General features: G+C 39.1%; 1 protein-coding gene across 3 annotated transcripts; it reads right to left on the reverse strand.

The window, feature by feature from the left end:
• Positions 1-4192: 4192 nt before the first annotated feature.
• Positions 4193-66545, reverse strand: TNPO1 (transportin 1). 3 transcript variants are annotated; one of them, XR_012621768.1, is made up of 26 exons: positions 66390-66545; positions 66060-66173; positions 62512-62587; positions 54491-54640; positions 48398-48504; positions 47186-47319; positions 37498-37579; positions 36657-36779; positions 32941-33059; positions 30522-30582; positions 29698-29866; positions 27022-27174; positions 25647-25872; positions 22751-22922; positions 21457-21543; positions 20560-20667; positions 20199-20357; positions 20018-20105; positions 18899-18997; positions 18600-18695; positions 15683-15758; positions 14803-14902; positions 13268-13342; positions 11170-11312; positions 10924-10946; positions 4193-9659 (listed from the first exon to the last, which is right to left on the reverse strand). XR_012621768.1 is itself a non-coding variant. In XM_074813466.1 (25 exons), the coding sequence occupies exons 2-24, from the start codon at positions 66162-66164 to the stop codon at positions 11205-11207; spliced, it is 2673 nt and encodes an 890-aa protein (XP_074669567.1). In that variant the 5' UTR covers positions 66165-66173; positions 66390-66545; the 3' UTR covers positions 4193-9659; positions 11170-11204. The 3 variants fall into 3 exon arrangements, 1 of the variants encoding a protein (XP_074669567.1); XM_074813466.1 differs by lacking the exon at positions 10924-10946; XR_012621769.1 differs by lacking the exons at positions 4193-9659; positions 10924-10946; positions 15683-15758 and having other exon boundaries at positions 11203-11312.
• Between the last annotated feature and the right edge of the window lie 77634 nt (positions 66546-144179).

Here is a 144179-nt window from a genome sequence, read left to right on the forward strand (position 1 = left end):
TAATATATTCAGGAAGTGCATTACTACAGAAAAACCATACTGAGTTTTTTCATCTATATTCTATGTAATATGGGGAAATAACATAAATTATTATGCTGTAATAATGTCAAGAATACATCCAATGGTTAGCTGAATTTATATTGTGGATGTATCAATATATTTGACATTGCATACACGTTTTAGGCACCTACCTGCAAATATGTCAATCAATGAATTTGAAGCAGCTTATCTCTGCAGTCAGCTAGTAAAAATAACATAAATGAAAAAAGACTGAAGTATTTAAAGCATTTGAATTCAATGAAAAGCAAACAAACCTGAAGAGTTTAGAAGAGCAAGCTCTGATTGTGTATCTTCACGTAGTACCAGAGTGCTCCATAGTACCTACCACATAAGCAAGATGTCTAGATCACAAAGATCTTCTCTGCTCTGGTTATAATATACGACAGAAACAGAAAAGGTAACTAGTGGTAGGAGGGTCTGAAGCTAAGCTAGTAAGATTACATGGTATCTCAGAAAAGTATTCTTAGTACACATGGTGGAATAAACGGTGTTTGTGTTCTTAATTTAACCAAATAGAGTTTATAATTGTTACTGTACTAATAAAGAGGCAGTGCAAAGGCTTGGAAACAAGTTATGAAAGATAGTAAATAAAATAATGAAAGATATTAGTCTGGACAGATTTTTTTAGCTGTCTAGGTAAGAAGCAGCTATTTCAAATATTGTGAGCGGTAAAACAATTTGGTTATACAGGTACTTAATTAGGATTGCACATTAAAAATCAGAATGGCAGTATGAGCAGGATGGGGCAGTGAATGGTTTGCATTTGGGCAGCAGTCATGCTGTGTGAAAAAGAATTCTTACTTTTGATTCTTCACAACATTCATATATATATATATACACACACACACGCACACTAGTGCTTACTAATGGCAGCCACCAGCTTGAATGGCTGAAAGACAGACATGAACTTCACAGTGTCCTTACCACCTTGATAAAACTCTTAAAGCCTTGGTGCTTATGAAGATGTGCAGACTTGTATTAGTAATGATTTAGAGGGCCTCTTGTCTCCACACACATCAAGTAACATCCTGTTATTTCTGCCAAATTTGAAATTAAGATACTGAGGTTTGGGCTTTTTTGAAAGAAAAGTAGCCAAGATGCCTACGGTTCTTAATTAGACAAACTAAACTCTGAGTTACTACATTGGGCAATTATTTGCCCAACAACCACCTGTTAAACACTGCCATTTTATGGACTGAGAAAGTTGCACAGATGAGTGAATGCTTGCAACAAGTGAGACCTGTGGTCTAAGGTTCTAGTTTCCATCTGGTTTTGGCCCAAAGATGACAACAGTTTTGGTGTGTAAGGCCTTCAATAAGGAGGGTGGGCATAAGCAAAACTACATTAGCTACATCTTCCTATGGCAGAGTACTGGAGACAGCGATGCAACTATCTTACCCCCTTAAGCTAAGGTATGTAAATGAAGAAAATGAATACTTTAATTCTTACTTTGTCATGGGATTCACCTGTTCTTCCAAAGTATTTTGAAAGCTAGAAGGAAAAGGTGCACATACTTACACGCCGGGGGTTATTTTGGACATGGTTCCAAAATGTTTATTTGAACATGTACATTTCAAAATGAAAAATTTTATGCAAGACTATGACCATCAGTGTGTTAAGGAGAAAAAAAAAAACCCCAACCACATTAGATGACTCAATTTCTTTTTGAGATAAGGATTAAGTTAAAGGAATACACTGAAAGATGTCTTGTGTCAAGATGCGGTTCTGGGAAGAAAAATACCACCTTACAATTCAGTTGTAAAACAGTTTCCCCCTTTTTTTTTTTTTCTTAGCAGTTCTTAGTTTTAAAGCAAATCCCTTTTTTAATGCTCTCATTCACTATGTTTGAGTTTTTGAACTACAGACCCCTTCACAGTTTCTGCATCTGTAAGTCACAGAATCCCAACAAGACAACATGAATGTAAAGCTGAAAGATAGCTTGAGAAAACTGCAAATTAAATATGTCCTACATGTAAGGACATTCCTTAACATTTCAAGGTAAAAGGATTGGCAAATTAACATTGCTTCTCATTGTGTACAGTACTTAATCAGAAAACCAACACTCTATTTGGCATTTGTATTAAGCAGTGGGGGTGCAGAGAGAAATAATGGAAAATTTAAGAATATTTGTATCAGTTATAGTAATACTGCAGTAGTTACACATCCAAATTAACCTGTATGCTGTAAACACAAGGGAAGACTAAGTTCCCCTGTATATTTAATAGAGGAAATTTATGGGTATCAATTTTGCCAAGGGGCAATAAGGGAAAAATGGGTAAAGCTGCCAGCAAATCGGTTTGACATGTTTTATTTCTATATTTTAAATATAAATTAAGATTTGGCAAATATGATTTACACCTAAACCTACAAAATAAATACCTCAATTTCTACTTTTATGATTCAAATGAAAGTCTGGCAAAAAAGAATTGGTGTCACAAAAACTTCCTGAAAAACTGCAATTGAAAAATAATTCCTTATATGCCACTTAGACATATATGCATTAATGTATGTACAGCATAATTGTAAATATTTTCCTTAAAAAGCAGACTGATTATTGGAAACAACCTTTTTAAGTCTACGAGTATTCAGATTAATATTTGGGTGTGTTTTGGGACATTTCAGATATATACTGCTCATTTTATGCAAAACATGGGTAAATGCCTCCAAAAGAAATGCACTTTACATATTAATACTTTACATAAACAGTATGCTTCACTGTGAGTCATTCTGGGATAAGAAAAGCTACCAACATCTACTCTGTGAGCAATTAACATAAATTATTTTAGATGCACAATATACCTACTGAAATGCTTTTTCATTCAAGTACATCTTTAAATTAGATTTTTTTTTTTTAAAAGAAATAGCATGACCTATGGTGAAAGTAATCCTTCACACTGTTGAAATCTGTTCACAAACTTCATCGTAAGATTAATTTCACTTGTTCAAGGTGCTAGTACTTACTCTACTCATCTGGTTTGTATATAGGGGTACTAATTAACCTCAGACTCAAAATTAAGAGGTCACAGCTTAAGATCAGGCTCTAAGCTGATAGTAGGAGACTTGAACAAAACATCTGACAGCAGGATATTCTATCATAGGTACCCCACAAAGGAAGAGGATTGGTGGGGGCTATTTGGAAAAAACAAAACAAAACAAAACAAACTACCAGAACTTCTTCCCATCTCCTCCCGCACAGCCACTGGTGTGCTCAGCCAACAGGAACTGATCTCTCTGATAATCAACTTGGTTGCTACATACCTACACTGCTGTCAACTGCTGTTCCATAGCTTCTCCTCTTTCTGGAGGCAGAAATTGAAGTCCTTTGTTAGGCAGACTTTCAGCTGAGTATGCAGCAATTAATTTCTACTATAAATTTTATTATAGTAAGTAGTTACATCATAACAATGCATTTTATTGAATTTATTCATTACACTATTGAAACTATCCATGCTACATGTATGTAATTGTCTAAGTTGTCTACATGCTATTGACCAACTGTTAAATACTGGAAGTAAACATATAAAGTGTTCAAATCAGCATGGGTGGATTTTGTCTGGGGAGCTACTACTTTTAGTTTCCTATTTAAAGACTCCTATATCAGGACGTTATATAAATGGGAGGACAGACCTTTAAACAGTTTGTATTATCATGGTCCTATAAAAGCTACATAAAATTAGACTAAGACCACTGCAAGTTTTGTTCAAGGTCTTGAATAATTTTAATTTATTTCTAGTTTACTCCCTTTTTAAAATCATATCATTGATAGCACAAGCAATGAGAACAATTTTTTTCCCCCCCCACCTTTCCCATTTGGTCACACTTGGCAAGCATCAGCTGTTTCAAACAAAAATACAGTCAGTGTACCATTTCTCAGTTATCACCCAACAGGCATTAGTTTCATTCATGTAAACCTCCTATTTCTACACTGATCTGCCCTCAAGCAGCATGAAACATCTAAAGCTAACAGACCTTAACAGTTATCCGAAGAACATTTTCTTTCAGGTAAAATGAAAATCCTTATTCAAGAGACTCCAGAACTTACATGTGTGAACCAGAAGAGTGCACTACTGGGTCAGGAAAAACAAACTGACATGAAATTTTAATCTTTCATTAAAAATTGGAATGCAACATCTATATTTAAATGATTTTATTAACATAGTCAAGCAGTGATTAACATTCACATCTATTATGTCACATCATACAAATGTAAATACAAAATTACTACAGTACAATATATATTCTCTGCATGATCCAAAATATTTGGTGGCCCCAAAAACTCTTTAAAATTCAGCAGCTTATCAAAAATTAAACCATATTCTATTTAAAATGAAGTTCTGTTAGCACAGAGCAGACTTCAAGAAATATCACTCAATTTAGTACAGTTTGAGAGGTTGCAGGAGGATATGTTTTTGAAGGAAACATTCCAACATTGTGGCAGATATAGAAACTTCAGATTTAAAGCTTTCAAGCAAAACTCACACAACCTAAGTTGTCAGCAGAAAGATCCAGTCATCTTTCATTTTAAACTATTTTGTATACTGCATCCAATTTAAAATTTTAGAAGTGTTTAGTATTACTAAGTCAGACAATGTACAACATAACTACCTATCTCTTCCCATGAAAAAAGATACTACAGTGGATATTTCAACAGCCAAATGAACCTGCTTATACCAATCTTTTTTTCTAATCGCTGTCCTCGCAAAAAACACCCAGGCCTTCTCAATTTTGTTGCCCTCCCAAAGTAAGGAAATAGATATCTAAGGTGAAAGTAGCACAACAGAACCAGCTTACAGAAAAATGACACTATACTGTAAGTGCTGAATTTTTCAAGATGTGGATTTGGCTTACTTAACACCACACAGGAATTAATCTGAAAGAGCCATTTTAAATTTCCCTCATGTAAGTACATTCAAGTGAATAAGTATCCTTGTTATTTTACCAGAATATCCAAGGTAAGCAACAAGAGTGCTTGCCTCAGTTTCCCATTTAAAATAATAATCTAAAACTGGCTTGCTCCACGTATCAAGTGCATCCATCATCCAATGCATCCAACCATCAAGTACAACCACCAAGTGCAAAGTGGCAGACAAAAACCAGTTTCTATTGGAGAAGAATACCTAAAATATTGATGGATGCAAGTCATTCTGGAAAATGCATAGGTGAGTGAAATACACAGCTACTGATCAAGCTTTATTTATTCAAGATGAGGTTACTGGAAATACTTATGTAATATAAAAAAAGTATGCAAACTACATCAGCATCTATCTGATATTAACTGCAGGATGTTTTGCCATTTCACTGTAGAGCTTAACCTTTATCTAAGATAAAAAGTTACTCTTTAGACCCTATATAGAAGCTTTATGCATCTATCATCCTCATAAAAGAGATAGTATTGAAGCAGTTAGTGTTAAGTTGCAACTTCTTTCCTTGACAAAATCTGAAACAAACAATTTCCAATATAACGTTGCATTTAAAGCATTTTTCAATAAATATTTCAGTTGTTTGAATATGGATGCATTCTCCTCAAGGGAAGAATGTTTTTGCACCTTATCTGTTAATACATTCAATATGAATAAAACAGGTGAAGCAAAAGTCATTATTGTCCCACAGTAGAAGGTTAATTTAGAGTAAGCTTAAGACAGAAGAGCTGCCTAAATGAAATACATAAACTGATAGAACTAAGACACATTTGTATTAGCATCTGTTCTAAACAAAAAGGGTACAAGAGTATTCACCTGAGATAAAGCTAGTATTTGAGTATTTCTAAGTAGCAATGAGTTTCGCTTGAGGAAAGCCACTTGAAGTTTTAAAATATACTTTTTACTATTATACAATATATGCAGTTTAAGTAATTAAGATTGATGCTAGCACAAAAGTCCTAACAAAAAAAAAAATCACAGTGTGTATCAATATTGTTAATTACAAAATTTATGCTACTTCATAACTTTTAAAAATTATAATGATTATAAATTTTAAACCCATTCTTCTAAAAGTGATCTTTTGAGTATAAGCTTTAAGGAGCAATAAACTAAAGCATAAGAATTAGCTTATTACAATTTAAATATATACATATTTCACTGATTTAGAAAATAATCATGCTTTGGAAAAAATTTACAAAATTGATTATTTTTGCTTGCAGTGGTTAAAATAATGAATTACTCTAATCTTTTTGCCTAAATGAAACAAGCTGTTTCCCAAATGTGTAATGAAAAAAATTTAGTATTGAACTTCACTCAAGACTAATTTAACAGCAATTTAGAACTGCCAAAAAGATGCATTTATAAGGATTTTAAATACGCTTTCTGTTACCAACTTAGGTTGATCAGCAGCTTTTGTTCACTCTCAGAATCCTTCAAAAAGGGAAACTCAAAATGGGAAAAAGGCATATATAAAAACAGTAAACACCGACCTCCTGAGGTTCCTACAACAAAAATATTCAAGTAGAAAATCTACACCATTACTTAGCAGCGGCTATTTCTGTAGTTTAGCACACTAACAGCACTTTATTCAGTGTGTAAGGAGCAAATGAAGTAAGCCGTGCTTTTAGCATGCCAAGAGGCAGAAACACTGGAATGTAACAAAGACAAACTCACAATTCTACCAGTATAAACATTCAGTCAACATTCAAGAACTGTCAAGACTACACCACAAGAATTAAGATGCTTTTTATATATCCCATGATGCAATAATGGAATTATAGATGTTAATGGTGATTCAGAACTTTTCTTACCTCACATTATACCCTAATTGGCTTCTGCAAATCTCTGCACTACATTATGCATCAAGAATATGGTTTATTTGCTTTAAAATATACCATGAGAAAACTTACTGACAGAAAGACTGTTTTGTCAATACTGTTTATTTCTGCCTTATTTTATTTATTTTCCTTGCTGTTATACCAGATCAGTTCACATCTGTACAAATACCTATTAAAATACGTATGTACAAAAGTGGCATCCTAAGCTAATCCAAGGTGAGGTGGAATGGTTTTATTTGGATAAAGGGGCTTTCTGAAATTTAAGTTAATAGTTAAACTCAGATTCTAGCTGCTATGCTACAGTATTATTTGGGTAGGTTTTCTATTCTACAAATCTTTTAATGTTGTTTCTCTGAAACTCTCCCCTAATGTTTAAACATTCTCAAAATTAAAGCAAGTTTGGGTCTAAAGTAGTATCCCACCTTGCAAAATTTTAAAGGTTTAGGTTTTTTTCCCCTTCCAGAATTTGGTTTTAAAGTGTTTTTAGTTATTATTACTAATTTACCCCAGAGTTATTAGTTAAGGAGGAATTTTGTATTTGCTACCAAAGCAATGTAATTTGAAAGTAAGTTATCGCATGCAATTTTGACCGAATTGAATAAACGCTATGTACTAGCATTACTGAATGTATTTCATCCAGTACACGTCCAAACTGTTTTTCAGGCATAATCCATTAAAATTTGCAAAGCCAAAAAAAAGGGGGTGGAGGGCATGTAAAACATGCATTCTACCATGCATAAGAAAAATCAAAACTCTTTAAACAGCATTTATAAGTTCACACTCACACAGCTCAAACTTCAGTGCAATGGCTAAATCATTCAACAGTCAGAGAACAGAACCATGCAGAGAAGAGCAAGTTCTTAAAAAGAACTCAACCAAACAAAAATCCCCAAAACTGTTATCCAGTATCCATTCTGCAATGCAAAGGTGAGAAACTAAATCTACAAAAAGGCTGTTATGGCTTAATTTTGTTTTGCAGATTAATTATGCAGCACTTGAAAAATGGAAAGGTGTGGCTTCTCCTCTGACCAGCAGAGTTAAAAATCTCTCCATTTTCCTTTATCATCATGGGATACTCTTTAGGCAATCTAAATTATTAAAGACTTGCCACTTTCAGATGGACACAAGATCAAGTGTACCAGTTAGGATTTCACATTCACAGTACATAAGAAAATACACATGAAAGGAAAAGTAAAGGGTTAACTTAACAAGGATTTATTCACAGGAATACATGTAAGTAGAGAAAAAAAACACAACAGAAAAGCTAAACAAATGAAATGAAGAGGATCCAAACCAACTTTCAGTCTGTAGCTTTAAACTTGCACCCTTGTGCATTTAACTACATCACAAAGGGCCACCAACATGCGCCGATACAGTGTAGATACCCTGCATTACATCCATTAACTTAAACATCTCTTTAAGATCATGCTTTGAACAAAAAGAAAGCGTAGAAGGTAATATGTTGAGTGGGAATAAACACAAATATAGCAATCATGTCATCAACTTCTACAATTGTCTTTACGTGCCAACTAACATTTATGCAGCCTTTAACGGGTCTTACCATGTAACTCATTTTTAGAGATTCTGATAAAATCACTAGTATATAACCATGCAGAAAGCACATCACACTGACAGCACAGAGGCAAATATTTTGCACAGCTATATCAGCTTTCCACATTGTGCAGGTTACACACAATACAATATCAATCTTATTCTTAACAGATCCTAGAAAGGTATTTCAAGGCCTAATTGTTTACTACAGTACTTTATATCTATATTATTAATAAAAATAAGTTCCACAGAATCTTAAAAAGGAATTTTAAATGCAGGGCTATATTGAATTGGTAAACTGCAACACAAAACTGGCGCAACATAGGTAAATGTATACCAATTTCACTCTATGTGATGCAAGCATGCTACTTTCCCACTAATTTAAATGACTTCCGATCACTACGAGCCAGAACGCATGCCTGAAACCTTAAACTGCACGTTAAGAATAATGCCTTACTCTAGAAATTAAATCTAATTAAGTACAATAATCAAATCATATCCACTACTTTAACTCTTTTTTTTAATGTAGAAATTAAGATGTCAATCTTTCCTTTAAAATGTCCCTCCCCTCGCCCCAAAAATGAAAGGAGTGACTCGTTTGGCAGCTTGCAGGTTGCTTCATTTTGTCCAAGTTAACCTTTATTAATTTATGATAGGGTTTCTATATTGTGCACTGCAAGTGCCTGCTCCTAGACACAAGCTTCATTTTAACTGTACTAACTTCATTTGTGTAGTTCTTCATTAACATGCAAATACTCAGGAATCCCATCAAGCAGGATGAAATAATGTAGAAAACCCTTACTTAAAAAAACATAAAAGAAAAAAGAAAGCCTTTTACTGTTTGTGACCCCCATTCTTAGGTTTCCTTTATTGTGCGCAAAGTAGTTTTCCTCTTTACGTATCCCTATGGTTCAATTAAATGGTTCTTATTTTGGTACAATTCCCCACAATATTCCAGAATGTGCTGTTTTGTGACTAGATTCTTTTGATTCTTTTTTGGTTTTTGTTTTGGTTTTTTTGTGTTTTGTTTTTTTTTTTTTCCTTTTTTTTTTTTCTTCTTCACATCCAGTGCAGAGTTGTAATAGGAGACAGATTTCCACCCACAAAGGCTCCAGATGTTAAAACATTTCCCAACATCGACTTAATACAGTGACGGCAACACCTCCCTCCCGCCCCTCCCAGTAGGGTTGGGATTGTACTGTATTCCCTACTGGTTTACCCTTCCCCCCAGTAAAGGGTAACATTTTCCCTGGGTGCAGAGGCTCCCTCATAGTCTCCCAGACTGAAGGACCTGTAAAAGAAAAAGATAAGGGTATAATTAAATCTTACCTTGAACCTTAACTGACAGATCTGTGCATAAACAAAGAGGGTTTTTTTGCCTTTTTTAAGCAGTAGGTGCCAGTCTTTAACTTAAAAACTAATTTATGCCTAGATTTTCCCTTTAAAGTCTGTAAAGAAAAGAGCTCGTTTATATCAGGTAAATTATTATTCATGAAACAACTATGTATGCTTTAAACATACTGACAGTTCCACTAGAGTGGCTAAGCTTAGATTTAAGATAAAGGCAGTCCTATCTATTCTAACAAGCTTTTCTATTTTTAGCATAAAATTATGATACAGTTATGACATTGAGAAAGAATACTAAACTTACTGCTGCTGACCTAACAACTTCACTTTTAGGTGGATTAAATAAGATAGCCATAGTGTCTTCTCAGTTCAAATTGAGAATAATGGTGAATTTTATCACTTTATATTCCTCTTCATTAGAAGCAGAAAACACCCTTCCGTCAGAACTAAAAGGCCCTCATTGATAAACATGTAAATGTTTGAAACTGGTTTCTTTTTAATCCACTGTTCAGTTCAAACATGTAATTCAAACAGGATTTTGAAAAAGCTTAGACTGACTTTTTAAGTAGTTGTCCATTCAACAATAAAACAGAATGGCATAATTCACTCCCATAGTTTTGGTACAAAAATTCTACAGCAAGTATCAAATTTATATAAAGACTCAATGAATAGGGTAGTATAATAATCTCTTCACAGTGACACATTACTTCACACATGGGAAATTTGCTTTATACAGTGTGGACAGGTGGCAGACGAAGCAAGGTGGTATAACAATGTTTATATAACAAATTCTAGAATGCGCTATCACTGTTCTTTGCTTAAGTTGAATCATTCTCCACACAGAACTGCAACAATTCTGAATGGGTGCACAAAATGCAACATGGCAATAATAAACATATTGGCCTCCCCAAAACATCACATCTACAGTTACAGTAGAGTTACGTATTAGCATAACATCCTTTATTCAGTGCAAAGATGTGGTTAGGAGTATATTGGACTTATGGCTAAAGTGTGTTAACAAACTTACTTTTTTAACCTAGAGAAATATTCCTGCTTAGACCACATCTGCCATCTACAAGCCTGTGTCTTTAGTATGATGGCTTGAGGATCATATTTATCACGTTGCTTATTAAACTTGAATCGGCACTTTGTTATCCCTACACTTCCAACCTTATCTTGACACACTACTGTGCATATTAAACACTCACTTTTTCCTTCTTTCTCTCTCTCTCTGTAAAAATAAAATAACAGAGTCAGACAACTGCTTTTGCTACAGCTACCATCATTTAGATATACTATCATACCTTTTTTTTCCCTTTCTTATAGGAAGGAAAGATACCTCATCCAGCATACATAAAAAGTTCTAGTCTGATGAATGAATTGTTTCATATAATGCAAACAGGGAGGAAGTCTGTTATACAGCTCTGTTTAGCAAGGAAGATTTGTGTGCTTACCTCTAATTATGGGATTGCAGCTACAGTGCACGAGGTTAAACTCCATAGTAAGCTGCAAGGCGCTCTTTTAAGGGAAGGGGAAACTGGTCAGAGAAACGCCTCCAATTCTCATCCCCAACTTGATTTTTAAATCCATGAAGAATCTGCAAACGAGAGGGGGGAAGTCAAGATAATCACTAAACACAGGATACATTATTTACTACCAACATTTGCAGTAAGCCACAAACTGCTGGACTGTACCATCTGTCCATTTGAATTCTCCAATACTGAAATGCTACTAAGAAACAAAGGAAGTCTAGTAACGTCTTTCTCAACTGAAATTTTTTTCTTTTAAGGGTGACGTACAGAATATACACAAATTAGTGTGTGTATACGTATCTATTTTTAATGAGTAAGGTGACTTACAACCTAGAGTTAGTCCATTTCAGAATGCTAAACGTTTTATCAATTGACACAGTTTATATATGTTAAGATTACCATATTCACATTTCTTTTTAAAAATGCATTAATATGCTGTGAGAAGGATGAGCCAAAGCTGCAGCCAGCATTTGACAGAATGAATACCTGTCAGTTTCTAGCACAAATAACTCTAGTGCTAAAAACCAAACCAAAAAAAAAGAAAGTAACACTGGGCAATCCATTTTTTTCCCATTGTTCCTGAAAGGCATAGTTATTGTTGGAAAAAACATCTGACTGGACTACAGCAATCATGTATTCATGAGGAACTAATCTAAAAACCATGCATGACATCACTTGAAGAAAGCTTTGTCTCCTTTCTTGTGTGGCAAAGAGCACAAAAGAATAAGTTTTAAAAGGCAAGGATGTCCTTATGCCAAGTGACCAAGAACCATTTGTCCAGTTTGAATGCATTAGATTCCACATGGATAACTTGGAAATAATCTGAAAAAGAGGAGCCTAACTTACTGAAGCAAGTATTCAAATGCTGAAGGACCAGTGCAGAAACATGCACTGAGACTGCCCTGGACAATCATCAGACAGCATCCTGGACTTTCTTTTAAGCTTGAAAGTATTTGCTGTTTCCTTCTGCTGATGCAAGACTAATCACAGCCGTGCATTTTCTGGATGTGATGTTCCTTTGAAGGAGACCGGTTATCTGAGAAGCTAACGAGGACAGTAAGATTTCTGTCTTTGCTCTTAAAGATGGGATAATAAAGTTCTAGCTTCTGTTCTGATGCTCACTCATGGCATTACTTGAAGAAAAAGTGCCAATACTGATCCATGATCGTAGTAAGTACTTAGGAATATGCTCAATTTTTACTTTGAGAGGAGTTATCACGAACTTTTGACACACATCCTTCCTAAAAACAGAGACTTCACTTTACAACTTATGAGGGGAGCCACACTACTGAACAGTATAACAGCATCTGTTCATGAAACTGAAACGTTTTATTTTCTTTTTTTTTAATCTAACACACTAGTGCCAAACAATACATCCCATTCTGGGTGGGTTTTCCGTGCTTATTTTACACAAGGCAAACAGTCCTTTCCCTTAAATTCTATTGACCCTTTGTCTAGGGATGTATTATTTGGTATAACTGTATGTTAGTTTCTTGCTCATCCAAGAGGGATTTTGAGGAAGATTAAGCAATCCCGAAAATTTATTTTCAGCAGGAGTCAGAGAAAAAGATCAGGATACCACTGGAATATTTTTCATTTGCAATTTTCTAGATACTTCTCCAAAATAAAGTAGGCATCTTTGTGGAAAAACAGCTAGAATTTTTTTTCTAGAAAAACAGCTTAAAATGTGGTATAAAGACCCTGTTCTTCCAAATGCAGGCCACACATAGTAGGCTGGACATTATGGAAAGCTCTTTGAGGATGATCATCCCTTCAAATAAGATCTCAAGTGAATTTTTCAACACTGTTAAAAGAGTTTGGAATAACACAAATGCATATAAGAAAATGTAAGTTTAAAAATGTCAGGATTTTTATGTTGTTTTGTCTGAAAATTTATGACCCTGCAAAGAAGCCTCCACGACCACAAATACATTAAGTGCTAACAGTGGAAATAGAAAGCAAGGAAAAAAACCCAGAGGGTGCAAAGCAACCATCATTAGTGTTATATTAGAAACCTTACCTTACAGAACATGTCTCGGAGATCATCTTTTGGGCTAATCCACGATGCAACGGCATCACAAAAAAAAATAAAGTCCTATAAGATTAAACAATCACACAGGTTAGAAACCTCAATTTATAGGTCTGAAAACAATGCCTGATGTTCATTCTATGAAATGATCCTATTTCGCAACTGCTCTTATTTTTATGTATTTATTTGCCAGTTAATTCAGACAGTAATGTTAAGTTATTGTATGCCTAAGTGTCCAGAAATAGAAATAGCTGAGTGTAGGAATAGCTTTGTTTCATCAGGTTTTTGATTAAATAAAACCAGAGTTTAAAAGTAACCAACTCTCTCCTCCCACACCACACTTGCCTAACGTTAATTCTTCTAGTACACATGCCAAGCTCAAGGACCAATCACCTTAATAACAACCAACAAACTCAAGACCACAGTTGCAACACTCACTCTCTCATGCATTTCCAGCTAGGGAAAAAAAAGCTCTTGTATTTCTTTAAGCAGAGCCAGAATTTTTTTCTGAGACACACAGAAGGCTTATCATACAGGTTCAAAACTAAAGGCACCCCAAAACCCCCATATTTTGTCCATCTGCTGTGATGCATACCTTCTACTACACCATTAAAACACCAGTCTTTAATCATTAAGTTGATATTGCATGTGTTTTTGGGTAGGAACAGAGGATAACAACTACAGCAAAGGTGAGCTGGAATAATGAAAAGCATCCTTAATTATCCCCTCCCCTTAAACTATGTGAAAGAACAAATAGACAGCAGAAGAGGGAAATGCTAAGTATAGAATAAGGCATAAGTGAAATGATCTGACAATTTCAAAACAAGGTCAAGGCTCAATTCTTGTGTTTCAGGAAGAGTAATTCCAGACAGAGGAGAAGGAAAAAATCACCTTCATTTTTCTCTCAGAAAATATTACATTGGTACAGCTTCACTTTGGAGGTGTGGAGACTAAAGAGCAAATCCTACTCTATTCTTCAGATATACCATTTATTTTAAAGAGATGCATGGTCCTTGTCACATTGACTATTTAAGCAATATACCCAAAGTTGAAACAGAATTTTCCCTACCCAAGTTTTAAGAATGAAGGGGTGGTTACTGTTTTTGTTCTGTTTCTTGTTTTAAAAGCCTAGGTTACATTTGGAAAACAGGTTTAAGTATGTCAGCTTTTGCCTTATACCTTCATACAGATCCTGACCACAATCTGACAGAAGTATCAAAATAGTTATTTTAATCAAAGTTCATTATTTACACATACTTTGCAAGTAAAAGACAAAACCTGAATTTATCAATACTTTTCTCCTTTCCTTCACTAGGTGATAATTATTGAAGCATCATGATACACATCATTTGCAATGTAAACATTTTGGCCTCCTTGACCTCAAAGTAAAGCTACATGATGTAATGTAGGGAATCATGTTAAGCTAAACTTTTTCATATACATATACATAAACTTTTTCATATACAGCTTTCACTAAATTTCACATGAGTAAACAAAAGAAGTTAAAATCTATTCACATATCTTACTTGGACTACTCCACTGGGGTTGACCGAGATCATGGTACATATCCCACGGAACGCTGAATCCTTTTCCTCATTGTCTCTTATGTTTCGCAGAGAGGTGCACCTAGCAAGTTGGGAGAGCAAAACTTAGCTATTACTTTTTCTTCAATCAAGTCAGAACTAGATGGCAGTATTTGATGGAATAAGTCACACTGATAAGATCATTTGAAACACTATTTTGAACACTTAGAAAAATGCTTGTCTTTACTAGCATATTCCCATTAGGCATCATCTCCAGAATCTTGTTCTCCTGTTGCACTATATACACTCAGAAAGTGTGACCTGTATTCCATTAAATACAAAAGAAACATATCTGAAATATTTATAGAAACTATCATTATTAGAAGCAGAACATGTAATACTATCACAGTATGAATTATGTCAGATACCACTTACAGAACAGTTATTTAACTTTTACAGCAGCAAGCAAGCTATTTTATACATAACAAATCTATAAACATATATTCCTTACAGCAATTCAAGCCTCAGACTGAATTTTAAGTAAAGTAATGCACGGTTTAAATTTTACAGTATTTGCATGCATTGTATTATCATTCTGGTGGATTTTAAAATGCTCTTTCATAGTCAAGCTTTAACACAGCAAGCATGTGACAATCTTATCCCATGCATAAATTAGTCGTTAGCCACAACATAAAGAATACATGACGGTGCTACTAAAAACTCACAAACCTGATAGGACAAGATTAGTCACATGGTTGGCAATGATTAAGGATTGAGATTTTGTAACCAACTGAAAATATATCTAAAAGTGAGATAGAGAGAAGAAAGAAAGAAAGAGAGTGAAGAAAAATGAATTAAAAAAAAAAGATTGAATAATACACACCAGGGTCTTATAAACTGCTGTAGCATGGGGGCCACCTCTTGAGGACAAACGTAACCAAGACGACCAATTGTTATTGCTAAGGTAACGCAATCACGGTTATACACCACCAAACGCCAACCAAGACATGAGCAAATGAGGGGGGAGGAGAAAAAATAAAGAAAAAACAACAAATAACTCAGAAACAGAAACCAACAGAATCCGTGTATGATAATAAACATAAGATTTCACCAGTGCTGTTTATTACCACCCCCTAAATAAGAGGCAGCAACATATATGGTATACTCTCCAGGGTAAAAGAAAAATTAAAGTAAATGAGAGAACACCAAAAACACGATTTAAGATCCAAAGGCTTTCTGATATAAGCAGTCATTCTGCCCTCTTCAGAGGAATCTCTTACAGTAAATTTACCTACCATACATTCTGAAGTTTTTATTCAAATGTACTATTATGGATACTCTTGATAAAAAGTAATTAATCATTTTCAGTTTTAGTACGAAGTATTCTAAAAAATTTTTTTCAATATTTAGAATTCAAGATTTTAATAGACCTACTCTATCAGTAAAAATGCATTTATAAATACTTTTACATGGAAAATATTGTAGTCTATCTAAATGCGCTAAGCTGATGAAACACTTCTCAAAGAGCACCAAATATCTGTCATCTTCATAATCTCAGAGAGAATTTAAAGTGGTTCCTAAATCACAGCAACTGACTGCAGAAAATCAATTCTTTAATCCCAATATTTCTCCTGTTCACAAAAAGCTTCCTCATAGAAGTCATGTAAAAATCTGACTTCTGATACCAAGGCATAAGGACACATGAAAAGCAAATTGCTTCATCACATGATTAGGTAGTTTGGTCCTTTGTTCCGAGGGACAGACTGAAGAAAATATCATCATGCAAATGTGTTTTAATGGTGTTTGCTCAACTCACAAAAGATTAATCTTTAGAAAAAGGAGAGGGTGGGGAATAATGTATCAGGATTACTTGAAGCAAAATACATGAATAATACTAAAATCCAGCAGATTTATATGAAGCAGAGAAAGGAAACCTATGTTCAAGGGACATACTATGCAACACTCTAATTAACAGGCATTTGTGAACAGTTTCATGAAACATGCAATAAAGCAGATGATGCTTTTTCCAATGAAAGTTTGGTGTAGGATATGCTAGCAGTTTAAAACATACTCATTCCATGAAAGCTGAAGCTCACTATTAATGTACTGTTTCATCCTGATGTTATTCAACTGCAGTATCTAAAATTTTCAGCCGTCTAACTTTTAAAACTGCATTGGAAGTGCTACTTTCAAATGAAAATACACTTTTGAGTTTTATCTGCAAATTCTCACAGCTACAGTCTGTACAAGGAATAGTAATCTCTGTCAAACCTCAACTTTCTGGCATGTACTGGTTATTTTTTATGCAATTACTTTTACTTAGGGTGGTCTCATGTTTCCATAGAAGTGTTTTCATAGCTCATTGCATAGCAAGCTAAAGCAGAAAACAGTAATATTCTTGCACATACTAGTGGCATGCAGCACAATATCCTACAACAAACTTATTATAAGTACACCACACTCAACATTTATTTGCAGTTATGCATCCACATTTAAAGTAACTATTAAGAGAATAAAAAAAAAAGTCAGTGTTTGGATGCTTCCAAAAGTTCTCTAACAATGATGGAAGCAAACATTTATGTACTGGATGCCTCTCAGTTACAGGTATTACACATCCATCAGTGCAGAGGAAGGGGATCAGGGCAGGGGTGGAGGGAAAGAAAATTTATATTGCTGTACTATTATATGGTATGTTTCACAAGAAGGTATTTGCTCCAAAATTCTCTTTTCAAAAAGTAGTACCTATAATATGCCAGACAACCTAATTTTTCCTTCAAGTTCACCTTCCATACTAAACGTAGGTAGGGGGAGGGGAGCAATGAAAGTGCAGCTTTTAAGTTTAGAGAATACCGGAGTGAAAATATGCATTGATAATCGCTCTCCAATTTATCTCTTGCTTAGCTCAAAAATGTAACTGTATCACTGAATTTGCATCATTTTCAATCATGTCAGGTATAAAGACTAAACTGTCATTTTCTTAGAAGACAGTTTTCAAACAGAAAAAAAAAGATTCTCAATTAGTAAAATAGTAAACCAGAAACCTGTCAAATTATTAATAAAGTTTTGCTGAAGTATGGAAGGTGCTCTTCATACCAGAACGTGCCCTCTATAAATGCAAAAGAAACAAGCCTCAGAAATTCTGATTCAGTAAGGCATTTGGGGATTGCTCCTAATTTGGAAGGCAAAGCTGTAGGCCAGAACATAAAACATGCATGCCGCTATTTGAATTCTTTTCAGAAATCTGTTATTAAGTACTTATATTAAGGTGACATAAGTTATACATAATTTCAGTTATGTGGTGGTAAAACTGCCATCACAGATCTAGATTTTTGTGCATGATAGTACAAGTTTATCTTAGTGTTTTTTGTAAATTCAGATAGTTCATTATTTGTTTTATAAATGCCAATCACATTTGTTTCAAACACTAGACATATATATACAGTACACGTGTAAGGACATGCATTTATTAAAATCAGTCTGAACTAAGTCTTTTAAGTGTTACTGCATACATTTGTCATATTCAATACATAAATAAAATCAGAATATTTAATCAAACAGACGATAATAAATGTTATAAAAGTGAGAAAGCAATAACTTTAAGAATCTAGATATATGATAGATGGTTTGCTGCAAGACTGAGACTTGTAAGAGCTTCTGCAAAACAGAGTTGCTTTTGCTTATAAAAGCCAAATACATAGCAATAAAATCAGTTCTGGTGTGGTTCCCCTATTCAATTTTCAAAATAATTATAAAAAGATTCTCTAATTCCCTTCACCATGTATGGTTCAGTTTTTGGGTACCTGTGTTCTCTAACAACGTCTTTGGTGTGTTGGGTCTGTTAATTATTTCTACAAGCTGGTGCAACACCATTGGAATATAAGGCTGCATCTCTATACCTGGAACAGCCAAAAAAAAAGATTCAGAAGAAAATGACCATTAATATACATAAATAGATTGGGTACATTGAACTTACTACCAAGGACAAGAATCTCAAATTTAATTTAATTTTTAACATGAAAGTATCACTAAAAAAACCCCCAAACCACACAGACAAACCATGCTAAATGTGCAGAGATTCAAAGAAAAAATTAAATCTTACCCATCTGGATGGAGATTTCTCCAATTGCCCAGGTGGCATTGTTACACACAGAAATGAATTCAGGGTTTAGGTTGGTTCCCAAAATTGGCATGAAATCAGCTAGAAAGAACAACATTTTAAAATCTCATCACAAAATACAACCATCTTGTACCATTATTATAAGATCATGGGAAAAAAAGTGTCTTTAAAAAAAATCACATCAGCCTATCGAAATGCTTGGAAAGTGTTACACATAAATTAACAAGAGCTATATTTCCGCTATATATCAGACTAATCTGCATTTTAGAAACTAAGCAGATCAGTGCAAATCTTCTCAAATTATGATTTTAAAATGTTTCTAATAGGCTTTATCTTTATGTAACTCTAGACACCCTTTTTCTCCCCTTTCCTTGCTGGGATGGGGGGAGAGGGTAAGAAAGGAGAAGAAAAAAAACCACAGCAACAAGTACTTGTAGTTTTATAATATAGTTGAACAACCCTGAAATCACCTGGACAGCTATGTATTCAGCTATGCTTCAAAAAACAATGGAAGCCTAGAAGGCAATCACATCTTGGATTAAAATTTAAGAAAAAATTAGTCACAAAGATAATTATAACATCTGCCAAATTTTAAATTCCAAGCCCGCCGAAGCGCTCATTTAGCAAGTGTATCTCTGTAGAAAGAGACAGCAAATATGGAAGTGTATAACTGATGCTACTTTCCTACTGAAATTAAAAACAAAGCAAAAAACTAAACCAAATCCTACCTTCTAGCCAAGTTTTCTGATTTCAATATACATATATGTAATTTTATGTAACAATAAATTCAAGAATTCATCAAAGCAAGCGACTGAAGTCTAAGCACATCTGTTTTGCTGTATTTCACCACACAGGTAGTTTGTTACATTATAAAATCAAGGTAAAAAATGAACTTTTGCACTGTCCACAAAAATAAGAACATGTCTTTTAAACACAGAATTCAAAGGAGAAAAGACTACAGGCCCTTGCTGATAAAGAAGAACAAAAACTCACAACACCATGAAAAGGCAACCCACAGAATAGGGAGCTTAACAATGGCTAAATGAGCCTCTTGCCAGTTTGTAAAACAAGTTAATTGTTTAATCTGTAAAAGAAACATACCGATGCAAGGCTTAACATGCTGAAAACACGCCTTTGTCAGATCACCTAACAATGCAAAAGAACTCTGCCGTACCTCAGGCATTTTATCCTAAAGAGAGGAAGAAAAATATTACAATTCTACAAGTGTTTCTGATTCTTTGAAGAAAGAAAATCCTTGGATCAAACAGGTTACTCATCTCACCTGCATACATTGGTACATTAGTGTCAGGATATTGCTGCGAGCCACTAGCTGTTCAATGTTGCCTCCAAGTCCTTCAGCTAAACCACTGAGTAAATCAAGAGCCACAATCATGAAATCTTTATCTGGAGCCTCATATTGGTCTGGCTGAGCATTATGCAACTGCAACAAACAAGTACAAATTTTCAAAATGAGTATTAGATTTTCTCAAGGGTATGCATTAAAAAAAAGTTTCAGAACGGCAGCTTCATTTAGATATTCAATGGTTATACTACAAATCTCCCTGCAAACCCATAATTTTACATAGTTAATACACTGGTTTACAGAGATACTCTGAAAACACTGGAATAAAGTAGAAAAATACCATGGCTTGTGCAAGGGTCTTCTGCACCAGATTTACACAACGCTGGTACACAGGTTCACAGTATGGAAGAAAGCCAGATTGCAAGGCAGTAGCAACTGACGACAGGCACTAGAATTAAAAAAAAACCCAACAAACAAGCAACAGAGAGAAAACAGTCACTACCTGCCCTCACATCTCTCAATTGGCTTTTGGTTGTGAGAGGCAAGTTAAAAGGTAACAGCATTTTAAATATACCAACATGTAACTGATTAAGTAAACACGACCTAGAAAGGCAGTACCAATTAGCTGAGCCAAGGCAACTATCAGCAAGTTGCTACTCTCTCTTACATATGCCAGTTGAGAAAATTTCTCAGCAGCAGTATCTTCTTAGAGATAGCCAAGAAAGCACATACAAAAACAGTTATGATAATTCAGCCAGCACTTACAGTAAGCTTCAGTATCTTGACCATGTACAAGCCCTAACATTACTTAAGAGTTACAAAACTAATTTTTCTAGAGATGCTTTTCTGCTTCACACTTGGAAAGTACAGAGAATAGACTACATTATCTGGTTCATATCTTCATCTTATCTGACAACAGTTTTAATGAAGGGATGAAGGGAGAGCAACGGGAGAGAAGATAAGAATAGAAGAAGGATGGAATTTTTTTTTTTCCTCCTAAAAGAATCCCATCAAAGAAAACACTCTGGAATGGCAGAAAAAAATCTAAAATATTTCTGTTAAAACTAATGACATTTCCTCAGTCACAACATTTTCTTACTAGAGACAGAGTATTTTCTCCATAATGGGAAATATCTAACACTGACAGCTTTTATAGTCATACTTTCTAGTAGGAGCATCTTTAGTAAAGTGTAATTCCTAAAATAAGTTGTTAAATCTGGATTCTTTTATCATTTACCTCTAATAAAGGGAAGAGATCTTTATCTTCATCCTTCAACATGTTCCACTTCTGGATTAATGGAGGCATTAGCATCTGAATATACTCCTGTTTAGGACGAAAATGCATCAGCTGCTGAAACACTTCACTGCATACTATTTTATTTCAAAGCTAGAAAATGGATGTATTAAGAACGGATACATATTCTACTTTTTCAGCAAAAAAATCTTGGATGTACTGTTATTCAATCATTGTTGCAATATGTAGAAGTAGTTTAATATTTACAATTTGCATCTTAAGATTTTTTGCTGAAGCACTTAAGTACCTCTGCAGAATGAATCTTTTCCTCTAGGTTTGGTATCAGTCTAGCTGCCTGGGCTGTTATCAATCTAGTCACAAGGACACTGAGCAAGGCACCCCTATAATGCTGTTCTCCCAGAAAGTATCTAAACACCCAACAGGTGCTGCCAGCTAATGCTGTGTCCAAAGATATAAAACTTTAAGTGACTGAAGAAAGTCACCATGAGCTCCCATTTAGCTTCCTCCTGGTACTGTCAAATGTCAAGGTGGCCAGGGCCAGAGAGAGACTGAAAAAGTGGTCCTTTGATGGTGTGGAGTCTCAGATTGCAAGTAAAATGCCATGGAAACAACTCAAATTGAAATTTGGCTTATTTATAGTGCTTCACATGACATAGACACACTAGAATAAAACAATAACCATCATAAGAAGATGGACACGTGACATGTATGCATATTCTATTAATTAATATATGTACACTAAAAACACCCCACTATATTTGCCTGTGTTATCTGTACTTAGTCCAAAGGATTCTGTGCTTTAATATATAAAATGAATGCCTGTCTCAATTTCTGATAAAGCAATTTCTAGTGATGATGTGCTCCAATACATTGGAAAGAGACACACACAGCAGCTTAGCTATACTTAAAGTGGTTATTAAAAAAAGCGTTATTAGAAATTAAAACACACATTCCACCAATTTCTCTGAAGTCCCATTTCATGTCTATACTGATATATGCATCTCCTCTGAGCTGAAAAATTCCGAGAAAAAAATCACAATGAGAAGCACATTTCACAAGCCAGAACACACACAATCATTTATTCAAGATAGCAAATATTCATGTAGTGGGAAAATTACATGCAGTCTATGTATGTTACCTGTAAATATTTAGTATTATCAAAACTTGCACAGAAATATCAGCATTTCTGTTTTATAACATACAAAGCACACTACAAAACGGTGAACCAGTTTTTCAATTATGATGAGTGCTTCTACAGAACATAAGGTATACTCACTGGTTTATTTAGATGATGTCCTACAGAATCTGCTAGAGTTCCTATAGCATCATAAAGAATGAGCAGGTTTTTATGCTGGTATTTACTAAATGCAAAGACCAAAGTGTCAAGTATATATGCAAGATAAGGAACAAGCTCTGTACAAGCCTCCTCTTCCAGAGTAGCAAAGGCACTGATGGACAAAAAAACAGGTCAGTTAGTGTCTTGGAAAAAACAAAACAAGACAACCCCAAAATGCCCCACACTATGCATTTCTGCTTAAACATAAAACTCTAATTAATCCTCAAATTCATCCAAGATACATTTTCAAAATGGCATTACTGAGAACCTCGATCTATTTTGATTGAGCACAGAAGGATTCAGCTCCTACATTGTGATGAACAAAACTTAAAAATATTGTCATAAACTCCTTTACGTATATGCAGGAAGCCCCCACTGAGAAAAGCATTACTGTACACAAGTTACAATATACTAACTGAAGTAGTAGGAATCTTAACAAAAGCTGTTTACTTAACGTAAAAACGGCCCACTATCTTTAATGTATGCTGTAGCAGCACCTAGAAGCCATAGAGCTGTTGTGCTAGTACAACACCAAACTCAGCCTGTATGCTCAGCAGTTCACTACATTGAAAAATAGATACAGAAAGATAGAAAACTAAAAGCAAAGACAGGGCATGAACAACTTTAGCCAGCCTTGGTCAAATCACATATCACAGCATTGTGGAAACTGTTCAGGTTGTCTGTCAGCAAGGTGCTGACACACAGTTTGAACAACAGCATTAAAACCCACCCACAGCAAAGAAAAAAACCCCCATGCACCAGACATGCTGCTTCAGAGAAACATTAAGGAAAGGAAAAAATTATGAGCTATTGAGGATTTACTGGTCTAGCTTATGCCAACAAGATTATTATTAGCCTGTCCCTGCACTAAAAATACATGCATCACAGCATGAGATGGATAATCTCCTACTAGCATGCTACCAAATACAGAAATGCCTTTTTAACACAATACAATTGTGACCACTAAGTGGCTAGCATTCTTATTTTATTCATTTATTACTTTATTATATTATTCTGAAGTATTCTTTCAGAAAGGCATATGATGTGAGCAGGAAAACACGTTTCAGTAAAGTACCTTTTTGGGTGTCACGAACTAAAGGAGCAGTTTCTCAACAGTACTGAAATGAACGTTAGACATCTGCTATGATACAGAATTTAGTGATAAAAACATACAGTTCCTATGACCAGTTTTCAATTTGGTAGACTTAAATGACATGTGCAACTATTCATTGTAGGGATGCAGCTTTTTGCTCCTCTCCAAGAAGGATCATTGCATTTCCTTACAATTCAGAAAGCTATGAAGTATGTTTTGAGTTGTAACAGCTCTACATTTCCCTTGGAGTTTCCTAGACAGTTTATTTTTCAGCTGCAACAATAATTTTAATGAATGTCTGCCCTAAAGAAAGCATTTCAAAACACACTATAAATTTGATATTGAACTTTAAATAAAAATCAGGTGTATTTTTTTAGTATTTCCATTTTATCTCTTTCTTATTACTTCAACAGTTTCCACTGCTCACTGCACTTCCTTCATAAGCCCCACATGAGGTTATTTAACAATTGCAACACAGCTGTGTTGAACTACATGCACATTTTAACCATGTTTTGGACAGGAAAGTATGAACAGAAGTGTGGGGTTTTTGTTGTTGTGGTTTTTTTGTTTTGGGTTTTTTTTGTGTGTGTGGGTGGGTTTTTTTTGGTTGTTGTTTTTAATACAATTTGCACATAATCTGATTCCTTGGATCTAAAAATGTGGGAAACAATAGTCTTATATCACCATTTTCCTGCTCATTCAGGAAGGAACAGAAGACTATCACTATGAAAAGACAGAATGGAACAGATGTTAAAGCCCAACAAATTTGCAAGCCCAATGTCTGAAAAGGTTTAGAGACAAAGAGGAAACAGTGTTTAATACTCAAATCTTACCAAGTACATTTCATTAAATTCATTGTATCTGTTCTCAGGCAAGGATACATCTACCTCTTTTGTGCAAAGCTTAGCACAAGATCTTTGACCTCAGCCCTGTCCTTAGACACTACTGGTATTTGTGGGTGGGGTGTTATAATAATAGTAGTAGTAGTGGTGTTGTTGTTCCTACTATTTCAAAAAACTGCATGTTTCAACTGTTAAGAATACAACCAGATACATCTAACTCTACTTTATGAAGAAACCTTCTTGGCAGTCTGCTGTGTACACTCCTGCCCCACACAAACTGACATGTAAAAGCTTTATTTGATGAGTTTCCTGCACAAGAGTGCACTCATTCCATTAATGCTCTGTCCATTAATGGAGCCATTAATTTATATATTTTTTAAAAATATTAGCAGACAAGTGGGAGAAGGGAATCTTATCTCCCAGGATCTCCCTTCAAGAGAAAGGGAATATCCCTTGAAATAATCATAACCCAAATGTTTGGGTAACCCTGAGCTAAATATAAACAATAAAGTAATCCAATGTTAGTACAACTTTCCATTGCAATCAGTACCGACCTTATTAAAAAAAGCCAGATTTCTGGTCAATGAAATATCACATTGAAAATAAACAAGTTTCACAAACAGGTAATTTACTTTTACTACAATAAATTATTTAGTTTGGTGACTCATATACTCTGAGTCAAACTGGACAGGAGAAATACAAATTGACTTTTTTCATATTATTACAACTTGGAGTAATTTGTAACTACTCTAGAAGAAGCTGCATCTACACCAATTTAAAAGAGAAAAATACATTAAGAGCTAGAAATGGACTCACACATTCATTGATAAAGGCATTAAAATAGCTTCCCATGAAAAAAGCAGTGTCACAAATAGTGTTTTTTGCCTAAGTTTTGGCTTACCTGCAGGCAGCTTCTTGTACTCTCTTGTTGCTATCCAGGATACGCTTTAGCAACTCAGTCATTAATGGCTTCAAGTATGTGTCTGGGGGTTGACTAACTACCCAGTGTGCATAGCGACTAAGAGTCCAGCATGTAATGGAGCGCACAAGAGCCTTTTTGTCGGAGAGGCACTGAATAAGGTGAGGGATCAGCTCAGGAAGATATGGAATCATACCCTGCATGCAGCCTAGAAGGCAAAAAATAGCTATTGCAGTACCAGAATTAACAAAAAGTTCTATTTTTTTCTCTTTCCTAGAAGGGACATTTTCATTCTCTACCACACAGGAATACATTTCAACAATACACAAAGCAAGTGTACCTAATTAATATAAAGTCCTAAAAAGAAACCTTACATAAACAATAATTAAAATCCCCAACTAAACTTACATTAATTTCAACTACACTTCTACTTCAGTGTTTCCCCAATCTCAGAAATTCTGTTTTACTAAATGGAGTACGGCCAGTACATCCAAATAATGTGAATTTATAAAGCTTGGAGATCCTACATCAGTGTCCCCAGAGTAACCAAGACAACAAATAGAGAAAGACTTGGTCTTGACAACAAATCATCACACTATTAGAAAGGATTCCTTAAGAAATTAAATTTCTTCTTGTTTTCTCCTAATATCATAGAAATACTGACCAGCTATAAAAACTAGACATTTCAAGTCAGCAAGGGCAATAATACAGAGATCTGTGAGAAGTACTAACTTTTATCTGTCTTGACTTGAAATCAAAAACAACAAAATTTTTCTATTAACAAAGAAAAAAGTATGTTCACTAGGCACTGTGGGAAAAGGAAAGTAATCCAGGCATAAACCAAGATGTATTCCTTCAGCTTGCAAAAGGGACAGACACGCTGGAAATGCAGGCAAAAAGCCAAGCAAGACTGTAAGTACAAAGTAATAAAATTATCATATTTAAATTGGAGAACCATCCACAAAAAGCAGCGCAGAGCACTGAAGTCACTGAAATGGTCTTCTCCATTTCTGAAAACTCTTCAATGAAATATAAGGCCCAAATTTATTAAATATTCCTCTTCCATGAAATCAGTGTAGTATTTAATGAGACACCAATAAATATATGCTGCAGAGTTAAGAAAGGGAGAAGTAAAAGAAATTATCTAAGACATTTAGCCTCCCAAACATGGATAGATTTGAAAATGAAAACTTAAATAAACTGAAGTCACCAATTAGTAGATGCAGACATTAACCACCAAAACCAAGCCAGCTAATGACATTACTTGTTTGTGTAAGTAAATTCACCAGGAAGAAATCACAGAGACACTTTGGAACCAATCAAAAATTCAACAACCTAATATGCAGTGTTGTCTTACCTTCAGCAATTGCTCCAAGAACAAGGATACCAGATTCTTTAACTACCCATTCCGGATGGAAAAGCAATTCCTTCAAAAGAGGCAAGATGTGTGGCAGAAGTTCATCACGAAATACATTGGCTAGGACATCTAGAGCAGCAGCAGAACATTTCCCTGAGGGGAATTAACAGTGTTAATCTCTGGTTTATTATACGAGTAGTTGTAGTTAGGCAATATAACTTTGAGCTGCCAGTGGAGTCTCAAGGCATTAGGAGGAAACATACTTCCATTTCATTGCAATACACAGTGATCCACAGTGCTCTGGTGCAAAGCCACAGCTCTCAAAGCCAGTTTTGCAGCTCTTAAATAGCCACTAAAAGGACATATACATTGAGGGTGTAGAAGAAGTTATAAAGAAATTCTGCTACACAGACATATTCTAAAATGTAGTCATGGAAAAAGCTGCTTATTCAATCTACAATGAACATACATTCACTGACAGGAACGACACCATTATATTGCAACATTATATACACTACATGCTTTCAGGATGGTGTGATACTAAGGGAGAGGGAACAGGGAGAGGGAACGTCTGTGACACAGATGTAACAGAGAAACTAAGGAGAATGGAGAAATGGCCTAAAAATACTAGCATTTGATTCAAAAGGAAATACTCAAACATGATCCATGTCTCAAAGTGAAAAAAAGACAAAATCATCCAACTCTAGAGACTGGAAGAAACTTGCTGGCCTCTGCTCTGATTCTGTGACGCACCAATATGATACACCTCAAAATTTGTTTGAAAGTGTCAATCCCATGTTTTTAGCAAACAGAAGCTCATGAAAGAAAAAATCAGGAACAACTTCAAAACAGGATTCAGAATCCTTACTCTGATTTTCTGCTGTGGTGTTGTCATGTCAAGAAAAAATAACACTAAGGTGATTTTATAAAGAATGATTGTATTACAGAATTTATACTGCACTTTTTGCTTATTATGATCTCAGTTCCTTCTTAATCTGTCATAAACGATCCAACTGCTCTCATTAGTAAGCAATGCTGCTAATTGTCAAGCTGCGCTGATGCTTCCTCTCTTTTCAAATGGGAAGTCAAATATAGAACACTGGATAGGCACACAGTTCTGATTTTCAGATAGTCCAAATTCTCTCAAATCCAGATAACATATGTCAATACAGATTTCTTAACTGTTCTGCTCTTTCTCTTTCAGGCTACCATTCTTGGGCAACTTTAGCTTCCTCACCATCTTAAAACTGTGGACTACAGAGCACCCTCTGTCATTTCAGCTATCTTTTTCAGAAAATATGTATTTAATTCTGCCATCTCTACACACAGCAGTGACAAGAACAGCATTATGAATCTAACACTATACCTTTTTAAAAAAAAGAGGTTTTATGGAAACAAACATATACACACTTTCATTTTCTTGTAAAAGGAAAACAACACCACCAATAATAATAATTAAAAAAAAATTCAGATATGTCTCAAAATTGTTTGACCATAAGCTTCAAGGTACATTCACCTGTTGTGAAAACTTGGGGCCTTGGAAAAAAAATCCCACAGTATATGGATGTGTCCAAATCTCAAAACATTATTCCACAATGAGGCTGCTTGCAAAGTACATTTAAGTCTGATTTGTCAGAATTTCAATAGCTATTTTCTATCACTGAGCTTAAAAACCAGTTTGTGGTGTTTTCTTTCCTTACCACATGGTCTATTGGCTTAAAGGTCCTTTGACCCATTGTGCTGGTTCAGCTAGGATAAGGTTAAGTCTCCCCAGCAGTGGGGAGGGAGCTCTAGCCAGGTTATTCAATACCATGCTGACGTCACATCCTGGCGCCCAAGTGCGGGAAGGTTGGTAAATGCGTGGTGTGCGGTCATTTTCCCTCACTGCTGTATCAGTATATCCCTTGTTCTGTTCATTGTTATTACTGTTATTGTTATTATTGTTGTTTGGTTTGTTGTTGTTACACTGTTGTATTAAAACTCTCCTTATCTCAACCCCGGGGTTTGTATTTCACTCCCTGCCCCGTCCGGTCCGAGGGTGGGGGAGGGGCAGCGGCAGTGTGGTCTCGAGTCCTGGCAGGGCCTAAACCACCACGCCCATACACTGGTCATCAGAACTGTGGTTTCCTCATAGCTATCTTCTCTCTTTATAACTAAGGTACTATACTCTAGTCAGAAGTAAATTCCTCACACAGAAAAAAACTACCAGTAATGGCTGTCAGTAGTGGCATGTTCACATAGGAAAAAAACCAATCCACAAACTAATTTTAGAGGGAAGGCTGAAGTAAAACAAAGCATTATTAAGCTTCCTCCAGAGATCAGTGTGTAAGAATTTTTTTTAAACTGAAGTTAAACAGGTGATACATGACTTCTTATCTTGTAGAATGAAAATCCTAAAGTTCTGTTGAACTGCATCCAGTAAACATTTGTAGCTCAATCTGTTGTATTTGAAATAAGAAACAGGCTTACAGATGGCCATCTTTTGCCAACACAGTTACATAGTCTAAGTGTCACCTGAAAGACTCCCCCTCTACCCCATCCACCAATTATTTATCAGATAGTTCTTTTTGTATTCAAAAGCAAGGCCTCAGCATTCCTAGAAGTCCTCTTTTACTGAGGTCCTTGTATTACACAAGTAGCTCTGTTATAAAATATTTTAACGTTACTCTGACATACTTAAATTCCAGTCAGAAATAGTATCATCATCATCAAGTTCATCATCATCATCGTCATCATCTTCAATACCATCTTCCTCATGTTGCTGAGCCACCGTCCGTGAACGATGAAAACGAGGTCTTATGTCCTGTTCACTATCTGGAATAGCTTCGTCTTCTTCAACATCCCCCTGTCATCAAAATGTTTAATCAGATATACTAGTCCAACCATACTGCTCAAGAAAGTTAAGAATGTAGTTTTAGTTCAAGATTTTACAAGCATATAGAAGATTCAGATCCCACTTGCACTTCCCAGCTAACTAAAAATGCCATTGTTCCTGCATTCTGCTGCCTCATTTACCAGAAAAATGACAGGAAGATAGAAGTAAGAGACGTAAACTCACACACAAAATATACTTCTTGTTAAGAAATTACTCCTGATGGGAATGAAATAGAAAGAAGAAGTTACAAAGAAATTCTGCTACACAGACATATTCTAAAATGTAGTCATGGAAAAAGCTGCTTATTCAATCTACAAGGCATTAGAACTAATTCTGAAGATTTTTTTAAGGCTGCATTTTGCAGTAGTTCATGAGTAATAGTATCACAGCTCTGCTAAGCTGGGTGGGCGGGGGCAGGGGCAAAGCAGGAAAGCCTGCAGATTATTTTCAACGAATATGCCAGCAGTTGCATTTAGTATCTGGAACAGCACACCTTGATCCAGAAAACTAATTCTCCATTGAACAGATGGTAGGCCAGATCTACCCATTCTGATCTGAATCATTCTGGTTTACAGATCAGAAGCTAATCAGGTGTTCTTACAGACTAAAAGAAACTGATGCTCACCTTCAACAGAATAATATCAATCTCTGAATATTTCATACCATTTACCAGCACAGGTATCAACCTACAAAGAAATATTGGTACATGTCAAAATAACACATAAAAAAGCAAGCCAGTTTCGGTTACCTGGGCCATAATTTTGGTTGTAACCCTCATCCCCACCAACCCAAAATAAAAAAAAAAAAACAAAACACCTTAGCCTGATAACAAAAACTAGTACTCAAACCAAGCTCCATATCATAAGGTTCATCAATACTTTGTAATGTGAAAAAGCATTAATTTCAAACAACAAACTTTTAACGAGGGGTAGCCAGATGGCACAACTGAATTTTAAACTTAAGAATTCAAACTCCCATAATATGCATGATAAACAAATTGGCTCTCATCAATAGCACTTGTCACTATTTACCTGTGGCTGAAGACTCTGCCTTACTACTCTTAAAGACGGAAGCCTAACTACATTAAGTCCTCCTATCCTTTTGTGATTACTTCAGTAAAACAAGCCCTCAACATTGTAGAGATCTTGACTAATTTATATTAGGATTTATTTTGTTGTTAAACTGGTTATGACTATGGGACTCGCTCCCAACTGTACAGATGTAGAGCTAAAAAAAATGTATGAAGGGAAAAAAGTCAAATACATCACATAACACACACACCCACAAAAAAATTCCATAAAAATATATATTACAAGCCAAATCAAGCTAATAATGACCATGGACAGACCCAGCACCAGTGACAGGCTCAATCTCCCTTTATTCTGGAGCTAAGAATTATTGTTTTTGAAGGTATCAGGCCATCAGTAATATTCATGCACTGCAATGGCACATAACCTTCTGAACTTTGAATGAAGGAATAGTAAGTATACACATTATAATAATTCACTGGCTTTTTTGCAGCATACTTCATGAAGCATGCAGGAGCTATGTATTGTGTAAGAGAGCCTACAGGAGCAAAACAGAACAAGATGTTAAGATACCACATGAACAGGTTTTTAGATCTTGTCCCACTTAATTTAAATTTAATTTAATACGAATCTTAAGATTATCATCAAGTGCTGACAAACTTACATAGCTCCCTAGTCAAACAAATAAGCTGCTTTCAACAAACATGATATTGAAAGACCATGAGAGAAATGCAATGTTACTCTTGTTTTTCTAGAAATTTGAAACTTTTTTTTTAAAAAATAGAAAGCCTGAGTATGATACTGTTGCACTTTGAATGTTCATGTAGGCCAGAAGAGGATTAATGCTACTAGTTAACTTGTATTCTCAGTATAAACACATCAGTGTTAGGAAGGGGATGGGTAGACTCAAGAATTGTGCTATCATTCTTTTGTCTTGAGCTACAAGAGCAGGAATTAAATAAAACTATTTTAAAAGTTTAAAACTATTTCTCATAACATTGGATCTCCCATTTTCAACTCCTATTTCTCCACTGCTACAGTGGATGTTTTAATCTCAATTTTCTACTTTCTAATTGCTTATAAAAACTAAAATTTTGCTCTTCTTTTGAATTGCTTCACATCTATAACGCTTATTTTTGCAGAGAATGTGCCTCTTCTGTCTGTGATTCTGTTATTCCTCTCAAGATCTTGAGGGAACTGTCCTAGTAATTTCAAAAACCTTCCATGTATATATAAAAACAAAGAGTATCCATTCACTGAGAACACTGAAGAATTCATTTCCTATTGCAAAGGACTTCAGATTAGTCTGGAAAAAAAGTTACAAGCACTGTTGCAGACATGCAGATGTTTAAGTTGCAAACATGGATAGTCATTCCCAACCAAAGGCCTATCTTTTGAGTTAGAGGATAACTTTTGGAAACTTACAAAACAGTTTTTGAAACTTAAACTACTATCAGACTGCAGAAGTATGAAGGAACACATTGTACATGCTTTCAAGTTTAAATTGCAATAGCACTTGATATAAAATGGATTCCTGAATCCAAGTGATGTCATGCTGTTTTGCTATGTTGTTTATAAAACAGGGAACCCTTTGCATGGCTATGCACATAGAAGCATTGAACGGAGATGCCTATATCACCAGTAGTCAAGACAACATGTTCATGATACACCAGGTATTACAGGTAACATCATGTGGATATGTTTGTTTGAGCTTAAGTACACATTCGCACATCTTCATCTACGTGAAGCCTAACAGCCTGTTAAGCTTAAGGTAAAGCATCACGGTGACAGTTTAGGTTGCTTCTGGAGGTCACTGGGTCTGAAAACCTCAGAAGTCTTGTCAGTGAATTCTGCACTATAGCCATTTTTACTATGCACAAGAACTAGCTACAGGAAAATTCTTCTAAGCACACTGCACGCTACAAACAGTCTCTATAAGAATAACCACATAAAGTCAGCTAAAATTTAAAGATGACTATTTCAAAATAAACAGGAGTTGTAATTTTTGATACTTACTTAGTAAGATGCCGACATAATACATCTTTACAAATTGGCTGTTCAGCCAAAGTCAGCCAAAACTCACACGCCTCCAAAGCCACATTTTCATCTTGGTCCTGGGTCCTCTGAAGCATGTACTACACAATATAAAAATAAATTAAATGTGTAAGATAGAAGTTTTAAGTGTCCAGAAGAAGCTACCAACATTGCAAAGTGTGTTCGCAAAACCAGACTATGCTACCAGGGGACAAACAGACATAAGAGACTACTTAAGGCTATCCTGAGAATAAGCTAAGAGACTTCTTTCTTAATGCTTAATGATTAAGGTTCTAAATCCCTTCATTGTTTAAGTGAGAACATTATTACCAAGAAACTGCAGAGACCCAGGATAATAAATGACAGTTTCCTCTGAATAGATTGTTTTAAATTTTTTTTTTACCCCCCCTTTGCACTTTTGAACAAAAAGGTACAACTTAATAAGATGGAAAAGCTTCCCTTCCAAATCTTGATTACGTGACAGGATGTAATTAAGTAGAACCCATAACAGAAAAAAAAAAAAACCTTCACATTTTTCTAGCATGAATGGTAATTCAGAGATTCAGTATACAATCTTTAAGCTTGCTATTAAAATTTAATTCTCCTTCAACCAAAAATAATCAAATACCTGCATAAAGTCCAAGTAGACTACTGCTACATCAGTTTCTTAGACATAACTGTCAAACCAGTTTAGGGAAGTGTCCTGGTTTAACCAGGATAGGGTTAAGTTTCCCCAGCAGTGAGGGGGGAGCTCTAGCCGGGTTATTCAGATACCATGCAGCCGTCACATCCTGGCAGGTCACATTTTTCCTGGCGCGGGAGCGCGGTGCACTAGTGGTTTTGTACCTACATCGTGCTTCTCACTGTTGTATGTGGTAGCTGTTTTGCTCTGTTCATTGCTATCACTATTACTGTTATTGTTATTGTTGTTGCTTGTTGTGTTGCTATTGCATTGTTGTATTAAACCTTTCCTTATTTCAGTCTTGGGGCTTTGTATTTCACTCCCTTTGTGGGGGAGGGGTAGCGGCCACGTGGTCTCAGACCCCGGCAGGGGCTAAACTACCACAGGAAGACTCTTGCAACTTCCAAATTAGTAATTTCTGCATTCTTCCATGCCAGCCCTTATTTCTGAACAGTTGGTTCTTCCATTTGTTTTAGAAAGCCTCATGGAAGTCCATGCAGCTACCTTTCCTCATACATGGATTTAGAGCAAAAAAATCCCTCTTCAGTTGCTTCAGAATACCATTTTATTCTCAAAATTATAAACAGAATGGGGGGACCTTTATTATCCTTATGTATTTCAGGAACGCAAGACTTGCCATGAGCAGCACCCTTTCCTACAGAATTACACTGGATCTCAATATTTTCCTAAAGGTTCGCTAATGTGATTAAGAACTCACAGTAACAGAAATACGGCTCTATTCCAAGTTGTCAACAGATTGCAGCTCAGAAAAGTTGAAGACAAAAATAGAATGACAAAAAGCATTCTGACTGAAGATGCCCCTCACACTGTCATTTCCTCTTTAAGTATCTATTATAAGTACTATACTGTATGATCTATGAAGACAGATAGCAGTAGATTGAAAAGGTGGTGTAAGATAGCCATATACGCAGTCTGGTAATCATAGCAATAACACTGAGCCTAGTAACAAAGTAAAATGTGGGAAGGGTATTTGAAGGCCTTTTAAAAAAATATTATCATGCTAAATTTTAATAGGTACTTTTAATGATAAGCTATAAAGTTCCACTGTCTTTAGGCAATGCATATAGTTGCTTTGTCACAATAGATTACAAAATAGCATAGGAAGATTATTCAGTACAGTTTTGTGTACTCTGTAACGTATACAATGTTGTGTTAGTCTTGTTAAATCAACCATCAAGAAAAGGGATACGCCGAGCACTGAGAAGAACACATCCTTTGAGCAGTAACAGACATGTCTATCTGAAGAAAGCAACAGGATGCAAAAGTCAGGATTTCTACTGAGAAAGATCTTAGGAGCCATGTGTTTGGATAAATATGCTCTGTGAGCATACAAGTGCAATCTAGTAAGTGAAATGTTAGGTTGGTCTAGTCCTGACACATACTGTTATCAAGTTCTCAGACAAAAAAAAAGAAAAACCATCCACTTCTGGTCACCTGGAAGTGCATGCTCAAAAAACCCAATGAAATTCAAACTCAGCCATTCCTGTACTCTAGGGATTTGGCAACAAAGTTTAAACCTGTCTGCTTCAAAAGCATGATGTTCACCAAGACCTTCTTAGAATCACTAGTGTATCGTTAATATTCGTTTCTTTAGTAGTGTTTCTTCATAAGCATAAAGAACATAATGTAGATTAAGGTTTCTCTCCTTTAATATTTTCTTCCCTTAGAGCAACCATCATCAGCAGCATTCAGCTTGGAAGCATTAAAGCCTCAAAGGTGCAAAACCTGTCTCATCTGAATGCTGAACAGTCAGTTCTGGGATATTACATTTGCACATACCAGGATGTACACAGAACTGGGGAAGTCAGTAACAGTACACAGTAGTCCCAAAACTGGAAAAAAAGAAAGACCTCAACTACTGCCTTATGTAGAAAGGAAGCCTAGCAGTTTTCCCAACAGCAAAATACTAGAAACAATGAGAATACAATCTCAGATCTTTTTCTGGTAGGTGACATAATTTCTACCTATGAAGTCCAGAAGTTCCTTACTGATTTCAGGAGGGTAAAGAGCCAGAGAGGTTATCACTTCTTGACAATATCATCTCCAAAGCTTTATTCTGTCTCAAAAAAAAATATCTCTCAACCAACCAAACACCAGCAATCCTTGCTTGTCCTATGTTACATGAGAGCACATCTGCCAACACTGTGTCATGGAATTCCAGACAACATATAGGAAGACTAGACAGCAGGCCAAGGCTGTCAAGGGTCACCTCAGTTTTATGTATCTCTAATGCCTGTGTACAGGAGCAAAAAAACCCTCAACACCTTTTTTTGTCTTGTCTGTACACAGTCCTTGTGGAACTTGACACTGGGTTATGACCCACTTGTCCACATGAAATCTGCATGAGAAACATCATAATCTTAGCTATATTTCCAGTCTGGCAAGTAGCATATGTAAATGCTACCTAGAAACTGCCAATATATCCCAGAAATGCAGAAATTACTCACAGCTCAAACAGTTAAGCAGACAAAAAAACCCCCAGAGCTTTTTGGTCCTCTGGTAGACAAGTCTGTACTGATACAGAATGGTAATGGAACTACTGAATGACATTAACCTCTACAACTGAATTCAGTGGGAGGCAACGTTGTTAGTAGCTCAAAGAGCATCTCAGCTATATAAAATAACATGCTTTATCCTTGTTATGGTCAACACATCAGAAAAAAGTAACAGCTTCTATATGCAAAGTGTAGCAGTATGAGGACTAGCACTAAATTTTTAACATGATCTTGGGGTCAAGCAATGCCTAGCTGTTCCACTTCAGGATCAATTAACTTAATGAAGAATAAAAAACTGCCACATGCATTGCCTGTCAAACACAATGTCAAGCTGACAAATAGCTAAGAAGAAAGTTTTGCAAATTCTGTCTTGAAGGAAAATGAAGAATAGGCAAGTGCAAGGGTAATTAATCTACCTGTTCTGATGAATCCTTTTTATTTGTTATTATTTCTGCAACTGCAGACAGGTTTTTCAGCATACAGTCTGGGAAATGACTCACCTCAACTATACTAATCATATGAGGAAGCAGGCGATCCATCCGAACTTCCAGCAACATTACCAGAGCACGGCAAACATTTTTGCGTACTTCAGGCTCCTCATCACCAGCCAGTGCAAAGAGATTCTGTTGGAAAATAGTACCCGTTGAAAACCTCAGTTCATCTAGTTCAGCGTGTATTTAAATTGACATTACTGGCAAACTAAAGTATGCAAATATGTACTTCTGTACTCTCCTATTCCACACCTTGGAACATCATTTTATTTCTTAAAGATGCATGGTTTAGCAAATGAGATCCTTAGACTCTCAATGTATATGGTACACATAACCAAAACACTGACACAGGAATGGTATTTCCTGGATATTTTCTCCTAAACATAAACAAAGTTCTGAAGCCAGAAAACTCCATCAGTTCATAACAGCAGCAAATCAAATACTGTAGATAACACACAATGCCACCCTTCTAATTCATGTTCAGTAGCAGTATACAGAGAGACCCAGATGGATTTAGTGACATGGTGATCCTAGTACTGCACTTTCCACCACAGGTAAGAGACTGCTGCCATTACTTTTACACCTTTATGTAACAGAAGTTTCCACTACTTATGAAGAGGAAGCATCTTTCAAAGTACTATTTTGTGGGCTTGGAGAGTGCTTAGACTAATCAACTCTGAGCACAAGCGTAAAGAATGAACTTCAATCCAGGGGGACTGAAACTAAGAACAGGCAACCAGAAATGGGGAGTTTGAGGGTAGAGGTGGTTGTAAAACATAATTCAAAACTCTTGACAAATCAGATACATAATTTGACTTAACCCCACCCCCAACCAAGAATGCACACTCACCTCAATAAAAGAATCTATGTGCAACATAAGAGCTTGAGTTCTGCTGATGATAAACTGATTGACACAGGCAACAGCATGAGACCTACAAATGGAACAGTTAAAATACATATTTTTCATGTGTTAAAAACATTTTCTAAATTATACGTAGGCATAAACAACATTATGAAGCAACTAACATTGTCCAAACATCTAGAGGCAAGAGGGAACAAACCTGCACATCTATAGTATTGCCAAGCAAAATTACTATACCACATTTTAAGAATCACCTTATACTCTGATATGTGGGAGACATCGGCCTGTCAGCCTTGCACAGCCTCTGAGAAGCAGCTAGGCTTTGGCGAGAAACAGGCCTTGGGAGAAAGATAAGAAATTGCTGAGTTGTGCCAAGGTGGCAGGGAAAAACAATGGACAGCTGCAACACTGAACTGTGGAAAGGTACTGAACTGCGAGAAGTTACTGCCACGTGAACAGCACGTGAATAAGAAGTTGATTGGTCTGCACAGTGGATGCTAGAGTGGTCTTATGCTGATAGGAGAAAAGGTTGATAGCTGTCTAATTGCTGATTTGCTAATTATGAAGTAAGAGCTTTGGTGAGAACATAAGTATGTACTATTAGAAAAATAAAACGGCTTTGCTTGATATAACTCTCAAAAAGTTGTGCAAGTCCGATATTCTCTCACAACACTGATATATCTAATAAGTATTTTAAAATAAAAGTATTCAGTGAATAAAAACCAGAGCAGGATGACTACACCTGGCACATTTGTTCTGAACAGTATGTAAGGACATTCTTTTTTGAGCAATTATGATTATTGATCTCGGATATTAACAATTCCACACAAGTCAACACGGTGAAATTTTAGCACACTCTTCTTCATTGTTAAGTATCCGATTGCCTTTACAATGTTTTTAGTATTTAGAGACCAATATGTGTCAACAGTATAGCTATAGCTTAGAACAAAACACACACTTGTAGGAGGATACATACCAAAACATTTGTGGTAGAAATATACTAAAAAATTAAGACCCGTTTTTTCTATTCCATTTCATGCAAAACCATTACTTACAGGCCTTTTTCATTCTCAGAGATACAAAAGTCAAATTCTGTAAGTAAAGGTACAAGGCAAAGCTACCTGTGAAAGCCTTTCAAGATCCACTAAAGTATTTTTACTAATGTAACTCCAAACTTCTATGTTGTTCCGACATTTCTTGGAAGAGTGTCTCATAAAAATGTAGTTCAGAAGTTGTCTCTTGACAGATTTAAATACAAAGTATTTTACTGACACCACTAAGAGTTTTCATACTTCAGCACTTGTAATGAAACCAGGCTGCAGGTCAGTGTCCTGGTTTAACCAGGATAGGGTTAAGTTTCCCCAGCAGTGGGGGGGAGCTCTAGCCGGGTTATTCAGATACCATGTGGACGTCACATCCTGGCAGGTCACATTCTTCCTGGCGCAGGAGCGCGGTGCACTCGTGGTTTTGTACATCGTGCTTCAAACTGCTGTATTTGGTAGCTATTTTGCTCTGTTCATTGCTATCACTATTACTGTTATTGTTGTTGTTGGTTGTGTTGCTATTGCATTATTGTATTAAACCTTTCCTTATTTCAGTCTTGGGGCTTTGTATTTCACTCCCTTTGTGGGGGGAGGGGCAGTGGCCGCGTGGTCTCAGACCCCGGCAGGGGCTAAACCACCACAACTTTGGCGCCCAACGTGGGGCTGGAGAAGACTGAAATAAGGACAAAAGGAGAAGTGTGTTAGAGCAATCTGTTAGGTGTAATTTTTTCTGGTTTTACTTGTATTGTTTGATAAGCGTTTACAATGCTGGCCAATTTGCTTGCGTGGTGGGGCTGGATTAATCCTTATATCCCCTGTGTGTTCCCAGTGCTGGTGTTTGTTCTCGGTGGAAAATGTATCAAGGGACTTGTTTTGCTCTACTGGTTACTGTCTGCTTATAATGGGCTCATTTCGCTGCTTGTGGGGGTGAACCGATACCTGTTTGCTGCCTGGTCTTTTGTTTGGGGTCTCAGCCCCTCTATGGGTGAGCCAGAGGAAGAGATTCTCTCGGTTTCTGAGAGTTTCAGCTATCCCTGGAGCCTCCTGGCCAGTGTGTTTGCGGCACAATGCTTTCTAAATGCCTGCCAGATCTTGTTTTGGGCCATGCGGTGTTTCTCCAACAATAGCACCACCCGGAATCCTGCCCTGAGGACAGATAGTTATAAATGGCTAGGTATGTGGGAGAAGATGGGCAAGTACCTGAGTGAGTGGTCACCCCCAACGTTCTGGGATTTTACTCCCGAACAAATGCAGAGTCCTGATAAACTGGTGGAGTGTTTGGAAAAGGTGTGCTGCCAATCTGACAAACCCCGGGAGATGCAGCTCGCTGCGATGTGCTGAGGGCTTGCCCATGCTTACCGCATCGCCCTTAACACTGATCACTGCCCTCAAGGGGGCGAAAGAGCTGCAGGGTCTGAAAGTGAACCTGCTGGTACAGCAGCTGAGCCAGGGGGATAGGCAGCGCCAGTACCGGTCGCCTCCACCAGCACAGCAGCTGAGCCGGAGAGACAAGCAGTGCCAGTATCAGTTGCCCTGATACGGAAAGCCAAATATACCAAAAAATCCCCTCGCAGTGCACAGGGTGATAATGAACCAGGCCCATCACGAGAGCAGGAGGAAGAGACGGAGGTAACCATCCGATCTCTATCCCTCAGTGAGTTGCGAGATATGCGGAAGGATTACAGCCACATTGCAGGCGAGCAAATTTGCACCTGGTTGCTCCGGTGCTGGGATACTGGAGCTGCTGTTTTGGAATTGGAAGGGAGAGAGGCCAAGCAGCTGGGACCTTTAGCCAAGCAGGCTGGTATTGACAAGGCAATAGGGAAACAGGCTCAAACCCTCAGCCTTTGGAAGCGACTCCTGCTCCATGTGAGGGAGACGTACCCCTACAAGGATGATGCTCTATGTCGGTTAGGCAAGTGGACCAACATGGAGAAAGGCATTCAGAACCTCAGGGAAATGGCTGTGTTTGATATGATCTATGGTGATCTGAATGATGAGCGGTCACCATTGGATCCAGATCTGGTCCCTTGCACACAGCTGATGTGGCGGAAGTTCCTGCAAAGTGGACCAGAGGGACATTCCAAAGCATTAGCAGCAGCAGCCTGGTGGCGAGACAATCAGACAGTGGATGAAGTGACTATGCAGCTCCGGCACTATGAGGGAAGTCTCCCTTCCTCCCAACATGCCTGGGTTTCAGCCGTAGAGGAACTGTCTCAGAGGCTCCAAAAAATGGAACAGGACATGTCCTATGTTTCACCTGCACAGGCCGATGTCTCAGCTATTAGAAGCAGGCGTTTCCCCACCCAAGAGAAGGGCGGTAGAAGGTACACACCACGGGGCACCCTGTGGTTCTTCCTCCGCGACAATGGGGAGAACATGAGAAGGTGGCATGGGCAGCCCACTTCCACCCTAGCTGCACGAGTACAGCAACTGAAAGGGAAGACCACCATGAAAGGGGAGTCTTCCAAGAGAGATGCAGCTCCAGTGTCTAGTCAGAAATCCTCCAGACAGAATAGAATGGCCAACAGTATGCTTGACCCTCTTGAGGGGACCAGGAAGTCATTCTTGCAGGAGTCACTCTTAGATCAAGTGAGTGATGGTGAGCAGGATTAGAGGGGCCCTGCCTCCAGCCAGGTGGATGAAGTGCTAAGGCTTGGACAATAAGCCCAAGCCAGAGTTGACCTATAGATGAATCCTGTACATTTTATAACTGATAACCATTGTGCTAATAGGTATTATACTAAGTTATAGCAAACCAACTATTCTGATGTAAAAGGTGGGAATACTGAAGCCTGAGCAACAGGCCCTGAACTGAAACTGCTAACTCTGTATGTAGTCATTAGTGAAATATGCATAGAAGATATAACTTAAACATCATAAAAACACATCTATGTTGAATGTATCTTTATCTTTCTTTATGTGTGAGCAAGATAACGGAGCCACAGAAACAGTTGTCTGACCTTGTGACCTTGCTCATAAATTAACTAGAAAAGCAGGGAAACTCCCTTAGCTTCTCCCTTAAGCCCTGGCCAGGCTCTGAGGGGAACCTAACGTGAGATGAAAACCAGATATTTCCGCTTAAAACAAAGGTGTCAGCTATTCTGGCTTACTGATTTTTAGGTATATAAGGCTGGGCCCGCTCACAGCGACTTTGGAAGCCTCACCTACGGGTGGACGCACCGCGTAGGATTTCCCACTTGCAGGGAAAGGTTCTCCAAATCCTCGCTGTAACCGGGGCTGCCCAGCCACTGCGGATCTGGATGATGGTAAAGTATGCAAGTGGTGATGTATCTTTCTTAATCACTATTCTCTCTCTCAGGCAGTAATGATTTGATGCATTACCCTGTATTTTCCTATTTGTTTAAGCGCGCTACTTTGTCTTTTCTTACTGTATGTTTTCTATATTATTCTGTTATATTATTTAGTTATTTCTAGTAAATACACCTGCTCTTTTCACTCTGGTGTCTGAGTTTAATTGATATCCCTGATCAGCAAAACAGTGGAGGAAAGGGATAATCGGATTTACTGGAAGGTGTGGATCCGATGGCCTGGCACATCAGAACCACAAGAATATAAGGCCTTGGTAGACACTGGCGCACAGTGCACCCTGATGCCATCAAGCCACAGTGGGGTCGAACCCATCTGCATCTCCGGAGTGACAGGGGGGTCCCAACAGCTGACCCTATTAGATGCTGAAGTAAGCTTAACTGGGAAGGACTGGCATAAGCACCCCATTGTGACTGGCCCAGATGCCCCGTGCATCCTAGGTATAGACTACCTCAGGAGAGGGTACTTTAAAGACCCAAAAGGGTACCGGTGGGCCTTTGGTATAGCTGCCCTGGGGGAGATTGAGCAATTGTCCACCTTAGCCGGCCTCTCAGAGGATCCCTCGGTGGTGGGGGTCGCTTAAGGTTGAAGAGCAGCGAGTGCCAATTGCTACCAAGACGGTGCACCAGCGGCAGTACCGTACTAACCGAGATTCCCTGGTCCCCATCCATCAGCTGATCCGTCGACTAGAAAGCCAGGAGATGATCAGCAAGACTCACTCACCTTTCAACAGCCCTATATGGCCAGTGAGAAAACCTAATGGCGAATGGAGACTGACCGTGGACTACTGTGGCCTGAATGAAGTTACGCCAGCGATGAGTGCTGCGGTGCCGGACATGCTAGAGCTCCAGTATGAGCTGGAGTCGAAGGCAGCCAAGTGGTACGCCACGATTGACATCGCTAACGCGTTTTTCTCCATTCCAATAGCACCAGAGTGCAGGCCACAGTTTGCGTTCACTTGGAAGGGTATCCAGTACACCTGGAATCGATTGCCCCAGGGGTGGAAACACAGCTCCACCATTTGCCATAGACTGGTCCATACTGCACTGGAGAAAGGTGGGGCTCCAGAACACCTGCAGTTCATTGATGATATCATTGTATGGGGGGACACAGCTGAGGAAGTCTTTGAGAAAGGAAAGAAGGTAATTGAAATCCTCCTGAAGGCCGGTTTTGCCATCAAGCAACAGAAGGTTAAGGGGCCTGGAAGGGAGATTCAGTTCCTAGGAATAAAATGGCAAGATGGGCGTCGCCACATCCCAATGGAGGTGATAAACAAGATAACAGCCATGGCCCCACCAACCACCAAAAAGGAGACTCAGTCTTTCCTGGGCGCTGTAGGGTTCTGGAGGATGCACATCCCAAACTACAGCCTGATTGTGAGCCCTCTCTACCACGTAACCCGCAAGAAGAACGATTTTAAATGGGGCCCTGAGCAACAACAAGCCTTTGAACAAATTAAGCAGGAGATTACCCAGGCAGTGGCCCTCGGGCCAGTCCGGACAGGGCAGGAGATTAAGAACATGCTCTACACCGCAGCTGGGGAGAATGGCCCTTCCTGGAGCCTTTGGCAGAGAGCAGATGGGGAATCCCGAGGCCGACCTCTAGGCTTTTGGAGCCGGCGATACAAAGGCTCTGAAGCTAACTATACCCTGACTGAGAAGGAGATACTGGCAGTGTATGAAGGAATTCGAGCTGCCTCAGAAGTGGTCAGCACTGAGACACAGCTCCTCCTGGCACCCCGACTGCCGGTGCTGGGATGGATGTTCAAAGGAAAGGCTCCCTCCACACATCATGCAACAGATGCCACGTGGAGTAAATGGGTTGCGTTGATAACACAACGGGCTCGAATAGGGAACCGCGACCCCCCAGGATTAGTGGAAATGATCATAAACTGACCAGAGAGCAAAGATGCTGGGATGTCACCAGAACAAGAGGTGAAACGTGCTGAGGAGGCCCCACCATATAACGAGCTGCCAGAGGAAGAAAAGCAATATGCCCTGTTCACTGATGGGTCTTGTCGCATTGTGGGAAAACATCGACGATGGAAGGCTGCGGTGTGGAATCCCGCACGAGAAACCACTGAAGCTGTTGAGGGACAAGGTGAATCGAGCCAGTTCGCAGAGGTGAAAGCCATCCAATTGGCTTTGGATATTGCTGAGCGAGAAAAGTGGCCGAGACTCTATCTCTACACTGACTCATGGGTGGTGGCAAGTGCCCTGTGGATGTGGTTGCAGCAATGGAAACAGAACAACTGGCAACGCAAGGGCAGACCTATCTGGGCCGCTGAAGTATGGCAGGACATTGCAGCCCGGGTGGAGAACCTCGTTGTGAAGGTGCGCCGTGGGGACGCCCATATACCCAAGAGTCGAGCCACTGATGAACATCAGCATAACCAGCAGGCAGACCAAGCTGCTAAGATCGAGGTGGCTCAGGTGGACTTGGACTGGCAGCGTAAAGGTGAACTGTTCATAGCCCGGTGGGCCCATGAGACCTCGGGCCACCAAGGCAGAGATGCAACATATAGGTGGGCTCGAGATCGAGGGGTGGACCTCACCATTGACACCATCCCGGAGATCATCCACGGATGTGAGACGTGTGCTGCAATCAAACAAGCCAAACGGGTGAAGCCCCAGCAGAATGAAGATCGATGGATGAAATATAAATATGGAGAGGCCTGGCAGATCGACTACATCACACTGCCACAGACCCGCCGAGGCAAGCGCCACGTGCTCACAATGGTGGAAGCAACCACTGGGTGGCTCGAAACTTATCCAGTGTCCCACGCCACCGCCCGAAACACCATCCTGGGCCTTGAAGAGCAAGTCCTGTGGCGACACGGCACCCCAGAGAGGATTGAGTCGGACAACGGGACTCACTTCCGAAATAACCTCATAGATGCCTGGGCAGAAGAACACGGCATCGAGTGGGTCTACCACATCCCCTACCACGCACCAGCCTCTGGGAAGATCGAGCGCTACAATGGACTGTTAAAAACTACATTGAGAGCAATGGGGGGTGGAACCTTCAAACACCGGGACACATATCTGACAAAGGCCACTTGGTTAGTGAACACAAGAGGATCTGCCAATCGAGCTGGCCCGGCTCAGTCAAAACTTCCACGTGTTGTAGATGGGGATAAAGTCCCTGTGGTGCGCATGAGGGATCTGCTGGGAAAAATGGTCTGGGTTAGTCCTGCACCAGGCAAAGGCAAACCGATCCACGGGATTGTTTTTGCTCAAGGACCTGGGTGCACCTGGTGGGTGATGCAGAAGGATGGAGAGGTCCGATGCGTGCCACAAGGGGATTTGATTGTGGGTGAAAACACACCGTGAGTTATACTGTGCTTTTGTTAATTTTTCTTTGTCAATGCTAATTGCTAAGTGGCAGCTGGATGTGACGCACATGGTATAGAATAAAGGGGTGGATTATGTCCTGGTTTAACCAGGATAGGGTTAAGTTTCCCCAGCAGTGGGGGGGAGCTCTAGCCGGGTTATTCAGATACCACGTGGACGTCACATCCTGGCAGGTCACATTCTTCCTGGCGCGGGAGCACGGTGCACTCATGGTTTTGTACATCGTGCTTCAAACTGCTGTATTTGGTAGCTATTTTGCTATGTTCATTGCTATCACTATTACTGTTATTGTTGTTGTTTGTTGTGTTGCTATTGCATTATTGTATTAAACCTTTCCTTATTTCAGTCTTGGGGCTTTGTATTTCACTGCCTTTGTGGGGGAGGGGCAGCGGCCGCGTGGTCTCAGACCCCGGCAGGGGCTAAACCATCACAGTCAGCAAGTGGCCTGCTTTAAACCTGAAACTGGTTTAACAGTCTCAAAGCCACAAATATTGCAGCACAGGAAAAAAGTGAAAGACTGTGTAAGTAAAAAAGCATGTTTTTTCTTCATCTTTCAACAAGAATAAGATCACGTTTTGTTACATATTTTTGTTCATATACGTCTATTCAAGTTGAGTCTCTAAGTCTTACTTGAATCCTACCATGACATATTCCAAGTTATACTCTTCCTCTTAGTTTTCACCATCTACTACTGTTGGCAATAAAGAATTGCCACGTCCAAGTTGTACAATCTTTCAATATAATTTTCAAAAAGGAGTTAAAAAACACATTTCACAGAATCGCAGAATGGTTGAGGTTGGAAGAGACCTCTTGAGATCATCTGGTCCAACCCCTCTGCTCAATCAGGGCCACCTACAGCCAGTTGCCGAGGACCATGTCTGGATGGCTTTTGATTATCTCCAAGGATCTCTACCACCTCTCTGGGCAAACTGTGCCAGCGCTTGGTCACTCTCACAGTAAAAAAAGTATTTCCTGATGTTCAGAGAGAACCTCCTGTGTTTCAGTTTGCATCGATTGCCTCTGGTTCTGTCACTGGGCACCACTGGAAAAAGCCTGACCATGTCTTTTTTCCTCCCTTTCTTCAGGTGTTTATATACACTGATGAGCTCCCCCATTCCAGCTCTCTGAACCTTTCCTCATAAGAGAGATGCTCTAGTCCCTTCATCATCTTCATGGCCCTTTGCTGGGCTCTCTCCAGTATGTCCATGTCCCTATTGCAATGTACAGCCCAGAAGTGGACACAGTACTCCAGGTGTGGCCTCACCTGGAATATGAGGAAGGATCACCCTCCTTAACCAGCTGGCAACACTCCAGCACAGGATACCATTAGCCTTATTTGTGGCAGGGCCACACTGTTGGCTCATTTCAGGGTAAAAGCTACTGTTCTTTGTAATGAATATTAGCCATAACAATTAAAATCTGGGATTCTTCTTCTATTCTATACTTCTGTTACTTTGGAGAGATTAATACAGTTTTACAGTGAAAAGATGATGAACCCATTTAATTTGATTCTGCTGAAAGATAAAGAACTTCATAAATTTTGGTGCAGAAAAATTTTTTGCAAGAACTCAGAACTATTGTCAGCAAAAGAATTTTGACTCTCCTATTGCTGAAGTCATTACAAAATGAAAGCAAAATTGTTCTTTCTCATAAGAATATTAAGTTCTAACCACAGCACTGAATTTTTCGTAATATGCAGAAGCTTAAACAGTTTGATTTTCAAAATCATAGGCTGATTGTACATTTGGAGGATGTATAAAGAGGTGAGATTGTTGTATTAACTTAGCAGATAAACATGGAAATAACTGATGCATGGAATTTCTCTGGATCTCTGAATCTGGTCATTTAAACAAAACTACACATGTTTTGAACAGATCTACAAAACAGCAACCTTGCTGCTCACGTAAATAAAATTTTAACAGGCAACTGTAGTACAACACCTAAACCTACCTTATTTTTGGACTGCTGTGCTTGAAGAACTGCAAGAACTTAGGTATCATAATATTGAGTGGTCGGTCCAATACATCACTATCTAAAATTTCAGCAGAATCTTCACAGATCTTCTGAAGAGCACCAAAAGCACCCTGTTTTTTAAAAAAAAATAAATTTAAAAGATATCATCTTTCACATTCTGAAGAAAGCAAAGTTTCAGGTTTTGTACAGAACAGGTCATTTCAGCACAACACAGTAAATGTAGCTAGTTAACACAGTAAATGCATCTAAATATGGAGTTAAACTGAAACATCCTTAAAGGCTTTTTATTTAAGCACTTTATACCCGCATCTGTAAGATCTCAAGCTGGGTGAGTCAGTAATGGCTAAGTGGTAATTTTAAGATGAGCACTGAATGCTAAAATATTTAATCATATTTTTAAAAATGCCTGAAAGCTAGTTCTTATTTGAGAAATAAATGTTGAGGTGCACAAGTATCCAATTTAATTACACATATAATTGTATTTCCTTTCATGATTTGTTACTGGGCAAGAGAGAACTCTGGATATGACAGTCAATTTGAGTTTCATTTTCAAGTGCTTTTTTTCTTGAGAAAGCAGCACTAAAACACTACATAACAGCATGGCATCTTGGACCATTATACTATCTCAGAGGATTATTTTATACAAAATGCTTCACACACTTTCATGGAGACAGTATCACTTAATTAAAATTGTGTGATCACAGATTTTTATTTTTTTTAATTAGACAAAGCTTTTTCTCTCGTCACAGCTTAAAACAGTTAAGTTGGTATTTATTTATTTTACTTCATACACACTGAACAGAACAGTTCATTTCACCATGATATAGCAATGACAGATTGCTTTTCCAGATTAAGTTACATGAACACTATTTTTAAGTAAAAGAAAATTCAGGGTCAACTTGATGATGCTGATGATGTCTAAAAGATAGGCACCAGCAGCTGAGATGCTACGACTACTCATCTGCAGTCTTACTCTACTTTTATGTAAAGAAAACAAATTTATCTGAATGAACAGTAAGAACATGCCACACAGGTAGAAGAAAAAGCAGCAAATTTGAGCCCCTGTTCCAAGAAGAACATATGTACATGTATATACACACACAATACTATACATATACATAGTGTCTATGAAGAGAGATAAAAATAATCAAATTCAGATGACAGTCTATTTTCTCTAAGTCTCCTTACCTCACAGGTATTGTAATCTTCAGAATCCAACAGGCTGCAAAGCTTTGGTAAGAGTTCAGGCCAATTCTGTAATTCTCCTTTTGAGGCAATGGTTGTTATCAGAATGCCTAAAGGAATCAGAAGGATGAAGGAAATGAGATCTCACATACCTTCACATATTTCATACCAAATTTTCTCCCCTCAAAGATCTAAGGAGTTAAGAAATTTCTTGTTTTATTAAGAACTGGCAAGCATAAAAAGAGGAAGTACATTTAATTACAAATGGTATTTGAAAGGCTTTGAAATGTAAAGGGTTGTTCCTTCCTGACACCATGAAGGGCTCAGATGTAAGAAATGAAGGACGAAGTAATTCTAGTTAAGGAAATAATCATGCCCAAAGACTGTAGGGCAGCTTTGGCTCTAAATTTACTAAACACTGTACAAAACCTGACCTCCAGCAAATATACAGTATCCACCTCAAGTCAACTCTTCTTTATTATGATACAAAATAAAGCTGGAGCGAGTGCAGAGGAGGGCAACAAAGCTGGTGAAGGACCTGGAGAATAAATCTTATGAGGAGTGATTGAAGGAGCTGGGACTGTTCAGTTTGAGGAAGAGAAGGCTGAGGGGAGACCTCATCACTCTCTACAGCTACCTGAAAGGACATTGTAGAGAGGTTGGTGCTGGTCTCTTCTTACAGGTGATGAGTGACAGAACAAGGGGGAATGGCTTTAAACTGCAACAGGGGAGGTTTAGACTGGACTTTAGGAAAAAATTTTCCACAGAAAGAGTGGTTAGACGGTGGAATAGGCTGCCCAGGGAGGTGGTGGAGTCACCATCCCTGGATGTGTTTAAGGGTCGTTTAGATGAGATGTTGGGGGATACGGTGTAGGGGAGAACTTTGTAGAGTAGGGCTGATGGTTGGACTCAATCCCAACGGTTGTTTCCTGAACGATTCTGTGAAAAGCATGAATGTGAGAATCTGCCATTCAATACAAGCCAGTGGTAAGTTATGTGTTCACAACTTTACTGTGTTTACACAAAACATTAAGGACACATTGTAAGGCCAAGATACCTACTAAGAGTTTACACACTACGGCAGGTCATCTAGGGGTTGGATGATTGAGATCCAGCAAACAGATAGGTCAGCCCAAAGAGTCACTAATTCTGTTTCCAGCACATACTGAAATCTGAGGAAAAACTAATTAGGTGACAGGAACAGGGAAGGCTGCTTATAAACCAGGACTGACTTTGTGTAAATCCATTTTGCCTCATGACAAAATGAAGCAGCAGCACAATCCGTTATGCTACAGTTACTTCTAATGAGTATGAACACAGAAGAACTTGATACTACTACAACTAGTCATCCCTCAAGTGACAAGTGATGAAAAAAGCTCTCCTAAGGTTTTTCATTGTTTTTCTTTGGAATAAATGTTAAGATTTTTGTTAAATACACAAGAATACAGGACAACATTACAGAGCAAAGGACATTTTGGACAACACACACAATAACTAAAAGATTATTTTGCATGATGCTTCCTTTGATGCAATAGGCTGGAGAAGCCACAAAGGGGACAAAAATTAAGACAGATGTAAACCACAATGCTACTGCTCCTGAAGTAGTTTGCATCCAGTTCTGTTCAGAACTGCAACTGAATAGAAAAGATTCCCGAAAGCCTATGGAGATCTATGGAGTCTTAAAGACTGCATTTCTCCTGAATATTATGGTCCTACAAAGGATATCAGATGCATGAATAGAAAATACTTATTTTACTGTTGCTAGATCTTAATGATCCACATTTTTCATCAAATTGAACTTCACAAAAGGAACAAGCTAAACAAATTTTCTTGCCTCCTAGTCAAAGTACTTAAATTGCAAAATTGTCTCCCTAATTTATATCTGAAACAGGTTTGTATGTAGACTTAACATGGGTTCTGAAACAAACATAAGAACAAAATTCCTGGAACTCTTCTGCACTAGCATGTGACAGAAGTTATACAGAAGTTAAGTTTCAAAGGGGTAGTTAGTTTTGGAAAAGAGTTCGTTGAAGATCTTTTCAAGGTCCTAGAAGTGGTTTCAGAGGATGACACACAGTCTGGCTATACTTGTAATATGTGCAAGCTTTCACAGCTGAAGGAAAGACTATGTGAAAACCACTTTAAGTGTTCTCCCAAAAGGCTTATCCCAGACAGCAACAGGATAACCTAGGAGGAAATATTTCCAGGAAATTCTTCTAGCCAAGAAGTGACCTGAGGCCACTGCCCCTTGCAACAGAGACATATGCAGTTCAGACTATACATGTTATTACGAACTTTCTGTACAGGTCTGCAGAGAAGCCATTTAACATTATGGTGGTGTTCTGGAAATGATAAAGAGACACTTTGGTGAGGATTAAAAAAAAAAATAAGTATCAGACTATCAAGAACTTGAGAGGTGTTGTGGTTTAGACCCAGCCCTCAGTCAAACACCACACAGCTGGTCACTCACCCTCCCCTGCCTGAGGAATGGGGGAGCGAATGGGAGGAGTAAAGGTAAGGAAACTTGTAGGTTGAGATAAAAACAGTTTAACAACTGAAATAAAATAAAACAATAACAACAATAATAGAAAATACAAACTGGTAATGCACAATTCGATTGCTCACCACCTGCTGACTAATATCCAGCCTGTTCCCAGCTAGCGATCCCAAAAAAACCAAGATCCCAAAACCACAATCCCAGCAAGCAAGAGAGAACCCCTTCCTTCCCGTCCAACCCTGCTCTATATACTAAGCATGACATTGCACAATATGGAATATTACACTGGCCAATTTGGGTCTGTTGCTCTGGCTGTGCCCACTCCCAGCTTCTTGTACACCTGCGCACAGGCAGGACATGGGCAGCTGGAGACTCCTTGATCTCTTAGCAACAACTGAAAACATCAGTGTATTATCAACATTCTTCTCATACCAAATCCCATACTGAATCCAAAGCACAGCACTATTCTAGCTACTATGAAGAAAAATTAACCATCCAGCTGAAACCAGGACAAGAGGCAACAGCTATAGCATTTGAAGCTTTCCAAAACGTTTTAAGAACAATGAGAAAACAGCCACATAAAATTAAGTTTTAGGCAATTATGTTCATGTTAAAAGGAATCTTCATGGGCTTCTAAGGAGCTTCATCTTCTTTCAAATGTGAAATTTTTCCCACCCACCTGCTGCTTTATTTGGCCAGCAGAGAACAGAAGACACCAGAAATTAGCCTTTGTGGCTTTCCCTGCAACACTTCAGACACCAAAAGATGGACATCAGAAGAATAATCAAAGTAAAGAAATAGTCAATTTAGTAGCTTGCAGCTTTTTGGCAGGTTTGGGCTAGAGCTGACAGTTAAAACAGGCCTTTCCTTCTGACCTAAGCTACAAGGTTAGAAATCTGAAATTGAAAGTCTTTATAAAGATGGTCTTGATTTGTAATGAACTTCAAAGCAGTATTACAGAATCTGTTGATATTTCATTTGACAAATGTGATATCTAATGAATATAGCAGCTAGGCTAATTGAGCAGTAAACATACAAGAGAACAAACTCCAGAGGGATGTCAGAAATTGTTAAAAACATAAGCGTAATTGCATGACAGCATCTTTTATGTCACTGTTTCAATTAAATGCAACCCCAGTTTACAGCATCAATTCTACAATAAAAAAATTAAACAAAGAAAAAACAGCTATGCTTCAGTACTTACATGCTAATAACAGGATGGGGGAAGGTTGGGGTTTTTGGGGCGGTATTTTGCCTCTGTAGCCCCTGAAGTTGATTTCTGAACTCCTTCATTCTAAAAAGCTGAATTTCATAACAAAATTCCCCCTCACAGTGCAATGAGCTTTCACTTTCCTTCTGTAGTGAAGCTCTCCAGTTCCGCCACTGCTCTTAAACACTCAAACTATTTCCACTGCTTCCTTTTAAGCAGTAGCTACGCTAAGGTCCTGCCCAGACTAGAATCTCCAGAAAGTTTTAGGAACAGTTACAGACACTTCCTAAAAAGATGCATGCATTTCCTGGTAAGTTTTGTGTGTCCTCAACACATGCAGCAATCTTTTTTTGAAATTTGAATCCGTATTTCAACATTAGCACATGGGGTTTTAAAACCTGTACCACACAGCACAGAAAAATTTCATACTCTTACTCATTTGGGGATTAAAATAGGGAAAAGGTAAGTAAGGATACAACAACATGTAGTTACTATTTGGTCTCAAGTCACAGTTCTAAAATCAACTCTATTGCCATGCTCATTTTTCTCAGTGAAGTGTCTTCTGACGATGGGATTAATCAGCTTGCCTCCATCTTGGCCAAAAGGTATCAGCTTTTGTCTGGTCAGCACTAGATGCTAGAGACCACAAAGGAGAGTGAATGCCGCATTAAATCTCCTCTGATGCTGTATTGATGTACTTGCTCATCTTCCTCTCAGAATTCCAGAGATCCTATTTGCAGTTAGCAAATGAAATTGATAGTCCTTGAACTGCAAAAACCGTTAAGTATCTCAAAGAGCAGCTCAAACTAGCATGTGCCAACTCATATGCTAACAAGGCAGCCTAGGTAGGTAGTAATATATCTACCCCTAGCTAATACCATAAGACCAGTGGGTACTGGACCAACTTCACTATTAAGACAGAAGGCTACAAGGATCTAATTTTTAATTACTTCAAAGGGCAGGGTGCAACGCATGTGCTAAACAGCAATTTTTATGCAAGTATACAGTTCATCAGTTGCTACTCATCTTCAGAGTTCATACATGCTTGAATAATCCCTGCAAGTATCACTTAAAGCTGAACAGTAACTGAGCTAGTAATCCACAAACCTTTAGTACTAGGAGAAATCAAAGAATAAGTCCTTGAAAACAAACAACTCCCCCCCCAAAAAAAAAACCACAACCCACCCAACAACCCTAAAACAGCAATCCAAAGGGAGCTGGAATATACTCTTTAGTCAACTCCATTGTACTCCACTGACAACTCCTATGAACAAAGAGGCAAGCATAACTCTTCTACAACGTGAAATCACAAAAGTACCTGCCGCTCAAAGACTTGTTTCTACTCTCATCAAGAAAAGGGGAGATTAATAAAATTCATAGCAAAGCAGCATCACAAGTGACAAGACAGGAGGAAAAAGCCAAGATGAGCATTTTTTTCTAGTTCATAGTCTATAACACAGATGTCTGAAGAAGGAATCCTATAGAAAAAGCAAAGCATTCTAAAGAAGCAGTAACTGGTAGGTTATTTTATAAGAGGAGTCAGCTGATACAAGCTGAACTTCTTTCTGAACTGACACCCACACACCCATTTTCTCTACTATACTCACTTATGTATTTATTTTACTTTTTTCTATTCTTTTGAGTGGACACGGAAAACTAGTACAATGATTGTAGCAGTTGGAGGAAATCATATTCTTAAAGAACAGACAGAAAAGCAACTTTACAGAGAAATAGGTAAAAATAACACAAATATGCATATTTTATGGAAGAGGTGTACTAAAGTAAAGTATCTACAAAATCAGAAATCCATGTAATAAAGATCATCTAGTTCAATGAGAGGTTTTTTAAGGTCCCTTCCAACCCAAACCATTCTGTGATTCTATGACGTTCTGTACACATTTTATTTACTGTTTTCTTGACAGAAGGTATTTAAAACCAGAAGCTTATTATGTAAATGTGTTATACATAGTATGATGATTCCCTGAAGGGATATCGATGTCTGTGCATACGGTGGCAGGGCACAGGAAACCAGCTAACATGTAAGCAGAGTACTGAAATAGTTCTCAAGTCAGACCTTTACCTTGTTCCTGGTTTTAGGTATAGAAATCAGCTGCAAGCTCAATTTTAGTGGTATCAAATAAACTTACGTTCAGTTACATTTCAAGAGATATGAACTGAATTGCTAAATCACTAAAGAGAACAGGAAGAAAAGTATGACTTCGGTATATTCACACTAAAGATAAATATCAGCGTTAAAGCACGGCGAGTTGTGACAATTATCAAAAGCAAACGGTTTTAGAGGTTTAATAACTCTTTATGCCACTAGTGCAGCTCACGCATATCAGTAACATTTTCAGTATGCAGAAGACAGCAAAAAGAGCAAACTTACCTACAGTAGCTCTAATTAAGGGGGAGGAATCACCAATGTTGTTCAGACATTCACTTTTAATGAAGTCAGTTACCCCACTGGGAAAGTTGTGAAAATGTGCTTTTACATTGTTCTTCAAGATGAGACCACTCAAGGAACGTGTTGGTTCATCTGCAACAGAAAATAATTACAGTCAACCTCCAAGCAGCTCATAGGAATAAGGCAGATTTCCAGAACAATGCAGCAAGAGCAAAGCTTATATAGATATTAATCTTAATTTCCTTATCTCTTCCTCCAGCTACACCCATCAATTCACATACTAAAGATTTTCAGATTCAGAGTTCACTATTTCTCTTTATTCAAAATTAGAATATCAGTATTACAAAACTTTCTCTTAAAATATAGAATTTGTATGGAGATACAGGCAAGGAATAGATCTGAAGTCATAGGATATAGGAGTCTCATGAAAGAAATTGGTCAAAGACATTTAGACATTCTGATTATACTGACTGTCTTGCTGCAACACTGATACTGTAGGAACTCGCTCACTCCTTCCCCCTCCCAGTGGGATGGGGAAGAGAACCTGAAAAAAAGTAAAACTCGTAGGTAGAGATAAGAACAGTTTAAGCATAAAATAAAATAATAATAATAATAATAATAATGAAAAGCAGTATAATAAAAAAGAGATAGAGAAATAAAACCCAGGAAAAGACAAATGATGCACAATGCAATTGCTCACCACCCGCTGACCGATGCTGCAGCAGCGATTCCCCCCCAGCCAACTCCCCCCAGTTTATGTACTGAGTATGACTTCCTATGGTATGGAATAGCCCTTTGGCTAGTTGAGGTCACCTGTCCTGGCCACGCTCCCTCCCAGCTTCTTGTGCACCTGCTCGCTGGCAGAGCGTGGGAAACTGAAATATCCTTAACATAGGATAAGCTCAGCTCAGCAACACCTAAAAGATCAGTGTGTTACCAACATTATTCTCACACTGAATCCGAAAGACAGCACTGTACCAGCTACTGGGAAGAAAATTAACTCTATCCCAGCCAAAACCAGGACACAGGCCTTCAAAACTATTAACATCCCAACAGAAATAAGGATAAGCAAAATAAGAGATACAACTTTCAAATATAAAGTATTTTCAAACAAAAGTTACTGCGTCACAACATCAAGCCTTTCAGAACACCCACAATGTTATGATATGAACAGTGGCACTGAGTGCACCCTCAGCAAGTTTGCTGATGACACCAAGTGTGGTGAGGTCGACACACTGGAGGGAAAGGATGGCATCCAGAGGGACCTGGACAGGCTTGAGAGGTGGGCCAGAGTGAACATCATGAAGTTTAACAAAACCAAGCACAAGGTCCTGAACATGGGTCGGGGCAATCCCAAGCACAAACACAGGCTGGGCAATGATGAGTGGATTGAGAGCAGCCCTGCAGAGAAGGGCTTGGGGGTATCAGTGGATGGAAAACTGACTGTGAGCCAGCAATGTGCGCTCATAGCCCAGAAAGCCAACCATGTCCTGGGCTGCATCAAGAGAAGTGTGGCCAGCAGGTTGAGGGAGGGGATTCTCCCCCTCTAATCCACTCTCATGAGACCCCACCTGCAGTGCTGTGTCCATCTCTGGGGCCCCCAACATAGGAAGGACACGGACCTGTTTGAGTGGGTCCAGAGGAGGCCATGAAGATGATCAGGGGGCTGGAGCACCTCCCCTGTGAGGACAGGCTGAGAGAGTTGGGGTTGTTCAGCCTGGAGAAGAGAGGGCTCCAAAGAGACCTTACAGCAGCCTTCCAGTACTTAAAGGGAGCTACAGGAAAGATGGGGAGTATAGTGATAGGATGAGAGGTAATGGTTTTAAATTGAAAGAGGGTAGATTTAGATGAGATATAAGGAAGAAATTCTTTACTGTGAGCATAGCAAGACTGGAAGAGGCTGTCCAGAGAAGTTGTGGCTGCCCATGGCAGCGGGGTTGGAACTAAATGATATTTAAAGTCCCTTCCAACCCAAACCATCCTATGATATGATGATTCTATGATATGCAGACATTTAAAAAAAAAAAACCACACAGAAAACCCCACACCATAATCAAAATCTTAATTTGAGAAAAAGATTTTATGATATGACTGCACAAGGATATTTATGGAATCCAGGGTGTTCAGCAACTTCACAGCTATGTTGTCAGAAGACAGTAATATAGGTCTAGATGGAGTTCTTGCTGTAACACTGAGATTACAGGCAGATGGCCTAAGAGCTGAGTAAGACACTCTTTAGTCTTCATAGATTCTACAGTAAGTTCTGCCAGCCATATGCTGCAGCCATGAAAAAGATCACAGACTTGCCTCCTTCTATCTCAGTCAACCTGGAAGCATAGAGAGTTGACAAGAACATGTAGTACAAGAAAAAGAAGGAAAGCGAAGCAGACCTCTGGCATTTAATATCATCATTGGTGCCAAATCATTTCATCAGTGGAAGATTCCCCTCTCACATTGCCTCACTTTATTATAAAGCCATATCACATAATCATCATTCAGTTCTCAGTAAATTTTCAATTCTGTTGCAAGACTTAATACTAGTTCCAGATTTCAATGATTTACAGACAGAACAAATGGATGCATACCCACATTACACATTTCAATTATTTTAGGGCTATTGCAGTGCTTTTAAGAACTATAATGTGCCCTCAGCCGTATTTTCGCTAATGAGGGTTTGGATGACACAAGGTGCATGTGTGAAAGCAACTAGGTTTTTGTAGCTCACCTGCAAGTCCAGGTGAGCATTTGTTTCACCATGCCTTTTCATCCTCTCTTCCTTAGAGCACAACTCCCTAGCTTACTAAATGAACTGAGCAACTGGGATGAGGGTAGCATTTATCCACTCACAGACTGTGATATAATGATTATAAGCATAGCTATATTTTGACCTATTATTCTTGTGATACTGGCAACTTTAAATGTCAGGGTGAGACTTTTTCTAAAGCAAAACTGCTCTGCTGAGTTCAGTCTTAAAGCTGTTAAGCCTTTTTCAGAAATAAGCTATCATTCTGTGTGCTTTAACAAGATTTAATATGTACAAATACAAAGTGTGACAAAAATCATGATTAGTGTCACTGTTGTGCATGAAGATTTCTGATCCATTAATGAGAGACTATCTCAAAAGAACTAAACCAAAAATAATGATCCCACCAGAGCAGTGTCATACGGAAGTAGAAGAGGAGTAATTTCTTCTGTCCTAATGCATAAGAATACAGTACAGAGACCTCTTAATGAGCTTCCTAGCAGAAAAAGATCCTACTTTTTTTTTTGGATGCTGAACTTTTAAGTAACCTTAAGTATAACACTTTTGGCTTAAACTGGTATGTTTTACTATCATGTCAGAAGCAGGATTAACAATGTTTCAAAATACTCAGTGAATCTGAATACATAAATGACCTTGAAATGTAGTGGTTAGTCTGAAATTAATCAGTGCTCAATTGACTCATGTGAGTCATGGAAAATAATTTGACACAACTGCCTAAGTTTAGGAATGTCTGTAAGACACCAAAACAAAGTTGGAAATGTTCCCCTGATGCTGAGTGTTACATAGTCATTGAACAATAAGTAGAAACCGCTATATTTCTGAAGATGGTGTTGTAAATAGTTAACTAAGACATGTACAATACAGGAAGGTGTTGAACTGCTGACCAACAATTAGCTTGTTGGTTAGTTATGGAAGTTTCAGTATTCTAACTAATAATGACCACACGTCAATTAGAATGCAAAATCTGTACATCTCTACAGGCTTGCAAAAACATTAAAAGTTTTAAGAACTAATCGTCTGGTTTCACTGCTACTTTCAGCTTCTCTATCATACCACCCCAAACTGGTTGTCTCAGCACCTTTCCTCTCTAATGCCATTTTATGGATCAACTCCTGATCCTGTAGTTAAATCAGTGCTAGAACTCTTATTATAGAGAGCAAAAGAATCCTTAAGAAATGGAAATTCAGTGTGATGAGAGTATGATTCACTACAAGATCCCAAACTACGTAACAATCGCACAATACTGTTGCGGTTTGAGAACATCTAAAAAGTAGTGTCATCTCTCTTTGGCGTTTCTTTGTTGTGGGGGGTAGATGACAAGTACCTTTGCACTAAGTGCATAGGGAAAATAAACAATGAGGTTCCCAACAGAAGTTCCTTAGACAGCATTTGGCAGTGAATGAATTAGGATTTAGAGTCATTAATCTATCTGAAGAAGTGACTTGGTCAGATGAATAGATGTTTTGTCACTCTCCGAATACATCAAAAGTGAATGTTATTTATTAGAACATGACAATGTCACAAGCCGTTCAAACACAAGAATTAATCAGATGAGTAAAGTAAGACTGTTATCAAATTAAATAATTCAGCATACTGTTTAGATTACTGAATGAGTACTGGGAAGCATAAAATACAAGATACTCACCAACACTGGTGTTGTATAGGGTACCGTGCTTTGGAAGTTTTGACTATTTCTCCATCTGTCTATATCGTATAGGTACAGCTTAACAGAAGGTTATGTGGTGGCATGCATGTATAGGTTGCCTTTACACAGCACCATCTTTTATTACTTTAGAAACTTAAGTGTTTTCTACTATTTGGCTATACAACAGTTCTTACTAGGAACTGATTCTCTGCTAGTTAGAGTACCATCTAAGGAACTCTGATGTGTGACCATGCTGCTCTGTTTTAATCTGGGGCATCTGTTTTAATTAAACAGTTAAAGCTGCTGAAACACCTTTATGGATTAATCCTGCTCATCAGAGATACCTTCGTGAAACTGGTAGCCGGCGAATTAGAACCTGACCTCACACAATGGTCTTTTTCTTGCTCAGCTTCAAAGATCTTTCAATACCAACATGCCAAGAAAGTTCACAATGGAATGGACTCATGAAAACTGCTGTCCAGATCAAGTTTAAATTCCAACACTCATCAGAAAACATTCACATCAAACCCACAAGACCACTTCGCATCCCAGTAACAGTTTATAAAAAGCCATTTCAAATTCTGCTCACAGAGCTATACGAGTTATTAGTCTCATTATTACCAGAAAACAAATAACCATCTCTGCAGATTTCTGTTGAAACAAGAACCTGGGGGAGGTGGGGACAGGACCTTCCTCCATGGTACTGTTCCATGTCAAAGTAAGGTACTATGAACGGCTGAGTCATGACACGAACAAGATCAAGAGCTGCAGACACTGCTCTATCTTCAACTGGTTTATAGAATTCCAAAGCTTTTAGCTTAAAAGACCTCCTTAAAGCCTATGACAAAGGCAGTGTACTAAAGCAGTGTTGTCAATCCCAGCTCATTCACCTTCAGACTAAAAGTTCATCTCAAGAATTCTGATCCTTGACTGCGATAGCCTTACATCAGGCCATGATCAATCCACTGAGACAACACTGTTGAGACCAAAGACTATAGAGTTCCCACATTAGGACGGAGTGAAGAGTCAGCCACTAAAACACAATCCAAGATCAGAACCATAAAGGCTTTGTATAGCTATAACAAAATATATATTTACAGCTATACAGGCCAACAGAAAGCTGCTAGGACCATCATGCATTTGTCTCAATATCTTCCGATTAGCCTAGGTCCAAAAGCAAAACGTTACAAAACTGCACACAAATTAATCATGCCCTTTGTCTCTTGTCTAAGAAGGATAAAAGGTAGATCTGAGAAAGGACGTGTGTTTTGGCAATAAGGATGGACAGTCTGAATCTTAACTAGAATAGATATCACATCAGTAGTTCTGTTGTTTTTTCACCACATTGAGTGGCATTAGGTATGTCAAATCTTACCTAAGAGGTGGTAAACTCTGACACCACTGTTGTTCTTGCAATTTTTATATAAAATATCCACCATCATGAAGGCCATATTAAGCCAAGTAGAACACCACAATAATTCTGACCCCATATAAAGACAGCTTCCCTTTTTTCGCTGAGGCCTGAATATCATAGTCAAAGAATGGATACATGCAGAAACATAGTAGGAATAGTCTAGAGAGATTACAAAGTCTCAACATAGTTTCTCCTTAGAGTTGAATAGAGAAATGTTACCAGAAGGCAACACAGTAGTCTCTGCTGATGCAAGCAGGCTAGATCATCTCATAGTACCCAGATACAACAAAATACTATGGCAGGAGTAGGACAGAGTCACCACACACAATACTCCCCAACTGTCAAACTGAATTTATGAAGATTAGAATAGTCTTGGTGAGTGACAATGGACATAATCTTTTGATATTTTAGATAGGGATATTCATTTACAGAAGGTATAAACAAAGTAAGGCTTTGATACAGACAATTTTGGGAATTTTGTCATTATGGTCAACAAGATCCTAAAAATCAGAACTTCCACTTACAGTATGAATTGTCCATTCATGCAGAGGCGTAAGAGTGAGGCCAAAGACAATTTGGTACAACCTCTACTGCAGTAAAATGAGGCTATTTAACACACATATCAATCAACCAGTACAGAATTCCCACATTCAGGAGCTGTCACCTAAACGTATCCTTAAGCACGGTTTTTTCAGCAGTGGTTTCAACAGCAGCAAAAACTGGACCAAAGATTAGTCCCATCTACTATCAAACCAAGCTCTTCTTCTCATGCACTATCAAAACACCTCAATTTTTACTGAATAAGTTGTCAGTGATGTTTGAAACTTATTTCTATGGCTCCTTCTGCCAAGATGGTATGGCCATAACAAAAGCATGAACTTCCAACGGTATGCTTTGATCCATGGTGTAAAGCACTCTAGTTGTTTCCCCTAGTCAACAAACTTGGCAAGGCTGTAGGACAGATCGCCAACAGAACCCTCTTCAGGAGGGGAAAGGAAAGAAGTCTTTCCCAGTTGTACCCATCCATCACTGGTCCAAAAGAGGATGCAAAAGTCCTGTAGCTACTGAACAGCAGTTCTGACAGACTCTTTACTTTGCTTGAGCAGGACTAATGAGGGATGACAGAAGACTATTGGTTGGATTAGCTTCAAGGTAACAGGATAGTTAGAATCTGGCAAATAGTACGAAAAGCACCAACACGAGACTCAGTTACGGCACCCTCAACATTCTGCAAGTTTCCAAACCAAGGAATACTAACTTAAAAAATAGTTGTTTTGGACAAAAGATGATGACTGAAAATGTCACTAATGCATGACAACAGCACCCCTGAAGTAACAGCTGCTTCTCAGCAGTCTCACAAGAGACTTCATTGTAGTGGTTTAACCTCAGCTGGCGATTAAACACCACACAGCTGCTTGCTCACTCTTCCCTCCACAGTGGGAGATAATCAGTAAAAAAACCTGAAACTCGTGGGTTGAGATAAAGACCACTTAACAGGACAGAAAAGGGAAAATAGTAATAAGAATATACAAAACAAGCGATGCACAACACAATTGCTCACCACCCACTGTAGTACACTGGAAAGACAATCTTTCACACACCCTCATCATTACTAAGGAATTGCCTGAATTTACCAACTAGTATAGGTTACACAGTATGTCATATGCAGTTTGTAGTGAAGTCCATGAGAATAAAACTGAAAGTAGTCAGCTGATTTCTGCATTTTACTATAAATAAGACTTCAAAATTAAGATTCTGACAGACATCATCTTCGGACAACTCTAGTATGTGATCTTCAAAACATTTAACAGTCTCATTACTAGGGAGATCATTATCATAACTGAATTTAGCAGCATGTTTTATAATCTGTATAGTCATGATTCATCAAAGTTATTCCACAATTTCACTGCAGTCTGATAAAGGTATGATGCTCCAACGTTTCTGGGAATATTCCATAGGACATTTAGAATGGAATCTATTCCAAGACTGAAACTACACACCAATAATTTATCAGATTTTTCTTCCACAAAGACTCCCAAGAGGATAAATGAGTTCTACATGACTATGGAGCTCAACCAACCAGCAAACTGACTACAGGCATAAGCTTCCTATTTCTTTCAAGCTAAATAATTTTTTTTAAAAAAAGGGAGAATAAAACAGTCAATATCTCAAGAACTTACCTTCAGACTTCAGCTTCGTAAGAACAAAAATCAGGTAGTTGTTGAAATCTGGATACTGATTGAGTTGTTCTAGTTTCTGAAGAAAGAAACTGTTAAGGAAAGTTGAATCTTCACACACAGCATTTATAGCTTTCTGGATACAAAGATTATTAAATGAGTTATGTACTGCTGCATCATTTCAACCAGCTGTTACTATAAGCTCATAATATACAGAGTATGAACAATCTAAAAACAGTTTCTATGATTTCCTTACTGAAGCAATAACTTTTAATTATGGGGACATCTGACAAGAAAATAATCCAGGGACAGACACAGAAATTAACAGATCCTTAAAAATATTTGTAAAGCCGTTAAAAAAAAGCTTCCTCTGTACCATTTCAGATTTCAACACCTACACTGAGAAGCCCACCAAACCCAAGGAATACACTGAGACACAATCCCATAATACATCTTTTTTTCCCCCTCCAAAATACATAAGAGCATTTCAGCATTATAATGCAAGAGCTATGATTTTGATAAGCTACTTATTTTAATATTAGACATATACTTCTTTATGATGTTAACTAGGCACAGCCTGAGCTTTCATCAATGAAAACCTCTTTTAAGTCAGTGTAGTATCACCTCTAAGTTACTACACCTACTAGATACCATCAGTATGCCAAACAAGACATTTAACAAAGAATGATTTTTAGAAGAAGTAAGATTATTTGCTCCTCAGGCATTTACTTTACTTGACATTTAGCTAAATCTCTAACCATTTGAAGTAGCTAAACATCAGGCAAACACATGTACGTTAGGACTTGATGGCCCAGTAAAGTTATAAAGGATCCATTTCCTTCCAGTGACCAACTTAAACTCCATGTTTAGGTATATAGGTTGTTTATCTCAAGTAGTAACTTCTACAGAAAAGCCTGCCCTTTTTCCACTTAGCAAAACAGTAAAGCATACTTATCACAGCCACAAGCTCCTTTGCTGTGAAACACACAGAAGGTGGAACGTAAACAGGAGGATGGTCAGGGCAAGCGAAAATAATGGCCTCTACATAGCCTCTAGAAATGAAAAACCACACACCCAAAGACTGTTGTCAAAGGTGCCAAGCCAAACAGCTCTTTCAGGAACAGCCAAGAAGAGGGTAGCATGTTTCAGAATTTTTTTCTTCTCCAAGCTTCAACACCATAATCACCAAAATAGTCAGCTGAACATTACTAAGATCTCTGAATTTCAATGGATCAAATAGGTAGGTGCAGGCAGTGAGCAGAAAGAACTGAACAGCAGTATTTAATAGAAACTTAATGAGAAAACACTTATCAAAGAATAGCTTATAGGCCATATTTTCTTAACAACTTCACCCACTTTTTTTTTTTTTTTTTTACTCCAAGAAACATCTAACACCTCCATTTGAAAAATATCTGAAGCCTTACCAATTCATAACTGTTAACAAAGGGTTTTGGCTAACCTACACTCCCCACTTTGTTACATCTGAGTTCTAAGCACCCAAATGTGCCAAAACAGTGTCATAAAGAAAGAGCATGACAGAATCAACACACTGATAATCTTACAAAAAATTATGGACTGACAGTACTTTAAATTTGAAATCACTAACGACCACTCTGCTTGGACATGCTACTAAGTCGCATTCTACAATACAATAGCCATCAGAAATTTTTTGTGGAAACAGTCTCAAAGGACATATATACATATACATGTATTTTAATTTTTTTTTTAATTATAGGACATGTCCTGTCAAGTTGTATTAGAACATTTTCCCAAGCTGATGTATAATACAATGGTAAAAGTGTGCCACTTCTCTAAACTTCACAGGCTAACATATGAGGACCTCCTTGAAAGCACGGTATGGTATCTCAGGTATCTCAGCAGAGCAGTGAGTCACCACTACCATTTAAAAAGAATTTCAAACATCAGTTAACAGCACTTTTGTTCAGTCTATTTCTACTCATCTTCAAGACAGACAGCATCACCGATATTGCTCATCCTACTTCTACACTGTTATTTTTCAATAAACAAACTAGATGCTGTTATCTGAAGCAGAGCTTTAAAATGTAATTTTACATTAAAGCTACACTGTAAATACTGTTGCTATAAACACTTTTGTATGTTAAATACTAAAGAACATCAGTTTACATCTGCGGCATTATCATAACACTTTACTTGGTCAGACACTGCTCGATTTTTCAAAGGAAGAAATAGCATCTTAAAAATCTGAAACATAGCTGCAAGAACAGGATGATCAAGATGAAAACTACCTTCACCTTTCAGATAAAGGGCAGAAGCCTTCCTAAGGTTGACCGCATCTGTTCTGAAAGCCTAGAAATAGAGCAAATTTGGCTTCAAGCTAAACTCTTAAAATAATGTAAATATATATACACATATGTATGTTCTCAACAACTTAAATTGTTGCCTTCTGTGAAGACCTTCAAGCAAATGCCTTTAATAAAAAGGGATCAAGATGATAAAATATTATTCATAGAATTTCTAGATATTTTAAAGCACTTATATGGCTAGCTCAAGGAGCAGGGGACAGTAGAGGAGAGTTTTATTTTTCAAGAGCTATGCTTCTGCTAGCCTTAATTTACAATTTTACTCTCTTGATCTTTGTTCCTTAAAACCTGGCTATTTCATCATTTCTACAATCAAGAGAGACTTAGGGGAGTAAAAAACCCAACAATCCACAAGACAAACACCAAATGCACTGCAGAGCAGCACAAGAAGCCACACACAGTAGATTTCCCCCTTCCCGTAAATTTTAACGAGTGCAACAAGCAGTATTTCAGGCTCGGGCTTCTAGGCAAGCAGAAATATCCTCACAACACAGCAGAATGCGTAGTGTCAGAGCCAGCAGGCCAACGAGGGCGCGCAGGCAGCGGCTCCACCAGGGGCACTCCCCCCCCCAGATACGGCTTTCGCCTCGAATCCCGGTGCCGGATTACCTCAGGAGGCCCCTGCTCGCCCCGGCTTTGCCGCAGGGGCGACGGGCACCCCTTGCGGCGCCGCCCGCTCTGCCCAGCGGGCCGCGGGGCACCCCGGCCCCCTCGGCGGGATCCGCCGGGGCGAGGGCCGCGCGCCGGCCCAACGTGGGGGAACCCGGGAAAGCGGCAGAGGAACCGGCGGAGCCGCGCCAGAGCCCGGGCTTTAAAAAGGAAAAAAAAAAACCCCAAACCACCCAAAAAACAAAACCGAAAAAAACCCCACCCAAAAAACCCAAACCCGGCCCCTGGCTCCGGGCTCGCGACAGGTGCCCGGGCCCCCGCCGGGGGGGAGGCGGCCCCCGGACCGCCTCGGCGGTTCAAACGCCGCGCCACAGCCACCCGCTCCGGCGGAGGCTCGGCCCACCGCTCTGTGCCGGCTCCCCGGGCAGCGCAGAGAAGGCCCGGCCCGGCCCGGCCCGGCCGCCGCCGCCTGCCGCAGCGCCGGCCTGCTGCCGCGCAGGCCGCGCTCCCCGCGCCCGCCGCCCCCGGCCTCCCCAGCGCCCGCCCGGGCCCGTCGCGGTCCCGCTCTGCCCGCCCCACCCAGGCCTCGGCCAAGGATACTTGTTGCACGGCTCTCTGCGTGGTGGTGTCCGGGGACTGGGACTCCTTGAGCAGCTGCAGGATCTGCTGGAGCCCCTGCTCGTCGGGCTTCCACTCGTACTCCATCTTGGCTCGCTGGAAAACACCAGACAACAGGCGGCCGCGGTTAGGTCCAACGCGGCGCGGCAGGGCCCAGGCCGGCGGAGGGCGGAAAGGAAGGCAGGCCGGAGGGAGCGAGGGGGGGATCGCGGCGCCCAGCCCGCTCCGGCTCTCACCCCCACGGCGCGCACCCCGCCAGGCACCCCCCACCAACCGCCCGGGCCCGCCGCCGGACGCACGACCGACACCGACCTGCTCCCGCCGCCACCGCCCGCTGTGCTCCGCGCCGAGCAGACTGAGTCACGGCGAACGTAATGCGGCCCGAAGACCCGCCCCTCGTCCTCCGAGCGCCGGACACGCCCCCGGCCGCCGTCAGCCTTCCCCCGGTGCGTCCCACACCGTCAGGAGCCTGGGGACGACAAAACGCGAGCTCCTCAGTACCGGCCGGCGGCACGCCGGCCGCCGCCGCCAGCCACCCGGGAACAGAGAGAAGCCTGCGGCAGCCGCGGGGCAAAGCGGCGCCCCGGCCCGGCCTCCTGGGACAGCTGCGGCCGCGCACGCCCAGCGCCCGGCAGGCAGCGGGGAGGCTGCTGCCCACGGAGGAGAGGCGTGGGTGCGAAAGCAGACCCAGGAGTCATGAACGTATACCTGCGTTGCTGTCTGCTGTACTTCTACCTGATTTGGCGGAGTGCTGAGCACATCTCAGAAGTCTCCCATTCCACGTGTAAAGAGGGAACAGGACCAACTACGCAAGAAGGACGGGGAGAGGAACTCAAAAGAAACTGCTTGGAATACCTAGTGTATCTTATCCTTAGCCTCAAAATACGTCAGGGGAGATCTCAGGTTAAAATTAGCAATTTAGATACATATATACATATGTATATATATGTAAAATGCATACACATTACATACATATTTTTATATAGCTATTTTTTTTATATTTACATATGCTAATAGGCAAAATAAGAACACATGCTGCTTAAAACTGGTCTAAAATATGAAAATGAAAACCAGTAATTCCTTGGCTTTTTACGATCTTACTTTTAGTCAGTGTGTTTGTAAGCATCTTGCTTGACTACATGAAAAGTAGTTTCACTTTCTGCTGCTTCTGCTGCAGTACAGAACTCAGTATGAGTGCCACACATCACAGCCCTAGCAACTGTTCAGAGGCATTAAGGACAGGGAACATCAGCAATTCCTAACGGTGCATCCCAGGTATTTGCTGTGTGGCTCTTGTCTCACCTCCCCAACACTTGACAGTCAGCTGTCCAGTCTCAGGTACTAACTTTGCTTCTATCACTATGAACCACTATTCTTGAAGGAGGAGACAAAGTTAGTACTGCACAGTCTCCAGCAAAACACCAAAAGGAACCATCACAGGCAACAAGTAAGAGGTAGTATACTCATAATATAGAATCAGACTCATTCAGGTTGGAAAAGACCCTTGGGATCATCAAGTCCAACCATCAGCCCTACTCTACAAAGTTCTCCCCTACACCATATCCCCCCAGCATCTCATCTAAATGACCCTTAAACACATCCAGGGATGGTGACTCCATCACCTCCCTGGGCAGCCTATTCCACTGTCTGACCACTCTTTTTGTGAAAAATTTTTTCCTAAAGTCCAGTCTAAACCTTCCCTGTTGCAGTTTAAAGCCATTCCCCCTTGTTCTGTCACTAATCACCTGTGAGAAGAGACCAGCACCAACCTCTCTACAATGTCCTTTCAGGTAGCTGTAGAGAGTGATGAGGTCTCCCCTCAGCCTTCTCCTCCTCAAACTAAACAGTCCCAGCTCCATCAATCTCTCCTCACAGGATCTGTTCTCCAGGCCCTTCACCAGCTTTGTTGCCCTCCTCTGCACTCGCTCCAGCACCTCGAGATCTCTCTCGTATTGAGGTGCCCAAAACTGGACACAATACTCCAGGTGTGGCCTCACCAGGGCAGAGTACAGGGGGACTATCACCTCCCTACTTCTGCTGGTCACACTATTTCTAATACAAGCCAGGATGCTGTTGGCTTTCTTGGCCACCTGGGCACACTGCTGGCTCATGTTCAGCTGCTTGTCAATGAGAACCCCCAGATCCTTCTGCTCCAGACAGCTCTCCAGCCACACCTCCCCAAGCCTGTAGCGATGCAGGGGGTTGTTGTGGCCCAAGTGCAGGACCCGAGTAGTTTCATTGCATCCTAAGGAATAGTTTTCATGAAGTCATAGTGTAAATAATTAGCTTCTTCCTAGTCCATATAATGCAACTGTAATGTTGCTGTGTTAGGGACACAGATTTGTTTATCTGAACATTCCCTTTTGGCTTCTCTTCTGTCTCCCTGCAGATACCTTTTCTGTTTCTTTACTCATTTTGATACGTGTTTTCTGATACTGTTTCTGTAACTTCTTGTTCCAGATAATTTCTCTGGATGATGAGAACAGTGAAAGAGGGTACTTGAATCAGGAAAGCATGCACACTGGCATAAGAAGCAGGGAGCAGCTGAACAGCAGAGAAGTATGCAGCAAAGCACAGCACACAAGAGGACAAAACCAATGGGAACAAAAACAGCTTATAAAAAAAGCAAGAAATGGGACATGTTTCTTAAGCTCTTCTATTTAAGCAACTACCGTAGTTATCACAGGGTTGTTTGGGAGCCACACTACTGAAGCAGCGCTTTATCTCTTGAGAGCTTATCACACTGAAATGTCTACAAGATGGAGTCAGTACGGTAGGTGCATAAAGGCGTGCCGCCAGTTACTAGGAAAGGATGGGCACAAGGTTTATACAAGATTTTTGTGACCACAGTGAATCTCCACTAGTTTCCCTCTAGTACAAGAAATGTCAAAATGAAGGATGTGAACCCAGGCCATTAGAACCGACGTTCATGGCTCACACTGTATGGGCAGGAAAGCTCTCTATAGTGATGCTTGCACAGCTGGAGCAGATGAAAGCTGAGGTCCAACAAATCAAGGAAGTGCTAATTTGGGCCTCATTCCCCTAACTGCTGCCTTACCAGCAAGGTTATAGAAGCTTGATTATCTTTGAGACTTCTGGCCCAGTGTCAAGTTTATTTGAAATTAATTAAAGCTTCAGAAGCTACTATTCAGAAGTTACCACACAAGGATTACATTTGTCTAATTTTATCAGGAAACCAAGTGCGCTAGACAAAAAGAACATTAAATGTGGGAAACGAGGGAAGAGACCAGAAAGGAAGGTTACAAGACAGAACAGGAAAAAGCAGGAAAAGAAGAATGCCATGGATCCATAACTATGAAAAACATAGGTTCCCTTTCCATGAATGTGACCAGAATTAAATCCTGGTAAGATCTTCCTGCAGTGAAAATGAGAGAAAAAGGCCTACAAATCAGAGTATAAATGGGAGCCTCTGCAATTAGTAGGGGCGTCTCCAATGCTTTAGATGACCATCTTCCAAGATAGGTTCCATCTTCCTCCTTAGGTTCCATACAGGATCCTTTGCCACTGGGAACTACTCAGCATACACAGAAATCAAAGCAGATACCTCACCTTGATGGATACTTTCTCTTTCAGATCATTCCCTCTAAGTTATTCTTACCTATCTCTAATCTTTTAAATTCTGTAAGGAAGAAGGAGAGGAGAAAATAATTTAACTGAGTCAAGAAAAAAACTTCATATTGAAAGCAAAGAGCATCACAGAAAAAAAAAAGAGAAAATTGTTTCTTTCTCTATCCTTTGCTTCTTTGTTTTCTACTACTTGTTTCCCTCAAGCAAGAATCTTCTCATGTAGAAAGGAATTCAGAATCGATGTTAAATGAAGTATGAGGCAGAGGCATGAAAGCTACCATTCAAAACATAACATGGCCTGGTTCATCCCACTCCTATCAGTAGAATGCACCAGAAATAAATTTGAAACACTTCACCTATATATATTAAGAAGACAAAAGTTCACTGAAGATAGGAGCCTGGCACAAATGCTGAAACTACACTAGCCAGAATACACTGGTATCACAACAACGTGTAATACTAAAGAAAAAACCAACCAACAAACCAACAAACACTAATGTATATCTTTAATTCATTTCTGTCTCTACAAACCTTGCCATGTTCTACTCGAGTATCCACAAAAAGCCCAGAGTAAATTTATCTTCAGTTTTGTTGCCAATACTCTCTCCCCTTTTTCTCTCAGAATGCCCCATTAGGTCAGGCTAAAATGAGACATATCTGGTATTTGTCATACAAGGAAACAAAAGGAATGGCTACAATATGTAGCGGTGCCAACTCATTCAAAATCCAGTAGCTAGAGTAGTAGCTCTGAATGCATGAGGCAGACTTCAATTCTTGCTTCTTCCTAGGGTGATAAACTCAAATCTTTCTTCTGGGAAGTGTCCTTACCATCACATTAGAGTGTACTTGATGCTAGGTCTTTTAATCTCTCCTGTTACTTTCCATTATGCCATAAACAGATATTAACAGTAACTTGGCTTAGGAACTGATTTCTATTCAGCAACCCATATATTAATTGGCAGTTAATACTTAAGAGACAAATGTAGACAGCACAAATAGGAGATTCATAACAGAATACCCTCCCCACCCCTCCAGTATTCTCAGTGCACTGAAAAGAGAAAGAGGAGACTGGTGCAAATCCCTCCTGGCAATTAGTCAGAAAAAGATGTGCACTACTAGGAAGATGTCCCTCAAATGCCCTGGCCTCCAAGCTGTACTTTTGGGAAGTACAACTTCTCATTGCTAGTGGTTTTGAAACTAGTTTCAAATAATTATTCTCTTATCAAAATTAATTATAAAAACTGTCCTAAATTCAGAATTGTTAGCCTGTTTCAGCCCCTTGACCATTCAGAAAATTTTTCCCAGTCTTTAGTTTTACTACATTGGCATTATTGGATTTCTTTTTTTGGTTTTGTTTTGTTTTAGAAAGAATTCTAATGAGCTACCTTCTTCTCACAAAATTCGGGTAATGCTACCTGTAAAATTGGTATTTAATAATGGGACTCAATCATTCAATCCGTTGCTAAAACCCAGGCTTCCAAGCTTCCATGCAGACTGCTTATAGTGTCTCTCTGTATATAGAGGGTTTGTACGGACAGAGGAAATAACTAATATTCCATAACAGCTTCCTGTGTAAACCCTCTTATTTCAGGCTAAGAGCGATGTGGATTAAGCTAAACAGAAAAAAAGCTCTCATAACACAGAATAAATGTGTCTATGAAAAAGAACTCATGCAGAATAGCTACTCCTACATTATTTTACAATGCCTTCTGCCTGGAGACATGCCCTAAGCTTTCAGTTAAAAAAATACTGGCAGTCCTCACATCCAGCATATCAAAGGAAAATGCATTCTAAAACATTTAGTGCAGTCTTCCTGAGTTCAGCCATATGACACAAGATTAATATTTATTACACAATGATTTATTTGAATAGTCCTTAGAAGAAGGTAGTTTGACCCTGTGAAGCACCAGAGAGGTTACTGAGGGGACAGATGGAAAGACAGTCTGAAAGGATTTTCTGTCCATGATGGAAATGTCTATGAAATTAATTTTCTACTTTTCCAGAGCTGATTGGTTATTATGATAGAAGGATTGTTTTAAACGGAAGTTTGAAGAAACTTTAGAAAAGTAGTTTTAAGACGGGATCTCAACATTACTCTATTTGTGGAGAGTCTCAGAAAAACATTAGCCAGAGGAGGCTATAAAATCACTACTTTCTGGCTAATGCAATAGTAACTAATTTCACTGTTACAAGTGCAATTATGTTGAACACAGGACTTCACGGTAAGATCTGCACAAATGGTATTAAGTTCCCAGATGCAGGAGTAGAATCTCTTTCTGGTAACTAAGGATACAAAAAAACATTTTTTAAGAGTTCATAAATGTCAGAGGATGACAAAGGGCTGACTAAGACAGTACCAACAGGAAATCCACCTAACAGAAGGTAAGACAAATCCAACATGATCCAACGTACAATGGTAAGCCTTGGACTAAAGGGAAAAGTTTTGTGGGATGTACCAAACTAATTTGCTTCATTGGTAGCGTTAAGATTATCTTGAACTTTTTTTCTTCTATCTAGGCATAGAATTTCTTCTATGTAAGGAGCAATTTGATAGCAGCATTCAAAGCAGCAAACTTATAGGCTTTCAGATAATATAACTTCAGATTTGGGTACAGTTAACTTACCTTCATTTCCTACTGTCATTCATTCCCTGTGGCTGGTAGGTCTAGGAGCAGAACAGGAAGCTGAAGAAACTAAGAGAAATTATGCTAGCTTCCTACTCTCTTGAAACAATTCTAGCTATAATTGGTTTTGTCTTATGTTGCATATCATACTAGAAATTGTGCATGTGTACAGTTGATCCCATAGTACGACACCTCGTAATGACGCTGAACTCAAATTTCCTGGAACACTGGACATTTCAATATTGGAGGCAAATAAAGCTGTAATGCTATTTGCTCTCCATGGAATATAAGCTTGATGATGGACTTTTTCCAAGAGTTCCTACAATTGTAATAATGTACCTGCTCTGGAAGTCAGCTACACTTGCCTGTGAATAAGGGAGAGCCGTTCTGGCTCATCATTGTTGTGGCATCACTTTTCACAGTTTCATGGTTTCTTTTCCCAAAGGTGAAGAGCAGTATTTCTTTTTGCAGATAATGTCTGTAAAAGCCTGCACTGTGGAATCCCATTGAGCAGATTTGAAATAGTACGTGTGATAACCTGGCAGCCTGTAATTCCACTCTTCTGACAGAAGTATGTTCCTTCTTTATGTAATGAATACCTCTGCTCCTCATGCATCCAATGAGCACAGAGGAAAGGAGTACAGCAATATAGTTTCCATATATACAAAGGTGCAAAACCACCACACCATTGCAGATAAAATGGATGACAGGCCAGAGCAGGCACTAACATTTGATGTTTTGTAGAACAATTAAAACCTAATGCAAATTAGGTTTACAAACATCAACACATACCGCAGGCTTACATACATGCCAGAACTAAAAACCAAGTCTATTGCTGTTGTTGGGTTCAATCAGGTACCTGACATTGTCAGCTGCAGAGACAAAAACCCATTAAGCTTTCACCAATTTCGAAATCAGAAGTGCTTTGAATTCTGCTTTGACAGGATGAAACACCATTCTCATAATTCATTAAAGTCCAGACGACTGAAAAAGTGGTAGACATAGGGCAAAACCACAAAGATCTCTGGATTTAAAATGCCTTTGATCAACTAATCTTCTGGACAAGGATATATTTGGAAGCATCATCTCTTCAAACGTGCTGTTATTTCATTTCCACAGCTAGAGATACCAACTGGTAAAATATTGTGTTGCTAATGATCTGCCCCAGTGTAATCACACATGCTGGATATTAAAATGGCAGTACATGTTCTTAATGCTGGCAAGTCATAAAACAAACGGAAACTGAATGGAGGACTGTTTGAGAAAATCATCACCTCCTGAATTTGTGACAGAAGATATCAGATCTATCAGCTGAAGTCTAAAATAGTAAAACCTCCCCCCTCCAGGATACAAGCTTCTTTCTCCAAATTCTAGAGCACTTTACTTAGCTCTCCTACATGAAACATACAAAACTCTGTAATTGCCTAAGGAGAGTGATTTTTGAAGGCATGGAAAATAAAGATTAACTATGGATTGCAAGGTGAAAGTGGAATGCTCTGCCCTGGGTAAAAAGCCCCACTCATTAATGCAACAGGCTAAATCTGTTCTGAGGGGGTAAGTGGGTATGCAAAGGCAGGAGTCATTCTTGAGGGTCTAGAGTCTTATTTAAAACTCTACTGTCAAATTTCATGTCTGTAATTCAGCATGTGTCTTTTGCAAGATTAAAAATCTTTAAAGCAAGATTAGCATCAGATGCATATGAATCCTATTCAACTTCCTATTTAAGTATATAGTAAGGTTTCTTTCTCTTAGCTGTAGGATGCAAAGCAGATGCGTCTGCTGCAGGATTTTGGTTGAACTTAAGTTTCTGTAACTGATGATTCAAGGCTGCTCCAAGACAGAGATAAAACCAAAATGATGCACAGGTTTTGAACCTGTTCTTCATTAACAGATCTGAACTGAGACTTTTGAAAATACCTGAGAACAGTTGCAGATATAATTTAAAAATGAAGTTATGGGTGAAAAAAGCCACTTCTATGGATGAGAATGATATCAGACTGCAAGAAAAGAGATGCAGTCCCTGAAATTATAGGATTTACTTTTGTTCAGTTATGCGCTCATCCTTAACAACTAAAAGAGATTAGTAAAAACAAAGAAACAAACAGAAGTGAGATTCCTATCTCCACTTACTGCATGTTTGAGAAAGTGGTTCTAGCCCCTGCAAACCTTGGAAGGAAAGTCGTAGAATGAGAGACTCCATGGTGCCCGTTCCATCTCTCTCTTTTTCAAAAATGTTCAGAGAGGAAGCCATCTCCTGCTCTGACAACAAGAAGTACACCACAGCAAATGCAAAGGGAAGCACCTCATCATGGAGTAGTGCCAAATTTGGAGAAGTTCTTGGCCCTGAAAAGAGTGCATTGCTTCTTTAAAATTAAGTTATTCATGGTTATTAAAAAAACTTAATCTAAATAAGTAGCGATCTGTTTTTAAACTAATTTTGAAAAATCTGCACCATGATGAACAAAAATACATCATCATTTCTCTAACTTAGTCAATACATATTTAATAAACCAATTTTAGTGCAAAATAGGTATAAATCACTTATTTATACCCCACAAAACAGTACACCAGTTTAAATGCTTTTGTGAACAACACCATCTTAAAAATCATAAATAATTATGCAATAGAAACATCTTTGGTATATTTTACATTAAAATGTAAAAATTAGGAATCTCATTAAATAAGAAATGTAAAGGTACTAAGGCCCTTTTGCTAGTAGAAAGAAGTAACAAATACAGGGCAAACGGTATACTTATTTGCAAGTATGTTTTGATGCATAAATGTGAATGATCTATTGAGGAAAAAAAAAGCTACAAATGTAAAGCAAAATTAAAACCAAATACACAAAATTAAACTTTTTGGCCTTCTGAGTTAAATTATTTAAATTAGTTACTTTACACTGTTTAAATCAGACCACTGTCTTTCCACAGTATGCGCCAGCACCAGCTGTAAAGAAATGAGTACAAAAAAACTGAGGAGTCTCCTCTGGTCAAAACTCACCAGGCATTATTAGGAATTCAGTATAGGGGTCAAGACAAAAATGATACTGGGAGCACTAAGAACTGATTAATCAGGACTAGGTTTTATTTTTACTTCTTGGCAAAGTATCTTGCACCCAGGATGCACAGAATTCAGAATCACACACTCATCTACTTTCCTCCCTGTTTTTTTCTGAATTCTGAATACTGCCCTGGAACTTTTGAATGAAGATGAGGAGGAAAAAAATGAGACAAACAAGGAGGAAGACCAAGGTCCACCAAGGCCAGGTCGTTCTGGACCAGGTATTAAAACCAGTTCTAAAAAGAACCCCAGAAGAGTCATTGTAGTGGGTGACTCCATTCTGAGGGGTGTCGAAGGCCCAATATGCAGACCGGACCCGCTTCATAGGGAAGTCTGCTGCCTCGCTGGGGCGCAGGTGAAGGACCTCACAGCAAAACTCCCCGCTCTGGTGAGACCTAAGGACTACTACCCTCTCTTGGTTTTTCAGGTAGGTAGCGACGATATTACCAGGAGAAGGCCTAAAGCAATGAAGAGAGATTTCAGGTCCTTAGGGAAACTGATTAAGGGGTCGGGGGCACAAATTGTGTTCTCCTCCATCCCTTCAGTTGGGGGATGGATGAAGAAGAACACAGGAGAACTCAACAGATGAACTTGTGGCTTCAAGACTGGTGTTACCAGCAGGGCTTCAGATTTTTCAATCATGGGTTGGTATATAGGACGCCTTTTGGCATTAGATGGGAAGCACCTGTCCCAGAGGGGGAAGAGGATCTTGGGGCAGGAGTTAGTTGGGCTCATTGAGAGAGCTTTAAACTAGATTTGAAGGGGGAAGGGGGAAAAACATCAGCCCATCTGAAGTGCATGTATACCAATGCACACAGCATGGGTAACAAACAGGAGGAGCTTGAAGCCATGATGCAACAGGAAAATTATGATGTAGTGGCTATTAGAGAAACATGGTGGGATGTCTCCCATGACTGGAGTGCGCCAGTTGATGGCTACAAGCTCTTTAGGAGGGATAGACAAGGAAGGAGAGGTGGTGGGGTGGCGCTGTATGTTAGGGACTGTTATGATTGCTTTGAGCACAAGTGTAGTGAAAACAGGGTGGCGTGTCCTTGCATGAGAATCAGGGGGAAGGCCAACAGGGCAGATCTTGTAGTAGGTGTCTACTATAGACCACCCACCCAGGACAGAGAGGTGGATGAAATATTCTAGAGGCATTTAGGAGAAATCTCACGATCACTTGCCCTTGTTCTTGTGGGACACTTTAACTTCCCAGACATCTGCTGGGAATACAACACAGCAGAGCAGGACCAGTCCCAGAGATTCCTGGAATGTGTGGCAGATAACTTCCTGATGCAGCTGGTGAGTGAACCGACCAGAGAAGGTGCCCTGCTGGATCTCCTCTTTGTGAACAGAGAAGGACTGGTAGAAGATGTGGCAGTTGGAGGCCGACTAGGGCACAGCGATCATGAAATAATAGAGTTCTCTATTCTTAGGGAGGCCAGGAGAGGGGGCAGCAGAACTGACATCCTGGACTTCCAAAGGGCTGACTTTGTCTTGTTTGGGCACCTGCTTGACAGGATCCATTGGGCAACAGTCCTGAAGGGTATAGGGGTCCAGGAAGGCTGGGCACTCTTCAAGAAGGAAGTCTTAATGGCTCAGGAGCAGGCTGTCCCCAGGTGCTGTAAGAGAAGCTGGCGACAAAGAAGACCACCCTGGCTGAACAGGGAGCTTTGGCTGCAACTCAGGGAGAAAAGGAGAGTTTACAGCCTTTGGAAGAAGGGGCTAGCCACTCACAATGATTACAAAGATGCTGTAAGACTGTGCAGGGTGGAAATCAGGAGGTCTAAAGCCCAGCTAGAAATTAATCTGGCTTCAGCAGTCATGGATAACAAGAAATGTTTCTATAAGTATTTCAACAGCAAAAGAAAAACCAGGGAGACTATCCATCCCCTGCTAGATGCAGGAGGAAACATGGTAACAAGTGATGAGGAAAAGGCTGAGGTGTTTAATGCCTTCTTTGCCTCAGTCTTTAATAACAAGACAAGTTGTACTGAGGGAATCCAACCTCCTCAGCCAGAAGACGGAGACTGGGAGAACAACCCCCCCGCATTCCAGGAGGAGATAGTCAGTGACCTACTGCATCACATAGACGTACACCAGTCTAGGGGACCGGATGGGATACACCCGAGGGTGCTGAAGGAGCTGGCTGGGGTGCTCGCCAAGCCGCTTTCCATCATTTACCAGCAGTCCTGGCTGACCAGGGAGGTCCTGACAGATTGGAAATTGGCCAATGTGACATCCATATATAAGAAGGGTCGGAAGGATGATCCGGGAAATCATAGGCCTGTCAGCTTGACTTCGGTGCCCGGGAAGCCGATGGAGCAGCTCATCCTGAGTGCCATCATACAACACGTGCGGAACAACCAGATGATCAGGCCCAGTCAGCATGGGTTTATGAAAGGCAGGTCCTGCTTGACAAACCTGATCTCCTTCTACGACAGTGTGACCCGCTTATTGGATGAGGGAAAGGCTGTGGATGTTGTCTACCTTGACTTTAGTAAGGCCTTTGACACCGTTTCCCACAGCATTCTCCTGGTGAAACTGGTCACTCGTGGCTTGGATGGGCACACGCTTCGCTGGGTAAAAAACTGTCTGGATGGCCAGGCCCAAAGAGTTGTGGTGAACAGAGATAAATCCAGTTGGCAGCCGGACACGAGTGGTGTCCCTCAGGGCTCGGTTTTGGGGCCACTCCTGTTTAACATCTTCATTGATGATCTAGACGAGGGGATTGAGTGCACCCTCAGTAAGTTTGCAGATGACACCAAGTTGGGTGGGAGTGTGGATCTGCTCGAGGGTAGGGAGGCTCTGCAGAGAGACCTGGACAGGCTGGAGCGATGGGCTAAGGCCAACTGTATGAGCTTCAGTAAGGCCAAATGCCGGGTGCTGCACTTCGATCACAACAACCCCCAGCAGCACTACAGGCTTGGGGAGGAGTGGCTGGAGAGCTGCCAGTCAGAGAGGGACCTGGGGGTGTTGATTGACAGCCAGCTGAACAGGAGCCAGCAGTGTGCCCAGGTGGCCAAGAAGGCCAATGACATCCTGGCTTGTGTCAGAAATAGTGTGGCCAGCAGGGACAGGGAAGTGATCTTACCCCTCTACTCAGCACTGGTGAGGCCGCACCTCGATTACTGTGTTCAGTTTTGGGCCCCTCACTACAAAAAGGACATTGAATTACTCGAGCGTGTCCAGAGAAGGGCAACAAAGCTGGTGCAGGGTCTGGAGCACATGTCGTACGAGGAGCGGCTGAGGGAACTGGGGTTGTTTAGTCTGGAGAAGAGGAGGCTGAGGGGAGACCTCATCGCCCTCTACAGCTACCTGAAAGGAGGTTGCAGAGAACTGGGGATGAGTCTCTTTAACCAAGTAACAAGCGATAGGACAAGAGGGAATGGCCTCAAGTTGCACCAGGGAAGGTTTAGACTAGATATGAGGAAGTATTTCTTTACAGAAGGGGTTGTTAGGCATTGGAATGGGCTGCCCAGGGAGGTGGTGGAGTCCCCATCCCTGGAGGTGTTTAAGAGTAGGGTCGACATAGCGCTGAGGGATATGGTGTAGTTGGGAACTGTTAATGTTGGGTTGATGGTTGGACTGGATGATCTTCAAGGTCTTTTCTAACGTAGATGATTCTGTGAATGTGTATTAAAACATTCACACACAGAATATGCATTAAGACATGCAACTGTCAGTGACTACCACCATCAGATCTGTCTGTGGTGGCAACACTGGTGCTTTTGTGGTACTTGCAATACTGTAGGCTAAACCATTACCACTGGTCATCATAACAGGAGGTTAGTCTATTGTTCCCTAGATGGCTTATGAATTTCCTTACTGCACTAAGTGGCTTATCTAAGGTCCTTAAGATGTTGCCTCAAGGAACTGACAGTATTTGGGTTTATATTAGTCCCTGCGTCACTCCAGCAAGCTGGTATCTGCCCTGCATAGGGACTAATGGAAGTCATATATGAATTGGTATATGAATGGAAGACTTAAAAAGCTTCAGACAGAAACTGGAACTCAATCTTTTATCCTGTGAGCCTGAGTACAGTTGTTTGGCCTTCTCTAAACCCTAATGTCAGATAAATTTTCTGAAATTTAATTTTCTGAAAATCTTCTGACATCACAGAAGAAAGCCTATATAGTTGTCCTACGCAGACCTTCACGGCCCTTTCCAGCAACGAGTATTAAGAGATCGCTGAATAATTCCAGGTAGACAGGTGGACTTACACTGTGTGGTTAAAAGAAGGCACAAATACAGGAAGTAATTAAAAAAGTAATGTATAATGGTCTAATTCTTACTGTATGGTCTCGTTTCTACCCTTGTTTTTTGACAAAGCATTCTCACAACTGTATCTGTAAGACCGGCTTTGAAGCATTATTGAACCAGTGTAAAAGAAATTGCAAGCAAGTCTGAATGCAAGCAATGCACCTAAGCTAAAGCTTGTGCACTGAAGTGGCTACATTACTGTTTCTACACAGATGGAGATTGTTGTTGTGTAGATGAATGATCAGGTAAAACTCCTTAGGGAGTTAATGCAGCCTTAGCCAAAAATGATAGATATTAAAAGTGCTACCAGTTCCTTTAGTAATTATTTTACCTCTTTCTAGTTCAAACACAGCATTTCATGCCAAAAGAAGAAACATTAGAAATGAAAAATTAAATTAAAAGTAAATTAAACATTCAGATTAGAAAAGCCAAATAGACTAAAGGAATCTGAACATGTAAAAATGTAATTTGATGAAGAGTTTCATTGTCATTCTTACTTGAGTTTTAAGTTTTCAATATTTTAGGCATTTAAATAATTTAATGTTGGTTTGTGAAGGGTATCAGAATGGTGTTTGAATCAGAGATTGACTGCTGTGATTAGTTGTTAGTCTAAATAGCTACATATATAAAGTAATTCTCTTAAAATGCTGTTAATAATACAACCAATACAAAACAAGTATTTCAAGGTTTTTAAAGGTTTGTTTTTCTTTTTCCCTTGTCTAAAGGTAAAGGAAATTTTTTTAGTGGAGAAACTGTGATCTAGAATAATTCAATTTACCTTACATGCACAGGTCATTTAATAACTTTAAGGCCATCTTAATACATTTTTAATAAAAACCTGTTGCAAATAGCTTCACCAACTCCACTACATAAATTTGCTGGCATTCTACATACCACCTGTGTCTTAAAATAATAATGTAATCACTACATGAAATGTAAAGTTATGAAGAGTTGAAGCCACAGTCAGAGGTTAAACTGTCTACAGACAAGAGAATAAGTTAATGTCTCAGTCCTATATATCAGTTCTTATTTATTATCATGATGCAGAATCTGGGCCTTTTTTCCTGCTAGTGATTTTATGGTCTTCATCTTGAGGCTCAACTTACTGACCTGCTGCATGCTTTCTCATGACTTCTGCATGCCCTTAAAAAAATTAAATGCAAAAGGTGTTACAAGATACATTCTGCCCTTTCTCACATTTTATATGGAAATTCTCCTTTGGTGCAGTGTTCACAGATGTCTTAAGCCTCTCTCATACTTCTCACTCTCCCTGTATCTGCCTATTGTAGAACATTTATCTTTCATAATGCAGTTGTAAGCCATATGCAGAAAAGACCATCATTTTGTTACACTTGTTTAACATGTTAGAGCCTTAATTCATATGTAGAGCTCCTGGGTAACTCAAATACTAACTACAAAATATTATATTCAATCGCAAAAAGATTTGGGCTATTTTCTGCATTACATGGCAGCCATTTTTTTCTTTTAGTTTTTGTTTCTTTTTTTAAAATACCTTTCTTTCAAATTATCTTCAATAACAAAACCAAGTATTTGACAATGTATCAACTTTAAAATGGTGTTTCACATAAAATTAAAAAATACATCTGTAAAACTTGGTCCTACCATCACAGCATATCAATGACAATAGTGTTAAAGTTGCTCAGCATGGGTAAGACCAACATCAAATTTAAGTATCTTTTAAGGATATCAAAATTGAACTTAAAAGTCTGAGGAATGCAGAGTTCAGTCCCAAACACAATTATGACTAAATTAGCATAATCTTAAAGGACATCTGTATAATAAACAGTCTTCTCTCACATACACTTATGGAAAGTGTTGACAGGACAGCTAAACTTCACTCAAGTAAAAAGATAAGTTTGCTTGCCTCCATTCAGGTCTTCCTAGATGCAAGGCTAAAGTAATTAATCCATACAATACTGTCACAACAGTGTCAAGAATTTTGTTATCTTAAATCGACATCATCTTCTGGAGGACCTAAGGATTAAATTGCAATGAAAACATGACACTCCATGTGACCACTTTGCTGAATTTCCTTTGAACTTGAGGTACCTCTTCTAAACTCTACAGAAGATGCTGTAAAGGACGTTGCAAAGCTCAAAAGCACATACTATAGCACTTTTTCTAGAATTCCTACTGACAGATGTAATGTTTTATCACAGATATCAAATTCTCCTCTACTGGGTAACTTTTGAAATTAATACCTTATTTATCACTAGATCTCTCAATTCTAACACTTCCTTATGATTTCTGCTATTACCTATGTAAAACAAGAGCATCAAGAAAACTGGATGAAAAATGTAAATGTTATTTTATATTGTTTTTCTCCCTACCTGTAGAATTTTACATTTGAACCAAATATTTCTAAGTATCATGTTTTATTTGTGAAAACAGCAACTCAGATTACTAATAACTCACAGGTCAACTTTTAAAATTTCTATCAAAGTATAAGACCAATTTATATGATCTCAGATAATTTAGGATAGTTATTTGTTTTCAAGGATATACTCTTTCTTCAAAGCTTTAAGAAATAAGGGTGGTAAAGAAGTTCTAAATTACCATTATGTCCAATTAAATCTGCATTACTTCTGAATTTAGAAACATCCTGAAATACATTTATTCAAAGCAAGACCTACAAGGAGATCCTCAATAGCAGCCTCTACTAATCTTATTTATTTATGTAAAAAAAAAAAAAAGGGGGGGGGGGAACGACACACGACAGCAGAGCTGAGGTATATGATCCATTAGCCCTGTTACCTAGCATAAAAGAAACAAAACAAGGGCAGTAATGTCAATGTGTGCTGATTTTCAATCTCATGCGCTGATATAAAAATCCATATTCTAGAAAGGGAAAATATTAAAGCATTCAGCTTCATATACTCTATTCATTTTCTTCTTATCTAAAAGAAACCTATCTCATCTTTCAAACACATTGTACAACAATTAATAAAAATACCAGACTGAACTCTGTGGTGGTTACACGAAAGTTTAACCTCTTTCTTGTAGAATTCCTTTATCAGTATCTTTTTCAACACACAGTTTAAGAGATTACAAATGGATGTAGCAAACAGAACAAAGCATAACTTGAAATGTACACTGCAAATCAGGCAAGCTGCGAATACTGCCAATTGTGCTTTATTTAATTTTTGTTTGCTATTTTGATTCTGTGCAATCACGGAGAAATTAAGAGAATCACTAGAATGGACAGTGCCTAACTAAAACAGTCTTCCTTGCTAAACTGAGAGACATGTTTTCATCATAAATTGTAAAATATATCACAAGTACTCATTGACTCAGAGAATCAACAGGGTTTTCTTCTGGGAGAATAGGGTATTCTCTCAGAATAGTGTGAAATTATAGTGCGTTACCCAGTTTTTAGTGGAGAAACAGAGGAAGACTGTAGAAAGTCTTCTACAAACAGGATGATGATTTTGGAAGGGAAGGTGTCTTAAGTAATTTGGTAATGTGACGCAATGACCAACTGGATTTTTAAATATAAAAGGTTAAAGCATTTTAAGATAAGCAGATATACAAAGATGTGATACACAGACACACACATACTTGCACTAGCGTATACACTTCTGTGTTAGAATCATGAAATGACGATACATTTTAAAATTTTAAACCAACCATTTCTTCTTATGAGTTGGCCTACTTTAACTCTTTTTCCAAGAGGCTCCAAAAGCATCTCTGCCTCAGACTCCAGTGTTTTCAACCTAGTTGCTGACTAGTTTCCCACAAGCAAGTGAAGAATGTAATTACACGACTCTTGTGTTCTTGTTAATGCAGCTGGTTCCCATTTGTTGAAAAGCTCCATTCAAACCTCATCTTGTTTGTTTTTAACTACTTCTTATAGGGCACATTCAACAACTGAAGCTTTCACCTCTCATGCAAACTCCATTTGCTTACATTACACCTAATGGAGTGCAATGAAGTCACTCCTGATTTCCAGCCACGTAGCTCAGGGCTTGACCACACAAGAAAGTTAGACCAATTTAGCTTAAACTTGCCTGTACATCAATTTGGAAAATCCTGTGTAAAACAATTTATTTTAATTGAAAGTTGACTTAAGTTTTTGTTTTCTTCCCCCCTCCCTCAAGGAATTGACTCAAGCTCAACAGACGTAAACCAGACGGAAATAGAGATATCTATTTGGACTTCTGCATTCATTTAGCTTGTTTGGTATAAAAAGCAGACCTGTGCTTTTCAGTCTCTGATGAGACTTAAGACTCACCTCCCCACACCTGTCTGCTACTGACCTTCCTTGTTTCTCTGTAAGAGGTGGCCAAACTGTAGTGCACATGCCACTCATGTCTGCGACCATGCTATGTACAATACTGAACTGAGCCACAGCTTCCAGGCCTCACTGCTCTTACACAGGCAGTACAGTAACTGCCTCCTAGGTACTGTAAAACCTGTGTAAGCACAGTTAGGAACTACTGCAGCCACCACTTGCATTCAACAATAATGAATAGCTTTGCTGCCCCCAGGCAGACCTGCACTTCTGGTTCAGGATACAACAAAGACATGGTGAAGTAAGAAGAAAAGGATTACGGAGATAACACGGGAAGCCAAGGTTCTGCTTTGTCTCTGCTGGAAGTGAAGGTTCATGATTTGAGCGTGGGCAGGATTTCTCCTTTTGGATGTGGCTGAAATCTAAAATTAAAGTAAACTTCTGTGGGTGCATGAAAGGATAATGAAGGTTAACTGTGAGCATCAGACTGCAATCCTATCTTGGAAGACAGAAACATGCAACAGGAAAGCTGGGAGAAGAGCCACAGATGAGGCTCTGGTTTTGCACTGTTAAAGAAAGCATGTGACCCTTGATGTCAGAAGTCACAGATGATGATCATACCCACTAATTAGGTTTGGATACCTCTAGTCTGTGCTACCTCACCATCATTTCTGTAAGTGTGTCCTATTTGGGTTCTAACATAGTAACAGTTTTCTTGCATCTTTGTACCTACTATATATATATTTTCTATTCTCTGTCAAAACCATTTTCTCTTACCTTTCCCTCTGCTTTTATCTTTAGCATTGATCTAGTATTTAAATTAATGCACTTAATGGCAAGCTTGTCATAAGCAGCACATTTTGAATGTTCAAGGGTATCTCACAATGGCTTGTAGAAAATGCTCTACGAAATTAAATTACTTAGCAGAACAATTTAAGAGTAACTTTCTATTCTATTCTCAAGGTTTAAAAACCATTAAGTTTTCTTTAAACACAAACTTTATTTGATTTTATGCCTTATTTCATATTTGACTCACATATACACACATACGTACAAACTCAAAATTTCAAAAGCGTTCAGTACACAGGAAATCAATAAGGAATTTTGTTAATTGTTTAAATTTCACTCTGGAGTCTGGTTTGGAAACAAAAACCTTCTAGAGGCTAAAAGTGGCATTTGGAAGTTTATTTCACAATCTATCATAAAGGATGCCATATGCCATGGCACCCATGTGTACACGCATAAACAGATTATTATGTACACTGTCTTATCATGTGTATGATAGATCACATACATAAACCCGACAACACTGGGCCTACACAAGTATATATCTATTAATAAGAGATTATAAAAAATAAAATTATACCTATACACATTATACCTATATGAGTATCTTTTCATATATAATGTATAAAAATACACAATATACACATATAAATAGTATTTTATGTACCCAAACTATCCAACTTAATACTATAAAACGGTGGAAAGAAGTTGAACTGGTAGTCAAAACATACTACTGTTACATGTATTCAAATGTTCATAGGACCTGGAACTGAATTAACTGGTAAAATTAACTTCTGTGGTCAAAACTAATCAAAGTTGCCACATAATTAAGGCATGAAAATAATGGAAAACCAGTCCTACCTTTCAAAAACAAAGCAAAGAAAAAAATCTTCCCCCTGTTGCATGTCACTGGCACAACTTCATTGACAATAATGCACGGACCAGTGTGTACCAATTTCATGAATTTGTGGTACAAAGTTTTTTATGACAGTGACAACAACACTGGGTCTACAAAAGCAGATCTCTACCAATGAGACATTTCAAAGATAAAAATCTCAGTCTTGATTTCAGCCCTGATCTTCAAACTGTTCAGATTCTGAATACCAGCTTCAATGAAGGAGGATTATACTTGGCCTTCTGCCACCCTGCTTTGCAGCCACAGCATCTAAGTGTGGCTGAAGCAGGAACAGGAAGGAAACTTGATTGAATTTTACACTACTCCAGCTCTGCCAGGCTGCTGGACAGCTCTGTGCATACCTATCACCTGATGATAAGGTAGCTCCATCTCTGGGGTTGCCACGTTGAACCTAAAATTAAGCACACATATCTGTGTTCTCCTCAACATCCACATACAAGGACTGCTAAACTGGATTCTAAATAAATATAACAGAAAGGTATGTCAGATAATCCAATAAAAGCCTACATTCATAAACCCATCATTAGTGTTGTTTTCACCTTCCTGTCACAAGACACGCTTACCTCAATTTAGCAGCTATGCTTACATCTGTATCAATTTCTGAGGTCAATGTGTGTCACTGCCTGTATCCAACAGTGAACATGGTCCTTAGTCAATACTAATTCTAATGAGAGCTTTCCTCCTTTAAGACAGACAATAAACTGCTTTTTTAACTCTGTTTTTGCAGGATCATAATTATCCTTTTGTATTATGCTGCTTTGAGTATAAAGTAGCTAGATTTTGAAGAAACGCATTCTAAAATAATTCTGATCATATAGAAACTATTCTTCCCAATTGTAGGCACCTTTCCTTCATCCTCCCACATAAAACTCAAAAATAACTACAGTTCGCACAGCAGATGCAGAATGAGGACTTTTAGAAATAGACCATGTACTGTCATTTTTAAACATAGCTGAGACTCTGGATTAGTAATATAGGCTGTTTCCAGTTCTACCAAAGGCTCCTTATATGATCCTGGGTATGTGATTATTTTTTCTGTTCAATTAGTCATGTATAGAAGGGATGCAAATCAACTTATTGTTCAATGGGTGTTGTAAGGATTGAACAACATCTGTGAAGCATTCAAATATCACATTAAGGACTACTTAAACATGCAAGAAGGCAAACAAGTTATGAAGCAGTGGTGGCCAGAATACATTGCAGAACAATCCTCACAGTAGGAGGATCTCTCAGGTCCTGAGCAGAAATTCAAGTGAGAGCAATTATTACCTTCAGAGCAAGAAGATAAATATCTCACAGACTAATCAAGCCGTTTATACCAACCCAAAAAGCGTTCCTGCCCTTTGTAATGTCACTCCACAAAAGCTTTCCAAATTCCACTGGCTATTTCCACTGAGTACCTAAATTAACAACCTCCCTAAGCAAGCAAACAAAAGTACAAGACAGACATTTGTCTCCTCTAATATTTCGTAAGGGAAAATTTTTTTTATATCCCACCTTGCCAAACCTGTACAGCAGGGACCCCACGCACTCCAGAAAAGAACGCAGTAAATATGATGTGGCCACGTTCCTATATCCCGAGGTGACTTTCACTTTCCGGCTCGCTGCAGTGCCAGTTTGCGGGCCGCCTGCGGAGACGGCACCAGCCGTAGCACCGGGGGGATGGAGGGAGTGTGTGGGCCTGGCCCTCAGCCCGCGGACCCTCAGGCCCCGGCCGCCCCTCAGGCCAACGCCGCCACCCGTCTCGCCCGCCCTTCATCCACCCACCCACCGACCCACCCACCGGCACGAGGCGGCAGAGCCCACGGTAACGGCTGAAGGGGAAGGTGCAGCCCGCGGCCGGGCCCCCACAGCTCACCTCCCTGCGGCGGCGCGGAGGGCCCTGACACCGGCCGGCCACGGCTGCCGCCTCGAGCAGGCCGCGGCTGCCGGGGATGGAACATCCCAGCCCGCCCCTCGCAGCCCGGACACCTACCCACACCATCCCAGAGCCCGGCGGCAGGGGAGTGGCGAGGGAGCTGCCCGTCCTCTCCCTCCGCGGCTCCGCGCCCGAGCCCGCGCCGGCCCCTGAAATGGCTGAACAAAGGGACCCTCACTCGGCCGCCACCGCCCCTCCGATTGGCTGGGGGGCGGGGCTCGGCGCGCGGAGGAGGGCGGGGGCGCCACTGGCCGGTCACCCTGGTAACGGTGGCCTCCTCTGCGGCCCGCGGCCGCGGGTGTGATGGAGCCGGCAGCGAGATGGCCGCCCGGCCCCACCCCGCCGCTCAGCCGCGGTCCTGGCCCCCGCCCTCGGCCTGTCCCGGGCTCGCACACGGAGGGGCGCTTGTCCCTGCCGGATCCCTGCTCTCGCGCGGCTCTCCACTGCCCAGGCACTGCCTCCCGCAGTGATCCCCCTGAGGACTTGGGGGGACATTTGCCCTCCTCGGATGCACCTTTTCTCCCGACCTGCCACCACCTCCCTCAGAGAGGCACAAACACAAAGGGCCACCAGCCCCTCGGACAGCACCCACCCTCCCCATAGGGAGCTCTTTTCCCTCCCCAGCAGTACCTGTCCCTCTGCCGCACAGCACAAACCCGCCTCTCACAGGCCCCCTTCCCTCTGGGACCCGCCAGACTCCCCAAGCCAGGCTCCTCTCCCCACAGACTCCAATGGGAGCTGCAGTGGCATTACAGGAGGTGGCTGACACACATGTCAAAAACCGTAAAAATGAAAAATGAGCCTAAGGACTAGGCAACAAAGGTACAGCACCCTGGATTGCATCTTGAGTAGGCAACACACATGCATAGCCAGGGTCTTTCCAGAATTCTCTAGGAGTGATTGGATTGAGAGCAGCCCTGCAGAGAAGGGCTTGGGGGTACTGGTGGATAAAAAAGTCTACATGAGCTGACAATGTGTGCTTGAATCCCAGAAAGGCAACCATATCCTGGGCTGCACCAAAAAAAACGTGGCCAGCAGGTTGACTCTCCCCCTCTACACGGCTCTCATGACACCCCACCTGGAGTACCCTGAGCCCAGCTTTGGGGTCCCCAGCACAGGAAAGTCATGGACCTGTTTAAGCAGATCCAGAGGATGGCCACAAAAGTTATCAGAGGGATGGAACACCTCTCCTGTGGAGAGAGGCTGAGAGAGTTGGGGTTGTTCAGCCAGGAGAAGACTCTGGGGAGACCTTATTGTGGCCTTTCAATAGTTAAAGTGGCTTATAGGAAAGATGGAGACAGACTTTTTACCAGAACTGACCGTGACAGAACAAAGGACTATGGTTTTAAACTGAAAGGAAGCAGGATTAGGTTAGATATAAGGAAGAAATTTTGTATGGTGAGGGTGGAACAAGTTGCCCAGAGAAGTTGTGGATGCCCCATCACTACAAGTGTTTAAGTTCAGCTTGGACAGAGCAACCAGGTCTAGTGGAACATATTCTTGCCCATGGCAGGGGGGGTAGACTAGTTGATCCTTAAAGATCCCTTCCAACCCAAACCATTCTGTGGTTCTATGAGTCTATGACTTATGTGGCCTGTTGTCCTGGCAAGAAGACCATTGCACATTCATTCATGGCTGCAGGTACCCTAACAAGTTACAGCAACGATCTCCGCTTGCACTGCAATCCTATCTCTTTGACAGCAAGCATTAGGTACTCTATTAAACAATGAAAGCTAAACATTTTCACCCAATTTCTAAAGTTTACAGAGCATTTAGAAAAGCACAGTCTTGAGACAAACTCAGAGTTGGTAACTGTGCTTATAGTCCCCTTGTGCTTCTCCTGTTCCTGGAGACACATGGTCTTCTGTTAGGCACTTTCTTCATCCAGCCAATCCTCTCTGTCTGCCTCTTAGGCATGCACATACCCCTCCCATCCCCCTGCATACTACCATGATTTCATGATAACCAAAATTCCTTGACATTGTCTTCCATAAAGAGAGCTGCTTTGCCAGCCACTTGTCTAAGTCAGCACCATGATGTTGCTGTGTTACATCAGCTCTAGCATTGTGCCAGGCTACTACCACTTTTTTAAAACATCATTTTAATATGTTTTAAAGGTTATTTTCTAATCCTCATTGTTGCAGAGGAAGACTTGAAAACACAACTGGGCTGAATGAAGTTTATACCCATAACAAATCTGTCATCTATTATTCCAACAGTTATGCCAATTTGATTTTCATGGGGCCTGTCTGGTGATCTTGCAAGTACTAACGCTTCAGTACTATGTCTAAATCTTCTTGTGCTGAAAGATCTATATATGCCCATTCAAAAGGCTGTTTCCCCCTATAAAAAGCCCTACCCACATAATCAAATTAAATACCTGTTATTTTTCCCAAGTGTTATTTTACTGCATAACATTCAGAGCAGATTGCATTGTAGTTCTAGACTGCATTTAGTTATGCTACACTGATTTATAGCTTAATATTTATACCTTGCAACAATCATTGTATATCCATAACCTTACAATAAAACACAGCCTCTCAGCTAACATGAAAGTAGGTATGTGGAGCTATGTCTTCCAGTTCAGCCTTCCCTAGTACAGAGACGTAAGTCCTATAACTTACCTCCAGCTTTGGGGCTCTGCATACCAACCATAGCTACAGCAGGCAAGACGCCGTAGTGTTACAGTACAGATGTGTTTGTTGCAGTTGTTGTGGCCAGGAAAAAGGACATGAGCCAAATTCTTGAGTCTCGTATTGAAAACATGAAACTTGACAGGTCAGAGTAAAAGCTGCTGGTAGAAATTTTTAAAATTGTTTAATAATATTATATTAAAAGAAACAGAACAAATATTCCAATCAAAAAGAGGTTAAACAGTATGGCAATAAAAATGCATTTACAGTATATTTGCACATTATAAACTGTGTGCTTTATATGGTGATAGGTGGCAAACTTTTACAAGGAGTAGAGTTATGTAAGCAAAACGGGTCCATTTAACTTTTTCACTTTTCACATTTAATGCACAAAAACCAAGATAAAAGATCTAAATAGACACTGCAAATACAACAGCTACTTTGAATCCAGGGAACCATAGCTTTCATGCTTCTGTAGTTCATTCACAAAAGATACCTATCTGAATTTCCTATGGCATCAGTTGAACGCTGGCCTGCTTTCCTCCTGACACAATGCTGTGTGATACTGATGTTTGCCTGAATGCCCAGTCCTCTGCTATTCTTCTAACAGTTTTCAACCTGCAGCTGCAGTCAGATCTGACTGACAGGTGGAGGTCTCCAAAAGATAATGAAGTTCAAGTCTTGCAACAAACAGCAGGGAGCCAGGTAGAGGAGGTGAACTGTACTAACAAGGAAACGTTGGAAGGGGTAGAAGGAAGGGATAGTATCCTATGATAGTATGTTTGATATCCTGCCAGTTTATCAGTACCAACTTATTGGCTAGTCCATCCCACATACGTAATTTAATATGAGACTTATAATACAGTTTCTGGTCCTGCTGTTGGTCCAAAGATGTGGGAAGGAGATTGTGGTAACACATAGGGTTTAGTGGGTATGGGGGGGGGAACTAAAAATACCCAAATTATGGTGCACGTTTTCGATCCTACTATAGGTATTTTAAACCAGTTCATAGTACAAGAAAGCTATGAGAGTGGTATAATCTACTTACTAGTCAAGTATTCCTGCTAAAAGTGACAGGGAAGCCAGTGTGGCCACATTGTCTTTGTACTTCACAATTTCCAATTGCAGAACAGCATTTCTGGTGGCTGTCACAATTAAAACTATCCAGGCCCAGTGTGCCCTTTCTCTGTCTAGAAACCAAGGAATGGAAGAATGAAAGATGAGTTACCTTTGCCTGACTTTAATCAGATTTAAGGCAAATACAGAGTACTAACTTCCTGACAACTTTCTTAAGATTTCTCTATTTTAATAAAATTAAATATTATAAGCAAACAATGCATTTTCAGTTAGCTAGGCTCCATTGAAATACACTTTCAGGCTTGATACACCAGGCTGCTGTACCTAAACAAGGCCAATAAAACTGTATGTTATATTTCCTTTTTTTCTCTTAATGATAGACAGCAGCACAATATGTTGAAATAGTTTCTACTTTCTATGCACACTCAACATCAACAGAAAGGGTCCATCAGATATCTTCCGTACAGAGGAAAGTTCTTCCCTGGTGGACCATTTCAGGTGATGCTGATATTCTATCAAGAATGCATGAAGGAAATGGGATATTGGAAAATGAACTTTGTTTCCATGTTCATATACAGGCACTGCAGTCTATTGTGATGATGGGTTACCTGCGTACTAAACACAGCCTTACCATGACAGCACATAGCAAACCATGAGCTAATTTACCTGTTCTCTCAGCAGAATAAGTTTGCCTGAGAAAGTCAAAGTCTTGTGCTAGACAATTCCTAAGTTTATTTGGAACTAGCTTAATCATCTTCATGTTGCATTAGATGGTACAAACATACATTTTTCTTTTGATTAGAGGCTATGATTTTGTCTGTGTGACTGCAGAGCTTTCTTTTTTTTAGGAGCAGATTTAGTTGTTTTCACTATCCTTTGTTATCCTAATCAATTGCCTTTTAAGCATCTGATTTTCCTTTGCAGGATCAAGCAGTGGAAATAAGTCATCTGGGTGCAAGAGCAGTTTTCTTAGTCATATGGAAAGCTGTGCAGTTCCCATGAAGATTTGTTCTCTAGCTTGCAAACAATCACTTAAGTGAGTTTTTGGTTTGTTGAATAGAGAAATAGGAAACAACCAGAGGTGTTCTATGGATGGTGGCAATGTGTCCTGTGATTGGTCCAGTTTTTTTGTCTTCTATTTGTAAGTAAGTGTAAAGTTACGATTGAATAAAACCTTAAAATTAATGTAAAGCTGTTGTGATATTTGCCTGAGTTTGAAATTTTAAAACATTAGGTGGAAGAGCTGTTACTGTCCAATTTATAGCAGTGAGATGTCAACTTAGGTGGTCATGGACCATATTTAAATGTTAATATTACTATCAAAGTCAGGGGAAACCTAAAACTGTGATTCTCCATCATCTAGTACCTGGGATGTTTATTCTTGCTTAATGTTGGTGGATTTGTCAGAGCACCAGCAGTTACTGTGGTCCCTAGACAAGAAATGACTGAGATGAAGAAACCTAGGAAAAAATGAGCCTCTGACAGAAAGCTGCTGTTCTAAAAAGGGAGAACAAATTGCAAACATATTTGCATTAATACACTATTTTTAAGTCAGTAAGAAGAATAAGACGGATGGATGGATGGATGGATGGATGGATGGATGGATGGGTAGACAGAAGGAAGGAAGGAAGATATAAGTAGTTAATGAAACGTATATCGGTGTACAGTTAATTACTGTAGTAAAATATAGCAGGATTTCTTCAACAATATGCAGTTTACATCTTTTGGAAGCATTAGATGTGAGAACAAAGTAAGATGAATAACTTGACAAAGACCTGGTCAGTAACTGTGAGAAACACATGATTAACTGGGTGTGCTGCTCAGACAGAAATATCACAGATTAATTAATTTCATAGAGAAGATTAATTAATTTCATAGACAAAATTTTCCATTGACCTTCAGTATGTGCAAAATTACTAACTTAACTAGTTCCTGGTCTACAAGAATATAAAAATACCACTGCCATTTTACCTATCCAAAGAGTATTTCTTTTTAGTGAAGTTATGAACAATCTCTCTTAAGATGGGTACTGAAAGAACTCACTGTTAGAAGAAATGACATATGAACTTTTTATATTTGGTTACTGCTTGTGAGAATTTGATCCACGTTTTTCTAAGCTGAAAATATTTTTTCAACTACGTACAGTCAAGACGGTGTTTAGTGTTAGCTGTTGAGATCTATTTCAAGTAAGTTCTATTTCATATCACAACAAAGGAATAAGCTGCCTTCCTAAAGGTTTTGATTCACAATTGAAGATAAATTTAGCAGTAGCAACTAAAGCTGTTATTGCCTGAAGCAATCTAAACCAGCCATTTCTCTGAGATTAGTCATAGAATGCCAAACACATTTTAGTGGAATTTAAAATATAAATGCACTGTAGTAAAGGTAAAAGTGTATTGATTATAGTGTGTTTAAACTAAAACAAATGAAAGATATACTTTAAGGATCTAATTTCACTGGGAAGGCTGAAGGTCAGAAAGGTTAAAAGCTGGTATGTTAAATAAATGAACAGGGAGCATGTTTGAAGCAGGCCATCAACATGTAAACCAAGGCTGGTGTCAGCTGCAGACATAATAAACAAGTTCATTATCTGTCCAGGTACCCTTTTTAACAGAAAATTCTTCATGAACATTTTCTGTCATCTTCATGTTGTTCTTGATTGGCCAACCAAGTTTTTTTGATAGAACGCTGGATCCTGTTTGATTCCTGTTTCATAAAGCTGCTGGTTGTCCAGTTGGAAACAGCAGGAATTCATAGACAAAAGAAATCATTGAAGATCATCTGAAGGAGTTGAATGAGCTGCACTGGGAATGTTATCTACTGCCATTAGCACTGTGTTTTACAGAAGTTTTCAATTCCTTTTTTGTGAGTGGAGAAGTGGCAGTAGTAGAAACAGCAGAAAACATATAAGTGACTACCAGGCAAAGATTTATTGTTTGGGGATGAGAAAATTTACAAAGAGTGTTGTAGAGACACAGGCATAGAGAACTTACTTCTGTCTTTACAGTGAATGAAGGCAACAGCAGCAAAGAAGTGGTGAAAGACCCTCTTCTTTTCAGAAGCAGTGCTGGTGACTACATTAACCAGCTCTGAAGGTCTGTATGTGGTTTATCTCCCAGACAGTGGTGATGGAGGAGATCGAAAGAAAAGAAATGCTACGAGAGGTTAGAGATTGGCTAAGCTGAGAAAGATGAAAAAAACTTTGTGGAGAAGAACTAGAGTAAGACAGAGCACTGGAAGAAAGAGAAGAGTTATAAAAGAGAGAAAATATAGTGAGGATATCAGGTAGATATCTAAGGTATGTGAGCAGTGGAGCTGGAAATAAAAAGGACTCAGAGAAAGGGAAGAGAAGGAGCGTTGCCAGCTTTCTTCTCCTTTTAATTTACCTAGTTCTTTCTTAGAATAAAATGTTGTATAACTTTGTTGCTCCTTGATTTAAGTTTTTATGAATTGCTATATGCTGAAGCACCACTTGGTGAGGTGTGGAGTGTACCTGGTGAAGCTGTCTTGGCCCTGAAGAAGCAGCCTGGGTGTTGTTGCTCCTGGGACAGGTGTGCTGGGGAGCCACGGCAGAGCTGGCTGCAGTGCTGATGCAGGGTCCGGCCTGGCTGGTGAGCCTGGTTGGGTGAGAGTCCTGCCAGCACCAGCAGTACAGCTGGCAGGGCAAAGGAGAGGTGGTGACAGGCATGGGAGACTGAATAAGCACTTTGTGAATTACTGCTAATTTTTCAGAGTGTCTTTGGCTGAAAAGACTTTGGGAAAGGCCAGCCTAGATATTGCAGAGGTTATTTTTGGTGATAGCTGCGAGTCCCATGCACAAAGAGTGCACTGTCTATGGCATCTAGAGTGATTACCAAATCCTTTAAAAAGGGATCAGGAGAAGTTTCAAGGGTCTGGATACAAAGGAGACCCAAAGACACACCTCTATGTGTCCCAAAATGTTCTGATAAAAATACATATTGCAGTATTTTGCCCAAATAATATAATAATTTTATTTCTATCTTAAAACTCTGCTTAAAGCGATGGCAATGAATCCTCATCTAGTGAATGAGAAAACACCAAATTCCATCTGTAATCAGGTTGGCTAGATTTGTGCTAGCTTTGACACAGCTGTGATTTCTGTGTGCCTTCTTATACTGTATGCTTAAGAAGAAATACAATACTGATGCATTAGGATACACGATCCCAAAGTGCTCAGCCATGATGACATAAAAATACAGAAATTGATTGCTTACCTTCCAGCAAGTCATATTTGTAAATAACTTAATACTAAAAGCCAAAATGATGACATGACAAATGTAAATTGCACGAAGTATAAGAACTATATTATGAAACATCTCAGTATTACAAACAAGGTTAGGTTCCTTTTCTGTTTTAATTTTTTTGGTTATGCTTACAGATATAAAGAAGAAATTGTATGTGTTTCATGATTACAGCTTAAAATATATTACAACATCCAAGTCATATCCAGGTCTAGATAACCAGGAAAGTTGTATAGTAAATATAAAATTATGACATTGTCTCTAACTAACTCTGACTTCATCAAAAGCATTGGCATCATTCCTACATTTTATGTGGTGCTGGGATTTCACTCACTGCCCAATGGAGACCAAAAGGTCAAAGAGCCGGATTTCTCAAGGGCACCAACTTTTAAAATATGGGAATATCCACTTATATAATCATGAGGTCAAATATTTAGTAAAATGTTTATGTTTAACTTAAAGAAATTATTCCAGAGGAACTCTGGGTGATTACAGGACTTCTGTGACAGCCACCATTGAAAAATCTAAGAGCATCTCTTGAGCAAGTCATCATCATTACATTTTAAAAAGCATTACTCTTTTTTTCTCCCCAGTAAAAATGGATGTTGAAACAATAAAGTCAAAGCTAATTTTTTTTAAAAAAAAGAGAATGATGAACATGTTAGGCATGAGAGAAAAAACTACTCTCTCTCCTTAACTCCCTGAAAGAAAGAATGAGTAATTGGACTTGTGTTCACTTAGATATTGGAAATTTATCAAAGGACTAAGATCCCTGGAAAGTGTTCCAGTACAAGCTGTAAACATTCTTGCTAAGGAAACATGTTTCAAAAGATACTAACTGACCTTTCCTGGACAAAATATCCCACTATAAAATATCAGAGATGAGCCTCAAAAAACATCACTGTTCTAAACAGTCATTAACTGAGCTAAGTTAATTAACAGTCTTTGAGGCATTAAGTTTGTTTGAATGGCAGCAGAGCTCTTGCTTTGGCATATTTCTTCATGATCCCTGGAGGCATTCTGACTGCTGGCCAGAGTCATCCTGGAGATTACTGAAGGCATTTATTGCACAACGTTTCTTATACTCACTGTTGCAGTTTGAAAGCAGTAATAATTTCACTGCTTGTGACCAAATTGTGTCTTATCTTATTGCAGATATAAAAGGAGGGGTGAAGACTACCTGATGTCATTTTATTCCTTTTGTGTATCTTTGGGCATGGAATATTGTTAGTTCTCACTTCCATCTCAAACATGGAGGAACGGCGAGGACATGATAGTGTGGTCCTCTCCCTTCTACCTCTCCAAGCCTGGGCATTGGAAAGGGTATTTCCAGGAAGGCACATGGAGGCTTTCAGAGAGGTACTTTGTACTGCACCAGGCATGCTCCCCTTGGAGATGTGGGAGCTGAGGAAAGGAATGTGCCCCATAAGGGATGAAAGTCAGCTGTTTATATCTTTCAGTCTTAGCAGCACTGTGTTATTACGCTTAATCTATTTTTATACAGAGTCTGTGGCTCTTTTTCATTGGCCTACAATAAAAGGCTTCCGTGATCTTCATCCAGTGCTATTTTCTAGTGTTGGTGAAAGGAAAAACAAACAGCCACAGTTGGCAAAATTTTATAATTCTGGATTTTTTTCTATTAAAATATTAATACAAGCATGAAAAACTTAGACACCAAAATTTCTAGTTTGAATTCTTTCACGGCTGTGAAACCCTATTTCACTTCTCCAAGTTCTTAACAGATGGTCACTAGTCCCAGGAGGTTCTACATGGAGAAATTCTTTAAATGCCCCATGCTCTGTCATATTCAGATTGTGTATTTAGTTTATATGTAGCTCCTTTTGTCATAAAGGGACATCAGATTACTTTGGAGCTTGTAATAATTTTGTAGACCTTAGACTCTGTATCAATTTCCTGTCATTACTGAAAACTCTTTCCCACAGCCTTGAACAGACTTCTGCCAACCTTCAAATTTTCTTGCAGCCTTTTTTTCACAGTTTAACACTAAATTTTTAATTGCCACATTTTGGGTTTTGCTGGTTTATCTTGCTCCCTATAAGCCTATGACCAATTATCGAAATCACATGGATCATTAGTGGTTTCAGTTTGGAAATCATTTCCCTAGACAGCAGCTAGTAGCAGAGCTCAACAATCAACATGACTATTCCGTAAAAAATATTGCATATTAGTGAATCTATTTGTTTCCCAATTCTGCACAGGGAGGTGAGCATCCTTTCTGTCTGTCATCTTTAAATAACATTTATATTCATCAAACATCTTAACTTCCCTAGCAATTAAAAAAGAAATAATTACTGAAGTTTACTCCCACAAAATATTTATCTTATTGCCTGGTCGGAGAAGTGTTTCTTTTAGTTTTTGTAAAAGCTATGCTAATAATTTCTTTATAGATATAATTCTTCAAGACTGATTTACTGTGTTTGTGCTATATCCCTTCCGAAAAATAAAAAAACCCCAAACATAAAAATCAGAAAAAAAAAATTTATGAAACAGAAAATGTGTTTAGGTACAATAAGCCAATTTAATAGTTTTGTTCATTCCTTTGGTATGCCAAATTTTAGAACTGATGGACAAAACATTTGCTGTCAAGGACAGAAGCATATGGCAGCTCTAGGTGAGAAAAATCTAATTTCTGAATAGTCAACAGAATATGATTCCATATAAACTTCATAAATTGCTTTATTTTCTTTTGGATATATTTTTCAAATCATAATCTGTCCATACACAGAAAGGTTGAGGTTGGAAGGGACCTCTGGAGGTCATCTGGTCCAACCTCCCTGCTCAAGCAGGACCACATAGAACTGCTTGCCCAGGACCAGGTCCAGATGGCTTTTGATCTGCAAGGATGGAGACTCCACCGCCTCTCTGGGCAAATTCTGCCAGTGCACTGTCACAGTAAAAAAAAAAAAGTGTTTTCTTACATTCAGGAGGAACTTTCTGTGTTCCTGTCTCTGGTCCTATCACTGGGCACCACTGGAAAGAGATTGGCTCTGTCTTCTGTGTACCCTCCCTTCAGGTATTTATATCTATATATAAGATCCTCTCTGAGTCTTCTCTTCTCCAGACTGAAGAGTCCCACCTCTCTCAGCCTTTGCTCATGGGAGAGATCCTCCAGTTCCTTCGTCATCTTTTTGGCCCTTCATGGGGCTCTCTCCAGTATGTTCCTGTCCCTCTTGCAATGGACAGCCCACAGCTGGACACAGTACTCGAAGTGTGGTCTCACCAGTGCTGAGTAGAGGAGAAGGATCACCTCCCTTGACCTGCTGGCAATACTCCTCTAATGCAGCCCAGGATACATGAGCCTTTGCAGCAAGGGCTCCACATAACAAGTTGTTTTCTTGCATGGGTTTTATTAGGGACTTGTTTGTAGAAAAATAACTTTTTTTCAATGTTTAAGATATTCCTTTTGCTATTGCTGTGCTTTTCTCAGTAACAATGTGATGGCAGTGATTTTTCTAAAATCAACCATAACAAGATCTACTTCATTATTTAATCCAAAGTACATAATCTGAGATAATTTCCAAACAATACCCCACCTCTAGTGCATCAGTTTTGTAGTTCAACACAACTAGTAATTTCCCAGAACAGAGTCTATGAATGAATTATTACTAACAAGCACATTGTAATGTTGCCTTGATGTTTATATAATGCTTTGGAAATCTGTGCCATGGGAGGGTGCTGAAGAAAACAGAGATGGAGTAGCATGCTCTTAGGTGTTCATACAGGTAGTGGACTGCTAAGGGCACAGTCTTGCATATTCTCACTCCTCTGGGTGAGTTTTACAAATGCAAGTTGTTCTTTTAGTTGCAATTCTACCAATTAGGACAAGCTGGCACAGAAAGTGAGGAGGTTACACAATCATAATGAACCAAGAGGAGCATCAGTTCTCTGTTCATTTCATCCATCACTCTCTGCAGTGATGTTGTCAGCAGGGAGGAGAGTTTACAAGGGAAGGATGCCACCAAAATGTGTCTGTTTGGGGTTTCAATAAATATTTCTAAGGAAGTCAGGCAGTATAAGTCGAAATTATACAGATCAAGTAGAATGATGTCATGGCAATAGACAGTGAAGACAGTCCCAGTAATGTTTGTTGACTCATGTTTGTTAACTTGAAGTTGCTTCCATTTTACAGGTGGGGAACCTCAAGCAATAGAGATTCTACCTGATGTTCATTAACCTTTAGTGCATTAGAGTCTACCTGTATTGGGGGCCTTATTTGAGAGAATTAGGGCAAGATATTCTGAGTTGCTGTTAATTTCTATCTTCGGTTTGTTTCAAGCTTGTCTAAATGAAGAATTTTGAAAATGAGTGCCTAGGTGACTTGGCAGCATCACCCAGGAGGTCTTTGGGACAGCTACCAACCTCACTTTAACCTATCATCTCTGAGACCTGTGCTTTATAATCACAAAACTGTGGACTCCTCATTCTTATTTGTCACCAAGTTTCAGCCATTGTCCTTTCTTCTTCTAGGGTTGTACAGTATTTAACAATCACAGTATAACACCTGGCAGATACTACTTGTGTTTACATTTTTGTTCTTCCCCTTCATCACTGAGAGCAGTAAGAGCCTTAACACTTGTATGACATTTGTCCTTCAGTGAGGCAGCTGATGTACATTCTTCCCCCACTTAGATAAAGAGCAGTTTAATGAGATTTGAGTGCTGTTTCTGGTAAGAGGCCAGTGGCTGATTAGTGAACTAGGAGTATACTGACCTCTTCCTTTAACCTGCTTTATATTCACTGCAAATTGGCAGAGCAGTGCAAAGCTTAGAGACAAATATTTAATGGTATTTCCATGATCCCACACTCAAATTTTCACTCACAAGTACCTTTATGCAAGCAGCAGGTTTACTGAGCACTATTTGATTTCCATAGTCCAGCACTAAAACTGAGTATGTGGACATAGGTGCTAGCTGTGTAGAGATCCTATGCTTCACCTTCTAGAAGTGATCTTTGATTTTACATACTTCAAAGTATTTTTAAAAAATATTTTGATAAATAGGATTAATTTCTAAGTGGTTAAGCATGATTTAAAAAAACCCCAACAACTATGTGTTTGGATTTTTCTTCACATGATGGAGCATACCTGTGCTGGTATTTATCATATTTGCAAGATAAAAATTCAAAGGAATACCAGAGTCCATTAAACTGATTTTTAGACCTGCCTTTCATCAAGTAATGGATAGAAAAGGGTTACAGCAGAATATATCTATAAAAATTCTGCAGTAAATCAAACTCTGCTGGAATGTAACAGTTGCTGCCTTCATGAGTGTCAATGCTATTTGCTGATGCAGCTTAGTGCAGTTGAACCACCACAAGGGAGACATTTCAAGAGCTCGGTGTTCAAGCATCTCTTGGATGAAATCCATAAAAGAGCAGACATGAACTGAGTAATAAATCCTGTAGACATATATGCTGGTGCCGTGAAATGGTATCAGTAATCCTATCCACAGCTGCAATTAAAGTATCACAGAAGAAGTCTACCAGTATTTTTCCTTTTAATAAAAAAACTAATAATGAAAGCAACAGTAAGAGATGATAGAAATTTTTATATAACAGTGATGTTCTATTTCTAGTTATTAATATTTTATAATGGTGAAATATATGATTGCCTGTAAAAGCTGAAACATAAAAAATATGCCAATAAAGTCCAGGCCCTTAGGCTTTTTATGCACAAAGAGGCAGGCATGAAAGATTCTGCATATATCCAGTAATGTGCTGGCATTCTTAAATTCCATAGAAGTGTATAACAGCTGGTTGTATATGCTTGAACATCTCAAGACAGCTTATGACACTGCAGATTGAAGGCTCCTAAATCATTAAAATCTACAGACTTCCAAGCTTAAATAACTAGGAAGTTGCAGCCTGCTTTTTCCAAGGCCATGAGTCAAAAAACACTGAGGACATGGTTTTCAAGACTGGACATAATAATGGACAAATAATTCTAATTACCAGGCTGTTACAGGTGCAAATCCATCCTGAACCACCTATGACCCTCTTGATCTCTCCTGGGACTTCTGAGGTTGCTCTGATGGCTGTTGTCTTTGACAGAGTACTCCCTAATCATCACATCTCAGGATGTGAAAGTTATGTTGACAAAAAAATAGGTAGCATGGAAATTAAAACACATAATAGAAAGAATATTCAATGGCAGATATGTAAATGGTAATTAGATTGCATTACAAATAATGAAATATTATATCACAAATAGATATTACAAATAGCAAGTAGTTATTAGGCATGCATGGAAGAGCTTTCAGATTGTCTCCATCATGATCCATTAGTGTGTTTCTGTATTAACCTTGCTAACCAGATTATGGGCAGCCATTATTTGGACAGGAGAAATACAGTTCCATTCACATGAAGTATTTAATGATTAAGAACAGAAAGATACTATTTTCATATATTTTGCATCTCATTCAACTTTCTTTTCTGAGTGATTGTATCGATTTCACACTTGTTTTAATGTGAATTTGACTGAACTAAATTTTACTCTTCATTTCTAAGTCAGCATTTTAATTTAGTTCCTCTACTGTGCTAGGGTCCTACAGCATGCATTCGGAGCAGCACTAGCCATTTCTGTGCTTACATTTTCCTGTACATATCCTTTTCAAAGTGATATTAACAACGCCATCATGACATGGACTGTGTATCTGGTGAAGAGTGCAAGCAAATTTCGCACTTAATTTTGAATGTGTGTTTTGATTTATTTTCCAGGCCCCCAGTCAAAGGGTAACTTCTGTTATATGGTACATGCAGGAAGGATTTCAATGCCTGTGTATACAGATTTTAAGATATGTTCACAGGGCAGGACTGTGTCTTCACTATGATTTCATAAAGATATTTCTTCCCAAGAAATGCAGGGGGATCTGTGGGTTTTGCAGTTGGCTGCTGGTGAGTAGGACTATTTTATGTGCCAGACTTCCTTGGGGAATCACTTGGAATGGACTTGTTTCCTCTGGTTGGACCATGAGATCTTGTGGAAGGGATATTTTGGTTTGCAAGAGGAAATTCAGACAAGTTCTTTCCCTTTTCTACAGTTTTGAGCCATTACACTAAATTTCGTACAGCTGGCAAAATGCATGGGCCTTTTCCTGCAGTATATTCCAGGAGGCATCAAGGCTCCAACTTGCCAAGTAAAAATGAAGTTGGCTTTGTTAAAGTTGTTGGAGGAATGTTGGAGGAGGGGAAAATGGTCAAGATAAAGACATATTTGAAATTCATTTGGGAGTGGACAGGGTAACAACAGCAAAACCCATACACCAAGAGTACTTGGTACAGTCAGCACAAGATCTTTTTAAACTAGTTTAAGAATTTGAGTTTTACTAGTCTTTTCACGCTTTGCTCTATTTATGATGAAATCCACACTAAAATGTATCATGATTTAAATACATGTAGGCCAACAGTTGTTATCTTGACTTAATAATAGTTTTTGTGAAATCTGATTACTTTTAAATTTGTAACACACCTACATTTCACAGGAGTAATCACATAATCCAGATAATCTGAAGTTAATCTGTTGATGACCCTAACCCAGACTGCACTGTGTTGTATTCTGTATTCCTGTCCATTGATTAAACTATTTTAAACTAGGTTAAGAAAAGTCTTTACTATAAATAAAAAGGTACGGCTCCCCATCCCAATTGTAAAAAAAAATAGACTTATACTGATAATGTATTAATGAAATAAAGGCTGAAAGTAGCCCATCAGGAAGGCCAGATTACAGCAACATAACTGTATTGATGTCTTTTATTTATAATGGGACCCCTTGTCCCATTTCATCAGTCAAAGAATGCCATACTTATACAGCATATTTTTTTCCTACTTACTAGTTCTTTTACTTTGTGAGTAGGTGAAGAGAATGTTTGGCAATAGGATAAGAAACAACTTCATTTTTTAAAGACTAACCCATTTTAGACCAACACATACAAACACATTAACCTAATTTCTTGGATACCTTTTAGCTCCTAAGATTAAAATGGCTGACATTTACTTTTTAAAACTAACTTTATAGGCAGTATTTAGAAACATTAACACATCCAAAAATGTAAAGTAAGAGAAAAAACACCATTATGTTAATACAAGAGATTTGCATTATTTTATTGATAAAGAGATTACAATCAAATAACCAATTTATCTTTTTAAGTGGTCTGCTGTTTTCCTGCTAGTTGTGATAATATCCAAATTATCAGCTCTGACAGATTGATTCTGTGGATTGTTTCTTGGACAAACAGTTCAACTATTTTTTCAAAAACGTTCTTCCAACAGGTACCTGAGACACTTAAAACAATGTTTAGATCTGCAAATGTCTAGATATATTTTGAAAAGTGGTATTATTGGAAGATATAATAAAAAAGCAGGATACAGTTTACCCAAATTCTGGGATAATTCTGTGACATACAATAATGTATAATTCCAGTTATTAATTTTGGGGTAGAAAATTGCAGTGCTGATAACATCATGAAGTTATTGCTGAAATTCTAAATGCTGATAAGAGCATTTTTTTTTTTAATTTATAGCTATATGGTAATTAATGTGGCAACCAAAGCAAGTCTGTCTACTAAAATGACTGGTTAATTATTAAAATGATGATGTAGCATCATCTGCAGAAGCTTCTCTGGAGCATAAGAATGAAAAAGCAGTTTTAGACAAATTGCTTTTATTTTTTTTTCAAGTCACTTTACTTAAAAAGTTTGCATTGGCCCTATGCTAAAGGATTAATTGAACCTTTGGGGCAATCAAAGATGAGCTGATGAGGTTTTGAATGGAACTAGAGTGAAAATTCTACAGTTATAAACCATTCAACTGTGGAAAGTTCCATCTGAAAAGGTATGGTTGGGAACAAATCAGACAGACTGTGACGTGGGTGTACATAATTACCTAGACTCAACAGAATAAAAATATACATATTTGCTTTACTGGGAGAATGAGCTGCCAGGGGCTGACTAAGGCTACAGGTCTAGTTAATTACCTAAAAAATTATTTCAGATTCTTTTCCTTTGTCCCATACTCATCTACCCTCTTTCTACCTTCTCCGTGTATGTCCTATCTTCTCCCTGTCTTTTGGAACTTCAAGACGCCAATTCTGAGTCAGCAGTATGCAGCAAAACACTGGGGAAACTATCTTCCAAAAGAGTTCCCAAAATATCTGCCTCCTATGATGTCCAAAGAAATCACAAACAAGAGTGCTGAATAGCAGAAAAAGGTCTGATTTGTGAAAGAAAAGAAAGTACCAGTTCAAATGATGGGTATTTGGGAAGTTGGCTTCTGATAGTAAAATCTCTCTTTGTAATAAGCAGAATAGCAAATCCAAATTTTATTTCCTTACTGCTGACACACCCAGGCTAGCAAAATTCTTTCTCTGGGGATATCAACAAACAATGACACATTAATGATGTATCAAATTGCCAGACAGTGTGAATTTTTTCTTCCTTCATATACATATGCTCACATTACACAAGATGAGCAGGAAAGGAAGACTTCTACATTTGCAGCCTTCACTCCATACTCATCACTAAATTGCCTTGGTTAGACACTGTTAATAAGGCATAGGACCTCTTTGGGTTTATGAGCCTTCTGTCTGACAGAGTGCCTTGAGTGTTTACAAGATGCCTAACTCTTTATCTATTACAAAGAAGAAAGAAAAGTTCAGCCTAACCCTTGCTCTAGCTGTTTATCTCATTAGCCAAGCAAATCCAGTCCGTTGTGGGAAATGTGATTCTGACCACAGAAATTATTCTGGCATGGACTTGCTGTGCTCTTTTGAAGAGAGATTTGGGTACTCAGTGAAAGCTAAATTCATAGGGCTCTGCTCTGTTACACTCACTCACTGTAATGAAATGTTGCAATAGGTATTTTAGCTGTACTTTATCATGCCAGATAGCCCCCTGCTTTAAGAAGCTGCTGCTTGATGTACAAAGATCTGTGCAACTGAGTGAGGGGGAGCAGGAAGGAAGTAAATGAGAGGATCAATCCTTTGAGATGCAAGGTTGCCTTCAGAAACTTCTCAGAAGCTAATTCTGTTCTAGAGACCCTGCTAGAGGTTCATAGCAAAGTGAAAGCCTGCTTGCTCAATTGGTGCCAGAAAGACCATCCTCTGTTCATATCTTTTCTCTCTCTGTTAATCTCTTTCCCAACAAAAATGTCTGAAAGAGTAGAAGAGCCAGTGAAGGGTAATAAAGCTGCTGCAGTGAGAAAGGGTCTGTTTCTACTACCTTTTTAGGACTTTCACAGTGATGAAAGGTATCTCAACTCCCACTCTGCCTTGAAGAGTAAGGAGATGTGTGTTAAGCTGTTCAGACAATTCCCTGGCCTGTCAACAGTCACATTTCACTCCATATTGAATCTGGTGCTCCAACAGCTGACTCCTTTAGCTACATTGAGCTGGAAGTTTATGTAAGAAAAAGGAACAAATGAAAACACTCACTACAGCACTTTCAGCATGGCAGATGTAGCACCATTACTTTCTTCCTATTGCAGGACAAGATTTATTTAGATATGCACAGATGCAGACAATGATAAGGGACATGCTAGGAAAAAGCAGATCTCCAGAAGCCACTAGATAGATCAGGGTGATTCCTGGTAAGGAAGTGGAGAAACTTGCACCTTTCCAAGAACTTGTTCAGGAGCTGTGGTCAGAGGCAAGGATGAAGGTCAAGTAGCTACAAAGCTCACATGCAAAAGAGACTCCAGAATGAAGGGAAAGACAGCAATGAAGTCAGGCAAGCAGAAGGAGACACCAAGGCTGATCAAATAGTAAAAGGAAGCAGAAGATCAGCAATACCCTAAAGACACACAGTGGTGGGGGAGAACAGCATCCGGTTCATGGCCAGCATTTTGTTTCTCTTCAGCCATGTCTGGGTTTTTAGGTCTTATTCACCATAGAAAGCAGTTGTAGTTAGGCTTCCAGTTGCCCAGACAGATGAATTAATATGTAGTTAACAAAAAAAATCCATGTGCAGGAATGTACATACTGACACAACTTTGAAATGGTAGTTAGAATCTGACAAACATATTTTTTTTTTTAATGAAATCTGGCATTTTTCTAAAGACATGGAAAGTGTAACTGTAAGGATGGTGGCAATGAGGAAATATACTCACTCAAGATTCATACAAAAAAGTGAATCTCTGTCTAAAATATGGGCAGTATGGATGAATTTTTGGGGTGAGGACACTGAAGAAATCTTTCCTGCGTATGAAAAAAAACCCCAACAGATTAGAAGGAGTCTGTGGTGACTTGCATCTGGTGAGCAGTGAGGCTTCCCTGGAGTAACTGTGCTCTGGTCCCCTGATATTACCAGCTGGAAGGTAGGCCACTCCAGAAGGATGCCATGGTAACTGACCACACACAGGTCTTTCCTATGCTGAAACAGAAAATCTTACCTGTACTTTGTTGTGAGAATGACTTCTGACATACCCCTGCTTATATTACCCATTTTCCACTAAGAAATGATGACCTATGTGCACTTTAAAGTTAGACTTGCCACTACAGTCATCAGCCACTATGTGTGTTTGAACAAATAGACCATAACATGTTTGCACTGTACCCTTTTCCGTCATTTTCTTAAAATAAAAATGTACTTATTTCCACTCAAGGCATTAAAAAATGTGTGTGCTGTAGGAATAATATAAAAATACCATTTTTAGCATCTCATAAAAAAGTATTAAATATCAAGTGCCAAGTTGTGGGAAACATGTATATTTAGTTTTTAAGGTGAATGTGTAACTCCTGGATTTATGCACTTGAGCTGAGTTTTGGTTTTTTACCATTGCTTAAATTTGCCATACTCTGCAGTATTTCTATGAATGCGTCACATATTTTGCTGTTTCTCTTAATAGGTTTCCCAGATTTTCCAAAGAAATAAAGTGTAGTCATCTGTAATCCTTGTAGTCCATGAGTTCAGCACCTTCCAAAGTACAAATACATAATAGCACATGAATATTCATAGCTACAGTCAAAGTCACAGTACATCACTGTGACATTAATACCAAACAGAAGGGACTTCCCACTGGAAAGCTGGTGCAAGTAGGCTTAGGCAGACTGTGCATCTATCCAATCATTTGCTGTCATGTGTGTCATGCAAAACTGGCACAACAACTTGTTAACAGGCATAATGTCACTGCAATACATCACTACAACTGTAACTACAAAAGCATATATGTACCCAGATTGTAGGAAATACAGAAGGCAAACATATTAGGAACAAAATTCTTAGCCAACATAGTTTATCCTAAACTTGCACGTGTAAGTATCAAATAATAATTATAAATACTTCGTATAATTCTCTTACCTCTTTAAATATCAAACACTTTTACAAAGATTTTTTTCAACATTAGTGAAGGGAAACTGACAGACAGATAGATTTAGGTTGAACTGTCCAAAGTGGCACCAATCATTGTCACCACAGATAGAAATAGTTCTGTTCTTCCTGTACTTCGAGAAGTTTGTGCTATGGATGTGATTGCTGCAGCAGTGCTGGGGAGGTTGCACCACTGCATGAATGGGTACAAGTTGGGGGACAAAAGCCCTGCTGGTCTCTCTTGACTGCCAGCAAAGCCACAGTTAAATAATGTTGGAGAAGGGTTGCATTTTGTGTTTTTGAATGTTTCTTCCCACACCTTCAAGCTCTGACTCTGAATTAATTAGGTAAAGCACAGTAGTAGAATGATGTTAAAATATAGTACACCAAAAAGAGAAACATTTAAATTCTATGCAGTTAGTTTCTGTGGCAGGCTGAGGGATATCAAATTCATGTTTCTGTACAATGTAGAAATAATACTTTGCATGTTAAGCCCATCAGTGCCAGATGTCACAGCCCTATAAGATGTATTGAACTGCTGGGGATCCAGCTGCTGCTAGAGTCCAACATGAGAGGATGTAACAACAAACACTCGAGAGCTCGTTCTGCGATCCATTGCCTGGCTCTGTTCCTGTCCTGGCTTGATCCTGGCCTTCTCTTGTCTGCCTTTCATGGACTGCTGTTTTCACAAAGGGCATTTTCCAGAAGTAGTGATTCAGTACCCTAAACTGTCTGAGCTCTGTTTTCCTCCTTCATTTCTTCTTTCTTTTTTCCTTGCAGAAAATGAAGGAGCCTTCCTCTCTAGAATTTACTGTATTCTTTTTTATCAAAATTAACTTTTGGTTTTTCGCCTGGCTCTGGCTTTTAAACAAATAAAATGAATTGTTCTATGTTTAGATGACTAAAATGATGTTTCAGTTATTTATTAATAATAGGCAGAGCAAGCCAGCTCAACAAGCTTCCTCTTGACAAGAAAAGCTTTCTCGTTCTGGATGAATAATGCAGATTGGAGAAATAACACCGCTCCTGCATTTTATGCGTAGGCAGATAATGTCCTTTCAGCAAATGCATTAGGCAAACAAGAACACTTTGGGAAAACAGCCATCTCCCAGAATAGAACATTGTGTTCTTGCCATAGGAGAAAGAACTTTCCAAGTAAGTTACAGTACTATCAACTTTGTGCTTTAAGGTTTTGATGTGCAGCTGCTTTGGGTGCCTTGTCTTTGCAGTCATGATGGGGGTTGCTGCAGCAGGAGGTGTTACAAATGAATGGTCCTCCTTGCTGTCAGCAGAAACACCTAGGGCTCGTGCCATCCCCAGCAGGTAGGAAAACAGGGTGCTGCTTGAGCCTGATGAAGCAATGAAATAAAGCTGCAGGGAGGTGCAGAATGTCCCACAAACATATGCTCAGTACCAGCGCCAGGTTTACTTGCTGATAGTAATCTTCCCAGCAGGTCCTTAGAAACTGTGATAATGTTCTCTCCAAGAGGCAAGTGATGCCCTCTTTTATTGAAGAGAATTACAATGATTTGCAGGCTTTGAATGCCCAGAGGTTCTCAGACTCTTCAAGCGCTTTAGTGAGGAAGTCTCCACTGCCTCAGCATATCCTATTTCCCAGAAAAACCTTGTTAGGCTGGTGTTAAAGCCATGGATTTTTATATTTATCAATAAAGAAATAACAGGAAACAAGTGTCCACAAGCCTCACACTGTAAGCTCTCAGAGGCAGGGAGTTTCATGACAAGCATTCCATTATATATTCACAGGATATAAAAGAATATGTATTTTATACAACATATATGAATGCAACATGCATGCTGCATACAACTGACACATTTTTAGGCTGTTCTGAACTAGGTAGTAATTCAATTATTGTTACTCATGTTTGTTAAGTTACTGCTGTATACAAGAAACCCAAACCCAGGTGTCTCTGTCTGAACTATTCAGGAAATAAATGCAGACAAGGTAGGATGTTCTGACACTCCCATGGAAAATGTCACCATTTTTCTTTTCACTTTCTTCATCTTAAACATGTGGGTGGTGAATACAGCTGATTAATGTGTCTGTGAGATCACAGATAAACTGGGTCTCTGGAAAAGATCTAAATCGAAGAAAGGGAAGAAGGCAGCATGGACAGAGACAGTGAGACAGAAAACTGCAGAAGGAAATAAAAGACTCAGCCAGCCACACCAGTGCCTTTGACAGCTCCATGTTGAGTGTGGGGAATATCAAATGTGATCTGAGATAGGGCTGAATACATTTAAATGGAATGGTCAAATTTAGTTTGTAAAAAACCCCAATGCATTAGAAAGTTAATTCAAAGCTAAGGTTTATCTCTGAGATGGTATAATATATGTGACATAAGTGACATAAACAAAAGAGAAATAATTCGGTTACCTAGAACAATTTTCCCATATGAATATAATGGGAAGTATGCCTGTGCAGAAAACACCAGAAGTTATTAATGTCCCTGGGAAACCTGCCTCCTGGGTTGTTGTCCAGTCATGTACTGTGAATTTGTGTATATGTTCAAGAAGGTACTCTGTCCCTTCCTCCCCTGGCTCCCAGCCATCTGCTCAGTGCCCTGGTCTGTGCTGTGTCTGCACACCCAGCCATCCTATCGCGTCTGTACCAGCATAGTCTAGTGATCCACTGGAATTGTGTTTGGGGTCTTGAACTGGACTGCAGCATTGCCTGGTAATCATTTCTTGGCTCACTGCCTAGACTGAAGATTCATTCAAAATTTTACAAGGATTTAAGTGAGACTCTTCAAAAGGAGAATACCCTTGAAGATCTGACTATGATTTATGGTTTTTGAAACTAAAGTGTCAGAATGAGGCAGAAGAGATTGAGAACACTCCAGGGAAAGTTCCTCCTTGTTTCTCACTTCATCTAGCAGAAAAGTTAAACTGACCCTCTGTTGCTATGATTTGATTATTTTCTCTGAGTTACTGATAAACAGGATTTTCATCCTGAATCTAGACAAAATAAGGTATCTGGCTAGCACAGAAAAGCTTACTGAATATCATGTTCCTGAAACACATAGCGAGAACAGATAGAGCCAGCTGCTAATCTTGTCTATTTGTATTGCTGCAATGCTTACTGGCTCAACCGAATAGTCTCTGCTCATACCCAACAAGTCAGTGATAGTTTTGACATAGAAATTGGGTTTCTCTGTGCATTGTGCACTGGACTATATGCCTCAGTCCCTTTGTTTTGCAGAATTTCCCCAGTTGAATTCACTTTGGTATGAATTATTTCAGGGCATTATCTGCAAAGACCAAAATAGAAATATAAAAGCCTCTATATATAACCTATTACTTGGTGAGAATGTATACAAGAAGAACCAATATCTGGCCTTGGTATTTTGAATGGGCCAGAATTTTTTACTAGTGTTCATGTCTTTAGCAAAAAGAAAAGTTATGCAGCAATAAGTCTTCAGCAAAAAGAATGGAAGAGTATGACTTCATACCAATTGTCATCAGTTTTGCATTTTTGTACCTCAAGTCTCCCTGCTAAAACAGAAAGTAATTTGAATTTGTCAATGTGAGTAAATGCTGCAATTTTCCAACTTCTATTTGCTTGTTAACTGTTTTGTTAATGTTGCTTTTAAAATCTGATTTCCTGCAGTTATGTTAACAGCAAGTCAGTGTATAGCATCTTTTGAGTGAAAATAATTATCTAAAAATGTGTAATGTGTTTATTTTACATGCAGAAATTAAGTTCCGTGAAAGAAATCATCTGCTAAAGGGGTATGTGGAAGGGGTAAGAAAGTTCTGTGGCTCTACTTATAGTTCAACAAAAAAACAACTGCCCTCTCTGTCACAGCTCACATATTTTCCTTTTGTGGCAGCTCTTAAATTAAATATAATGAAATTTACAGCAATAGCATTTTATGTGGAGCTATAGAGAAGGGTCCAGTAACATAATATCAGGAATCAATGAGACAATTTTTGAGATCAAAGGAATATATGAAACACCCTCTAATAGTAGAACACATGTTCAATTTCTGTTAAAGCAGACCAATAATGTAATTACAATTGGTTTGAAACCTTCCTTACGATATATGGTAGATACACATGAAAGTTATGGCATAGTACTATAACAGTAATCATGAAGAGAAAAAACTTAAAGGAGTGAGAGGAAGCCAGTCTGAGAACTGGGACTTATTTTGCATTCTGGGCAGAAATACAATTTTCATCATATGTCTGTCAAAACTAGTACAGCTACATAAAGTAAGTCACAAAACATACGTGGTAAGACTCTCGAAAGATGAATTTTTCAAACATCCTTGGGGAATATTCTTCTAAAAAATTCTAGATTTGGGATGAACAGAGTTCTTAGATAGTCAGAGTGTTAGTGCAGAATTTTCAATATTGTCACATTAATTTTGAATTCTTTAATACACAGTCAAGTTGTGCTAAAGCTGGCTAGGCAGTGTCTGCATAATTTTAATAGAAGAAATTTCTAAAGCTGCAAAATACCACTGAGCACAGAAGACCAAACTGTACTGCTGTTAATCATCCTGAGTAGTAGTTACTCCTTGAGTAGTCCCATGAAAACATTAGGAGCACTTGAAGAATAAACTGTTACTTAGTCTGAGTAACACATGAGTAAAAGAATGAACAGTTTGTCTAGTCAATCCCAAACAGGTGTGCAATAGTGCAATAGTTGTAGACATAGCTTTGTTGGAAACCATTCAACAGTTCCAACACCATAATTGGCTTGCAGCCTTGGCATTTACAGTGGCCTGTGCTGTTGCAAACACCAAGCCTTGCCAACAGTAGCAAATGAAGTGAACACACAACCCAGTAGAACTTTGAGGCTGGAAAGGTCCCACATTTCATCACAGACAAAATGTACAGCTGTGCCTAATTCTTCGTTTTAATCTTTGCCTCAGTATGTAGTTTGTGCCTACTGAAAGACTCCTGTACCAAACAAAGTGCCGTAGAGCGGCAACCTTCTCCAAGTTACATATTAAAATTTAACAGAAAGTAATCTGTAATCGGGGCTAATTTAAAGCAGATTGTGCTTGTCATGTTCCAGCTATAGGCTCATAGAGTGGCATGCTGATCTAGGAGTCAGAGACTACAACATGCTTATCAAAGCAGCTGGCTTTCTGCCCACTTGAATGAACAACTCAAAAAGCCAGTTGCTCATAGCCTAAATGACAAGTCAATTATCTAGTACCGCAGTGGCAGTGTTGCTAGCATCATTACAACTAGCATCAAATTACTGAAACATACAAATCGTCTCAGTTTAATTCCATCACTGGTACAGACAACAGCCATGTTCAATTTTTGAAAGTACAGGAAACTTTGGCCATTCTTGCCCTGTCTAAATTTACCTTAATTCCTTGCTCACCTAGCCTAAATTTAAATCCCTGTGCTTGGTGTTTCCAAATGCCTAGCTGTACACTTACTCAGGATCTCTGAACTTCTGAGGTCAACAGAAAATTCACTACATGGCTGAGACCTGGAGATTTATGTACCAATTAGACTAACTCTTGGCCTGAGCTTTGTGGAGCAGCAGACGACATCTGCTTAGGGCACTTCCATCTCATGCAATTCAATGGATAATGTAGGTAAGCCTTTCAAAGAAAGCATGCTGTAAACCAGCTGTGCATAAAGAGTACCTTTCTTGTGCTTGAGCTCTGTGTGCTCAAAGTCACCAGGTAAGGCACACCTTGCAGCACAGTGCTTCTGGAGGATAACCCTTGCAGAGTCAAACCAACTGGAGCAGCATCAAATCCCTCCCATTCAGGCAGTAGCACATGCTCAGTGTCCTGGTTGGAGGCCAAAGTCCTGGCTAGGTATCAGGGGTTCTGCAGACAGAAGCTGCTCTCAACCCTGCCCTGGTCTTCACCAGCAGACAGACTCGTGTCCTGCATTATTTCAAATTGTGAATGAAAGAAGTGTAGCTTTACTAAGTAACATAGAGGCCGTATGTACAATGGATCATGTGTGGCAAGGAAGATCTTTCTCTCCTGATGTCTGCAGTCAGGTGTGGTATTAGTGGAAAAGATGAAGAAGAAATAGTGGTCAAGCTGTCAGGTGCAATGATGATAACCTTTGGTTTTGCCTAATGACAAAAGAGAGGTGACATGAGAGAGGTCTTACATTAGAGACAGCATGTGGGACAATTTCCTCTGATACTCCTTTCTCTTTCTTCTGAAAATGTAGTCATTTGTGTTGCCTGTGAAAATGCATTTCTGTCTGAGGAAGTCTGGCATTCTTGGCTTTCCAAGCACTCACCCAAATCACAAAACCATAAATTGAAGCTGTCTTAAACATTTTGTAATGTATGTTTTTTTCTCACAGAGAAAACCCATACAAAGAGACGATGGAAACACGAACTGTTTAAATCCTATCTGATTTGCAGTTAACATGTTAAACCTGATTAATATAATGACTTCACTTAAACATAAGAATATTTTTGAAACTATCAGGGCTGCTAACTCTTGTGAAACGTTATGGTAATTTTTCAGTGCATCTGAAAAACATGACAATTAATTTGTTGAGTTACTAAATTGCACATCTGGATTTTATTTTCAAACAATCTGGGTTTGAAAGTATTGAATGTCTCCTCTACAGTGCTTTTCACCAGCTACTCAAGATTTTGAGGATGCTGTATGAGAGCTATTAAGGATTTACCACCTTTATCTCAATTTAGGCTCAGAGCATGTAAGATTCAGGTGCAGAAGAATGTTTCTTATTTTTCCCTCATTCCATCAGTTCCAACTTTATTTGGTTCCTTTTTACTGAGTCTTCAATTTAATCACATTGCCTTGTTTAGCTCTCCAAGCCGCTTGTTAAGGGGCAACAATCAAAAAGACAAAAAGCAAAAGACAAAAAGCAAAAGACAATTCCTCTTCATTATTAATTCAGAGAATGAAATGCCAAAGTCACACAAATTTTTTCAGGATTTCAATTTTACCTTTATCACTACACTTATTAAGCTCAATGGGAAAAATACCATTGATAGAGAAGTTGTGTTTTGTCAAATATTTCATCTTGTATGATGGTCCCCATTCTGCTTCACATTGTTGCTTTAAGTGATACATTACTCTGTAAAATCCACTTGTTGGTTCTACTGAACATTTTGCAAAATAACATAGCAAAAGTTAGACCCAAATACATTGGACCAAATAACGTGTTCTACAGTTCCACTGAAATCCATCACCTGAGGGACGAACTTGCCCAGCTGGTTCAATCTTTGCAGTCACTTGCCATACAGTGGTTCAAATTTCCTTTGATAAATCATGGAATCATAGAACAGCATTGGTCAGAAGGGATCTCAAAAGTTCTGGTCCAACCTTTTGTGGTTCCAGAGCAGTCATGCACATTGGAGCAGTCTTGCAAGGATCCGTAATTTGACGTAAGGTTAAATTCGGGTGATATACCACAGCTCATCTGCAAAGCATCCAGGAAAGTGTGACGCTGAGTTCTTGAAAACGTACTTGCATTTATGAAAATTATATGATGTATATATCTGTTATTATTATGTCAAAGCCAAGAGATTTCAACTAGTTTGGGATCCCACAGAGTAAAACATTCTGAAGATATGCAGAAAGCTCTGTCAAGAGCTTAGGATTTACATTATTATCGAAATAGAAAACAAAGAGTAAAAGGAAACCACAATGACTTTCAAAATGCCTTGTAGCAGGGCCGGGAATGAGAAGCCAGTTCTTCCAAATTCTTTTCTATGAGCTCATCTACCATATCACATTATCTCATCAAGATAAGCAGATTAAGTTAATGTCTTGTCACATGAAACAGCTCCTATGTGTAAATTATATGCGTGTGTGTCTGTGTATGTATGTATGTGTAGGTATGCAGACGCACATTACTCTTTGGTAAATGAGATTCTTTGCCCATGAGCTTTGACTTTCCCATGAAACAGAAATATATTGACTATCTCCTTTCAGGATAAGTTGTGGCACATTTTTAACCTTCCTATTTCTTATTTTCTGCTGCAGTAATTTCGCTTGTCTTTCTGTTGTCTGCAAAATACTGAAGTAAAAAACACTTGAAACCATAGCACTTCAAGAGCAAGCTTGGTACCACCCCACAGCTGCATGACCTTTGTCTTACATCTGTCTATATTTTTTTCAACAATTTTACAGAGTGTCAGACCACTATATTGCAATTATTTACACACACAGAGGTTGTATCACTGCCCTTGCCAAGATACATAGGCAAGTGAATATGTAAACTACTGTGTTAGTACCTTTGAAAATGGGTACTAAATTAGGTATCTATTTGCATGTTTGGACAACACATACCTTAACAATCTGATCATGAGATATCATACATAATTTCTGTAATACATAAAATGCAATACATAATCAGTGTAGTTATGAAAAATATTGACATTTTATATATGGAATTATTTACATGAGAGAAACAATGCCTAGTGTTTTAAAAACTATAATTGGGACAATCAGGATAGAAACTTTTTCCTTCGTATCCATGCTGATGAAAGAACTTATGAAATCCTTGATTTTGGCTGTTCATCACTGGAGATCTGTTTGGTGTATGATGACAGGGAAACTATTTTACACCATTTATTTATTTATTTATTTTTAAATGCAGATGAATTTATAGTGTTGGAGCCAAATTAAACACTGTTCATTGTTCATACTGGTGTCCTGGTTTCAGTTGGGATAGAGTTAATTTTTCTTCTTAGTAGCTAGAATAGTGCTGTGCTTTGGATTCAGTATGGGCTTTGGTATGAGAAGAATGTTGATAATACACTGATGTTTTCAGTTGTTGCTAAGAGATCCAGGACCTTCCAACTGTCCATGTCCTGCCTGTGTGCAGGTGTACAAGATGCTGGAAGGGAGCACAACCAGAGCACCTGACCCAAATTAGACAAGGAAATATTCCATACCATGTAACATCATGCTTAGTATATACAGGAGGGTCATCTGGGAAGGAGTTGGAAGCTCTCTCTCACTTCTGGGATTGCGGTTTTGGGATCTTGTTTTTTTCTGAGGTCACTAACCAGGAACCTAAAATGTGTCTACAAATGGGTAATAATGTTCTTGATTGCCTTGCAGCTGCTCTCTCATCTCAACTTCTCTCCCTGCCCCTCAGCCTTCCCCTGATCTTGAGCAAAGGTGAATTTGTATGTACCAGTTTTGAAGGGCCCACTTAGATACTAATGAGCTGAAAGTGCACAAACTCTCTTAGCGACGGAGGATGTGCATTTTACCATTCAATAACATGTTTTCTTAAGTATTTACATAACTTCCAATGAATATATAACCCCTATATCACTGAGGACTGTCTTTAACAATGTTTTTCCTGGTAGCATGTCCCTGAGGTGAGACGAATGACCTGTGTTTTTAGAGGTGTTACTCTTCTCTGTAAAACCTTGACAACCTTTTTCGTTTTCCAAAGGGATATCTGCAAGCAGGATTCTGGCAGGTGTGGTCTATCACAATAAGCTCCAGAAAAATCTCAGGTGTTTCTTCCCCCAGCTGTCTAACCCTGTCCCTGTGCTGGAGGCTTGCCATCCACAGTGCCAGCAGCGGGGATGCGGGTTTGCACGGATCACCACCAGGTGTGCCAGCTTTAGCTACCATTGATGACATCATTCACCAGGCTGTGACAGAGCTGGCCCAGGTCTCTGACAACACCTGTGGAAGCAGACACCAAACAACCTCTCAGCAGACTCATGCTATAGGGACCTCCGATTGCTTGCACGTGCACGTGAACACTCATGTGTGCACATACTCATGTACACACACAGAGCATTTTTTTCATGAATTCTTACTGTTGCTGTGGCTCTCCACCAACTGACACTTAGAAGTACCAGTGTTCTGGTGAAAGCACTAACAATAAAGTAGCCAACACTTGCCAAAATTACTAACAGAATTTTACATATAATTGGCAAATTGAGGTTGTGTGCAAATCAAGCTCCTATTTCATTCCAACAGGACTTTAACCTTTGATAGATTTTGTAAGCAACTACCATAAAGTACAACTGCCAGCACAAAACATAACAATGACCATGAAACTCTGTAGTACCCTGTGCTACTGAACCACTCTGTTTTGCATTTCTCAGAAACATTTGCCATCTGTTCGAAGAAGAGGAACCCCTACAGCATTTTTTTTCATTCTGATGATGGAAATAACATAATGATTCAGTTTGATAGCTCTTCTAATGGCAAACTACTGGCATGCAGGAGCTGTGAGAAAAATTAGGTTTGACACCTCACCGTATTCTGAAGCTGACACAAAAAAAAAAAAAAAAAAGGAACTGCAAGGCTTTTTCAAGCAGTAGCAAATGGCCATAAATGATTACACTGGACACGAGCACTGAAACTTCAGGTGTAAAAGCTGAGTTTAAATATCATGCCCACATAAACACATGCTCCTAAACTTTGGATTTACCCCTTGAGGGCTGGAAATTTGAACTGAAATACAATTGTATTGAAACTCCTGTTATTTGGATTTAGCAAGTGTGACTTATGCCACTATGATTGCTTCTACTTTATTATGCTGCTGCTTTCTGTTTCTGAGAGGTCTGCTCTGCAAAGATCAGCAGCCATTTTACAGGGGGCTGTTACAGTCTGCAGCAGAAGATAGACATAGTGTTGATCGTCTTTTTAATACAATTGAAAACGTTTCATATAGAAGTTGTTTGCTTACTGTAGAAAGACATTTGTACTGGGAACAGCGATCCAGATACAGGTATTTATGTTCAGGTATATCTCTAGCTGAAATGGATTTAGATACCATTGTTACATCTTGTGAGGAAAAGGAAAGTTTCTGTCTCTTATGCTGTCATTGCCTTTGCAGATTTAGAAAACACTCGCAGGAAATTTTAACCAGCTTGGCAATCTGAGAAATTTACATCAAAATTTTTCCATTAGAAAATATTAGCAAACTTTCACATGTAATTTTAATGAAAAAAAAAATTCTAATTCATAAGAAAAAAATCCATTTTACTGCAAAAGGATTCCTTTCTAGTCATACATATTGTGTTATGTTTTATTTTGTTTAAATTTCATTAAAAAATAGCTATATCAAAAGTATTTTTTTCTGGAACGGGCTATAACTAGAAATGACATTAAAAGCTCAAACAAAAACCAGGATGTCAATCTTAATGACACTTAAAAATCACTAGCTTTTAAATAAATAAACACTACATATCTAGAGCGAAAGCTGGTATTTTCTACTAAGCTGTCGCTATCAGGAGCTATAGCAACAGTCTACAAAGCCTTTCTTCCTAGGGCTGAGAAATACGAGTTGAGTTTTGCTGCTGTTGTTGCAAAGCACTATCAAATTCCAGGACAATGATAATAGACAAAATTGGTTTCGAAAAGCTTTTAAGGACAGAGCGTTTAACAACACTCCTGCTTCTACTGTCCAGAAGATTGCTTTGATAACTGTAAAAGCTGAAATAGTTGAAGATTTGGAAACAGATTGAGTGTTTAGACATCACATTACATACTTCTTAGTAGAAAACAGTTCACAGTTTTGCCTTGCAGATCTCTAATCAAAAACCAACTGGACTGGGAATGAAACAGCTCTGAAAAGACACAGAACATCATAAATTAAAAGGTTAAAGCTGGTGCCATGTCTCAACTGTTGGTCAAATGAGATGATAGTAATAATATATTTTGCATTTATATATCATAACTCCTTCCCACCCAGCCTCTTAAAAAAACCTTTCTAATAATAAGCACTTAATATTGCCGATTGGTTCCTATGTTTTCTTAGTAATATATATGCCTGGGGACTATGCCATTTTTCTAGCTGGCTGTTCACTATCTCAAATCAATTGCTGTCAGAACATTTTCCCGTCTCAGGTCAGTAGGGACTAGAAGTAAATATACTAGTGACTTCAGTGAAACCTCTACTCTGAATATCAAACTCTATAGGGGATACACAGGTCAGTGAACAGGTTGCCCAGGCAGGTTGTGGAGTTTCCATCTTTGCTGATACTCAAAATGCAACTCTGCATGACACTGAGCAGTCTGATATCAGTGACCCTGTTTTGAGCAGGAGGCCTCTTCCAATCTCAACCATTTTGTGACTCAGCAAAGGTGTGTTGGCTTTCACAGCTCTGAAGGGAATTGCATGACTTGGGAAATAAATGCCAGCATCTTGGTTGTCATTTGTTGTGCTGAGTAAACCTGCAAAGGCTCCTACAGCCTCTAAGTGTAGATCTTATGTAATGGGGCCCAATTTTCAAAATAGCTCAGCATACGATTGTGCCATTTAGGAAACCAGATCAGGAAGCTGCTTGATATTTTGGCAAATCCTTTCCCTGTCAACGGCCTGTCTTATCTTTAACGGTCCTGTGTTTCTTAGCAAGAACTTAAGAAGATGACATTTTTCTTTGCAACCATGATTACATATATGTATAGCACCATGTAAATATATGTATAACTATAAATAACATTGCCCATATTTATTGTAATGTAATAGGCCCTGCAATCACAACCTACCATTCTGTCACATCTGACATGGCCCTTAATATGTGACTCCTGTGGCACTGTACCACACAGGGTTCTTCTTAAATGAGACTTGTAGATCTCCCTAAGTGGACAGTCTCCATCAGCTGCATAGTAAAAAAGAACAATGAGATGCTTATGTTGTGTTTGCGTTAACTGCTTAGTTAAATGGTTACATCTCAGTTAATATTTAAAAACATGTTGGTTCCCAAGTTCCATAGCAGAGTTTTCTCCTCCTGTCTTAAGAAATACAACGATGTAATGGGGCCTTTGTGTTGGCTGGGATACAAAAGCTGTTACATTATAATGGTTTGACTAAGATTATTTCTTTTTCTTTTTTAAAATAGCCTAATGTGCAGAGCTGGTTTGAAATGAATAGCACTCTGCACATTAAATCAGAGATTGTATTGTATGGGCAATAAGACACGGAAATAATAAAAAAGGCCTTTTTAGTAATGAAAAGTGAACATTCAGGTCCTGAACAGCTGTTGTGAGTACTCCTTCAAAACAACTGGTGCATATCACAGCCTCAGAGTTCTTTGTAACTGCAAGACATGAGCATTTCACAAGATACATCTTGTGCTTCTAGTCTAACAAAATTATCAGGAAATCAATGAATTAAAAGTTCAGTTTTTGTGTAAAGTGAAATTCTGATGAAGGTATATTTGTATCAGCAGCACATTTTTCTAAGTTATGGTAGCAGTGAAATAAGAGCAGAGAATCTGTCCTAACATAATAAACAGCCCATTAAAACTTAAAGACAACAGGTAATCCTCAGACTATAGTCAAGTTAAATCTTACCAAGCTGTTAGGTGTTGGAAGCATGAGAAAAGCAAAACTGAGAAATCTGTAAAACACAAATTTCCTTAACACAGGGTGCCCAGAACAAGCACAGGATGGGATGGAGGTCCAGTGATTTGTGTTTGTCGTGGTGCCAAGGAGGAATTCGAAGCAAGGTGTAGGCCATGTGGTCCCATTCCACTAATTTCAAGGACAGATTTATCTCCTGCTCTACTTTTTTCTCTCAATGGATGATTTTTGCAGTAGCCTGCCGGCCTTGTTCCTCATCCTCCCTTTTTTCTCACAAAAACCCAGCTGCACCCTCGCATCGAGCAGCTATTGTTTCTCATCCTCCCTTTTTTCCCACAAAAAATAGCTGTACCCCTGGCACCAAAGAATGTGCTGTGTCGTTACTCAAAAGATAATGGCTTGACTACAGTCCCACCCACTCACACATACAAACTAAGATAAATACTACCCCAAGTTTTTACCTAACTTGAAGGGACAATAATACGACACCAAATTGGAGGGACAGATCAAGGGGTTTGTGCTCTCGCATCCCCCCCCCCCGCCCCCCACCCTCGAAGGGACACCATTTGGTAAGATTTCCTCAGCTACGCCGAGTGATTACCTGGGAACTTAGTGTGTGTGATTGCAATTGTCTTTCTTTTGTGTGGTGCTATATAACCAACATGCAGTTTGTGCATTTATCGTAGGTAATCTTAAAGAATCTGTAGATGTTGCATAAAAATAAACCGTACTATTCATGAATCTGACTGCCTCTCTTGAATGCAACCAGACTTACAGCATATGGGCTGTTTGGGCATCTGGGTCAGACCTATAGTTATGGCCCCACTTGTCATACCTATTAAGAGATAAGTCCAGCTGCTCCTAGCCCCTCTAATCTCTGAGGACCAGCTAGAACATGAGGGGATTCATCTCCTACCAAATTTATTCTCACCCTAAATGCAATACAACTCAAAGAATAATATAGATAGTGTTGAAAGGTATCCTGTGAAGGGAGCCTTATCTGCTGCCTACCCCATGCTGTAGTGACTCTGAGTCTGGAATTGAATATATTTTAAGCTCTGCCAAGAGTCTGCAGCAAATTAAAATGGAATAACTGAATATATTTGTCAGTATCAGAACACTCAGGCACTTGGATGATCACTATGTTGTGTGAATTTTCTAACTGCTATGTGGAATTTGGCTGCCATTACACAAAGTGGTTTAAGAGTTGTTTTCTGGATTTAGTCCAGTTTAGTCAAGGCTGCTGCTGCTGTAAATCATCTGAGTGTTATGAGGGAATCTCTGCTAGGCTGACTACACTAGCAGGGCAAAATGAAGTGCTTTAATTGTGAAAGCTCTTCCCCATCTGAAGAACAGAAACAGTGATATGAACTTCTGAAGCAGCCCTGAGAAAACTGCTACTGAGTTGTCTTCATATTCCCGTTAACCCTGGGTCCTCCAACAGCTCCACTGCTGCTTGCCAATACTCCAGTAGTGACCGTGTTAAGTTCATCATGGGCTGTAGGGTTACACAAATTTGTCACAGAAGCAGATGCACAACCTAGCACCCTACCACTTGTGTCTTGGGGCCTTATCAGCACAACACATTAGACAACGATCCTAATAGGAATGACACAATGCCATAGCCCCATGCATCACAAAAATAGGCAGACTGGAACATAACCAAGCCACCAGGTTCAAGGCCACACCTCTCTCAAAAGTGTCCTCAGGTGACTGGGATTTTAAGTCCCTCTCTTCACCTCGCAGATCACACCACTTCTCTCATCCTTGGGAATGCTTTCAGCTCAGCAAAGCCCCATTGTGCCGAACCCTGCTGATTTCCTCTTGGTTATCCTCTGCCTTGGCTTGTGCAACTTCAAGGCTCAGTCTGACACCTTGCTAGGGAAAACAGCCCGGAATAGGTGTAGTGGAACAGTTTCTGTGCTCTGGCTCCTCTTGTGGTCACATTTATGCTGCATCAAGGGTGCCTTTGTGTGGTTTAATTTACTCTGCCAAAGGGGACTAGAAAAGCACAGTGTCTTCTCAAGACTAGTAAGTCTTCTGGACAAGCTCTCTGTATGAAGCACAGAAGGTGGAGAGCATGGAGATACTAACTAACATTACCAGATAAAACCTGTAACATGGGCAACGGGAGGAAGCATTTCCCTTGCAGATTAGTATTTAGTGGATTAGTCAGGCTGTGTATTTTGTTAAGGGACTTCATAGTCTAAAAGAAGATTCACAAATGAAGTGATTTGTTGGAAATTTAGGGTTGAAAGTGCTTTTCAGTAGAGTCTTACTGGCAACACAGATCACTTGCACAGAAATTCAGTATAAACTTCTTGATAATATATAAGCCTAAAATCTAAAAAGAAAAAATTTCACAAAAATAGTTGCTACAACTCAAAACCACCCTAAATTGTGCTGTGCGATAGTTTATTAAGGGTCATTCTGTTAGCCACATTTTCTGGAATATCACAACCTATCAGCAATACTTTCACTTTGTAAATCACGTTCTTAACTCAATTACTGTAGCTATCCTTTAAAGAAATTCATCACTACTTTCTAGTCAATTTTTTTGTTATTTTTGCAACCATTATTTTTCATGAGATGATCATCTTCCTCCAAAATATTGCAATTTTTCTCTACACATATTAACAGAAAATTGAATTTTCTCTCATCTCTTTGAAACACTTTTTAGTTTTCAGTCTTTAAAGAAAACTCAAATTTTTTTTCCCACACAGAATTTACTATTTTCTAATAATAGGAGCTAAAAAAGTAATCTCTATAATTTGATCTAATGGATCTTATGTCAGAAATATTCCTCTGTGTATGGTCTCACATATATTTGTGTGAATTAAATATTTTTTTAAAGATCTATGTGATTAATCTCACTTCCATTAGATTAGATTAAATTATGAACACTCATTCTTCAATGGTACTAATGCTATGTAAAATACAGAGGACAAAACCAGTCAGTGCTTCCAGGCGCTGGAATGAATACAAGAAGCTCATGCTACTGTTTCTACGTCATTCACTTATCATGTAGCCAATAATATGTGTAATGTGATATTATTTTAAATGCTGACAAAATTTTCTTTCAATAGTATTTAATTTTTTTTTAAACTGTTTTGGATAAAAATGCCTTGGACAAATGCTTCTAACACATAATTAGAGATTCACAGTGACTATAATTTTTAAAAATATGTTAAAATTACTAGAACAACAGAACTTCTATTTCAAAGAAGCACTCTAGGAACACATGCTAATTATTCACACATGCTAATTATTCTTGCCTGCCTAGGTCTTCCTGAACTTAATTCTTAGCTAGGATCAAATATCTGATCTGAACATGCACTCAAATTAATAAGTTATTACCAACTAAGTAAACATAGGCTGAAAGAGTATTAATGAGAATTCTTCAGTAATGTAAGACAGCTGGAGTTCAGTCTAGGTCACAATTTTAAAAATAAAAATGTGTGCACTCTAAAATCTTTCCTCTATGGGCAGTGGGTAAAAAACACTCAGAAGATTAGTGCTGGCTGCACTGTTCCCATGAAGGAGCTCAACACGCAAAAATCTTGTTCGTGTCTGAAGAGGATGCAGAGGTGATGAGAAGGGAGGGGATACACCCCTGAATCAATTCAATTTTACCCTGCTTTCACAGGGATGGCTTTCCACACAGCTCAGAAATCTGAGCTGAAGTGATCCACAGCACTGTCCTTTGCAGAAGCTGAGGTTTACCATGAAATTGTCAGTGCTACCAGTTTTCTTGGGTAACAGATGATTGTGAGCCTCTCTTTAGTGTATTAGTACCAATACACTAAAAGTAAGCAACATTAAAAAATTAGACTTTTGGGAAGGAGCATATAGCTTATTGTTACTCTGTGTCAGAAAGTGAGTAATGTGGATTTCTCTTTCACTTTCAACATTAAAAAACAACAGAGTATAACAACCAAATAATTGAAAAATAGTATCCATGAAGTTACAGCACCAGTTCATAAGCATTACATAGATCCTTCTGTGTACAACAGCATGTTTTCTTTCCATATTAAAAATGATGACTCTAAAAATGTCACATTTTCTAGTCACTGATCCCATTCCTTGACACTGAGAACTCCCCCTGTGTTTTGGAAAAGTGTGTAAGATTTAATAATGCTCTATTCTTAGAAATCTGATTATGTGCTTCAAGAAGCTTAAAAAAATCTAGCAGTGATGCATGGTCAACAGGAGTGTAGAAGGGCTCTTGTGTTCCTAGGGGAAGTTAAAGCCATGCTTTCCTTTTTATTAAAAAAAAAAAAAAAAATGGAAAGAAAAACAGAAAAAGAACCAACCCTTCCAAACTTTCTAGTCACTGCAATACAGTCACAGGCATGCTGAGCAAACATGAACACAGCTGTTATAGCTCTGACGTGCAAGAGAAAAAAATTTATCTGTACATTTGTTTGTGTACTCTCTGCTCTGACATTTGGCCAGGCCACACAGCTCCAAGATGAAGTGAAATACAAAAATCATATGCTGCAGACACACTCAGTATGAGAGGTCTTCACAGCTGGTGTCCCTGTGCTGCACAGAGAGAGAACTGAATCCCAATTTACCTACCATCATTTTAGTGCATTAACTCCCAGTTCAACATCCAACAGGCTGAAACCTTCTACTCTTCAGTGTGCTGCTGGCAAAGGAAGGACATGAGAGGTCAGAGGAAGCCTGTCTTGGGATAGAGCCCTAGCAGAGCTGACTGCGAAAGGGACATGGGGCCCTGAGAAAGGAACAGGGGACCTGCGAAAGTCCCCGAGCTGCACCCTGCCCACTGGCAGAGGACCCTGCAGTACGTACAGGAGGAGTATGCATCCTGCTGCCTGCAAGAAGGGGGGCAGCGCACAGGGGACTTTGGATTTTTGTACCACTGTACGAACCTGCCCTAGGGGTGAACATGCTGATCCGAGCATTGTCCCTTAAAAAAGGGACCTCCAGTGCTCAAAAACTCAGCCTTTGAATGATTTCACTGTTTATTTCTGGTGGTTCTTATGAGATACTTTCATTCTGAAGTAGCATAAAGTGGAAAATTATGGTTCCAGTGGGTGCAGGTTCAGGATCCCTAAAAATTTCCCAGAGGATTTGAGTGAATATAAACCTATTGACTGCAGAGCTGCCATCCTTGACTTCTTTTCTCGGAAACTGTAGAAATAGCCCACAGGTCCTGAGGGTTAACAGATCATGGATTGAAAGTGTTGCTAGAAAGAAAAACACAAATGTGTTTCTGCAAAAGTTTACGTCTACTCATTCAATTTAATTTTTGTCTGTAGGTTAGAAAATGCATAGACACAAATTTGATTATATTTAGGCCCAAGAAGTTCCAGCTACTTGCTATAACATCATGGTTCAGTTATGTAATTCCTGGACACAGTTCAGAGAGAGGTAAAATCAACATCCACTTGGTGGAATTTGTTTTCTTTTCTGTTCATCCCTCCATTGTTTTTCCAGTCCATCAAGATTTCTACAGGAAAATGGTATTTGTTTTCTTTAGGAGTTAACAGAAAGTACAACATGTTACCCATAAGGTAAGAGGAGACCTTACATGTCGCTGTTTTCCTGAGCTTTGTGAGTCAGATTCTACCCACAATTAGTTATGAGTAAGTTGGATGTATATATTGTTTGTGTATGCATAACACCTCTCCCTACCTCATCAAATAAATTGACTGTAGAAATAATAATGGAAAAAATCTTAACAAAAACAGTCCACTTTTTCTATTTTTTTCAGATTTGTTTCTGATCCTGTAGGCTTTGATCTAATTTGCAGGAGAAGTCATGTATAGATCAAAGCACAGCCTGAAATTAAATTCTAGTAACATAATGTATCTACCAGTCACATTAAGAATACAAACAGGAGAACTGAATTAAAATATGATTTAAACACTTGTTGATCAGAATATATATAAATATGCTTACATACACACATTTTTTGCTCAATTCCAAACCTCTTTGAGCTCATTACTCTGGAAAATTTGTGATGCAGTAGATCAGATTCTGGTCTAAATACAACATGCTGGCCAAATAGTGGCATTGACTAATCTCCAAATTCATCATTAATAAAAAAAAAAAATATCGTAGCTGAGATGCCAAGTATGTTAAACCCTTGAAGAGAAATGATCTAAAAACTTGTTTGGAATGTGATGATTTCACCAACCTGTGGGACAGAGTCTGCACACAGTTGCAGATGTAGAAATGTTGTCATGGATTTATGGCAAAGCACTAACCTGACCATAGGCCAAGTTCAGACTGGGCGTGAGGGAGTGCAGGACTGATTTAAATGGATGGAGTTGCACCAAGGGAGACTTTGTCCCCAGAGACACAGAAAGGTCCTTGATGAGTATACTTGTTAACAAGACTGAGTTGATTCAGAGCCAGGTTTTGCTGATCTCACTTGTGTTGAATAATGTCCATTTAGGACATCAGCATCTCATTATACTTGATGGATAAAGCATGAGATCCATGCTGGAACCAGCCCTACAGGTAGAGTACCTTTCTAGTGATCGGGCCTGGGGGAAGGCATACCCCACAGCACAGCACAGCTTGGGAGAGAGGTCCAGAAGTTATGTGGTCCATTTAAGCCTCCAATAAAAGCAGCTGGCAGAACATAAATATACATGGTACATCTTGGGACAATAAATTTACACTCTTTGTAATTAAAAAAGAGTCAGAAAAATCTTTGTTACTAGTGTTTTTAATTTCATTTAGCAAGTTTTGCAGCATTACATAATTAATGTCCTACTTCAATGCTCAGTAAAGAAATTAATAAAACTAGTGGAGGATGGGAATGATAGAAGAATCTGAAATAATTTGGGGATTATGCTTGTCACTCTTGATTTAATGTATGGCTGTTGAAGAAAAGACCCAATATCCATATGGTGAGTTTATTGGCAATATAAGAAGTGGCCAAAAATATACACAGTATATATAAGCATTGAATTTGTCTTTGTAGTTCAGGACTCAGAGGTAAAAGTCGCCATCATTTGGACACAGATTACCAGGGAAAAAACTATGTGGTTTTGATTCCACTGTTATTCTATGAGAGTTATTCTAAGTGCACTAAAAATGAAAAAGTTAGATTTATGTAAGTCTCCTTTCCTTTGTTCAGAGCAACAGCTAGCTGCTCCCCACGGAACTGACTTACTGTGGCAGTGCCTCCTACCAATTCAGCCATATCCTCAGTGGGGTCTTCTACAGGGTGGGCTGTATGTTAGAGCCTTCTTATTCTTCACAGAGAAGAAAAAAAGAAAAGATGGGGAAATTGCTCTGTGAAATATCATCCATAATGTCTTCCAGGATTTCCTAAACTACTTCACCTTGAGGCACTTGGCCTCAGGGGTTGCTCCATCCCTGCTGCCCTGCCCGTGCCTGGACGTGGCCCTGAACCAGGGCCTGAACCAGGCCCCCACCCTGTCCCAGACTTGGTCTGTCCTCATTCCCCCATCTTACCCTGGATCGCCTCACCGTGTCTGATTTCCCGAATACCTCTTCAGCCAGCCAAAGCCACTACACTAAAATAAGGTAGATGTTGATAGCTCTCCTTTAACACTTACTTGATAGTTTCTCAGAGTTTGGCTTAGATGTCCTTTTACACCACTGCTTACAAATTCAGTACAAAACCAGATAAAAAGAAACAAAGAAAATATATTCTCCTATCAAGAAAAAGACAATACTCACTAAATAAACTGAGGACCATAACTGTCCAAAACTGTCAAAGAGTGAAGATTTGATCTGAAAAATATATGGTCTTCATTCTACTGTTTCTCTCATGGAGGCAGCAGTCCTGAAAGTTATGGTTATGTATTTTCACCACAAGTGAGAAATATCTAAAATCTATTATTTGTCTGTGGTATGTAAACTGAGAAGAGATTAATTCCCACAACTGTCAACACATTTCAAAGTTTAGTGCTTATACTTGCAATACTAAGGGTGTAACAGTAACAAACGGGATATAAGGGACAGAAAGTCTTTTTGCTTCTATCAGGTTAATGGCAGAAGGATATGCTGAAAGACAGGTCAAAATGGTTGGAGCCATTCAAGAGAAATGAAAGGTTCAACTCATCACAGAGTGTGCTCTTGGAGCCGTAGACTATGCTGTTTTAACTTCATTTATCTTGTACATCTGCAACCTTTGCTTTTCACCTTAAAGAATACAATGTAAATAATTTGCTTTTTAAGTTATGTGCCCCTGATGAAAAAAGTAATTGTTTGGCTTTTCAAATAATTGTTTCATATGTTAATTATCAAACCCCATTCAAATACAGAGCAAAGCAATCTTTTCCTCTTGATGTAAAATCACTTAATCAAACTTACTAGACCAAAATTATTTCAGTAGCAACATATGATTTTGCAAACACAAGATTAAGCATTTGGTGCTAGAATATGCAAGTGCAACTCAGCTGAACGCAGTGGAACTGTGCCTGCCTGTGTCAGCAATGGATTTGGCCCCAAGGCTTCATTATTTAGATTGTGAATTCCTGATGTGAGGAACTATGTCTCTGTTTGTTTGAGAGATGCTTCAGATACTTTAGCTACTTTATAAATAATAAATATAATCACAACTAGTCCCTCAGGGAAGAGGAAGACTGATTGCCAGAGAGAGGGGCTTTGTACAAATACAGAAAAACCTCACCCCAGTTACCTTCCAGGGACTCAGAAATAAAAAATACCTTAAGTATTTATTAGGTATGTTGGTCTTTAATTAAAAGCTTTGTCCAGGTCTTTGGAGATACTTCAACATAGGTGCTCTGGACAGCGAGTTATTCATCTACGGATGGTCCTACTTCAGAACCCAATGTGTTCATCAGGTTTTGGGGAAATACACAGAAGGAAATAAAATCTGGGAAGAACTTTTATGGCCACTTTTCAGATGTGCTCAGGAGAGGATTACCATGAAGGGTCTGGGAAGATAGGCACCTTTACTACCATCTTCTGGGCAATGTGTCTCACCATCACGTGATACTGATAAAGCCATCATCTGTCCAGCACCATGACCATTCTGGTACCTCCCCAGCCAGAGGCAGCTGATCCACATGCAAAGCCCCCTTACACAGCCCAAACAAACAGCCAAAAATTTACTTTGATTCATCAATACCACATAGACAAGCCGTGCAGCCCTTAAGAAGTAAGTGCAATCAATCACATTTGCAAGTAATTGGGAGAATTTTTACTCTAAATTTAAATAAAATAAAAAGTGAAAGATCACAATCTTTATGAGGGAATGGAGGTTTAGATTTTTGAGCCATAACATAAGCTTGGTGAGTAATCTAGCCAAACAGGCTTTGTCTGTGCCATTGGTAGTACCAATTTCAAGACATTAGCAGTTTAGGCAAGCATCATTCTGTCTTTGAGCATCCTAAGAATATCGCTAAATAGGAGCTTCAGTAGTGTCATGAATACAAGCAGATCCCAGAGCAATGACTCCACAAGACTGAACTAATTTGAATACTCATTAGGTAAATGTATAGACATTGTTATACAGTCAGATTATTGGTGGGAATTTGCAAGAGCCCTCTTGCTGCAGAAATCATTGGAAGATGACAATCACAGTGTCACTTTTTCAGCACACACCAACAGTACGCTAAGAATTATATACAGGGGAAAATCCTCCGGGCCAAATGTAAATGAAACTTATTCCCACAGAAAATTTTAATATGAAATGTGCTACCTATAAGGGTCCCTGGAACAATGTGTACAGTAATAACTTTGAGACAGATAGAAAACTAGATGCATTTGCAGCTGAGAAGTCAAGGACTACTGTGGAATTTCAGGTCTTTCTGCTAGTTTGTTGAACCTTTGAAATGACACGTTCATTTAGAAAATATATTAATTTCTTATTTCAATTTATCTAATCTCAGGAAACCTCTGAAAGCCATAAGATTTTCTGTCAGTACCCTTCTACTGCCAAAAGCAGTAATTTGAGCTCTCACACAGAGTTCCTCTGTACATCAATGTATTGTAGAACTGTGCTAGAGAACACGGGCCTCATTTCAGGTTGTCTAATCTGACGCTATTTTTAGTCATGTATGTTTCATAGATTCAACTTTGAAGACACAGGGAAAGAAGTTCTGTGTTTTAGGGATATGGATGTTAATAAAGACTGGATGAATCAATGACAAACAGTATGTAGTTAGATGTACAATGATGAATGAAATGCATTCTTCATTATTATTGAGAAGGAATTTTCAATGACTACCAGTAATGATGATGATTTTACTACAGAATTGATTCAATCATATAATGTCAGGCATATGAAAAATATCATTTGTTCTCTTCTAATAATGCAGAAATAGATACTGCAGATTAAAGTGAAATGAGCAACTGCGACAAAAAAATTCTTTCCCATAACGTATCACTTCGCTACTGATCATCTAATGAAATCATCTGCTATCCAAAGTGGTGTTTGTAATATTTCTTGAGACAAAGTAAACTTTTCCACCACCCTGCAGGACAAGGTTTAAAAAACATCCCCCCCCTCCTAAAAAAAGACAATTCAATAGGGCAACTATCTTCTCCTATACATAATTTAAAGAGAAGAATGGAATGTACATGACTGCAAGTGGAATAAGAATTGTGTACTTTTCCACAAATTAGAAGACTGTCTAGAATACATTATTAGTAAAGGATCAACAAAACCAAGCAATTTAATCAGAGAATTGAGTTCCTTTTTCTGAAATGTCCAAGAACCAATTCTTCTCAAACCTATTTAGCCAATTTCAGTTTGTGTCATTTACTTTAGGGATTACACAGAAGTAAGTTAAATCTTAGCCATTTTACTCGGTTGTTATGAATCAGTGAAGTCATAGCAGTATCACTGTTTCTGTTCCAAGATGTGAGAGCATTTCTGATACCAATGATACAATGCAGATTTTCGTTAAGCATGCAAAAAAACTATCACACATATAAGGTATAAAGGGAATAACTTATATAAAGAAAACTCCCTACATGCGTAAAAACTGATAGGTTTTATGTTTGAATTGAAATGAACATATAACAGAAATTTTTTTTGGACAGGAGATTCTTGTTTGATTTTTGGTTTAGAGGAATGCGAGCAAGTTAATTTTGTAATAGTCACAACAGAATTTTGGAACACAGTTTGGCAAAAAAAAGATTATTTGATCAGCAAACACATACAGCCATATGTATTAGTGTTTTAAATTATCTTCTACAGAAATTAGCTCTATATTCAAGTATTTTAAGATGAAGTAATAGCTTTTGCTCTCCCATGTTATTTGCTGAAAATTCTCTCTGCTTCCATTTGGTCAAAGAATGCAAAAATAGAAAAAAAAAGGCCAACCCTTTCATGCCTCCAAGACTGCACTGCTCTAGCAAAAAGACAGAGAGAAGCAATAGAGTTTATTCGGTTCCCCATGGTGCAGTACTTGTAGTTGATTTTGTAGTTGTATTGCCAGGCAGTAGGAGGTTCACAGAGTGCCTCCTGACCTATGAAGGTCACTGCACTCCAGGCTCAAAGCAAGTTGTTTATGACCACAATATATAGGACTGAAGTCTTCGTATCCATGATACTCAGGAGGGGAAATTTGGGAATGAGAAGCTGACACAGAGTACTGGTTACAGCAATAATAAGAGACCATACTGTGGTTTTGTGGTCTGACTGCAGTCAGAGTTCTTTCTATGAACTTCACAACCTCCCTCCTTCATTTTCCCTGTATGTAAAGTGGGAACAATATCTCTCTTCTTCAGAAGAGAATGGAAGAATTAGCAGGATGTTTGTAAAGCACTGTAGAAGTGATAAACCACAGACAGACAATAGAAGGCCAAGTTAAATAATTGTCCAGAAAATGAAAGAAATCTTTAGGAAGAAGTCCAAGAAAAAACATCTGGCAGAAGAGAGAGGCATAGGAAGCTTGACAGAAGGAACAGAAATGCAGCATTACTGGTTTGTTTTTCCCTTTGTAGATCAAACTGACATGTCAGATACAGTGCAATCTGTTGTTTGTACAGAAAAATTAGAGGAAGAAAGTATGGGAACATCAAGGTTTTTTCTGCTTGTCACACTGGCCTGCCAGCAAGTAGGCTGGGGATACACAACATGTTGGGACATGACACATCTGGGACAGCTGACCCCAACTGACCAAAGGGATATTCCAGACCATATGATGTTGTGCTCAGCAATAAAAGCTGGGCGAAGAAGAAGGAAGATGGGGACATTCGAAGCGTTGACGTTTGTCTTCCCAAGTTACTGTTACGCATGATAGAGCCCTGCTTTCCTGGAGATGACTGAACACCTGCCTGCCCATGCGAAGTGGTGAATGCATTCTTTGTTTTGCTTTGCTGTACGTGCAGCTTTTGCTTTACCCATTAAACTGTCTTTATCTCAACCTATGAGTTTTCTCACTTTTGCCTTTTCAATTCTCTCCTCTACCCCACTAGTGGGGAGTGAGTGAGTGGCTCTGTGGGGCTCAGTTGCTGGCGGGGGTAAACGATGACAAGCAGAAAAGGGTTTGTGTGAAGATCCAGTGTGGGAGCACTGTAAGATAGCATCCTGAGTGACCAGCTGTGGGTGCTGATCTTGTCAAACTGAATGGGAGAGGGAAAGTCTATAGAAGACCTGTGGAAAGGAAGATGGACAATTTCTATGTTAGCTATTGTCCGTGCATTTACAGTTTCCATTTCAAACTTTTTTCTGCTTCTTATAGTAACTTAAGAAAAGAACATTGAGATTCATACCATAATATTATCTCAAAAGCTGTGGCTAACAATAACACTGAGTCTTGTGCAACTCACGATAGAAGAGCTATAGTAAAAAACATTAGATGAAAGTTTTACTGTAGAGTTACAGTTGGATATGAGATTCTCCCTAAATAAAAAGAACACAGAGAAGACATGCAAAACACCTACCTTCAACTGAAGCTAATCTGTAGGAGAATGCAGATGGAAAATACCTTTACATGACTTCTCTAGAAAAGGTCCTCACATGATAGTGTATCTGTTTCTGAGCCACTTGTCTCCAAGTCTTTCCCAAATAAAGTAGCAAGTCCTTTTACAACATTGTCAGAAACAAAGAGTCTAAAGTATCTGATTCCAAATACCATCTCAGTGCAAGGTCCCTGCTTAGACCTCAGTTTAAGCCTCTGTACCTATTCCATCTAGCTCAAGGTCATGTCCCCATTATATTCACCAGATAATTTTTTTCTAATTGAAATCACTGAACTTATAGTTTAAGAGGCATCAGGTCAGCCTGAGAACACATATAGTAGGTATCAGAAATCTTTTCATCCCTTCCTCCAAAGCATAATAGCTTTAGTAAAATTCTTAGTCTACATCTGTCAAATCCAAGTAACTTATCAAAGTGAAGATATTATTTAATCTAAACAGGATAATTTCCTTTCTCAACATCTCAATCATATTATTTAATATCAAGCATGTACAACTTCAGCAGCACCTCCTTATCAAACTCCCAAAACAACAATGGTTGGCAATCAGTGAAATATATGAAAATCAATAAGATGTTCTTGTACAAACAGCCTACTTAGATTAAACATATAGCATACTGCTCTTTAGGTGGAAATCATACTGAAATGTAATATGAGAAGCAAAGCTAAAAGCCTGTAGTAGCTTTGTGGTGTGAGATCTTAAGCTTCATAACATTAATTGTATATATGGTTCAAAGAGAAAATATACTCCAGGATATTTAAATTAATGTAACTGATTGAAATAGAAACCCTACCACAGGCAATCACAAATAAAAATATTAAGGGTCTGATTCTGCAACCTATTTCTCATCTAGTTAACTACCCAGTCACAGTGAATTTATCTACATGCAGGAGGGCTGACTGAGTCAGGCCCTAATTTTCTAAATCAAATCTTTCCTTCATATTAAAGGAAGAGAGCTAACCTTGAAATCATGGTTTTGGAAAGACATTTCTTGGTTATTTTTAGCAACACAATTTAATCCTAACGTTGTAGTTTTGGGAAAACTAATTTGGCTTTCCTTCCATCCTCACTTACAATTAATAGTAAGAAGAATATCAATAACATGTTGCACTTACATCATGTCCTTCATTTCATGATCTTCAAGGGCTTCATGGACACAAATAAATTAAGCATTATGACATCAGTCTGGAAGTAAGCAATGTTGTGCTATAAGGAAGAAAATTAAATGTTAGGAGTGACATGAATTATACAAGTTGTGTCAGTGGCTGACTGGGAAGCAGAACCTGGACATTCTGGCTCTTGCTTTTCTCTTCTAAGCACTAAGAACATTTTATGCATTCGATCACTAGGAGTGTTTCGTATTAGCAAAATCAAAACAAAAACCTCATCAAAACACTACAGAAAGAGAATAATGAATCATGTATCAGAGAACATCTGGATTGTGAGAGTGCGTGAGGAGACTGCCTCCTGAAGGTCTTTCTAGATACTGTTCCCAGGCAAGCAAAGAGAAAACTAGGTGCAGCTATTCTTGATAAAATGTTGCAAGATTCCCCCTGTGGTTTTCTACCTGGCTGCTCTGAAGATATTTATAGAGCAAATTCCATGCAAAAGTAAGAGATGTGTGTCTGTAAGGTGAAGGGAGGAAGGGAAAATATGTACTCACCCACCCACTGTGTTCCTCATAGGTGCCACCAGTTTTTCTCTTCACCTCACTCTCAGGATGAATGAAAAATAATTCATTAGGTCTTGTTTGTTTTTTGGGCTGTTGTTGTTTTTGGTTTTTTGTTTTTTTTTTTTTAATCTCAGGTTTGCCTTAAAACTGATCTTTAAAAAGAGTTCATCTACCAAAGGATTGACTTTCAGACTTGTCCCAGCGCAGAACTCATTGTAATCCATACCGTCCTTCCTCTTACTTGCAAAGCCTACAGCTATGCATAAGCACTGGAAGATGATGGTAATGTCTGATAATCAAGAAGAAAAGATGAAGTGTTTCCCTTAGACATTTCTCGAGATTTTTATTAGAAAAAAATACTGAAATGGAAAAAAACAGGAGAAATAAATAAGAAAATGCCAGTGTAGCTGTAGCATCTAAAAACGTCTTTGAGAGTAAATTAGGGATCTCTATGATTTTAGCTTGTGCTTCAGTGCTTTCCTCACAGCAATAAGAAACAATAAAACTGGTTCAACAGTCAACAGCAAAATAATCAGCTTCAAAACTGGTAATTCACCATTGATATAAAATGTGCACACACATACCCAGGTACAGATTCCCTCATGCTGCAAATTTTATAATGTTCACACAGGTTTTTTTGGTAGATGGTTTCAGGACTGTCACATTTTGTGATTACAGGAGATCTGAGCTGAAAGATGAGGGCATGCTTCACTCAGCAAGCACTGATGCTTACAGACTTGAAAAGAGATCTCAGTCTTTGTGCTTGGAGGACTCTGTCTTAATATGGGCCTAAAGATTCTCAAAGGATTCAAGTAAGGCCAAGCAACACTGAAGAGAAGAGCGTATAGAGAAGTAAAGAAAAGAAGAGGAAAGCACAAAAAGAAAAAGAATATGAAAAATTTCTCCTCTCCCAGTTACAGAACAGTTAATACAGAGAAAGCGTTGACTTAAATGAACATGCTTCAGTGAAAGATGCGTGATCCGAGGTGCTCTCAGCAAAATAACTTGGTGGTTTTTTTCTTCTGATCACTGATACTGTTTCTTTGGCAAGGAAAAAATTGACCTAGTCTTGATTTTCTAACATATGTTTCCTTCCATCTCATTTTGATCTGAGGTGGAAAACATTCATCTTCCTCTACATCCATGCAGCTTGTGTTTGGATTTCTATGCAGAGATTCATTGACCAAAGTGTTCTTTAACATTCAGGTGAGAAGGGGGAACTTTCTGGTGCCATCCCTGATAATAATTACGGTTACTATAAACACTGCTGGGACCTGGGACAGAGACAGCAGTAGCCAGACATGGCAGTAGCCTGATTCTTCCAGGTGAAGAGGCTGGATTTCTGCCACCACTGCTTATCTCGTGTTGTGACCTGCTGGGAGATGTGGTTGCCTTGGAGTTTTGCCAGCTGCTGAGCTCCTTTCCTTCATTTTCACAATTCTTGTTCTTGCCTTTAGGAGTCCCTCCATGGAGTTATGTTATTGTCGCGGATGAAAGTATTGACACGTTAATGATTTAGTAAGAAATCTAGATTTATTAATAACTAACAGCAATTTATTATTATTACAAAATAATTCAGAAATGTTGAAAGAAAGGAAAGCGAGTTATTCACAGATTCTAAAATGACAAGATTCACACTAACTTACTTAACGGTACCTTAATTTATACATATATACATGCACATACACAAAACGTACAAACACACACACAGAGACAAAAGTATTTGGCTCCAGTAGAATGAACACAAAACATACAAAAACACACACAGAAACGAAAGTATCTGGATCCAGTAGAATGAAGTACATACCCATACACCAGTAAGCAGAGAAAGAACAGGTGAAAGAGAAGCTAGCTCAAAGGAAAATCTCCCTCTTCTTGAGTTTAGAGTAAATACTCGCAATGCCTTGGCATTCCTCAACGGGCGATAACTGAGACTCGAGTGGATTCACTTCGCCCTGGCCTTCTGTCAGCTCTGGCAGCAGACGACACCTTAAGGGTTTGGTACCTGAGAGGCGTCCCAGCTCAGGGGAGATGCTGGTCACAGGCCCGCTGCGATCCAGGAGAGCTCAAAGGGTCTCCCTGGTGGTCGCCATTTATAGGGTCCAAGATAATTGACTTTTGTCAAATACCTTCTGGTGCCTTCCAGCAGTTGCACAAGAATTTGATGAATGTGCAACTCTGTTATTGTTCCCATTTGACTGCATCCCAGGCACAGGTGTGTGCCAGGCCCTTAGGAGATGATGGGCCATTTTAACCCTTTCTGAGCAATCGGGAGGGGCAGGAGCCAGTCTCGTTAAGGCAGCAGTCCTTATCTCCACAGATTGGTCTATAGCTCGGGGGAGGTGGGTGGAATCACACGTAGCACCAAGCAGCCCAACAAGGAGGGGTGGGAAGGGGTAAGAATTGCACCACCACAGTTATGTTATTCTCTGGCACTGCTGCCTACCCAGGTACCCACTGGGCTCAGAACCTGGTTTGACACCATCTCAGAAGTTTTACCACAAAGTCCTCAGACTTCTAAGATCTTTGGACTCTTGCCAGGCTGTACATTATAAGGAGACACAGGGTAATGCATGCCAATGAAGTTTGACATCGTGAAATGTACAGGCTTGGGACAATACAACTTCTGATCTTGTTTAATGAAAAACATTACACTGAACTTGACCTTCTGAGTGAATGCAGTGCTGCTCTAATAACATGTCTTTCTCATTTGTATCGCTCAAGGAAATCCTGCTCTCTGTGACATTAGGTTTTATCTGCACCGTCAATCTCTAGCATAAAGACATACAGAAACTCTGCTTAGGGGACTGCACAAATCTTTTTTATTATTATTAATGTTGAACATAACCACTTTGGTTTTGTAGTCATTATTTTCTGAATTCATCTGTTCATTTTTCTGGAACCTGAAAAAATGTAGGTTTTATGTCTTATTTAACGAACTGTGATTTGCACTGTAATGGAATTGCAACCTACTGTCAAATCACAGATAATATGCCATCTGTGATGTTATATTAAATTGTTGGGACAAATATTCTTCTGGTATAAGTCAGCACAGCTTAATTTACATCAGCAGAGCCTTTTGATCTAACTTGAAATAACAAATTAATCCATCCAAATGATCTTTCTCTTCTAATTCCAGAGCCAAAGTGCAGATTTCAGAAGTTGTATTACAACCTCTAGGAGTGTGAAAACACTACAGCAAGAAAGCAAACAAACAAACATCAAACCAATCCTTTTTAAAAGTTCACTAATATCTTAAATACATATTATGTGTTCTGTCTGCCTCTAAACGTTAAACCAGTCAACCTATAGCAGAGTTTTAATCTCCAGTCCTCAAAAATCAATGTATGGACAGAGCCTATCCATTTGTTAGTATTTAAGGTTACTGTCTTTCCCTTGTGAGAGTGGATATCATACTGGGTCCAAAGCACAGTCATATCTAGGCTCTTTCACTAGTACAATAAAAATAGGCTTTCTGATTTTATTATACTATTCTTGCACAAATACCTCAGGTAGTTCAAGTACCTGCACCAGCCTGTATGGAGCAAGCACCTTTGCTTTTCAGTGAGGGCAGAGTGTCACTATAAAATGGCTAGTCTGCCTCCATCCTATTTCTTATGGGCCTAGTTTGAGTCTCTAAAAAAGGCATGTATGAGACATACTTCTCAAGAAGGAGGCACTAACTGGGGCTAGCTGCCGTAACACCTTCTCTGCTCTGAAACTTGCCTCCCACTGTTCCCTGTGCTGGGGATCCAGCAGCGACAGGGAGGTTGTTGTGGGCAGACAGGTTGTTCAGACAGCCCACAGACAGTGTCATGTCCCCCCCAATAACAGAGATGTTTTATGACCAAATTTGCACCAGACATGTGATGGGGGAACCAAAATTTTGGTAAATACTAGAGGCACTTCCAGTCATTGGACAAGAGAGAACATGGCTTTGTGGAGCTACTATAGGATGTTATGTGACCTGTCTTTGCTGTGACATTTTTCACCCTACCTTAAATACATGTGGAGTCACAACTATTGTTATCAGGCATTGGCAAGTGTAAGCACAATGCAGATGCTCTGACTGTACTGCCTGTGACATGATGGAACAAGAACCTCAGAACAGCTCAGCGCTTGTACAAAGACACAGACAGGTGTGTTCAAAACTTTCCCAAACTCTACACTTTAGAGTGAATTGGAAAAGATAAAAACCCCAGCAATTTTACAGGAAAAAAAAAATGATCTAGGACCTTTCAGAAAGACACAGCAATATTACATATACACCCGCAGTCTGTTTAACACTCTTTGGTGATAGAAGTTCTGGACTGAGAGAAGGGTAAATCTGAAGCTCTGCCATTTTTATTCTCTGGAATTAAAATAGCTTTCCTTTCACCTTGCAGAGCAGCAGCACAAACAGGGCTGCCCACACCCAAGCAGTCAGAACCACATTGCCAGCACTCAATCACTGTTTGGAAAACAAGCAGCTTTGGGAAAGAAAGGATGGGAAGATTTTTCCACAATGTTTGGGAATGTTTGGCATGCAGAAAACCCCTGCTGGCTGCCTGCCGACCTGCCTGGGAGCCAATGCATAGATCTGCAGATTCTGCTGATATCGTCCAAATGTGTTAATTTTCTTTCTGCTCTGAGTGTTTTTCATCATCCTTGTCTAAAATAACAGATAGACAGGAGGGGCCTTTTACTGTTCCCTTTGAAGCCCATGACAAGTTTCCCTTCAACAGCAAGGTGCCAGGATCCGTACCTGACCAAATAATTTTGTGTTTCTGCAGCTGATGCTGACTGTATTTCCCTAAAAGTGCTTGATCTGAGCCATGGTTCCCAGCCAGAAGCTCATGGCTCCATAAGGACAGATTTTGGCCCTGGAGCTGGTAGCAGTGCAGATGATACTCCTTCACTTAGTGTCACTCTCCATAGAGAACCCTGGGTGTCCTATTGGTGGCAATGCCCTCCCTGTTGTCTGTGGGGCTGTGCCTTCCCCTAAAGCCATACCTTGGCCCTTCTTGGTTTTCACTTTCTGACTTGTACTCACACTGGAGCACCAGCTCTGGCTGTATTAGCATGCTGTCAGGTCAGGAGAGATCACCAGGGTAGATTATCATCCTTGCAGCCCCCTCAGTTCTGGTCCCGCAGCAGAGTGTTGCAGGAGTTGAGAGATGTGACCCTTGAGCTGCATGGCCTAAGGAGGCAAAGGATTCCCACACCATGGACACCTAGAGTGAGTTTTATCCTCAGACAGAAAGAACACCGATTACATTAACTAAAAAAATGAAATCCAGCCTTGAACATGATGCTCACTCTGGCTATAAGCACGAAGTGGTTCACCCTGATATGCAAGGTGTGTGCACACTCCTGTGGTTCCTCCCTGCTTGTGGCAGGAGGGATCAAGAAAAAAGCTGTAAAGGTGAGTAAAGAAGAAAGCCTTTACAGCATCTACCATCTACTTTCCAAAGTAACAGTCTGGACCTGGTTCCTGTCTCACTGCTGTGGGTAAGATGAGAGCTATGGAAAGTTCTAGCACTCTATTTTTAAACTCAAAAGCATTAAAAAGAGTATGGCACTGAAATTAAAAATAATATCTGATTTCTGCCTCCAGGAGATGCATACTTCTCTACCAGGGAGATCAAATTTGAACAGGCACAAAGAAATATTTACATAACAAGACTGTAAGAAGCAACATACTGTAAAAGAGATCTGTAGGCCAGAGCTGAAGTTGCAGTGATTTTTCTAGTGATAGCAATAAACAAGCAAATAAAACTCAGGGCTTTGAGAGCACATCAGAGATATGCATTAATGCTTAAAGCATTCAGATGAGAGCAGAAATGAGTCTGTTGGAGCTATTCCATATCTGAACAAGATGCAAAGTACTAGACTTTGCAAGATGCTTGTGTGCACAAAGCTAACAAACACAATCAGGAAGGAGGAGGCCCTGTATTATATGTTTTCACAATACATGTCATACATATTGTTTCACATCATGATGTGATAAATCATTTGTTTGTATTCACAGCCTGACATACTTGAAAACAATCAGCAAAGGATTGCATTGCAAACCAGCTTGTCACTGCTGATTCTCTAAGCTTTCAGAGACCACTGTTCTGTCTATATCATTACTGTTTGTCCTCTTAAAAAACATGCAGCAATATAGCAAGGAAGAAATGAACATAGCTAAAGCAGTAGTTTAACTGTGTCCGTCCTTTCTCAAAGTAAAGCTGGTGTAACACATCTGCAGCCTGGACGCTAAAGCACTGCACCTTTCCCTTTCCTTGCTTAACATCATGCAACTTGCAGTGTAACCTAATGGCCTTGCACAGTTCTGCAGCCTATACTCCCACATGGTGACTCTGATTGTTTAAACCAAATAAAATATATGCAGATTTTCTCTCTGCTTTGTCCCATAGTTAAAAAATAACAGGTGGCAAGTCAGTTTTATTTTGCTTTTTATCCAAAATTTCATGAAGCTCTACAGATGATTGTTAAACCTCACAGACCTCAAGCAAAAGTAAATGTCTGTGCATTTTGTCAAGATGGAAACAAAAGAACAGAGAGGTTAAATGGCCTATTGAAATGCACACCAGAAAATTAGTGGCAGCATCCAGAATGAAACAAAAATTAAAAAGTCCTATCTCACTGTTTCTTGTACCAGCCATTGTACCATGGAATCTTTATCACTATCCTTGTAACGTAATGCATAGCAGTGTGTGACTGCTTCCACTGACGCTCTATCATTAGCAGCTTCACTCCCTAACATTTTCTTTTTCTGCAGATGGGAAAATATTGCAGTAAAATTTTTCAGTGTAGATTATTACCTGCCTGTGACAATTATCTCTAAAATCCTTGTGTGATTCTTCAATGTTTTATGCTTTGAAAATAGTACATCTTCAACAATTTTTACTGCACAAGCAGGAATAATTGAGTATTAATTTTTTGGGGTAGGGTATTGGGATAACCAGAAAAGATGACCTTCTTCTTAAAGGAAGTCTAGTAAAGGTTTTAATTTTCTTAAATTATTGCCATCCAAGCTGAACACTAGGGGTCATATTTAGATAACCACTGACATACTGCAGAGCACGTCCAAGAGAAAAAAATAGCCACACACTCACCAATGACCCATAAATGTTTGCCAATTTGCAGAGGAACAGCAGTGATTTTCATGGTATACAGTGCAAACTCTGGATTGCTGTGAAGTGCTGTGTTAACTCCCGTATTTCTGTGCTTTCAGCAGGAGTTTGCAAACGAAGTGAAAAGACTCACAACATGCTCACAGCATCAGATGAGCTCTATCTTTTCCCCTAAAGGATAATGCCCTTGCACAGATATCTCAGGGTCTGTGCTCTCTCCCTTTTGTATTTTCAGTGCCACAACAATTCCAGTTCAGGAAAAGTGGGGCACAACATTTTTGTTGCTGAGCCAAAGTGCTCTTGCAAAACCCAGAAAGTTAATTTAGGAGCCAGATTCAGAAGGAGCAACACCGGTTGTTTCATCAGTTTTATTGTTTTTGTATACTGCACATTTCTTGAAGTTAACTTTTCACCACCTGTAATACCCACACAGAAGAGAGCTGACTCCAAGCAAAGTACCTTGTCATTACATAGATCCTGGAAGCCCAGATACTGTCCTTGTGAGGAACAGCTGTAGTGTAACATTAATTTTTCACTATTTTTACAGTAGTGGAAAGAAACTGCAAGGAGATACATGCTTTTGTGGAAGTGCAGCTCTATCACTGCTGAGAGACAGACATGATCCCGTATGCCGAACAAGAAATGCTAGAAGTGGCCTGGTAGATGTCTTTGCATTTTCACTATCTCCAGCCATGCCATGGTTCCCCAGTGGCCATGGAGGGCTCGTGTGCTCATGCTGTAACAGATTGTCATAATTCTGTGTTGAGGTCGACTTTCAGTATTGTGCTGCTGCAGTTCCATATGATGAAATGCAGACGTGGAAAACAAACATTAGCTCGTGCCTAATGCCCTTCTGTCTGCATGGCTTGCTTGTTTCCTACGTCACAGTTTCCACTGTGTTGTCCAGTCACCTTTAAAAGTCCTAAGTACTGGAGTTTCCACCATTTCCTTTAGGAGACTATTTCACAATTTGAAATGTCTTGCTGTCAAGGAGGTTTTCCTGACATTCATCCTAAAATTTCCTTCTCTTAATTTCATTTCATTATTCCTAATTAAACACCCATGTAAAGAATTCCTTCCCACAGCTAGAGCCAGACTGCAGCTATTCTTTCATGTACATGCAAACTGAAGAAGAAAAAGGAAACCTGGATTTACCCCTGCTCTGTGATAAAAATGCAGAACCAGCAACAAGCAAATCTCTAAAGAACGTACTTCCAAATTTGAAGTGATGAATGTATTAATATATACAGTTAGTTTGAACTTAGATGCTGTAGAAAATACGAATCAGAACTGAAAATAAATAAGCAGTTCAAGACAAATAGAAGGTGTAGTGGATTGTCACTGACCTAAAGCTTTTTTAGGAACACTTACTGCTATTTCATACTAAAGATATGGTGCTACATACGTACCTTCCAATCTTTCTTTGAAA

Source organism: Strix aluco, chromosome Z (genome assembly GCF_031877795.1).
Source record: "Strix aluco isolate bStrAlu1 chromosome Z, bStrAlu1.hap1, whole genome shotgun sequence".
Lineage (NCBI taxonomy): Eukaryota > Metazoa > Chordata > Aves > Strigiformes > Strigidae > Strix > Strix aluco.

Bases quoted from the DNA above. Each gene is read 5' to 3' on its own strand.
- TNPO1 (XM_074813466.1), bottom strand. From the start codon at position 66,164: ATGGAGTACGAGTGGAAGCCCGACGAGCAGGGGCTCCAGCAGATCCTG. The intron at 29,867-30,521 runs GTGAGCATCAGT...TTTTGATGACAG, and splicing joins TTGATATTATTCTGTTGAAG to GGGGATGTTGAAGAAGACGA. The intron at 20,358-20,559 runs GTATTTTTCTAC...TGTTTGTTGCAG, and splicing joins AGACCCTTGCACAAGCCATG to TTGCATAATGCTCAGCCAGA.